Genomic DNA, 144,179 nt, shown 5'->3' on the forward strand with positions numbered 1-144,179 from the left:
CCATCACCCTTTTACGAGTTGAAGGGAAAACTAGAAAAGCCACTGGAAGCAATGAGAAGGACTCATAGGATCCAGTAACGCCGGATACGTTGCAAATTATTTGCAAAACAAATCTTTAACAAAACGTACGCGTCAAAATAATATAAAAAAGGCAAACTGTAAATCAACTAGAACGTATATAATTAACGATGAACAGTATGGGTTTGCGCAAGATACCTCTAAGCTGTAAAGTTTATTCAAGGATGTTTGCTGATCTGTTTATGAATAACAAGGGTTTCAAAGGGTTGTGAAAAAAAAACCTCGTTTTTTTAGATATAATCAAATTTTGGTGTGAAAAGTACTGTCTAGATTATCCATTGGTTTTGTCTTAGTAGGTTTTACACATTAAAAATCCCGAAGAAATAACAAGAATCTCATCTATAAAAATAACTTTTCCAATGATATTTATGGTTTGTCAATGAAATTATGAAAAGAAAAGTTGGGGTCACTGGGCAAAACTATTTATGTTATGAAATGGATAAAACAGGAGAAGTCAGAAAATCAGACTAAAATGACTTAACATGAGCAGCGAACATTCTTAACGTACTATGTGCTCACCATGACGACCTTATAACATTGAAAGGTTAACACTAAATGTGTATATTAAAACAAATCACTTACCTGCATTAACTGTATGCAATGATAGTGCCAAGAGAAAAATAAGTAAAACTGAAAATAATAATATCACAAGAATTACTTCAATCCGAAGAATATTTACTTGATAAGATAGAAAAGGCGCATTTTGATTAAGATTTTATATCTTTAATGTTTATATATCAGACAACGGTTGCATTCTTACAAACAATTAGGTGTTATTGCCTGTTAGAAACAGGCAGTGGGTCGTTTACAATATTACCTGAAAAGCAAAAATTGCATTCGTTTCCTTTTTAAGTGTCATTAAAACAAGGTATAAATAGTATAAAATTCATTGATATTCCATCATCGAAGGAAGATAAAAATTAATTTACCCTATCATTTTGAACACACTTTTCTGCATCAGCTGACACTTCGGACTATCAATTCGCCTTCCAAAGGTATTTTCAAATTCGTGTGGTTTTTTTTTATAACGCAAATTTTGATGCCCAATTCATTAGCATGAACAATCGATTTTAATATTAGATGTAAGTTTTCTTTTCTCGAAAGCGGAATATCAAAGTCTTCTTTTTTTCATTTCAAAATAGACGTTCTTGGCCGCCTTAAATGGTTCGTGACTAGGCATGTCTGTTTACATGCTAATTATTTCATAATAACATAGGGCATTTGTAGTCTTTCAAAAATTGTAAACGTTCTCAGCTGTGGCGCACATAAGCTCCTCGGTGTTTAAATATTGGTTGCAGAAAATAGACTAGAAGTCTACCCGAGTATTTCGGTGGAGAACCACATTGTTTAATAATCGGACGAACTGGTATTCGTATCTCTACTCTGTTTCTAAATTGGTTATAATGTTTATTGGTAGTTCGTGTAATTTGCTAGGAATACAGTTTTTCACATTTGTTATTTCTTAACCCCTGTTTATCTTCTTGTCTGAAAAATGCTTTTGTCATTCTATTCTTTTTCCTATCATTGTAAAATGGGTGCTTAATGTAAGCATAGTTCTAATAGTTTAAAATATACAACAAAATTTTATGGATCTCGATATCCATTTAGTTGCCCAATATAAGATCATGACTTTTCGGACTATAAACCGTACAATGTAAATATTGAAAAAAAAAACATAAATTACATACTTCATCATACATAATTTAACATGTTGAATGACAGCTTATGATACATTCACTTTATGTACACGAGATTCCTCTCGTCTCCTTTTCTTCTTCTTTCTTTTTTTGTTCTATTTAAACTTTTTATATTAAAAACAGGATACAAAATTATTGTTTTCTTGCCACATTAAAATGTCACAATGTATGCGGTACAGTATCTGTATAGGGAAAGCGTCCCATTCTATCTTAAATAGGGGATGGGGAATGGGAATGATATATGGGGGATTAAGCTAAAGAATATTCATACCTATGAAAAAATCAAATTTAATTTAAAATAACATCTGAAATTATGAAGAATTTAAAATTGTAAAATTTAATCTGATAATTTAAATATTTGATAAGAGACATGCGCAATGGGGATTCAATGGAGACTTGGTTTTTTATGGGGAAAGGGGAATTCTTAATGGGGTAATGGGGAATAGGGGTATATGGTGTTTGTGGGAAGTTTATACCATTAATGAGTTGTACATATAGCTTGTTAATAATTATTTTTTACTATTCAAGAAAAACTGTCTTAGATTTGTATCTAACATAGAGCTTTTTATTAAAACATGAGCTTTCAACTTTATATTATTTATCAAAGAAATATCAAATTTTATAGGTTTTACTTAACAGGAGCAGTTATTAAAGAATGAGTTTATAGCAGTGTTTTGTTATTTTTTCAACAAGCATCCGTTGCATATTCTTTATTCAGTTATTTGTATTTGCAATGATGTAGTCAATGATTACATGCAGTTTCTCTTTGTGGGAACCTAATATTTTAAAGTATTTAGCGCGACGCAGAAATCAGAATATCTACGTAGAAGTGATCTGGATTTTTGATTGGCTAATTACACGTCTTTACAAAATCTCATATACCCAGGTGTAACAAACCTATTCCCCGTGCAACGTTATGCGCTATTCACCACTTACACAACTTTCATTTCAAATATATGAGGCGTTTTTTATCCCGACTTTTAATGTCCTTAATTGCCGTTGTCCACGAACTCTATGTTCACCCTTTGCACTTATGACGGCGTTTACATATGATTAATATGAGCTTTAGAAAAGGTCAAATCGCGAGGGTTTTTCTGGAGGTTCTAACTCCTAGCAAGTATAAATGAATTTTATATATTCCGGCAGCGTACATGTAACATTTTGTATCCTGCAACTTCAAGAGGAAACTCTGAAATATATAAAGACAAAATAGTATAAATCGCGGACATATTAGGAAGCACCCTAAACTGGTTACTTTTTGGAGGTTCGGGTTTGCCGAAAATTAGAAAAAAAAGTAAACATAAGACGATAGTGTGCTACTACAGCCTGCTCTGTGATACAAGCTTTTCCTCGTCGCTATTTTAAGACCAATGAGTGGGCTAACATATGTATCCGGAATGTTGCACCCTTGATATATAAACTACACATATTCTCGGTATACTACACAAATACAGTAACAGTTTTTTTTCAATATACTGTATTTTATGATAAAATGCCAAATTCCATGTTATATATATCTAGCAGTATATTAAAATTATGAATAATAAGATGGTTACATAAGACATTTATAATTTTATATACAAATATCAAAAATATGTATATATAACAAAAGGATGGTTTCCTAGATTTGATAACAAAAAAAACCTACCCGTTTTATTATGCATGATGATTTTCTGAAACTGAAACAAATTATAAAGATACATACATAATCCGTGATAATTCATGACATCAAATATTGAAAAGTGTAGTTTGAATGTGAATATCCCACGACATTTTGTTATCTTTCAATTAACCTTCAAAGTAAGCTGACCTACTTTAAGTTTGATAAGTTTACAAATCATTTCTACAATCATAGTAAATTGTCGAAATCCAACTAACCTGGTTTTATTATTTGCAATATGACACGATCAAACACAATCTAAAATCAAAAACTGTACGATTAATTATTAATGATCGTTTATACAACTGTCAGGGCGTGTAATAGCGTAACTCTCTCTAATTGTCCATTTTTACACAGCACGTTCTGATAAAACGTTCTTAAGCCTTCACTTATTATGTCGATTTTCAAACATCATCCAGATCTTGTTATCCAATTAATTACCTCCTTGTTAGTTTTGGGATAACATGATGACCTCGAATGTGCATGATGTCGTGACTTCGATCCCCAGCCGAGTCAAACCTACGACTAACGAAATGCCACATGTACAAGACAGTCTAGCGACTGGTTGGTCCGGAGGTAGGGTAAGCATACTCTGTTTGTTTTCTAGAAACATCCGCATAAAGATATATTGAAATAAATCCTTAATATACGTTTTTTTGTTTTGTTTTTTTTTATTTTGTATATAATAATCACTGGGTTGATGCCACTGATAATGGACCTTAGGTCCCCTAGGCATTTAACAGCCCAATAGTCAGACTTGTCTGACGCTGAATAATATCAAATTTATCATATTCATCAAATTTTACAGTAGTTGTATGCCTTAATATTTGATTCTGGTGCTGCTGATGGGAGCACATATAAAGCGTATCGAAACTTTTAATATATAATTGGCATTTGTTTGTGTTTGGATTTTTTAACTTTCATAGTTTTTCATTAAACATTTAATACAAATTTGTCCAAACACAATTTATGCAGTCACTAACTACGTCTATAAACAACTTAGAATTCTTTCTAAGTGCTTTATTAGCTCACCTTGCCAAAGACATCGTCTGCGGTCTTTTGCAACTTTTCAAAACACTTAAGCTATACCACTATCTTACCAATTGGAACAAAACTTAGTATGAATGTTTCTCATGGTATATTCATTGTCTGATTAGTCGAAAAACATAATCGCAATAGAACATAGGGGTCAGACAGTAGCTGTTCGTGTGTATCTCCAAAACCGTTTGGTGTAGCCAAATTCTGACGGGGTAAAAGTGTTTAGCATGATGAGATCTATTTGTGATCAATTTAAATCTGTTGCGCCATGTTGGAGTTATTGCCCTTTTTCGACGTTTTTCTTGTTGCTATTTTTAATGTTATTTCTTTAAAAAATCTTCTCTTTAGATATAACTTGACCAATTGTAACCAAACTTGGTATGAATGAATGTTCCTTGGGTTATCCTGCATAGAAATGATGTGGGGATTTTGATCCGTCGAAAAACATGGCCGCCGTTACTTAAAATAGTGAATAAGTGACAGACAGTAGTTTATCGCATATATCTCCAAAACCGAAAAGTTTGGCCAAACTCTTTGAATTACTGAAATGATCCTTATAAGGCGACTCTTTGTAAAAAGTATTGCCTTTTCTTATATATTTTAGCCAATATCTTGAAAACTATAATATATAGAAAAATTCAGTTGCTGAAATGATCAATGTGATAAGTCCTATCTAAATATCCTGGAGTCAAAATTGTTGGACAACTCTTTATTAAATTTTTTGCCCTTCATAGTTTAACAGGTGAGCGATTCAGGTTCCTGGGAGCCTCCTGTTTTGCATGTGAATACAAACAATACGATTCATAAAATATGACCACAACACTCCATATCATCTATTTAATAAAGTATTTCTAATTTGACAGAATCGCAAATTTGTATATAATGCAAAATCGCAAAAATTACGAATAAAGAATGAAAACAAAAACAAACGAATAAATGTCTAAACACATATACAAGTAAGAAAGGGGGCAACCAGAAAAGTACAGCAGTAAATTCAGTGTTCATTTCCTCTGCTAAAAAGGACAATAAATGTTCTATATTGAGACTATTGAAATATTGTATGAATCATTTGCTTTGCAACTCACTTCCAGAGGCAATGCAGTAGGTATTCACTAGAATCCCTACTATCAGGTTCATTTGCCTTGCAACCCTCTTTAATACATGTAGTTAGCTATAGGTTCAGACTAAATGCTCTAGGTCCATTCTCTTTTAGAGTATTTTCACATTTGTCCTTAGTAATTTGCATCATTATGAGAAACTATGAATTATTTTGTTGGTTTTCAATTCCTCTTTTTAATCCCAGATATCATTTCAATCTAGGGTCTTTACTATATCTTTCGTGTGTTATAAGAAGTTTGCATTTTTTTAAACGCCAAAATATATTTCTTAAATATTTTTTTGTGTATATAGTAAGTGAACCGTAAAGCATCGTCAAAAATGTTTTTTCGACCGTTTACTCCAAGGTCGCAACTTTTACTATCGCTAGTTTTAAAAAAAAAGCAATGACAATTCTATTTGGAATGGAGACATTTAATTGAGAATTATCATTTTTTAAGTACCAGAATGTTTATGTAATGTCCATACACGCGAGAGAAAAAAAATATATCCAACGCAACAAAGCCAACAAATAGATAAAAACAACGTTTTAACTCGGGGAAAAAATTACAGTATCGAAGACCATACATGACATGGGACGAAGCATAACTCAGATCACAGGCAATGCAATAGGTTTTCACTAGAATCCCTACTATATATGTATGGGGGAACAATGTGGAGTATACAACATTGCTTCGATTTATGTAAATCTGTTATCAGCCCTAATGCGGTTTTAAAACACCAATAATCACCACATAGTTATGTTATGTATGCAATTTATAGAAGTAAAAACAAAAACTACCGACTTAACCAAATTTTCAGCGTTTAGATTTAGGATAAATACATTGAAATCATTTTATAATTACAGTGAAAAAAAAACTATAAAAGCAGCACAGACACCTATGAAGGATTACGTTTCGTAAGAGTAAAAAAAACTGCTGGCTTGTATTGATTGAAGTGTTAAGCACAGATATGTATAAATTATTTATTTTTTTAAACTAAGGTTTAGACCTGTGATATATTTGTCTATTATTTTAATTACTTCATAAACATAAAAATTGTGTGTTACTTATACAAAATAACTAGAATCATATCTAATAATCAACATTAGTCATAAACCCTTAGGTGCTACGTCGATGAGCATCCGTAACTTATACTTCATCGATATTGAATTTTGGTAGAACAAAAGAAAATTGTCTTGTTCGACGTGTATATTGACCATGCTCCATGCATGCTCGTCGACTATTCCATATTTAACACGAAATTGTCTTTTGTGGTTTATTCCTTTCTAGGAACAATTGGCTAAATATAGACCAACAAGAAAGATCTTTTTGATTTGATAAGTAGTCTCCTGAGGATATGTTAACTTTATCCTCTTAAACAAAAATCGTTTCCCAAATGCACAAATAGTTTTATTTTCAATATAATATAATTCGTCTTGCCTATGTCAAATGTGTTTGAACTGAAGATCACACTAATAAATAAGAGTAAGAACAAAATTACTTAACACTTATCCGATCCATAATCGGTTCAAGTCCAAAATAAATCTGACAACTAAAATACTACTACATCGCAGTAGCTGGTACCGCAATAGTCTTGACTTGGTACAGACATTTTAATCTAAATGGTGGGTTAAATCTAGGTTTTACATCGCGTCAAATCTCCATCTTCCATTGGATTGTGAATATATTGGTGGTTGTTAAATAGTATTTGCTTGGTATAATCCATTTGGTAAAGCACTTTTTGAGACGTATTTCCGCATGTCCCTGATTCAGGAGTCTGCTTTGCATCTATTTATGACGTTCAAGGAAATAATTGTAATTAGAACTTGCTCTAACGTAGTGAATCGTTTGTGAAATACTCACAATATATTATCATAAAATATGAGAAAAAAAAACACACACATACTAAACAACTGGAGCGTTTCTCGCACTATTTAGAACAATGATTTGCTTGATTTGGCCCTTGTGTCATTCGTTTTTTGCTTTTGTTTTGTTTTGTTTTGTTTAGATTTCTTTTCTGTTTTACGAACTTTTTTTTATATAAAATTGATGTTGACATTTGAAATTTGATTGTTCTCTGTATTTGGTTTTAATAAACGCAGCTACATGAATCACTGTAACAGAATATCGATTTATATCTTACACTTTTGTATTTTTTCATCCAATTTTATAATGCTACCCACCATTAATCAGCCAAAACCGAGAATGCAGTATGCACTGCAATAATAGAAGCAAGGATAAAAAACATAATACATACATTTATTATTCGAAAAGAAAACTTGACGAATACTCCCAACTAGCTGGATTTTTTTATAAACCGCCTTCACAAAGTTGATAATGCAGTTCCTGGCATTTACGTATCCCCCATTGGTGACCATCCAGAACAAGACATCCGTGGTTCTGGTATGGATTATCCTTCCAGTTCGAACTATGTAAGTCAATCTTTTCAGTATGTGACCATCCCCAAAATTCATGTCCATAATAATGTGCAAAATATCCACGTAACCAAACTACGTCCGTATCTACAGAAGATAAATGTTTTCGTTTTAAACACTACGCGATAACCAACACCAAGTAACATTAAAAACATAAGCCATAATCCAGAGAAAGTAAAATTATCTGTGATGCGATGTACACTGGATCTAAACACGGTAAATTTTCTGCGATGCAAACTACAGCAGACATTAGCCAAAACTAAATATTCTGTATTGCTTTATAAAAAAATAAAGAATGTAGTAAACTATAACCACTTTTCAGCCAAAGTTTAAAAAGTGAACATGGAAACCCCACTTATAAATTAAAAAAAATGGTAAGTTGTATATTTGCGTATTTTTATTTTCATTATTACATGTTCCTTTTTATCAATACAAAATAATAATTCTGATATCATGAAACATCTGTGGTATATGTTTATGGTGTATCCAACTGCAACATGAAAACTGATCTATTCAACGGGTCATAGTTTTCCTTTCCTCGTTTGTCTATCCCGGACTTCATTTTTATGAGCATATCGGCGGGTGTTTCTAGAAAAGCAGAGGACGCTTACCCTACTGGTGCACCTGGTCCATGCACCCAGTTTTTAGTGGAGTCCGAGTTGCTCATTTGCTTTTGTTACTTTGTAAGTATGATTTTAGTTACTTTATGGTCTTTGTTGTGTATGTCTGTTTTCCATGTCTGGATTACATTCTTTTGATTGCCGCTGTAGCCTTGGTTCCCTTGATTACACTTTCTTTACCAATGATCTGATATAAATAACTTACAGTTCATTATGTCTCTGATAAAATGTGAAACAGCCATCTGTTCAGCGTCATTGTTAATAATTGTAAGACTGAAATCATCTCCAATAGCTTTGCATGGTTCCTGTTAACAAATTTAGGTATTTAAACCTATGATGTTTTGTAAATATAATTGGCCAATGCAAACTTGTACATGTCAAGAATCATACTAATAATATATTGGATAGTTAAACACGGATTCTTATATTTTTCAAATTAAATAAGAAAAAAATCAAAATGAAAGTCAGATGCCTCCATATACAATGTATCGTATGTTTATCCTACCGTTGCAATTGGTACATTGTCCTAGATTTAACTTGACTTCACTTATTTATATTTGTTTGTTAGTACGTGTTATTTGGTATTCTTTTTTATATGTGTTTGTTGTTTTCTTTTTTAGGTATTATCCTTGATTAATTTTCTTTGAAATACGTTTTTGGTTGCCTTAATTATCCTTTCATATTTTTGTCATTTTATATTTATTATTTTGCCTACGGATTTCATATGGTATAATTATTGTAAAGTATAGAAACATGTTATCAATTTATTCCTCGTCATAATATGAAATACGAAATAAAATTTCAATAAGAACCTTTGAACTGCTATGTACACTTCTTGAGACGTTTAGGTTTCTCGCACGCACGATACCTAAAGGCACGCTAAACGCTCACTACACGCACGATAAACGAACTTTTCTATCTTTTGTTTAAACGCACGATAGACAAGCGCTCACAGCGTGTATTTAAACGCACGATAGAGGAAAGATAAAACATTATACTATCAACATGTTATAATAGAAATATACAAATCAATTATAGCAAATAATATAAAAATAACAGTTGAATCGAGGAAATGATTAAAGTACAAAAATAAACGAACGTGTCTATCGTGGGTTTAAACAAACGCTCCCAGCGGGCGTTTAAACAAACGATTGTATCGTTTAAACTAACGCTTCTATCATGCGTTCATTGTGCGTTTAAACGAACGCAAAACGATGTATCAACGCACGATAAACGATGTACGATCGCTAAAATGGGAAGCGTGAACGTTTCAAGTGTATGTCGTATAGATTCCTGGGAATTCACGCCGTATAACTTATTAAATATATACACCAGTCCAACACTTAGTTGGTGTGTATTTCAAAAAAAAGAAGGGAATTTTACCCTCATACGTAACATTCAACGATCATTTCAAGAAAAATCAATGTTTCACTGCCGAACAAACATTTCGTGTTCCCTTTATGTTACCGAGACTGTCACCGAGTTTTACTAAAGAAAAAAACTTATTTTACCAATAACAATGAATGGCAATCTGTCTTTATCAGTTCTTAAATGGATGCAAAAATAAGTTGAGGACTTGTCCATTTCAAGTGTTCCTTTTACAAAACTGCTGTAATTTTTATTACTCTACATACGATTGATACTTACGTGATCATGTCTTCGTTTTATATCATTTAAAAAGTAATAGCAATGGCCGTCATACTGAAAAAAGTTACTACCGGTACAGTTTCCTGTAAGCGACATGAAAAAAAATCAGAGAAATGTTATACTTGTATGTAAATAACTAAAAAAGAATAATTTAAAAGAGTGTTTCATGTACAATTGATGACTATGTACAATAAAGATTTTTGCGAGGTAGGGCTTGTGTAGAACAACATAATTTTTTATCATCAACTACCCTACAATGCGCACGAAAAAGGCTACTAGTATTTAGAACTGTCATAAAAATAAGGTCATTAGCATTTGGCTTGCGTTACTCGTAAGATTATGGGACATGCACATAATATGATATGCTGCGTACGACAGTTTAATTCAACAATCAGATTTCTTTCAATGGCTGCCGTTGTAAAATAATGACTTTTTTTTCTTATTCATAAATGACATCACACTTTTAATTTTTCTACGCTTGTATGGAGTATTGAAAACAGCATACGTCGATTTTTTAACGGAACCTTTTTCTAATTATTGCGTATTGACTTCACACTTTTAACTTATCTACATACGTATGAAATATTGACATATTTCCATACGTTTCCATACGTTTATTATGCAACCATACCTGACATTACTGATGGATTGGGGTTATTTTGGAATTCATGAGATTCGCATGGATGTATATGGGGCTATCACAGTTCCTGTCATCCCATTTATTTCTATCCATGACCACACAATAAAGATGTAAATGTTTACCACCAGACGAGTGCAGTTGGATACCATAAAATAACTTTACAATTTAAACATATCTACAGATTGAGGAAAAAAAAACAAAAAATGTAAATACTATAACCATACCTGATGTGATTAATGGCCTAAGATTAACTTGGAATTCCCCTGATTCGCATAGATGTATATGGGGATCATTGCAGTTTCTATTGTCCCACATCCTTCCATTCATTACCATACAATAAGGATGTGTATGTCTACCACCAGATGTGCCCTCCCAGTGCGAACTATGTGGATTAATGACATCACCGTTTATCCAATTCCAGGTATGATTACTTACAGTGTATCTTCCACCAAGCCAAAATGTTCTCTTTTCTATCAAGATATATAAATTGTTAGGAATATTTATTGTGGAAAACCTATAAGGAGGTAGACCTGGTGTAAGGGACATAACTGCTCCAAACAGTGATATGTTTGCATCATATACAATTTCACGAAAGCATTTCAAGCTTCCCTTTGAAAAAGAATAAAATCAGACTAAGTCACTTTGATGCTTACATGAGATGGGTATACAATGGTGAATACAAACGTTCCAATTATTTTATATCAGTGAAAATACATTCATTTACACCAACTATAACCTCAGTTCATTGGTGTTATTTGTTTTTCTTTTACTTTTATAATGTTTGTTATTGCATATCAGTAAAAAAGATAAATCATTCTATTGATAAAACGTTAATCATCAGATGTTAAAAAATACAAAGTATTGAAAATAACTTGATGATTTAATGGTTGTACCGTGTAGTACTTCTCTGATTTGATGCAACATCGCATAGTGTTCACTGTTAGTGTCTATCACAGCTATTTTCATATTTCTTACTTTGCATGGATCCTGTATTGAATTAATTACAGTTTAACAAACTATATATATACTATGGTAATTAAAAACAGAAAAAAAACAATCATTATGATGAATATTAAACTACAAGAAAAATTCAAAACACGTGCTACACTGTGTTTTATGAACGATGCGTCATCAACGTCCTTTAGATGTAGAAAATAAAACCAGAACTATAAATGTCTAAAAAGGTATTCTTAGAATGAACGATATCGCAAGTGTGAAGGCGCTGTTTTGTCTTATGATACGTCGATGGATTCGATTTTATATTTATACATTCAATTAATCATTTTAATAACTTTGAAGTTGGTGTAGAAATCTATTAAGCCTTTCCAGAGGAAAATCTCAAATATTCACACATACCAACATGGCGGTGCACCATGAAACAATTATACACAGTCAGTCCACAACAGGTAGATGAAGTTTGTGTTAATGAAACAGTTTGAGGAAAAACATTGAGCTCCTTCCATCATATGCATAACTTAAAATCGTTTTATACTAAAAAGGTTCGCATCATGTTTAAAGAGTAACATGGGAACCAAGGTTATAGTGGTAATCAAAAGAATGTAATCCGGGGACAAAGACCAGACATGGAAAACAGACTAACACAACAAAGAACATAAAATAACTAAAATCATACATACAAAGTAACAAAACCAAATGAGCTACTTGGACTCCATTAAAAACTGGGATCATGGACCAGGTGTACTTTAAACAATTTAGAACAGCTAAAAATCTATGTATACAGAGGACGCTTACCCTACCAGTGCACCTGGTCCATGCTCCCAGTTTTAAGTGGAGTCCGAGTTGTTCATTAGCTTTTGTTGCACTGTATGGTTGGTATTCGTTGGTTTATGTTCTTTGTTGTGTGTCGGTTTTCCATGTCTCGTCTTTGTTCCTGGATTTCATTCTTTTGATCACCGCTATAACATTGATTCCCTTGATTATTCTTTGTAATGTTCTGTTATACGTGATATAAATAAAAAACTCATGTTTGTGTTCATTACAAAGTAAAGAAACCCTAAAAGTCTTTAAATGTAGAAATGGTATGGTTTACAAGAAGTAGTAATGCGGAAAAACTAAAAGAAACGACACTTAATCATTATGCAAAAGCAATTGAAACATTCGGAGTGATTTCATCAGTGTAGCTGAAGAATATATGACAGAAAAGTATACCAGATGAAATGACGGACAGACAAGTTCATTCCAGTACAGCAACATTATAATGAGTCTTGTGCTTGTGTATATTCTGAATACTTACAGTATTCACTGATTTATGCATTTTCCATTCTTGTATCTCACTAGATATATAGTAGCAGTGGTTATTCCAGGTGAAGTACTGTTGACCAATACATGTGGGCTTTTCAGCTGAAAACATTCAAAACAAGCCTATTCATTCTGCTTTACATGTATAAGAGCTTTAGTATAATATTCAAAAGGTACTTAAGAAAACCTCGAATCACACACAGTTGAAAAGGTTCGATACAATATCTTTTAAATACAGTGATTTATGTATCTTTGATGGGTAGAGTCTACACAAATGAACAAACATACATGATATTCTAAAAAAAAGACAGTTTATGTAAAAAAAGTAGCGTCCTTTTTGAATATATAAAACTGTATATTGGTTAATTCATTCATACCTCCATACATCATCGATACATGTTTTGTTCTCAATAAGTGAAACTACTATATAACATACTGACATTTAATGGTATGTTGCCAATGCTAATATTGAGTGAAAAACTTGATGTAAATTGTGTTGGCTTTCTCGATCAAGTATTAGTTCATACATGTATAAAGGTGATGACATGAGATGGTTAATGAAGGGTACTTACATGAGATGGTTATTGAAGGTGATTACATGAGATGGTTAATGAAGAGTTCTTACATGAGAAAGTTAATGAAGAATACTTACGTGAGATGGTAAATGAAGTTTAATAACATGAGATGGTTAATGAAGAATGATTACATGAGATGGTTAATGATGGTGATTATATGAGATGGTAATGAAGGTTAATAACATGAGCTGGTTAATGAAGAATGATTACATGAGATGGTTAATGAAGGGTGATACATGAAATTGTTAATGAATGTTGATTACATGACTATTTGTTTTGATACTTCGTTAAGAAGATTTAATAAAAGATATATTAAAATGAGAAAACTTAGCACTAATCAACAGTGTCATCAAAATACAGTGAAACTTATCTAAAACAATCTGAAAGGGTTCGGCTGAGACAGATTTTACTGTTACAGTTATCACATCCAACTTACGCGAACATTAGTTTCCTACTGAGTGTGAGTAATTACAACTTAATATGAGTTTAATTTTACTTTGTTGCCAAGAAAAATAAAAATTGCTATTAGTGACAGTTCTTCTTTCCCATTCCTGTTTCACCAACTATACATACCATCTTGGGAAAGGGCATAAACTGAACAAACATTAAACAAATACTGTAAATGTATAATTTTCGCCGTGTTCTAATTTTCGCTATTTTCACGGTGGACAGAAAACTGCGAAAAATAATCCCCGCAAAATTTATTTTAACACTAATCAACGATAAACAATTGTTTTAAACCGCAAAAAAATGATACCCACGAAAACGTTCAGTTGACAGAATCTGCAAAAAAAAAATACGTTTACAGTAATAAACGTGCAACTTACCTAACTCACAGTTAGTTCCTTTATAACCATTTGGACAAACACACAAATAGCTACCGCCTTGTTGTTGACAGGTACCTCCGTGAAGACATGGCGAGTTTGAACAAATATCGACGCCTACTGTATTGGAAGTAAAACATTTTATTAAAGCTATATATAAACGGAAGAAATGAACATCTTTAGTTAGTATCACAATGTCAATCAATCTTTACAGTTTACGTATAAACAAAGTAGCGTCCTTTTTGAATATACAAAATTGTATATTGGTTAATTCATTCATACCTCCATACATCATCGATACATGTTTTGTTCTCAATAAGTGAAACTACTATATAACACACTGACATTTAATGTTATGTTGCCAATGTTAATATTGAGTAAAAAACTTGATGTAAATTGTGTTGGCTTTCTCGATCAAGTATTAGTTCATACATGTATAAAGGTGATGACATGAGATGGTTAATGAAGGGTATTTACATGAGATGGTTATTGAAGGTGATTAAATGAGATGGTTAATGAAGAGTTCTTACATGGGATGGTTAATGAAGAGTTCTTACATGGGATGGTTAATGAAGAATACTTACGTGAGATGGTAAATGGAGGTGATTATATGAGATGGTTAATGAAGTTTAATAACATGAGATGGTTAATGAAGAATGATTACATGAGATGGTTAATGAAGGGTGATACATGAAATTGTTAATGAAGGTTGACTACATGGCTATTTGTTTTGATACTTCGTTATGAAGATTTAATAAAAAATATATTAAAATGAGAAAACTTAGCACTAATCAACAGTGTCATCAAAATACTGTGAAACTTATCTAAAAAAAATCTGAAAGGGTTCGGCTGAGACAGGTTTTACTGTTACAGTTTTCACATCCAACTTACGCGAACATTAGTTTCCTACTGAGTGTGAGTAATTACAACTTAATATGAGTTTAATTTTACTTTGTTGCCAAGAAAAATAAAAATTGCTATTAGTGACAGTTCTTCTTTCCCATTAACACCGTTAATCATCCTATAAATACGTAAATATCCAAAATATATCCCAAACCTGGTAATGTCAAATCCCTTTTGTTGAAAGGAATACATAGGAAAAATTGCAGCATATGTTTTCATTTGTTTTAAAACATATTGAAACATATGTTTAGGACCAGTATGGTAAAAATATGTTTTAATGCTGTTAAAAATACCTGAACTCATACTCTTTTAATACGTGTAATCCTTTTTAAAAACAAAACACCAGATGAATGTATTCAATTGTTTCCATTAACAAATTCATTAGTCTGAAACAAATATGTTTCATAGTGGTCCTAACCATATGAAAAACATAGGATAAACATATGTTTTCTAGATGTTTTCAAAACGCATGAACAACATATGTTGCAATTGTTCCTGAATATGACGACCACTTTCCTCTTTCACCAACTATACATACCATCTTGGGAAAGGGCATAAACTGTACAAACATTAAACAAATACTGTAAATGTATAATTTTCGCCGTGTTCTAATTTTCGCTATTTTCACGGTGGACAGAAAACTGCGAAAAATAATCCCCGCAAAATTTATTTTAACACTAATCAACGATAAACAATTGTTTTAAACCGCAAAAAAATGATATCCACGAAAACGTTTAGTTGACAGAATCTGCAAAAAAAAATACGTTTACAGTAATAAACGTGCAACTTACCTAACTCACAGTTAGTTCCTTTATAACCATTTGGACAAACACACAAATAGCTACCGCCTTGTTGTTGACAGGTACCTCCGTGAAGACATGGCGAGTTTGAACAAATATCGACGCCTACTGTATTGGAAGTAAAACATTTTATTAAAGCTATATATAAACGGAAGAAATGAACATCTTTAGTTAGTATCACAATGTCAATCAATGTCCTCCACAGACATTTTACAGCTTCCTGATTTACTCCAATAGCTAAAAGGCGTTGAATTATAGTGAATATACATCCTGGGTAATTAGTCCTCTGAAAAGAGGATAAATAAAATACATATGGAAGAGTATACTTTTCTTTACAATTATGGCCATTGAATCGTTATTTTAGAAATAAAGTTCAAAGTCTCCTTCTATTGTATTACTGTTATGTCTTGACATTTATGACGCATTGTTTCGTCCCAAGCGATAACGGATGATTTATATTTACATAAATATCCCCCTGGTACAATCATAATAAAATGAGTTTCCATGATATATTTCGATTCTCAAAGGGCTAGGTTCCTGGCGTCGATTTCACAAAAAGTCATAACTGTAAAGATTTTCGTAAGTAATGACGTCACATCCAAACAAACTTTCTGACGTCATAACTTACCATCAATTTTACACTTACGACTTTTTTTCTGAAATCCACGCCTGAAGCATACATATTGAACAAAATGTCGACCGTCTTGGAAAGACGTTTTGTTGTGATGACGGTAAAGTTGCATTAATCTTTTCTATGACATCGAAAAAAGTTAGCCATAGGTATTTTGGATGCGGTTTTGGAAAAAGGATAAAAAAATAAAAATTGTCAAGTACTTTAACCTATCGAGTGTTACATCCCGTGCAGGTCCGGGAGTTCAAAGAATAGGCCTGCAGCATTGCAGCAGCGCTAAGCTTGTCGTAAAAGGCGACTAAATAGTGCTCAGATCCCTAGCCGGGGGCAAGGGCGCTCTGCCAGCAGAGCAACTGGAATGTGTGCCCCAGGTGGTTGAATGGGGTACCCCTGGCGTGTTACATGCTATAATACAGAAAACCTGACCGCAAACCATAGTGGCGCACCGTGTTGGGAAAGATGCCACGTTCCTTGCACGTTAAAGAACCCTACAGTGGTATTCTCCCGGAGTAGAATTGCCCGACCCTACCCACCTCTCCCTATTTCCAGTGGCAATCAAAATTTGTCGACCCCCATTGTCCTTATGTCCCATCCTTTTTCATTTCATCATCATTTCAATTTCATTTTATCATCAATTTCATGTTCATCGTCTGAAAATAGTTGAAATATTGCTGCTCGGACGTTAAACCCCAACAAAAAAACCAACAAATATCGAGTGTTAGACTAAAAATATGAGTTTTAAATTAGGAAAAAAGGTATGAATTGTCTACAACTTACTTGAATTATCACAAAGAGCCATGTTACAGTTGGCAACTTCACAACATTGTGAACACTTTGTTATTGAACTGCGTTTTCCAAAAATCAATCCACTTCGCAATGAATCACCACAGATCTTGATTAAAAAAACAATAACTTAATGTGTGTATACAAATGCTCATATTAATATTAATATTAGAGGGCTCATGAAAGCTGTGTACTGCGTTTTTCACTAGTTTTCATTACAAATAATACTTATAGAAATAAAGAAGCAGTTTTAAGTCATAGTTTTGATCTATAGTTTCTAAAGAATTGTTTCTTACTGCTTACGAAAAATCTCAGTGGTTGACAAGTTTTCGACTTCTCCTTATAGGCATGGTAGACAAATGATCGCCCATAAAGTATTACCCATATAATTTTCTTAAAAATTAGACAATTTGTTCATTTGACATTAGTTATAAAGAATGATTCAGTTGATTTCTTTACTTGTTTAGAAATGCATCCGGATTTGTACATAGTGGTACCATCTTCAGTCACCAATCTTTCTCTGTAACACACCTGGATCGTAAAATCACACATTCCAGTGACAAACACGGCAGATTTTGTAAAGGTTTTAGGCTATTCTTATTATGAAGCATAAACAAATAAGCTTCTTTGAAAGATTTTTGAGAACGTCATGTTATTTTTATATGATGTTATGTGATCATTAAATACGCAGAATCAGGTATAAAGTGACATGTAATGAAAAAAAGTAGATCCTATGATATGTTAAGCATATATATTTTTGTTTCCCTTTTATATTTGCGTTTCTAAACAATATTAAACACATTTTTGTCAGAGAGAACCTGATCTTTTTTTATTCGAACATAAGTGACTCAGAATATAATTGCAAAGGTCCCTACAAATCAACCAAGTTGATAAAATATCCAGAACTGGTTTCCTTTTACTTACAGTTTTCGTTGCTTTTTATACATTTAATCTCATTCTCACCACGTTTGTTATTGCAAACTAGCACTTATTTTTTGATACAACATGTTTTGCGATCTTTAATAGCCAAAACATATTTCAGATTTTTTTTTTTGCATATGCAAACAACTGCCTCTGCCTTCCCAGGAGGCCTTCTGGAACGCATACTCAAGGTTCGAAGCAATATCTAACAAGGATACTTAAAGTTTATCATGGTGACATATCGACAAGAAGGGTGTGTATTGACATTTTAGTTCCGGAGTTTCCATAGGTTCATTTTGTGACTGCTAAACATTATTTAGAAAACACATAATATTTCCCTTCTATTTCAACTACATTGAAACCTGTCTTAAACCTTAGCCTGTTAGATTTTGACGGTTTGATTATTTACAAGTATTTGGATTAACACATTCAACTGATAAAAGGAACTAAAGAGTGTGTCTGGTTCACAAATGTTTTTGGACTTTATATGGTTTGATGTAGACATGTTTTACTTAAGCAGCATAATCGTACCTCGGTGTCATTGCATTCATCAATTTGATAGCAACCATCGTCATGTGGGTCAGTACAATTGTAGCATGTTATGCCTATCAAAGAAAGACAACTGACGGATTTTCAATTATAATGTAAAGTTTGTTAATTTACATTGAGAACCAAATGCTTCATTTGATGTTATAATTGAAAACATATTTTCAAATAGTTCAGCATTTGATGCCTGATATATTGTTCTTGAAGCAGGAATCCAATGACCGGAAAACAATTAGTATTGGATTAACAATTTTTGTACTTAGATTGACATTTTAAAAAATAGTTTATTTGTGTGTTTGTTTGTTTGCTTTTTGTTGTTTGGGTTTGTGTTTTTGTGTTATTATTTATTTTATTTTATTTTTGCGGTCACAATTTTCAATGTATTGTAATTGACATATTGACGACTGGTTCTGATCAAATTGATAACACGGAAAGTTATGTCGAAAAGTCACCTGACACCGTATTTCAAAGGGAATGTCGTTAATATTTATTTTTGATGATTTATTTTCTTTAAGAACGTAGACCTATGGTAAGGGAAATAACTCTTTAAATCAATGACATGTTTGTATCATATTCAATTTTACCAAAGCCTATCAAGCGTTTATTTGATACAGGATGAAATCAATCCAAGTAACGTTGATGCTTATACTAAATTGATGCTAAATACTTGACACAGACGTTCCAATGATTTATAAGAGTTATGTCCCTTACGCTAGATCTACCTCCTTAAGAAATGAAAAACGTAATGTGTTTGAATTACTGAAATGGTAGACGACAAATATTACATATTTACCAGCATCAATGTGTGGTAGAGATGCCAGAACACTAATCAGAAATGCTGAAATGTCCAAAAAAAAATTTGAACCAATAAACTTAGCAGTTGTACAAACTTGTACAAACGAATTGTTAAATACACTGTGACATTTTTTTTGTAAAAAGGGTAACGAGTGTTTAACAAATTTCTCATATATATTTCATTTTAGTTTTACATAACCTGAAGTTAATCTATGATGGATGGAAATTCTATTTTGTCTAATTAAAACTTTATAACCCTTAAGAAAGAATGTAAAACACACCAAAAAAAAAAAACAAAACAAAACAAAACAAAACAAAACAAAAAAAAACAAACAAACAAAAAAACAAATACAAAAACAAAAACAGAAATTTCATCACATTAAATAACATCTCTCGTTTAGCACAGAAATTTCAAGAGTTTTATTGGCCTTCAAATTGAATAACCACACATAATTTTTGGTTATGCTTACAAAATCAAACCGCTTAAAGGAGACGTGACACAAAAAAATATATTTTTGTTTAAATTTTGGTTCATTTGAATCACTACTACTAATAATTGTAATCAAAGCGCCATTTTTAGTCATTTACTTCACTTTATCCCTACGAATCATAATTAGCCATATGGTCAATTGACCGTGCTACGTCATTGGTTCTCAAATTATAGATCGAATGATTGAAATACGCGAGGCTTCTGCTTTTGTTGCATTCTTTCTATAACTGAAAGTGAAAATATTTGAAGTGTTGGTTTGCCAACGAATATATACTTACAGTTGTATCAATTTAAGGCACTTGAAGAAAATGGTAACACTATCATAAATATGGGACTATTACAAGTATAATGACTAGACTATCCATATTGGGAAGATTACATCTGCTCCAAGATTACAAAGAAATATTTCATTATGTTTTGTCGTGGAAAAAATGTACTTTTTACATAAAGTACAAGATAAATTAAATTAACATTTTACGATTTAAACTGTTCCGATCATGATCTTCAATGAAAATATTAATTTCTCATTTTTTTACGGAAAGTAATTCCTGGTAAGTGTACTAGTACAGAGGATAACACGAACCTGTTAATTATTTTATTGGTTTTTGATAAGTTTATTTAATAACCAATAAGGGTTTCGTCCTAAGGCTTCCTCGTGTTGTAAATTGTTTTTGATAAAAGCAAATTTAATTGATCTATAAACATGTTGTCCGATAAACAAGAAAAAAACAACAACAAAACAAAACAACAAATTCAAGTATATTTCCATTATTATCGAAGACTTACACTTGCATGTCAACCGCAAGCCGATACACGTGTCACTGGTAGCAGAACAATGTTAAGATAGAAGAAGCGGCCCACGCTATCTCTTTGTCATCTTTAGGTCTACTGGGCTAGTTTATTAATATAACCAGCGGCAAAGAATGAGCAATACATAGAGTGTCATTTTTTTTAGTTGTTCCTTCCTGTTTATGTCCTAAAAATTGTGTTCAAAGTAGTTGTGTATTCTTCACGGGAATGAATGCATAACGAACAAGGAGAGCTAATAGAAAACGAGAAGACCCTACGCGATTAATACACGGACCAGTGGACCTCTCTTATTTTCGAAGATGTATTATTTTGTTGGGTCACGTGTATACATTTTCAATGTACATAAATGGAGATTGAGAACCAATTACATAGCATTTCCATGTATGGTAAGTGTACGTTACTTCCGGTCTCCATTTATGCATATTAATTAGGTCATCTTGAAAACACAAATAAGTCATTATTACTTTTCTAAGTCAATGCTTATAAGAACAAATTTGGTGAACTCGTAACTAAACATACAATGGTTTTATTAATATAAACGTTCATAAAAATGATTCCTTTGTATGACGTCTCCTTTAATTAAGTTATTGAATCTTATTATTCTTATATCACTTAAAGATTCGTTTTATTGCACACAGAGAAAAAAAGTTATTTAAATACCTAACTTGTATATTTTCCATATCGTTGGTGTTCCTGCCATGTTACACATGCGTAATGTACGTAGACTGTTGTAGTTAACAAGAGTCTACATTCTACCTAACCTTATCGAAGGTGTACGCAGTGAACAATGATGATCGACCTTAACTTAGTGTTATGTCCAGGTTTTGTCGCAATTTGTTCGTGACGATAAACTAATCCATAGGCAGGATCTATTCCAATGTCCCCTTTGGGTTAGCAATCAGTTATAGAACCGCCAGAGTTTTGTGTTTTTGTATCTGTTGTTGGTGATTTGAATTATGTTTGTTTTTGTTTGTTTTGTGTTTATTTTATTTTTTCAAAACACGATGACTACATGGTCAAAGAATATTTGTAACTTAAAATGGCAAAAAAGGGAATTTTTACCCTTGACCTAAATATGATACTAATAATGATAATTAAAACAGTAATTATCATCATCAATTATCAACTCATTCAAACAGAATACCATATTTATTCAGTGGACTAGTTTACAATCTGGCCATGTATACAAACGTCTCAGAATGTGACTTTGTACACGATGTATGGTAGTATGGGACAGCTCATCTAGGTGTCACAACAAACGTCTAAGAATATGACGACTCTATTCACTACACTGCTCCATCGGATCAAATTAAAACAGGGAAGATAATGTACCCTTATAAAAGTGTCTGAAAAATTCCAAACGATTTTATTTAGAACTGTCAAATGTGCAATGCATATCTTTGGTCCTTCCATCCACGGGACTATCTATAAACATGGTGTGGCTGTATTTGTATAATGTTACAAATCATCTATTGTCTTACTTGATACCATCAGAGGTTGTCCTATTCAGTTACATCATGTGCACATATACGCGCTCTAGATTTACGTACGAGGAAGTATCACTCGGTTAACGAAATCTATATTATTATATAGCCAAGTTCGCCGAGTGGTCTGGAGCGTTCAAGTTGTCCGAGTGGTCTAGAGTGTTAGAGTTAGTGCAGGCGGTGTTGCCATTGATGTCAGAGAAGAGAACGGGTTCCAATCCCGCTGACGGAGCGACCAAAATTGCAACATCGCATTATTTCTAGAGTTAGGGTGTATTTTAGACGATTATATATATCAGGCATCGCCTCAAAAATTGCAAAGAAACTATTTCTAATAAAAAAAAGTCACTGTAATTGTATTGAAATAAGTATATCAGTATATCTTTTGTTGTTTCTGAGGCCATTCGTTGCTGTTTTGCAAAGTCAGATATTATGATTTTCATATAACTGATACCTTGAATTTAAAATGATATATTGCGATTTTTGCGTAATTTTAATTTTGGTCAGATAGATATTTTTTTCGGCTGATTTGATGATATCATGTTGAATAAAACAATAAGATTACCACTATCTAAAATTTATGTCTGTATATGTTGCGTTATTTTATGTCCTTGATGATCGGTTTGGTTGATTTTTTTTTTGGTTTTGTTTTTGGTTTTGTTTTTTTGTTTTTTTGTTTTTGTTGGTTTTGTTTTTTTTCCCTGAATAAAGTTAATTTGTTACCTTCTTAATATCACATTTTATTGTGAATCCATGGAATGGTGCTTGCTAACTGTAGATGCATGGAATAAATAAACAGGTACACATCATTCTTCTTAGACTTTCACCTTCAAATGTTTTTCAAGAAAAGTAGTGGACGGATGCTTACATGTACCCTACCGGTGCAGCTGATCCATGTTCCCAGTTTTTAGTGGAGCCAGAGTTACTCGTTTTCTTTTGTTGCTTTATGCGTGATATTTTGGTTATTCTATGTTTTTTTTTTTTTTTGTTGTGTGTGAATGTTTTTCCTGTCTGAACGTTGACCCTGGATACCATTTCTTTCGATTTCTGCTAGCATCATTGTATGCGAATAAAAATATAAAATGTAATTCTAAAAGAAAATGTGAATAAATCAAACTTTACGCTTAAAGTCGCGGCTTAAGGAGGTAGACCTAAGATAAGGGACACAACTCTTATAAATCATTTGACCGTTTGTATTTACCAATGTACATCAATCTAATGTAAACATCTAAGTAACTTGGACTGATTTTATACTGTTTCAAAGGAACGCTTGAAAGGCTTTGGTTAAATTGAATATGATACAAACATATCACTGATTTAAAGAGATATGTCCCTTACCCAGGTACTAAATACTGACTTTAGAAAATGTTGTACTTAATTTGTTTAAGGAAAAAACTAAACTGAAAAGTCTCATCAATTGTTATGTTGCTACAATTTTACAAATTGGTTGCAATCAAATTTTGCAAACCTGTTTACAGAAATACTTAAAAAAATAAATTATCAGTTCAAACTTTTTAGAATTAATAAACCTAGCATTATGTGTACCAAGATAATTTATCATTGAAACAAATTTTCACTTTAAATTTATTAAGGAATTATTACTAAGCGAATAAGTTCAACATACAGATATTTCAGATAGAATTACTGTTTATCGACAAAGAATGGTCGTACATGGAGTTATTATTTTGAAATATTTAAAGTTGTGTTTTGAAAATCTAATGTCCTTCGCAAAGTTGATAATGCTTTTCATCACATCGACGTATGCCCCATAACTTTCCATCAAGAACGACACATCCTTGACGCAGATCTGGATCATCCTTCCATAAATGGCTGTTTGTGTCCATTTTGTCTCGATGGGTCCATCCCCAGTAGTGGTGTTCATGATCATTCACATAATATCCACGTAACCAAACTACGTCAGTATCTATTCAAAAAAATTTTAGTCAATTACCATGTGTTAAGTATAGCTGTATATATCGAAGAAATATTTCGAAGATAAGTCGTGTAAAAGTTTTGTAAACTGTTCTATAATAATAATAAAACCCCTCATCCTTTTATAACTGCATAATTGTGACAGTCCCTCTGCCTTATGGTATGTTTCCAACATATTACGCCTGCAGGTTTTAAGTGCTTGGTTGAAAAAGCTCCAACAAATTAAGAGAATGATCAACTATTTTGTATAATGCCAGAATTAAGACTAGATCAATTGATTTAGATAAATGAGCATTTCTTTTACTTAATTTTTGTAAGAATACTTACTCAGGTCAATGAAAATATTTTAAGTGTTAAATTACCATGTTAGTTATCTTCAGCACAGATGTACTTCATATAAAAGTGTAATCAAGGGAACCAAGGTTATAGCGGCAATCAAATGAATGTAATCCAGGGACAAAGACCAGACATGCAAAACAGACATACACAACAAAGAACATAAAGTAACTAAAATCATACATACAAAGTAACAAAAGTAAATGAGCAACTTGGACTCCACTAAAAACTGGGAGCATGGTCAAAAGAATGTAATCCAGGGACAAAGACCAGGCATAACCTGTATTATTAGATAGTAATACATATTTTCCTATTCAAATCAAAAGAAAACAAAGTATGCAATATATCCCTGTATTTGTACGTAAACTTTCATTCGTATCCGCAAAAATTGGGAGACGTTCCGAATACGTTTTTAAATCTATTGCACTGTTTGCTAAAAAAAATGGCTGAACGGGATATTGACAGGTTGTTATAATAAAAATGGCAATGACTTCTTTATATGGGTCAATATATTTCCGCGTTTGGTGACAGTTATTGTGATTCCATTTTTCTTTCATATAATACAAACCAAAAATGCATTTCTTTCAATTGTATTACAATTTATCAAACATTCATAAATTCATATTGCACTAGTTCATATTTATTAAGCGTCATGTTTGAACTAGTGCAATGAAACACATACAACGTTGTCAAATGCATTATATCCAACAAATTAGTACAATGTTAACTGAAATATTTATTATCATAAAAGGGTTATTGCATGAATACAGATGAATATTGTCCCTCGCAGAATATTATATTGCACGAGTGGAATATAACATTCTGCTCGGGACAAAATTCACCAGTATTCATGCAATAACCCTATATTACCATGTTGTTAGTAGTTTGATTTATATTTTTCGTAGATGAAAAACTTACAACGAAATATGACTTTTTGCTAAGTTCATTCAAGTTGTGTACTTCTAAGGAATTACTCAATATTTATGCATTAGCATTATCATCTTAAATTTACACATTTCGATTTTCTTTACAGTAACACGACTTCCGTTTGACAATTCATATGACGCTATTATAGCGAAAATTTCAATTCATAGCTATTCTTTCAAAATGCATCTACAGTCAAAACATATTGTAAAATATCTACAATATCAAAAAAAAAATTCCATCAAATTGCAAAAGCTGGACAGGTAGTCGGCTCAAAATCTCAATAGACCACAGACACATTTCAGTCCAGATTATTGAGGGAGAATCAACCAATTGAGTCAACTGACCAATTCATATATATGGCTACATCATATGACCCCAGCATCATAAATTATCAGCATCCGGCTATATAACCATGAAAAAAATTATATTTAGATTTTGAAAATTAATTTTAACCTAGATATAATGAAAACTGCAATGTCTTACAATTCAAAGTATTTCTGACGAAGTTTGAGACAGCTTGCTGTTCAGCATCGTCATTGATGACAACGAGACGATACTGATCTCCAAATGTTTTACACGGCTCCTAAATAAGAAAAACGGTATATTTTGAAATATTTTGAATTATCGTATTAAAGTCTTTATAATATAATATGCATAATTTTTTTAAAAGTCGTAAGTGAAATATTGATCGTAAGTTATGACGTCACAATACAAATCTCTGTATATAATTATTCAGAAATGATCAAAATATGTCAACTCGAAGCTATATTAGTGTGTAGCTCAAATTGCGAAATGGGACAGACTTTGAGAAATTGTCATAAATATAATAAACTTTCCGTTGACCATATTACGACAAACAGCATTTCGTATGCAGGAAAAAGACCCCATCAGAAGAGGTCGTCCAAAATATAAACCTATGGCCGCTACAGGTATTGCTGCCTTAAACATTTCTCCCGTTCTTCCGGTAGTATGCATTTTTTTTTTACATTTGTTGTTTTAATTTTAAAACTCTAATTCTTTTAACGTGTTGTCGCCCTGATACGTTAAAAGCGTCTGGCAGTCAAACGTTAAATTCAATTATTTACTGAGGAAAAAAGATGAACGATCAACCCTATTATTTGGAAACCCATTGAATGTGACAGTTCTTTAATGAATTCACATAAAATAAGTATGACCCCTCTGTCTGGTCCAGAGCATTTGCACATGAGCAGTCACATGAGTCATTGGCAGTTTCAAATTTTCAAAGGATGTAAAATTGTACAAGACAAACCTCGTGTCACGAGACTTGTTTTCTATCATGACTGTTGCATTTGGTGACTAAAATACGGGGGCTCATCTTTAAGAGCTATTAATGTGTTTACCAAACATTGCTTAACTGGATAGACATTTCGTGGTTGGCTAATAGTTAAAAGAGTACTATAGATAATATGAAATATCGCCTTACCATTTTTTTCACGATACGTCAATCCAATACGACAGCGAAAAAAAAGTTGCATATACTTTAAAAATAATGCTAATTTTAACAATTGCCTCATACGCTTGTTTTGTGGTTGTAAACCACTTTTTAAGAGATATCCCTATTTGAAAATTAAATTAAAAAAATCAATATAAATAGATAGAAAACGAAAAACTTGAATTCGATCGTTTAAAAAAACAGATCATAACCTAAGGATTACGTCTAAATAGGGAAAAGAGACCATACAACAAAGAACATTAAATAATTGTAAATGGGCAACTCTGATTGCTCTAAAACGTGGAGCATTGATATATGATGAGTTAGCTTCATTTGCATTTCTTGGAGCACTACCCTGAAGAGGGAAGATAATGTATGCTACAGTTATTGAACGGGTTCTATTGGTGTAGATGAAAACAAAATTACAACCTCTTTGTTTCATGAGGATGACCTAAAAACTGTTGTAATAATAACGCCAATATTTTGTACCAGACGTCTAATGGTATAAAGTCTGGTATGTGTATGGTACATTACGTCCGAATAGTATTGACAAGCTTTTGTAATATTGACAGTAGTTTGTATCAATCACTAAGTTTTTTTTGCAGCAAAACTCAATCAAAAAGTTGTTTTCATGAACTTTAAATATTATTTCTTTTATAATAATATTGTTGTTGTTAAGTAAAACAACTTCAAAATAAATGTACTCACGTGACCATGTCTCCGTTTTGTATCATTCAAGAAGTAGTAACAGTGACCGTTATATTGAAAAGATTCAAAGCGACCGATACAATGGCTTTTAACTGCAAGATATATATAAAGAGAATAGATATGATGAATATGTAACAACAGATCAATCCCAATCTTTTCTGTTCAAAGATATCTCCATTTATGCATAAGTACTTTTTTGGTTTAAGAACGATAGCTTTCTTTTTTGCAATTAACAATATCAGTTTGCAAGATTTGGACAAGATAAGGACAACGTAGAAAGTTGTAATTCAGTTAAACTTTGGATTTAAAAAATATGTATATGTACACATGTATTTATATATAAATATACATCAATCGTCTTTGAAAAAGGTGTATTACATTGATAGAGTTGTTAAAGAATATGAACTTCTTATTTTCAACATATGTCTACCCCTCGTTTCCACGACTTTCGTTCATGGCAATTTTCACATTTTTTATTATTACATTACAGACAGTTTGCATACCAATACAGCTCTTTTATGTTTTACATTCAACCATCCCAAGTCCCCATTCTCCTTAGAAAAATCTGAATCCCCCATTGAATCCCCATTGCATATTTCTTAACCAATATTTACTTTATCAAATTAGATTTTATGATTTTAAATTCTTTAAAAAATGTTGCTTTTTATTTAATTCATTTTTCATGTCAATAAATAATATTAAAAAACAATTTCCTTATCCTCCCCATGCAAAACGTCCACTCCCCATCCCCATTAACCCTTTCTCCATTTCCTTTCCCCCAATATACAATATAATGTGAAGTTTTCCCCATAAAAGTACTGTAATCATTTTAACAGATTTTCCATTCTGCGATTTAAAATCTAAACCCATATTCAAAATCTTTCCTACTTTCAATTTTCCTGTAGATAAAGGAATGGGAAGTTTTGTACCATACATGTACTGTACACACTCTTTTTTATTTCTTCACATTGAAATTCATAACTTCAGTAAATGTTGTAGCCAGTTATTTCCTACCGATAAAATGTATAATGTGTATGCATATAGATGTACAAGGTATTTTGACGTTATCTGGTGCTGAAAGTTCTGCTAAAGTCAAAATCTAGGACATTAATTGTCGAGTTGTTAAAAGTCGAGATGTTAAGAATGCGATTATTATGATCCTGAAAAGTTTGCTTAATGCTTCTTTTTACAAAGTTCTACATATATGCATGTTCTCTTCCCTTACAAAACACCTTACTACAGCCATATGTTGATAACCACAGAAATGTAATCTTTTAAAATTTCAAAATAAATGTACAGATTTACCATAACATATTTCGGTTCGGAAATGCAAATATGCTGTACCTAAATATATCGTGCAGTGCAAGCTAGCAAAGATTTGTGACAAATTGGTAGATTAAAATTTTAATATCTAATGTTTATTGGTGGTGGTATCAAACTGGATCGTGCATAAAATATTTCAATTTATCTAAATTTAAGGAAATTGCATTAAAAAAAAAAACTAATGCTATATCAATTTCAGACTTCAAATCTTGTTTTTCAGAGCTGTGGATTATTTTAAAATATGTTGTTTACACTTATATTGTTAATGATATAAAACATTTTTTTCTTAAGTTTGACTTGTGCTTGCATGTTTTACACATATAAAGATGCATTTATCAATAATTCAGCGCTAAATTTAATGTATTATTAAAAATGTCAATGAAAACATTTCTTTAAGGAATGTCATAGATTTTGACTTTAGCTTAACTTTAAATATAATGGAAAAGAAAACCCTTTAAGTGTAGACCAAGAGAAGAAAGGGTATACTACCTAAATGCGTGGAATGTCTGTTAGTGGCTGTAGGAGCAGTAGGTATTATCGTAGGTAAAATAGTGAAATATTCGATGACAGATTCACAAAGGTGTATATAGTGGGCGTCGCATTCTCTATGTTGCCATCTCGTCCCATCCATTACCATACAGTAATCATGATGATGGGAATGCCCCGAAACGCCGCCCCAATGATGGCTGCTTGAACTAATTTGATCTCCATTGATCCAATGCCAATGCTTGTGATGGTGATGGTAATAACCACCTAACCAAAACGTTCTAGATTCTTAAATAAAACATGTTTGTGCACCGATTATTTTGGTACATAAATATAACATATAGTAAACCCTGTCTATTCCTCAAAACTAAACTTTGGACACGTTGATGTTTACAAAATTCAAAAATTTTTTTTTTAAAAAGTAACACGCTTACAGATTGGATAATTAATAATTTCCATCATTTCATAGACCTTTTTTTTTAAACGACATGCCGTCAACAACTTTATTGAATTATTTTCTCGTTAAATTTTGATACTAAAATCAAATTATAAGGAGTAACAGTTATAGTTTTTTAGTCTTTATGAAATAACCTCAATGCTGGAAGCACGCTGACAAAAACATGCTACTCAGGTTATTTAGTGTGCACCACGTGAAATAGTTTATTTGTTCATATACCAACACAAATATAACAGTTATTATTTGTTATTTAATACAACAGTTGTTACTTAAATAAAATTTAAAACCTTTTCAATATATTTTTGTGTTATGAAAACCTCTACAACAACAATTTGTTCAAAATGAATAAAGGTGTTTGATATACTTATTCATATGTTATACACAGGTAGATATATCTCGAAACTTGTTTTAAACCAAGTCAAGGTTATGTCAAAATGCATTCAAAACATGGACTTTCGAAGTTGGTATCTGTTCAATATTAGTTAAAGGAAGTTTCAACCTCGGCAATCCGAACATCCGTCTTCATCGACCCAAAAATTGACCTCAAAAGCGATTCGGTTAGCTATTTAATAAGCTACACCGTTATATTCTGACTAAAATGGCTTTTTAAGGAGGTAAGGGACATAACAAATGACCTGGAACGTTTGTGTAAAACAATTAAAATCAATCTTATCTAAGCATGAATATAACTCTGATTTATTTCATGCTTTTTCAAATGAAAGCTTGATAGGCTTTGATGATATTTAATAAGGTGCAAACGTCACTCTGATTTCAAGAACTATGTCTCTTATCCTAGGTCTACATCCTTAAACGAAACTGCGTCATTAGCATCGGGCTATACAGACTTCAGGAAATGAAGGTATCATAATACTCTGACTTGGAAGATTTAAAACTAATTCATTAATAATAGCCTACAACAATACAAACTTCTGTGCAAGATACTACTACAGTATAGTCTCAGACTACTTAGTAGTCAGGATATTATGCGATCATTTGTGTCAAGTGGTTCAAATATATTCACTGGCAGATGTTTACTAAGTTCCATTGAAAGAGTAATCAAGGGGACCAAGGTTAAAGCGGTACTCAAAAGAATGTAATCCAGGGACAAAGACCAGACATGGAAAACAAACATACACAACAAAGAACATAAAGTAACTAAAATCATATACACAAAGTAACAGAAGTAAATGAAAAACTCGGACTAAAAACTGGGAGCATGGACCAGATGCACCGGTAGGGTAAGCGTCCTCTGCTTTTCTAGAAACACCCGCCGAGTTGCTCATAATATGTCAAGTCCGGGGTGGACAAACGTGGAAAGGTAAACTATGACCCGTTGAATAAATCAGTTTTCATAATGCTGATGGATACATCATAACGATCCATGAGTTCATGATGACGACAATCAAACTTCTCTAGTGATGACTTCAATCTTGTAGCAACATAACCCTGTTCCAGAAGCCTATTTGTTAGAGTTCTAGCGCGATACAGAAAGTCTGCGTCGTTTCGGCAAGCTCTGGCATAACGTATGAGTTGTGATATGAACACTCCATACGCAGGAGCCGAAGGGATGTTGCCACAGATGAAAGGACGATTCTGAATGAAAAGTCATCACGTTTGTCGTAAAGTTTGGTCAATAATTTTCCTTTACCATCGATTTCTAAGTGCAAGTCAAGATATCAGGCTGTCTTCACAGTGTCTGTAGTATCCTTTATCTCAAGCTCTTTTGGGTAGATGCGATGTATCAAATCCCCGAAATTAGGATTGTTTAAAGATAATACGTCATATATATAGCGGAAACTGAGATTGAATGATTTTTTTATGAAATCCATACAACTATTGGTCATTGAAAGAGATATATTGTATAAATATAAGAATAAACTTTTTACTAATATTTTATTGATTTTTTTCCTTCTTTACTAGGGTTCGAAAATATGGTAGCCAATTTCTTTCTCATCAATTGTTTGATTGTCTTTTTGTTGCTATTGTTGTTGATTTTTTTTTTTTTTTTTTGGTTTTGTTTTGTTTTATTTTTAATCACTTTTTTCATAATGTTTAGCTTCAGGTAATATGGAGATGTTTCAAAAATACGTATTTTGGTGGTTCAAACCAACATGCTATTTTTTTTTTCCTCTAAATGTTCAAAAATTGCAAACCTTTAAGGACATCTCTAACATATTTGACTATTGCATTATGCTCCTCATCACTTTCTATAATAGCTTGTTCCATATGCCTTTCCTGGCATCTACTCTGTTCCAAATGAAATAAAATAACAATAACCGTTCATTAGAAAGAGCAATTAAGGGAAGAAAAGTTATAGCGGTAATCCAGGGACAAATACCAGACATTGAAAGCAGACATACACAACAAAGAACATAAAATAACTAAAGTCATACAAACAAAGTTACAAAAGCAAATGAGCAACACTAAAACCTGGGAGCATGGACCAGGTGCAAACAAGGTAGGGTAGAAACACCCGACAAGTTGCATATAAAGTCAAGTCCGGGGTAAACAAAAGAGGAAAGGAAAATAAGGACGCATTGAACAAATCAGTTTTATGGCGCAGATGGATACACCGTAGCGATTCACGAGTTAATGATAACGACCATAAAACTTCTGTAGTGATGACTTCAATCTTGTAGCAACATAACCCTGTTCCAGAAGCCTATTTACTTAGAACTTGCACAGTTTTATTTATTTGGGCTTACTTGAACATTAAAACTCGCGAATGTAATTCCATTTCATAACATAGTTATATATATAAATATAAGGAAAAATAAAATTTTGTGGCTTTAGTTCTTTGTATTGACGTAACCAATGGTGCCAGCGTTTTTCATCATTTAGCAAAAACTACTGAAAATTGCATTTTTTGTGCATACCCAAGAAACAAATTTATATTCTCAAATATGATAAACTATGCAATAAAAATTCATTCACTTATCATGAAGTTGTTGGTACCATTTTCTTGCCAAAAATATATCCAGAAAAGTGACAAAAAAGCTCAAAATTTGACAGAATATCTGAATATTGTATACTTCCAGCAATGTTTTCCAAGTTCACTAAATCGTTTTACACCACATGATTATTTTTTGCTGAGTTTTATGCCAATGCGCCTCTTTATCAACATTCTTCCTTAAAATGACAATTGTCTTGACCTAAACTTTTGCAAGAGTTACTTTTCCTGAAGTAGTTAACGTATTTTTTTTTCTCACAGATGCATTATTTTGTTATACAAATAGGACTGCAGCTACATATAAAGAATTCCAAATACGTTTTTTTCCTCACTTTGAATTGCCTCTACCAATTGTAATATTCCGAGTATTGTATGGATTTGTTTTTTTGTACCGAGCATCACATGCGAAACTAACGATTTGCGTCAAGCCAACCGGAATATGTATCAGATGAATAAATCAATAAACAACTTACAGATCCATGTGATTGCCAATCTCTCTCACTGATAGTCAAGTAATAACAATGATCATGCCAAGTGAAATACCTATCGCCAGAACACTGAGTAACTACAAAGGCAAACAACGACAATCATAACATACATATAATTTAACAGACCTTATTCATTTTCCCATTTTTCATATACCTATTTTTCTCATGTAGTGTAGGAATAAATGGCATTTTGTTTTTGAAAGTCACTTTTTAACGGTTCATATATGAGCACGCTGGACAAGTGTTACCATTAACCGTGATGAAGTTACTATCTGAAACAAAATGTACTTTATTCCTTTTATCGGTAATTTGTTAGTTATAAAAAAATAATAATCGTTTACTGAAATATGTTAAACACATTACACAAAAGCATTACTTAAATGGGGACAATTTTATCGGCTGACCACCATGATGTGTGATATAATCCGTCAGGAAACAAGGAAACCTAAAGCACAACAAACGAAAACTAGAGCACTAATTGATACATTTGTAAATCAACAAGTAAGAAGAACCAAAGAACTCGTTACCAAAATGTATAATCTGTCACCATACAACGAGATCCAAATCACAACAAAAAAAACAAGGTGAACTTGAACGCTCATTGATACATTTTATTTATCATCAAATAAAAAAGAACAAGATAACTGTCATGAAAGAAGGAGAACCAACACACGTAGAAAAGGAGAACTAGAGCACTGATTGATATATTTGTATCTATCATCAAATAATACAAAAACTAGATAACTCGTTTGTAGCTGTCAAGAAACCAAGAAAAGTACAGCACAACAAGCGAAAATCAGGAAAACTAGGACACTCATTGATTCAATTGTATCTATCATCAAATAAGAAGAACTAAAACTATGAGAACTAAAGCACAACAAACGAAAACCACCATTTCAAATATAAAATATAATCTAGTTTTAGTATCAACATTCAATGAATGACAAATTTAAATAGGTTACGACGACACTTTACAAAATTTGTTCTTTGAGCTGATGGCAAAACATTTTAACCAATCAGGAAGGTGTGACATCAGAACTTAAATTAAAATTATAATGATAAATTGCACTAACCCTTTTCACATCTATGGCCTGTAAAACCAGGCTTACAGGTACATATATATGAATTCAACCCATCATGACATGATCCTCCGTGATGGCAAGGAGAACTGGAACACCCGTCGATATCTGATGGTATAAAAGGAACAGGCTTTATAAAACTCAGAAATAAAATAAACTCACCTTTATGTCTTGTTCAGAAACAGTTACTGATCACATTTTCATTTGATTGTTGCGCTTTTAAGAATAAAACGATATTGGTTGTACACGAATTCGAAACTTTGCGAGAGTTATCTTTCTTACGTTGGATTTGGTTGATTATAGTTTGAGATTGTTGTATTATTTTCTCGTAAATACAGATCTGCATAAAAAGGACTGTCAAATATCGTGATTGCATCGATTGTTTGGTGAAATTTTCTACACCATGTAAATGAATAAGTATTTATTGTAAAGGTTTGCATTAAACAAAGACAATTATTTAACGAATACAACACATATGGAAACTGAAAAAATATAACCTTTTGCCCTTAAACTAATTGATGTCTTGTTTGTTATTCAAGATGCATGAACTGTATACATATGTTTTGATCTTATAGTTAAAACTGAAAAAAAAAACAAAAATAAAAATAAATGCAAAAATAACATGTCTAACAAACTATTGCATGAGAAAAAAAAAGAAAAACGAGAATCCCCTCGTCTCATCCAGCCTATTTCAGAACAATATGAACCAGCGGTTTAAACATTACATCTCACCAGATTCACAATTGTGACCAGTAAAACCAGCATCACAAGAGCACACGTAGGAATTTATTTTATCACGACAGGTCCCATTATTCATGCAAGGGGAGCTAGAGCACTCATCGATTTCTGTTAAATAAAATAAATCTTTATATAGATAGGTTATCATCACGAAGAGGTTGAACCTATATGGAGTTTCATATTAAAAAAAAATAAATTAAATATTCAGCTAAATTCGTCTTACCAGAATGACACCCAACTGATTTGATGCTTATGGCGTTTGCGCACATGCGATGTGACTCGTGTTTTTATCTGTTTATTTTAGATTTCCTGTAGACGCGTGTTTTCATGAAGATGTGTTTAATGGTGCTTTTTATAAAGGGTTGATGTTCCCTATTTGGTATTTGATATTCCGACTCAACAAAAAGAACGTGCTTGTCTTGATCGGATGATTTTCATCTCGGTTGGGTTGTTGTCTTTTTGCCATACTCACTATATTCATTTTGTTTACATTACATTTGTCAGTGCAAAAAGAGTTCATGAAAATAATTCACTAAACTGAGTTGTACAAACTTACTATCTAATGATAAAAATAAAGGACTTAAATATCAAAACGTAGGACGGAATTGATTTGAAGGCTTATTATACAACAAATGTTCGTTTCCTCTCTAATTAACCACTGCAGACAAGCCTTTCGAAGTTATTGCGCATAATTAAATTCAAATCACACGTTGTTTGAAAATCAAATAAAGTCGCGTAAAATTATTCACATTTTTCCCGTCTTTGAAAGACTCTTTCATTTTGTGAGAGGACTGGGTGCAGCGTCTAGATTGAATTTATAACACAAAACAATGTTCGGAGCTTGATAATACAAAACCTGAATAAAAGTTTTGAGGTATTGCAAATTCGTTTTTGAAAACATTCAAATCATGTACTTCACCTAATTCACAAGTTGCACCAGAAAACCTATCGGAACAAGTACAGGTAAAAAAGTTCCTTCCATTATGACAAGTACCATTGTTTTTACAAGGTGAGTAGTGGCAATGGTCAACATCTAAAAAAGCACATTAGAATATTATCGAGTTGTTGCAAGAAATATAGATTTTGTTTTCATTGCTTACATGTAACAGTAAATTGTAAAATGTATTTTCTTTAATGGCAATATTCAGACAAAAACCCTTAAATGAATATCAATGAAACCTTAAATCTGTGGCCATATCTATCACTGCTTAATTTATCCATTTCCGGTTCAGAGTTCATAAACACCACCATCTTGGGAGCATTAAATATCTTCATTTTACTTTCATATTTGCCACTATACATTATGCCATGCTTTAAAAACGACGATGTATTAAAACTCTATGCACTTATATCTTTTCCGGTACACTATTATAAAATTGTCATAGAATCCAACTAAATGTTATTGTGCTATATAAACTAATAAATAATAATCGCATAATTAAGTATATGATTTACTGGACCTAACGTATTTCCAATGAGGTTTGTTTAAATCATTTTAACCACCACTATTGCACACTATTATATGAATAAACTGAAGAGAAAAAAAACAGTCTGAATACAATCCATTCAATATTTCCTCGAAATATGCTCCTGCCAGTATCTTACATAACTGAGTTATAATGTTGAAAGTAAATATTTCATACCGCCGTTTTAAATATGTCCTCCGATCTCAATGGCTTAGTTTTGTTAAGCAATTTGGCAATAAGACATCCGCTTTAGAAATGAAATATTATCTTTAGTTGAAAGATGGTTTGAGTTTTGTTATAAAATGTCTTACATTAGAAAGTTGCCAGTTTCATCCCTGATTATATGTGAAAATTAGAATTTGAACAATTGTTTTTAATCATTTCACAGTATTTTAAATATAGTAGATACAAGTACTATTGAACTTGTTTGCCTTTCAAATGTTCAATTTACATTTAAACTCATGCAACGGAACTTTAAAAGTTCTTGCTTCAGACAAGTTTTTGAGTCTTCTGTGTCAGGTTAAGGAGGAGGACATAGGGTAAGGGCATAACTCCTCAAATTAGAGATATTTTTGTATCATATTCAATGTCACCTAAGCCTTCCGAGCTTTCACTTGATACAGAATGAAATCAATCCAAGTTATGTTAATGCTTACATGAGATTAATATAAATAGCCTGAATAAAAACGTTCCAATGGTTTTAAATTTATGTGTCCCTTACCTTAGGTCTACCTCAAAGCTTTCAAAGTAATTTTATCCTATAAGTTATACAGGTACAAACCTATGATATGACCGGAACCTGTAACAAAGACAATGTTTCAATATTCTAGGGTATTGTTTCTTTACAATATAAAGCAGATATATCATAAAATAGCCTGGGAAGTACAGATTGCGGCGTTCAAAATAAACTATACACTTTATACTTTCATTCTTGGCCTAACATCTACAAACAAACTAAATAAAATATTTGCAAAATTACTTTATGGTATAAAAGCATTTTCATATCATTTAAAGTATACAAAGGAATGAATTTCTAAATACTAATGTTGGACAATTGTAAAAGATTGTAAATACAACACTAACAAATAATTGTATCATGTCACTCTGTCACTCTGTCATTAGTTGGAGTATCATATATAAATAACGTCCCTCATTTTTTTCTAGAAGCAATCAAAATTTGTCGACCTATTATTCTTGTGTCCCATCCCGACCTCTTTTCATTTCATCATCATTTCATGTTCATTTTATCATCCATTTCATGTTCATCGCCTGAATAAAGCTGAAATATTTCTGCTCGGGCGTTAAACCCCGACGATAAATCAATGGAGATAATTATGCATTGACTTCTAAAGTAAAGAAAAGAATAAGGAATCAAGAAAAAGTCAACTTCATCGGGATCGTTACGCTTAATCCATCTGCACCATGAGAACCGATTTGTTCAACGTGTCATAGTTTTCCTTTTTTCTTTCGTCTACCCTGGACTTGACATTTTATGCGAAATTGGTTGGTGGTTCTCGAAAAAGCAGATGGTGATTACCCTACCGTTGCACCTGATCTATGCTACCAGAATAAAGTGGAGTCCGAATTGCTCATTAACTTTTTTACTTTGTATGTATTTTCTTTTATGATGATTTTGTTTTTGTTTTGTGTATCTGTTTTCCATGTATGGGATTTATCACATCTTTTTTCATTAATTTCTTAACAAAATGTGAAAACAGTGGCAAATCATGGTCATCGAAGGAATGTTTAGAAAGTAATACTTCACCAATTAGTAAAAATCTCTAGACAAGTGCAATCCATTGTCTTTGACGAATGTTTAAATAATCAAAATTCAAAATGTAACCAGATTAGCAAACATTTTGTCCTCCCGAGTCTTTGCAGACGCGCGAAATGCTGTGGAGTGAATTCCATGTATTTAATGGAACGCAACCCTCTCCCTACTTCAAACAAACGGACTCAGTTACACACGATGAACATTTTTCAAAAGCGGTCTAGTCATACGTTTAATTGGAATCATGTCAAGTCCAGAGAGACAATTAACAAGACAACAAAGCTTCTACCAATTACAGCCAAGCCACTTATACTACACCACGTAATTAAAAAAAAGTGTTAGCCCGGGAATTTTTCAATATAATGTTAGAAAAAAGAGGTTTTTGACAGAGTCATCCGCCCTTGAAATGTTCATTTTCAGTGCATTTAACTGAAATTATAACTCAATGATCCAGCATGATCTGGATTTTTTTCCCTTTATCCTTACGGTGAAAATAGTCAAATTACACTATCATGTTTCATCAACTGCCTGAATCTTACAGATGTTGACACTTAGAAACAATTGTATGTTTCCTACGAATTCTTCACAGAACTTTAATAGCTTTCTTGTGACTTAAGTATCACTTGTGTAGCTTTTGAATATTTGAGGTTGTTCACCGTGCATGAACACAACAAAGGTGCAGACGCTTTAACCCAGTGACTATACATTGTGTATAGAAGACTAGTATTATTAAACTTACAATGTCCGCATGTGTATGGGCAACTATAATATTTGAAATAGTCATCTGAGCAGTGGTGTCTGTTGTTGAAACAATCCAAGCTAGAGTTATCTCTACAGATAAACAGCGGTGGAGGGTTTTGCAGAGAAACGGCCGAGACTGACCCACCTAAATAAATCAAAATATTTGCTAAGTATTTAGAGTGTATTATCGGAGTAATGAGGACATGACAATTCTTCTATAAATGTTATAAACAGAACGCGTTCAAAATACATCTATCAAGATTTGTGAATGTTGCGCAAGGAAGGCTTCCCTAAACAGAAAAAAAACTTTGCCCATATATAATTACTGTAAACCGTGAAATTTTCGCGGCAGTTTCATTGCGCCAAGACCAGTATCGCTAAAATTTAACTGTCAGGAATATTTTTCTTCGAAAAACATTACCGTCCACTTCGAAGATGGCGGGAAAATTTCACGGTTTAAAGTATGCAGATCTCAAACAGTGCATGTTGATTTCTGGAAAAGTCAATAAATATTTCATTAAAAGTTGAGATAAAATAAATTTAAAATCGGATGCTCAGTTACCAGTTTAGTCTCAATAACGTAATATTCGTCTGTTAATCTTATTGATTTGTACTAAGGCAAATTGTACATCAAACGTTTATTTATTTATTTATTGTTTGTTTTTTTCTTTTTTGGCGCAAACAAGCCCTGCAATTTGACCATTTTATTATATAACACACTGTGTTCTAATATAAAACTAGTAGGTGACCGCAAATACATATACTCAAAGATGCAAAAAAAACCCGAGTATCAAGAAAATCGTACATACCTGAACTAGAACAAAGTTCCCTGTTACAGTTTTCACTATCACAGCATTGACCACAGTACTCATCATGTGACGATCGTCGCTTTCCTAAAATTGTGTCTCCGCATCGCTACAGATAGACGAAAACTCGCTTGAAACAAAAATCTAAAAGAAAATTGAATGCTCTCTCAAACAAATGAGCGATCATAAGACGGTATCTCGCTGGCTTCTTCAATTTTGTTTGGATTTCCAGAAAAAATTTGAAGAAACGCAGCAAGTTTATCCACGCATTAGAAATTGCAAAATAAGGAAAATGTAGTGCAGTAGTACGGCGTTACTGACCATAAGTACACCTAAGTATATACTTGCAGTATCACGTACCTAATATGAATACAATCATTGCTATACCACCCACCGACTTCACATACCTGACTTTGAATACAATCTGGTCTATAAAACGGTATCATGTACCTGAGTATGAATATAGTCAAGGCTTTACCGCCGAGTCTACACTACTTTACTATCTCATTCAGAGTATTGGCAAGTCCATACCACCAGAATCACATGCCTGACTATGAAAGCAACTAAGTGCATTCCACCAGAACTACGTACCTGACTATGAATACAACCAAGTCTATACCGCTTTTCATGGTTGTGAAGGATAGTCTGTGAATAACACATCTACAATAGGTACTAATGAGTTTCAACATGAGTATCTTAAATTCAAAACCATTATTACATGTTTATTAAATTTTCGTATAAATGTTGACCCTGTTCCATTTTTTGATTTGCTATATTAATCATCACCAATGTATATTCAAGATAGAGGAGTATTTGAAAACAATTAAATGATCAGATTAATTTATATTAAGAATACATTTTCTGTCACTTTTTTATACCCCATTCAAAAAAATCAATTCCTGACTCTTGCCAGGAAGTTACATTCAAGTTATGTTGGTAAAAAATGTTTAACACAAACCTCTCCAGGAGAGCACTGCACTGTTATAAAGCACTGTTCTGGTGATAATGCGTATTTGCATGATAGACATCGTACTCCATAACCTGGAAAATTACATATCTCCTGATGCATCTGAAATTTTGTTCTTTCTATATACTATTACACAGAATACAGAAGTTAGTAAGATGTAAAATATCCCAGAACTAAACCTTCCATCAAATTAAAGTCTTACAAACTTGGGTTACAACAACACACTCTCCTTAGCTTATATTTTGCAATATCCAAGCGAGTCTTAGAATAAAAAATAATCGCTTTTGCGTCATACTGATGTATTTCTGCTGAAATATGTATAATATTACTGTTATATCATATACTTAAATCAAAAATTGGTTCAAACGAGGGTAAGAAAGTGGAGTTGAAATACTTTTTCAGTCCTATTTGGGGTAAACATCCAATTTTTTCCCCATTTTTTATACCAAATTCCCAGCTCCTCATTAGATATGATATAGCCCGTGTAACATCCCCTATTTGCATTCATCTTCGTCCTATACGCAGTAAACACAGATTATTCAAGTTACGAATTAATTGAAATAAATATTTGAATACAATATTTCTCATCGATAATGAAAGTAAAATGTGTTTGTCATTATTGCCAATTTAATACCGATTCCCCATCTCTCCTGCTCAATGTCCAACTGTACCATATCCCATAAAAAGAGATTTTGCCTAAGTCAGGTTCTACAGTATAAAACACTAAATCAATCCAGCACCAAAATGAAAAATACTTACTCTGTACGTGTTCATCGCAGATTTCCAAATTGCAATATGAGGTATTGCAGCATTTAGAACATGGAGTGACAGTATCTCGTTTACCCATAATCAATCCACCTAAAGCTGTGGCTGCATCACAAACCTATAAAACAAGGCCAAATGTGTTTACCATGGTGTTTACCCGTTACACTATCGTGCTTGCAGTATTTCCTACCAGTGCACCTTGTCCATGCTCTCATTTTAAATGAAGTTGCTCATTTGATTACATCTTTGATTCAACAAAAACATAGATTCACTGAGAAGTATTGGTACAATAATTGCAAATTACAAAATGAATAATTGTGTTTTAACTTGATACACAAACTTATATACTCCACACGAAAAGAGGAAAGATGTGACTTTATACATTCAGTTGTGTTTATTAATACCATGGATTGCATTTCTGACTATTAATTTCACCCTGTGTGGATAAATCTAGTATATTTTATCTGCTATACATGCATATATAAACTACGCACTTTTCTTTCTGTATGTTGTGTAGTTTGAAATGTTTGTTATACGTTTATTAATTGATTTGTTTTGTCATCACATGTAAACTGACAACATTGTAAACCATAGTGTTTGCCCGTTACTCTACCATGCTCCCAGTATTCCACACTATTATCGCTACAGAAGTTTTATGGTCGTCATTATTTACTCGTGGATCGTTATGGTGTATCTATCTGCACCATGAAAACTGATTTATTTTAAATGCTTTATAGTTTTCCTTTCCTCGGGTGTCTACCCCGGACTTTATTTTTTATGAGCAACTCGGCAGGTGTTTCTAGAAAAGCAGAGAACGCTTATCTTACCTGGGCCATGCTCCCAGTTTTTAGTGGAGTCCGAGTTGCTCATTTGGTTTTGTTAATTTGTATGTATGATTTTAGTTACTTTATGTTCTTTGTTGTGTATGTGTGTTTTCCATGTCTGGTCTTTGTCCCTGGATTACATTCTTTTGATTACCGCTATAACATTGGTGCCCTTGATTACTCTTCAATACCGGTGTGATGGTCCATGCTCCCATTTTGGTGAAGTCCGAGTAGCTCATTTACTGTAACTTTATACGTACTATTCATCTATTTTTTGTGTCTGTTTTCCATGTCTTCTTTATTCCTGAATTACATTCTTTTGATTTCCATTAGAATCTTGGTTCTCTCGATTACTCTTTTTAATCGAACCACTAATCATCTTTTACATTGATTCTTTGTCATCAACATTACTGACAAAAACTCAATACCAAATGCAGGAACCTTATGAATGGAGACTAGTTGCCAAACAATCGAACTGATTAAAACCATGCAATGTCAAAGTAAAGTATAAAAGGAAAATTTGTATAACCAATGGCAACTGTAAGGCAAAAAGAAACCGGAAGTTATTTACTATGGAAATGAGTTGTAAAACAAGGTTGTATAGTTATATACCGATAATTATTTCCGGCGTTTTGTGATAATGATAAAATGAAATTAACATTGCAGATGAACACATTTCCTGTATATATGTGGTTATAATCACCGTTTTTGGTTTGCATCCAGATTTATAGAAGATGATTCCATCAGAAGTTACAATTCTCTCTCCAAAACATTCCTATAAGATAAAAGGATGATTCCATCAGAAGTTACAACTTTCTCTCCAAAACAATTCTACAAGATAAAATTATGATTCCATCAGAAGTTACAACTTTCTCTCCAAAACATTCCTATAAGGTCAAATGAAGACATTTCTAATTGAAATATGTTTTTTCTTCTTTTTTTGTTTTTTTGTTTTTTTTTTTTTTTTGTTTTGCTTTTTTTTTTCTTTTTTTTTTGTTTGTTTGTTTGTTTTTTTTTTTTTTTGTTTTGTTTTCACTACTTTTGGTTATGTCTGAAAAAATTAATTTGAGGTAAATACTGTAATCTGATTGGTTAAAATAATTTTGTCATATCTCTATGGATAAAAATATTGACACGCCCTTATTCACTTTAATTCGGAGCTACTTTTCTCATGTTGAAAGATAGGAACATGTTTTCGAATTAATTAATAAGAATTGGCTATGATAAAAATTTTGTCTTTAAAAAAAAACAATAAATTTTCCATATGCATATTTTGTTTTTTTGCACTTCGCGAAATAAACAATATGCACATGGAATTTTTTTTATTTTTCAATAGACAAAATTTTTTATCATAGCCAATTCTTAAATGTTTTACATTCGTCGGTGTCAGGTTTTATTTAGTAAACAATTAGCATCAACCATAGTTTCCAATTTATGTCTGGTAACATTTTTATAACTTAAAAATGAAGACATTTCTAATTGAAAGATGTTAGTTGTTATTTGTAACATTAACTTTAAGTCATTTATACTTTTCACCTTATTGTATGAACGTATTTAAAGTCCGTTATTTTGTTCATGTAAATGCAAAAGGGATGGAAAATAATCTTAATGAAGTAGAATTAAAAATACACATTCATAAGAAATAAAATATTATATACATTGTTCTTTAACACCTAGTTTCATTCAGATTATGTACAAATAACAACTACATAATCAATAAAATGTTTTTAAAACCATGAAAATTATAAAGATATTTATAAGAATTATGAAAACAATAAAATATTTCAACTTTAATAGTTACCTCGTAGTCACCACACTCTACGATGTTGTTACAATCTCTCTGATGTGGCAAAAAGTCACAACTGTAGCAAACAACTCCTATGTAAATTGCAGAGTGTTATGAAAGTCACAACAGGAATTGAAGTGCTACATATAACTTGACTTGTTGGGGTATATTTACCAATAACGGCCATTGATCATTTGTCTATCTGTCTATAAGACAGATATTTTGTCTACCACAACGGTAAACAATGTTGCATCAGTCATTTGTTGTCAATCTAAACAAAATAAAATTTGATGTAGACATGTTTTGGCTATGTCAACACCTTTCAGGTTGATTTAGTCAAAAAATGTTGCTGTAGGTTGAGTTAGACAACACATGTCTACGTCAACACTTTTTGCGTTGTGGTAGACAAAATGTGACCACCTCATCGCACAAAAACGTTGTGTTGGAAATTTTATGTCCTTCGCAACACTAAATTTGCTTTCATGTTTAAGACAGTGTATTTTTGTATTGAATTAGACAAATTGTGTTTTAAATGAACATTTTAAGTGTTGATATGGTCAACATATGACTAAGTAAAACGAAATGAACGTTTAGGAAGCCATTATTGGTTTTCCGCGTTTTATATTTTGACTGTGCATGATCACTATGAGTGATCAAGGGAACCTTTCTTATAGCGGTAGAGTACTACAGTCATAATTTCAGCCAGCAGTGTATCAAGGGCACAAATAGGAGGAAATAATTGGACATAACAACAACGACAGATACATTTATGCACATATCGCGAGAAACAAATAACGTATAATTTAAAAAGGACAAGCAAAAAATCAAGTACACAACTAAGGGTGATTGTTGCAAGATAGCCTGCAGGCTGCTCATTGAAGGTAAATATTGTATAATATCGCTAGTGTGAATTATAGAATGCACCAAGGAGCTGCATTACTGTCCCTAGACTAATTCCGGATTATCTCAATATGACGGGTATTGTTGTCAACCAGGACCATTCAGGACCACATGATGTCACTTGATGACTTTTCCTTAACAATTGTTCTTTCTTCTGTGGCAACATCCCTTCAGCACTTTCGTATGAAGTTTTCACATCACAACTCATACGTTATGCCAGAGCTTTCGGAAACTGTGCAGACGTTTTGTATCGCCCTTGGACCCTTACAGTTAGGCCTCTGGAACAGGGGTTGAAGATTGAAGTCATCACTACAGAAGTTTTATGGTCGCCATCTGATGAAAACTGATAAGTTCATTATGTCGTAGTTTTTCTTTCCTTTTTCGTCTACCCCGGACTTGACTTTTTATGAACAACTCGGCGTGTGTTTCTAGAAAAGTAGAGGACGCTTAATCTACCGGTGCACTTGGTCCATGCCCCAGTTTTTAGTGAAGTCCGAATTGCTCATTTGCTTTTGTTACTTGGTTTGTATTTTTAGTTACTTAATGTTCTGTGTTGCGTATGTCTGTTTTCCATGTTTTGTCTTTGTCGCTGGATTACATTCTTTTGATTTCCGCTAGAACTTTGGTTCCCTTGATTACTTTTTCACATTCAAGCGATGTGTTTTTCTATATTTTCATCATATTCAAAATTTCTAAATGCTGACGCTTTTGGGTATTTTTGTTGCCGAAATTAAACGAGGACAATCCAATGTCAGATTGAAATTTCTTTTTTTGTATATATTCAAAACTAACACAATATATTAGGGGTGTTGATGACGACCGAAGAACATCAACGGGTTAAGTCCAGATTCATGTAAAAAGATTTGTAACTAACCTGCAGTAACTGTAGGCAATGATATTGCGAAAAGAAAAAGAAGTAACACTGAAAAAAAATATTAGCAAATTAACTAATATGCAGTGTTACAAATTTAAAAAAAAAAATCCTTAAACACTGATTCTCAATTCCTCATACAGTCCTGGAAGCGAATAGCGCAACAATTTGACGGACCGATGACCGGTAATCGATTTGATCGCAGTTTTGTTATGTTAGATGACGGATGATCTGTTTAAACTAAAAGAAATGTGAAATAAGAGTTTAAAATCAATGTTTAAATATATTGCATTATGTTAATATGTGTAAAATTGACAAAGAAAACAACGAAAACCGTAAAATATAGTGACTGCTTTGTGGTCGCGTGATCTGATGTAATCACCAGTTCAATGGATTGGTTTGACGGATCGACGACTGGTCGGTGATCGATGATGCATCGCATTTTTTGTTGCGCGGATCGATTCAAGTACTGTAATTCACATGCCGGAATCTCTTGGTGATGGACATAGGTATATATTATATATACATATTTAGGTTTTCAGTACTTCATATATTCCATTAATTTTTAGAACTTAGATCTGCTAAAGTTTTGATTCAAATGAAATGCTGCTGATATCAGGTTACCCCTTGAATCACGTATACAGCATATTCGAAACTTGCAATATTTATATGATTGGTATTTTCGGACTTCTTACTTCACATATTGGGAAACGCTACACCTTTATAAGGATCAAAAGTTTTTTTTTCAAAATCTGTAAACATACTGATCTGAACACTTTTATCAAGAAAATATTTGATGGTACAATAAGTATGTATCAGTAAATAAAAAAAAATAACAAGTCTTTGTAAGAATCATGCAAATTCTGAAATATGTGATACATGTACATTTCGAAAAGGCTACATATTTGTTTTCATTTTTGTTTTAAAGTTGTTTTGTGGATGTATATGATGGAATTTATTGTCATTCATTCCAATCAATCTGCTCTTAAGTGATAATCCGAATTAAAAATCAAACAGTTTCTTTTGATTATTAGTGTCTTTTACAGAGTTATCTCCCTTAAATTTAAAATTCATATTTCATTATAAATATATTTTATCTCCGAAGAGCACAGCTTATATGAAAAGCAACATGTTAAGTAATGTTTATTACAACATTTTAAACAAAATTGCGAACAAAATGTAGCCTTTCCGACTATGAATCACATTTTTTATGAATTTTAGATGAAATGCTACTTAAATGATGTTGATGCTTAATAATTTTGGGTTTAGGGAACATACTCAATAATTTAAAAATTTCAAAATGTATCCGCTGTATTATAATTATAACAAATAAATGCAATAATGTAGTCAATAATTAGCTTTGTGGTCTTTGGGACCCTGAGATATCAAAACAATTGGTCCGAAGTCAGATAAGTCAGATTGTCAGATTGTCATAATTTATAGACGATCGATATAAAAACTGAGATTGAATTGGGTGGTTTAACTTGGTATGAAAACATAAACACATAAATAACAATTTTAGTAATACGGAATCTTTACTAGTACGTGTAACTATATAGTATAAACATTGGCAATAAATTATAAAAAAGAACATATGTGTTTGTGCTTAAGAAACAGCAAAATGGTGCGGTCTTACCCAGCAACGAGTCAAAATAAATTCCACATTTTTCGTACATTAATTATGTTTCTTTGTCCTGCTACTGCTTTATATAGAGAACATCTTTATTATATGCAGGAGAAGGCAAACAATCAAATCATTTTATCTCATTCATCGAACTTGGACGTTTAAGGAATCACCACAAAATTGATTACATGTCGCCTTGTGTTTGCGCCCTAAATGGGAAAAGCAAACAGAAAATGATGTAATGCTACGACCTGATTACAGCAAGTGTTTTTTCGACCCCTGAATATTTACATAGTAGAAAACCTCTATGTGTGTTTTCTAGATGCTCTTCAAGGTTTCGAATGATATGTTAAATACCAAATGTGTATATATGATTATAATATAAAAATGTGCATATCAATATCACAACAGACTAAGGCATATACAATTTCATAAAATCCTACCCGGTTTGTCGTGTTGTGAGGTTTCTTTTGCGATTTTACTAAAACTTAAACAAATAATGAAGATACATACATATTTCGTGATAATTCATGGCATTACGTAGTAAAAAGTGTAGTATACAGTTTGATGTGAATATCCCATGACATTCTTTTATCTTTCAATTTACCTTCACTTAACGCTGACCTAGTTCATACTCAATATGATAATTCTACAATGTCAACTAACACATTTAGTGCATACATGGCCAAGTACTGGTTCAATTGTCTGAATCATGATACAATAAAACTTATAGATCGAAAATCCAGAACTGTATTAGTATAAGTATTTCAAATCAATTGTTTCACATGACAAATATTTAAAAAAATTATTGATTGAGACACTTGGAAATTCCTCAATGATTTGATCTGGTATAAAAGTCAAATTATCAATACAGGAATCATATATTTTGTTGTCAAATATATAGTTCTGTCCAAATTCTACAAAATGATATATTTCTGGAAATTCATCTAAAAAAAGTCTGATATCATTGTTTAAAAAGTTAAATGTGTCCACTATAATGTCAAGTGGCTGGATGTGACAAATGTATTTCAGTCAAAAGTCCTTAAAGCATGAAATATGATAGAGATTGAAGACTTAAAATTCCCCAATGGTCTAATATTATTGTGTAAAATATTAGACAAGTCAATATGCGCATCATATGTGTGGTTTTGACGTAAATATTTCAGTCCAAATTATACAAAATATTCCCTCATCCAAGCATCAATTGATGTGCAGGATGAGTCATTCGTAGAAAAGAGCCGACGGATCTGGGGAAATAACTCAGGTATTGCTCATTATGGGCGACTAGGACCTTTATTGAAAGAAAACAATATATAATCTAAACATTTTAATACATGTATCCGTGACCTCTTGGACCCTTATTTAAACCACAGCCCGCGGAAAATACTGTCAAAGAAAGTTTGTGTTCAACTGTAAGCATCGGGCAAATGCCATTAGCACCAAAGTAAAAATTTCCACCGTTAGTATTAATTTTATTATTAATATTTTTAAAAATAATTTAAACAATCAAACTGAAAAGTAGAAAAAAATTATAAAGACTAAAATTTAAACAAGAAATAAATAAACTTTACTCGAGGATCAAATGACCATGACACAAAACTTAGTACTAGTTATTGATTGTTGAAACGAGATACAAAGAAATTAATATCAGGCTTAAATTAATGATTCCACATTTTTTTTCAAAAATGCCTATCTTTAGTAACCACTCCGTTCAATCAGTAAAATTTCTAAAACTGAAATATGAGAAAGAAATTGTCTTATCCCGTTATAGAACACACCAAAGAAACTTTTCTGTACTCTTTGAAAACGCCTTTGACATGTACTTTGATGCTAAATGTGCAAAGTTGGTGTCCGAGGGGGAGAAAACATGTCACTCTTTCATTTTGCTATACCGAAATGATTTTGAGGTCTATGAGACATAGACGTATCTGGGCTGAATACGATTACAAATAGCATCGTAGAAATACTTACGACTTGGGAAGTAACATATGCAAAATTCAACACCTTTCAATATCTATTTAATATGTTTAATTAATATGCAAGCCTATTTTTTATTAAAATGAAATCTTGTTTTCTCCTGCTGCATGAATGAGGCGGGCGCCCCCCCCCCCCCAAAAAAAAAAAAAAAAAAAAAAAAAAAAAAAAAAAAAAAAAAGACGAAATATAAATCTTGCATATTAATAAAAAGAAATGAAAGGGATAAATATTCCGATGTATATATATATCTTGCCATATTTTCCAAACTTGTTATCATTCTGAACGCAGATGACACTGCCTGTTTTAGCCGAATCGGCTGGGGAGCTCCAAAGAGTGCTAAATGAGTTCAACAATTATTATTTATTGTTTACAAAATGCTGGAATTTTTAATCGACAATAGATTTGTCCAGTGTGGTGGACGTGTTTTGCAACATATGGTCAGCATTCCAATCGGAACAAATTGTGCTCCTTTACTTGCTTATTCCTTCACTCTTATGAGGCTGACTTTATAGCTCAACTGATCCGAAAGAAAGAATATCGTTTGGCTAGATCATTTGATCTCAGTTTCCGATATATAGATGACGTTTTATCTTAAACAATCCTAATTTTGGGGATACATCGTACCTACCCCAAATAACATGTGATAAAGGATATTACAGACACTGTGAAGTCAGCCTCATATCTTGACCTACACTTAGAAATCGATGGTAAAGGAAAACTTTACAACAAACCTGATGACTTTTCATTCAGAATTGTCACTTTTCCTTCAATCTGTGGCAAAATCCCTTCAGTACATGCTTATGGACTGTTCATATAACAACTCATACGTTATGCCACAGCTCGCAAAAACTACGCAGACTTTTTGTATAGCGTTAGAACTCTAACAAATAGGCTTCTGGATCAGGGCTATGTTCATACAAGATTGAAGTTATCACTACAGAAGTTTTATAGTCGTCATCATGAATTCATGGATCGTTATAGTGTATCCATCTGCACCATGAAAACTGATTTATTCATAATTTTCCTTTCCTCATTTGTCTACCCCGGACTTGACTTTCTATGAGCAACTCGGTGGGTGTTTCTAGAAAAAACAGAGGACGCTTACCCTATCGGTGCACCTGGTCCATGCTCCAAGTTTTCAGTGGAGTCCGAGTTGCTCATTTGCTTTTGTTACTTTTTATGTATCATTTTAGTTACTTTATGTTCTTTGTTGTGTATGTCTGTTTTCCATGTCTGGACTTTTTCCCTGGATTGCATCCTTTTAATTACCGCTATAACCTTGGTTCCCTTGATTACTCTTATAAAAGCTGGTATAAATGTCATTTTCTTTTGAACAGTTGGCTGCTACTATTTTCTTAAATAACGTAATAACTTCGTTACCAAGACTGCATTTGTTTTTGTTTTGTTTTGTTTATTTATTAAGTATTTACCTTCGTTTTCCACAATTTCTTTGGAGAGTGTGGTAGCCGTATAAGTCTTATTACTGCTATTATTTTCTACATCTACTTCAACTTCTAGGAACATTTGATGTAAAACGTTCTGCTAACAAAACAATGTTGTTTCGGGCTTTATCTGCTGGTACGACAACATATTTGTCTTATATAGTAGACAATGTTTTTTGCTACATTGGGGTCTTTGAAAACTGATGAAGCATTGGCACATATTGACATACTATAAACTTTCATTCGTTTCAAAATTGGAGACCTTACGGCTTTTAACCATTCTGACAGATAATCAATGTGTTCATTTTCTCGTTTTATCCATTTTCTTGCATAGTCTTCCATTGCATACATATGAACATTAGAGTTAAAATTCCAATTTATGTAGCGGGGTTCAAGGGTAACTGGGTAATTTAGAAAGGATATTTCTCAGAGATTCGTTTTCGATGATGGCTAAATCTCCCGTAACGACGTGACCAGAAGAACCATATTTAAATAGAGAATTTTTGCAAGAACAGTCTGGTTGTTTAGCTTTGAAATCCTAAATCTCGAGGTTCTGCAATAGCTTTTATAATTAAAAAATTTGGATGCAATGGGTGAAGTATAGGAATATGAAATAATTTGTATGGATTTGTTTTTGATATATGGGGCAATTTTGTTGGTAACATTTTGGTGAAGGATGTTAGCCAAATTAATGCATATATACCTTTGTTTACAAAAAGGTAGTGAAAGAAATGATCGTTTTCCTTCATCTTGACTTTTTTTTTCAAAAACTGGTTTTAAAGAGTCTGTTGGAACCAATATCCAAAATGATGGCAACAAGTCTGTATAATGATGAGGTGGGTTGAGAAACAGACGACACACATCTTCTCCAAGGGTATATGTTTCTGGTAGGAGACCAGTGAATAATACGAAATTGTGGTTATTTCTACCGTCAACTTTGTGAAAGGGCTATTATACCAGTTAAGTAAAGGGATAATGTAGCATGCAAGTTCAGTTTTCTCATAATTATTTTTGCATCAATGGTATCAAACTCCGGAGCATTGGTCTCTTCCAAGCCTGCACTACTTTTGCCATTGCAGAATACGTCAACGGTACGGAACTGGAGCTGCCTTGGAGTTTGCAATGGTATATTGGAATAAAAGAGGCGTACAAAATGCCCTTTATCTCCTGGATTTTTTTTTAATAAGTGCTTTAATATCATTATTATTGTTGACAAGGTAGATGGTTTTGAAGGATTAAACATTGTTACAGTATTGTTAAGTCTATTGTCCTTCCTTGCATTTTTATAATCGAATTAAAGAGTCCTAACACTATTCCCTGAAATTCTGCATGCCTTGTGGTAAAGTAGTGAGTTTTAATTTTTAACGTTTTAGAATATATTCGGCCGTGGATTGAACAAACAGTCGGTGGGTACATGCTACCATTAGATCACCGTTGTACAATTTGCATTAAAAAAAAACGAAACTTGCCAGTCCTACCTATACTATCAATCAATCGTCATAATTGTAACATAAAGATATTTACACGAGTCTCTACTGCAGGTTTTAAATTTCTTCCAGGAGTTCGAGAAATTTGACGGACGGTTGGTGTGCAGCGGAGGGAGTAAAAAACGAAGAATTCCTCACACGTTTGAAGATATCCAAGATCTTCAACAGATGACGAGTGAAAGGACAAACATCTTACATTTTACATCCAAAAGCTGTGGCATTACAATAAAGGTCAATGAGTAATTTGCATAAAATATGTGTTGTATTATCTTGGTGCCGATTAACCATTTGCAATTAACAGTTATCATCCCAAAAATTCCATTATATAGAAGTTAATTTTTAAGTCTTTGCATTATTTGAATGGATTAACATAAATTGTGGAACTGCGTACTAAACTGATTATTTATTCATTAACCCTCTGAACTTTATTGGACTACTTTTACTCTGCGTATTGAAACTGTCTATTTCACCCATGACTGATTTTTTAACAGCAGGTAAGTAGCAAAGTTGCTAAGAATAGGCCAATAACTTGGTATGCCCTTCCAGCTTATAGTGCACTTGTTTGTCAAAGAAAAACAACGGAAATTAAAGTCAGTACAAGAAATATACTAATTGCTTTTTTTTTTAAATTAAACGTACTTACTTTCATAAATCTGAAATATCCGCCATCATAATTCAGTTTTCAGTTATTGATTTCGTTCCATGACAAGTTCGATTTTAAATTAAACGTCATAAATAATATTTCTAGGAATGAAATATAATAAATGATGTAGAGATAAGCCAATGTACTTTTAATTTAATTCAGATCGTATTTATTTCATAGATATTTCTGCAACTTACTGGATATTTAGGATATAATAACAGGGTGTAAATTGTAAATAAAATTTATTTTTCAATTGCTATATGTCGTATTACAACTGAGCTTTGAGTATAAACCTGGAACATTTGGCTATTGAGTATGGATTGTAATTGGCTTCTTGTTACACTGTATTCATTAGGTTGTATGACAAAATTCGAGACGAAATCTCCATAGCAACTAAAACAACGGTTTGCTGCTACTATTATACCAGTTGCATTATGGAATACTTGTTGGTAAATTAAGTGTCACATCTCCGTGGAAAGTACCTAAATTGCCGAAGATAATGAGGAAAAAAACTTGTGCGTTGCATCATTTCTTTATTTTACTGATATTGTAGATCTTTCGCAAAGTTGACGGAAATGACTGCCACAATTTCGTATCCCCCACTGGTCACCAACCAGGACCATGCAACCACGAAGATGATATGGATCGTCTTTCCAGTTGTGATCGTCATATTTTAAAGGATTCCCAGACCTCCATCTCCAATAGCCTCTATCTTTAGATTCATTTTGGTAATATCCCCGTAACCAAACCTCATTAGGCTCTAGACAATCATGATGAAAGCAATTATATCTCACAAAGGAAGGAATTCAAATTCAATATTTTTGAAATAATAATTTAAAAACGAATTATGTTTTTATATCTTTTAACGATTATTTTATGGATAACTTAGAAAATAAGCTACAATTATCTGGAAAATCATTTTTCTTCTTTTATTTGTTTATTTTGAGACATATGTTTACAAGACAATATTGGAAGCAACAGTTAAAAAAACATGTACAAATATTAAGGTCTACAGCTTAAGTATCACTCCACATAAGAATCATGGAAATTGTGATTCATGGTTGGAAAGCCTACATATTTTTTATTTTTGATATTTTGCTCAAAATATACAGTACACAGAGAGTAACATATGCTTTTTCATAAACCCCTTGTTCATAGAATATAAAAATGATATACATTGTACTATAGAATTCAAAATTAAGGGAGATAACTTTGTAAATTAAATGGCGCCAACATACAACAGAAGCTATTGGGTTTTCCATGTGGATTATCTCCGAAAAGCAGACAGATTGGAATTAATAATTATATATTTTATCAGATAGGCCTATAAAGCAAGTTAATAACAAAAATTAAAAAAAATGTAGCCTGTTTTTAAGGTGTATCAGATTTTACAGAATTTTCATGTTTCTTAGAAAGACTGCTACTTAAAAAAGTAATAATGTATACTGTTACCTAATTAGTATATATGGTGCGCAATATTTTGTCAAAGTTTTAACTAGGATGTACTAGCTTCAGTCGATCAAATACAAATCTTGATTGAATCTTAACACATGTGTACGTTTTTGTTATAATATGGGGTAGGCATTGCCTAAATCAGCGAGCACCGTGATCTTTACCATGCATGTACCGTCTGTACGAGACTCGTAACAATAATAAAGGATATTACAAAGAGGGGGGGTCAACCCGGATGAATATTTTGGCTTCGCAGGTGCAGTATTTTTATTTACATTTAAGCAGCAAGCTATATCAATATTTCTATTTGAAAATCTGTCCTGTTGATTAATTGGGGAGTTTCTTCAATATATGAATATCTTGAACAATGTTTTTTTCAAAGAAATTCCAACCCAATACTCCCCTTTCCCCCGCTTTCAAAATGGTCACTAACTTTTTAGCACAATACTTTATATTTTTATCCCTTGCAACTCTAGCAACATTCATTTCCTAAGTTTTGGCCGGTCAGATCAATCTGTGCAGATACAGGAAATAGTACAGTTCTCCATGGATGGTGGGAATATTTTACACATATCATGTGACGTAAACGAAATTCAGACGACAGCTGCAAATTCCAAACAAGAAAATGATTGCTTTTCCCATCTTAGAAAAGCTATGCTTCGATTCTGATAATATAATCGGAGTTATATTTTTCCGAGGCGGGTTAGGTTCTTGACAACAGCAGAAGTGGAACAGCGGAGATACACGTACATACATCCACGTGTTTCTCGAACATAACATTCACGTCTTTAAATAAGTAAAACAAATTAGAAAAAAAGACTTGAAAATTATCAGAAAATATGAATTTAATTTTACTGAAACGTAATCTTAACCTATATTATTTTATTTGTTTGATTGAAGGAAATGATGAATTTTCTCCGAAAGGACAATCATTGTTTGTTACTTCCGGGACGTGACTTTTTTTCGTTTCTATATTGGGAAATTTAGAAATTTAGAATGTACACGTAATAACGGCAGAGCTCACACCGCTTTGCGGCGCTCGGTATTACTTTCTACGACCATCCTAAAAAACATTCCAATCCTCTCCGGACAAATTCATTTTGATTTATTTTACATTAATTTATGGTGACTTTCTTTTCAATTCATGTTTTTGTTAAATCTTTAGCATAATACTGCTGTCTTGGGATACTGCTGTTATACAAAAAATAGTTCCGCCTTTTCCCGCTAGCAACTTTTCTATTAAAATTCTATGACAGCAATTAAACTAATTTTAATTTTAAATTTAAACAAGCTTGTTTTAGAGTATTTTTTAATCATTACAAGTGTCGCAAGTTCATTATTCATTGACATTTTTTTAACTATTAACCGGAAATACATTTGTACAATATTTAAATTCTGGTCGTTATAGATTGAAAATGTTCATGCTCACACGATTTCTTAAAATAAATCATTTTGAAAATTTATACTCAAGTAATTTTGTGTCGGAGACACTCCTATGATTTTAATATTGATAAATAAAACACATTGACCAATAATAACAAGACCATTTAAAAATAATAATATGCTGATTCCCTTTCAATTTGCAGAAATATGTCATTCGTTGTAACCTCGAAAAGGATAATAATATTGCCAGTTTTAATATTTTATACAAGAATTGAAATTAGAACTGTTCGCACCCTTACAATCTGCAGAAATATGTCATTTTTGAGTAATTTAACAGAAATCAATATGTCAAAGCCAAACAAATGATGCTTATTTTGATAATTGTAACATTTTAAACATTAATATAAGATCATTAAGGATATTTTAATTTGCTTAAAAAAATATCTCATTTTCAAGAATTTGTTCTGAAATATATGTATCACAGTCATCAACATAATAATGATATAGACAATTCTACATTTTTTACAGTAATTGTAGACTAATAGGTATATTGAAAGTGTTCGCACACATACACTTAGCAAAACTATGTCATTTTGAAGATTTTTGTCTGAAATATTGAATGTCGCAACCACCAACTGGATACAAATATTGCCATTTTTAATATTTTTAACAATAATTTGGGACCATTATTGAAATTAAAATTGTTCGCACCCATACAATCTGCAGAAATATGTCATTTTTGAGAAATTTGAAATTAATGTGCCAAAGCCACACACATGATACTTTTTTGAACAATTTTAACATTTTAAACAATAATATAAGACCATTTAGGATATTTTTAGTGTTCACACTCATTTAATTTACACAAATATCTCATTTTCAAGACTTTGGTTTAAAATATAACAAACTCCAAAAAAATCTTATCTGGACAATTTTAACATTTTAAGAATGATTTTAGAAATCAAATTCATTACAATTTACACATTTTATATAATAATTAAATTTATCTCATGCAGCTAGAAATGGCGATAATACATGTAAACAATGCAAATATCGCGTGATTTCGGTAATTCTCGAACTCGCCGGTGAGATTCTAAAATCAATATTGACTGCACAAAGCTTTCAATATCCTAATGCATTATATGTGTTTGACAAAACATTTACTTTACTTTTTTCTTTTCGGAATGGGAAAAGGCATTGGACAACGGGAAATATGTCGATGCAATGTGTGTGGAAGAATGGGGAATAGGGTATGGGGTAATGGGGTATGGGCTATGGGGCAATGGGGTATGGGCAAGTGGGAAGTTTATCCCATACAGGGACTGTAAACACAAAATATCACTAACAAATTAAATATCGCTTTGTAAACACATTGTGTATTGTTTTGGAGTTTACCATTGTGAATATTTCTGATGAAATGCGACACCGCAAGCTGCTCAGCATCGCTGTCTATAACAGCCAGTTCCATCTGTCGTTCATGATTAGTACATGCATCCTATAATGCAACGACTTAAAACTCTGATATCCCGTATTTCTAGGAAGTATCAAAATTCTTCAAAATGTTTGATATAGTGCATAAACGTTTTATCTGTATATTTACTAAAGTCTATACATTTTGAATAAACTCTCTATCATATGAAAAAAAATAAAAAACTTTATCATATTCATTAAACATACGTGGACAGATTACGTGACGTTGTTTTTGGTGGTTTTTTTTTACTATCAATCTTCTCTTCTAAAACATTCTTTGAATTTTTGTTTTGTTTTGTTTTTTTTATATTATTATTATTATTATTATTATTATTATTATTATTTCTATTATTATTATTGTTGTTTGACTAAATTATCTTATAATTGTAAAATTATATTCATTTTCCACAAAAAAATATCAATAAAATCAAACCAAAGCAAGAAAGATAACTCTTGCAAAGTGTCAATTATATAAACTATCTACATATTTTAACTCAAAATTCTAACAAACAATTGCAACCTGGGACCTATTTTGTTGTACATGTATGTTACCGTTAAAGAGTTAGACATTAAAGTAATTTCATTTGGTTTTAAAATGTATGATATTAAATGAAGGATTTTTTTAAATGTTTAGCAAAAACCTACACATTAAAATAACTTGATAGTGCTTACAATGTCATGGTGACTATGTTTGGCTTGCGAAAGGTAATAACAGTGACCGTCGTATTGAAAGTAATTATTCCCTTCACAATGATGTATAGCTGTTAGGAAAAGAAAAACGAACAAGACATGGTCATATATGTTACTACTGATTACCAACTATTGTAACTATGGTAACAGTTAAACTGTCCACCTTACATAAGTTGCCGAACTAAGCTATACAAAATAAATTATCCTATATTATCTTTATATGTTCCTAATTAGTCCAACATAGAATGATCTGAAGATATCTTGATTGTTACCTAAATTTTGAATGAGATTAGTAACAGATAATCATAGTTGAAGCAATGAGAACAGATTATGTAGACGACACTTTCAGATGAACTAGTTTAGATTAAAGAAGAAACTTTGCACTCAGCGTTATTGACTTTTTTGTTAATTACAAATATATTTAATTGATCAATTTTGGTTTAAAATCCCGAGGTAAATATTCGATTAATTTTAGAACAAGAACGATTAATAAATCCAGCATATCCTGACACGCTTAGTGCGCTAGCTCACAGAAGCAATATAATGTAGACACATTTGTTACTTCTTGCCAGCCAAACAATCGTCAATGTAACCACCGAAATGCCGCGTGCTCTGTAGATAGTCTGTGACTACAAATTTCAAAGTTCTTGTTGTGATGAAACTCACAACCACCCACACTCGAGGCAAGCATTAAACCCTGTGAGCTCGATCCTATACCACGATCATGACAATAAGTTTTTTTTTTTTTAAGTTTAAATCGGCAAACAAAAACATAACTTCACATTGAAGAAGTCTTATTATTAAGCTTTCTTTGAGGTTATTTTTCATTATTATTTCATTTGATTTTTTTTTCAATTTTTTCACTGATGATAAAAAATAGCCTGATCTTGGCCGATATTTCTTTCAGAAAATTTTCATACGTACAATTGAGAGTTGGTTGTTTTGGTGATAAAGCCGCATTAGGACTAACAACAACAGACTTGCACAAGTGGATATGTGGAACGGAGCAGCGGCGATGGTCCCACATTGTTCTGTCCATAGCCATGCAATAGGGATGGTCGTGATTATCTTCGTCTTTGCTTTCCCAGTGATGGTTGTTCTGTGGAATCTGATTATGATTTGTCCAGTACCATCTATTTTCATCAATATTGTACTTTCCGCCCAACCAGAACGTTCTTATATCTGTTGAAAGGATATGAAATAGTTTCGTTTCCTAAGATTTCATTACGTTTGAGCCCTAACAGCATGGGCCAAACTCCGTAATGTTTTATAATTATAACAAAATAATACAGTAATATAAGTTGTAATTAATTGGATAATGTTTTTCTTCACAATATTTTGTGTTATAATTTTATGATTTTTCATCAATTTGTTGGTAAAATAATACTTAAAATTTGAGAAACTACATTAAATATAATTCAAATTGGACTATTATGGATTTTTTTTTCTTGATATGTTAAACGTATAAAAGGGGAGGGTTCTGACTACGCCAAAGTATTTCAACCCTGCCGCATTATTTGCGCCTGGCCTAAATTGGGAATTTTTATCCTCTATATGCCTTGTTTTGTTTTCACGTTTAGTTAATTTTTATGTTGTTGAACCTGTGTATAATGATGTTTTAGGGCCAACTGCAGCCTGCCCTGAGATGTGAAAGTTTTCTTCGTCTTTCATTGAAGCCCAAAGATTAGCCTTGGGCTGACATATTTTCATCCCGCTGGTGTTGTTGATTTTTTTTTTTACATTTTCACAATACCTATTTTCGTTATATTGAGATATGGAAGTGATAAAAATACATTTTCACTAAGTGTATGCATGCTTACATGTAGATTCAAATATTCACAACACCTGGGCTGGAAAAGAATGAAAACCGGAATCAATGATAATCAGACATATTTTACCTTTCATAACAACTCTTATATTGTACCAGATGGCATCATGCTCCTGATCAGAATCTATCACAGCAAGTCTCATGTTTCTCTCAATGCATGGGTCCTGTTTTTTGAAAAAAAAATAAGCTGAATAAAGAAAAGATGGTGACAATAATGTTGTCAACTTGGCCTAAGGAACTTTGTTTAGAGGCCATTTTTTCTCCTGCTATAACGCAGAAGGGAAAATAGACATGTCTGTCCCCATCTCTCCGTCCGCCTAGTCACATTTGTTCATGCATCTCTTCAAACACCGTTTGAAGGATTTTGTTCAAAATATCTAGGATTATGTCACCACACGTAGTTGATCATATTGCGCCACCATTTGGATTCGACACAATTTTACTTTTGCACTTCAACTTTTTTTATTGCTGGAAATTTGCTTGTCCACTTAGAAAAATCTGTTTCAATATAGAAAATGATAAGTATGGATCTAATTGGATTTCAAATAAACCATGTATCTTAAAAGTCGAGTAAATCCTTCGGTAAAATACAGCGTCTTGCTAAACAATTAGATATACCCACCGAATGACTACTTTTGTGTGTTTTCCATTCTCTCAGCTCCGTTGATAGGTAATAACAGTAGTTTTTCCATGTAAAATATCTTGAACCACTACAGACATGGCCTATAGCTATAAAATGTAAGAAAATAACATGTTAATTTTTAAATGTACATAAAGCAATAGGCGTTACTGATTGCTTTATTACTAGAATGCATACAATGCCTTTGAAGTATTTGAGAGTTTGTACAATGATTGTTTTATCTAATTTCAAATGACCAAGTCTTTCTGCACTGAAAAAAATTCCAGCAATATGAACATATGTTATTTTGTGTAGAAGCTCAGTAGTATGATTGTGGTGGTTTAAAAAAAAAGAACCGTAATTTAAAAAAGGAGTTACGACGTTATTATAGAAAACATGGCGTGACGTCATAATGTATAACACATTATTTTGCTCTTTTCAAGCGTAAAACTCTCGATATTTCTTTAAAAAAATGTATACATATGCGCGTATGAATGGTCTAAGTGATTCAATAAATGAATGCATGAAAGAATCAATTTTATGCATCACATCAAAGTTAACATAACTACATTTCAATAGAAATCCTTGTTTCGTATACGACGCTTTCCGTCATGAACTCACTCATGGCTGTTCTCAAAAGTGCACATACAACACACTCAGTTTTTAAATAATACATCTTCTCACCAGTTTCGCAATAAGTACCAGTAAATTTGTCAGGACATGTGCAAGTATAGGAAGCAATTCCGTCATGGCATGTACCATTGTTCTTACATGGAGAGCTTTTACACTCATCTATGTCTAGAAGAAAACAGTGTAGTGGATTAAAATTACAATTGATCCATACATCGTCTGATCGGAACAGTTATATATTTCATTATTTTGTATTAGACATAGAACATAGTGGTAACTTGGAACATATCTAACAAATTGTTACATTCTGGTTTCAATTTTCTATGATAGTTTTGTTCTTTATTTATTTTGCATTGATTGAATTAATTTCTCGTCAGAGTCAGATGTGTATATTCGTAAAAACCAAAATAATTATTTGAATGTTTCCCAAGTATAAAATGGGGTTCTAATTTAGACAGTGACATTGTAAACCTACAAACTAAATTCTGGACAAAAAAAGAAATCAATGGAACCAAGACTCTAGCGGAAATCAAATGAATGTAATCCAGGGACAAAGACCAGACAAAGAAAACAGGCATACACAACAAAGAACATAGAACAACCAAAACATTACATACAAAGTAACAAAAGTAAATGACGCCACTAAAAAACTGGAAGCATAGACTAGGTGCACCTGTAGGGTAAGCGTCGTCTGCTTTTCATATACACCCGCCGAGTTGCTCATAAAAAGGTAAGTCAAGGATAGACGATGAGGAAAGGCAAACTATAACACATGGAACAAATCAGTTTTCGTGATTCAGATTGATACACCACTAAAAAACTGGGAGCATAGACTAGGTGCACCTGTAGGGTAAGCGTCGTCTGCTTTTCATATACACCCGCCGAGTTGCTCATAAAAAGGTAAGTCAAGGATAGACGATGAGGAAAGGCAAACTATAACACATGGAACAAATCAGTTTTCGTGATTCAGATTGATACACCACTAAAAAACTGGGAGCATAGACTAGGTGCACCTGTAGGGTAAGCGTCGTCTGCTTTTCATATACACCCGCCGAGTTGCTCATAAAAAGGTAAGTCAAGGATAGACGATGAGGAAAGGCAAACTATAACACATGGAACAAATCAGTTTTCGTGATTCAGATTGATACACCACTAAAAAACTGGGAGCATAGACTAGGTGCACCTGTAGGGTAAGCGTCGTCTGCTTTTCATATACACCCGCCGAGTTGCTCATAAAAAGGTAAGTCAAGGATAGACGATGAGGAAAGGCAAACTATAACACATGGAACAAATCAGTTTTCGTGATTCAGATTGATACACCATTACTATCCACGAGTTCATGGTGATGACCATAAAACTTCTTGTGCCAAAATAATCCTGTTCCAGAAACCTAATGGTAAGGAATCTAGCTCGATACAAAAATTCTGCGCAGTTACAGCAAGTTCTGGCATAAGGTACTCCATTCATAGGTGCTGATGATATGTTGCCACAGATGAAAGAGAAATTGACAATACGGAATAAAAGTCATCGCGTGTATCGTATAGTTTGGTTAATAGTTTTCCTTTACCATCGATCTCGAAGTGTAAGTCAGGATATAAGGCTGACTTCACCTATCTGTAGTATCCTTTATCCTAAGTTCTTTTGGGTAGAGGCGATGAATAAACTATTCGATGAGCGAATAAAAAACCCACCCTCAGTACCAGTGTATCCGTCATGACAAATGCATTGAAATGAATTAACTCCATCAAGGTATTTTGCATCGTTCTTAAAATTGAAGCTACTGCATTCATAAATGTTCAAACGCACATTTCATTAATAATTAAAAAAAGCATCGTTTTTCATTTAACCGACAAAGCACACATAATTCTAGTTGCATATAGTAGATACAATTCTAAATATTTTATGGCCATAAAAATGTTAAATGACTACAATATCTTTATTCGGCATTCTTATATAAACCTCTAACATCGAAAAACTTAACTACTCGAAAACTCAAACCTTATCACAACTTGATTTTGCTTTTATTTCTTTGAGATGCACAATCTTTTAAAAAAATATCATTATCACAGCTTGATTTTGCCTTTATTTCGGTTGAGATGCACAATCTTTGAAAAAGATATCATTACATTATTAATTAGGATGTTAATTCTATGTGCGTAGCAACACTGATGTTTCATACCTTAAATTGTTAACAAATTAAAACAACAATTATCAATTACCTGTTTCACAGTCAGAACCGTTATATCCATTTGGGCATATGCAAGTATATGAATTAACTCCATCTAGGCATGTTGCACTGTTCTTGCAAGGGGAGCTACTGCACTCATCAATGTCTTCAAAAGATATTTTAATGAAAACAACAAGACTCTTTGGTTTGATCAAACCAAAAACACACATGGTTTAATTGCATGTAATAGCTGGCACCATTTAAATCATAATAGAATTATGGCAAGGTAAGATGAAAATAATCTTTAATTTATTTCGAGTTTTTATACATTTTCATAAACATATTAAAGTACTAATGTATGTAAACCCTTCACAAATATACAGATGGAAGCAATTTCGTCATAGCTACTTAGTATTTCCTCTCTCTCTCTCTCTCTCTCTCTCTCTCTCTCTCTCTCTCTCTCTCTCTCTCTGACTCTCAAGTTAAACAATGTAGATATAACATTTCCTGGTATCAACAATGTGTGTTCATATGTTATAAACTGATTCAAAACACTTCGAAGTTTCATTACTAACGTACCCGTTTCACAGACAGGACCGTTATATCCACTTGTGCATATACACGTATAAGAATTAACTCCATTGAGGCATGTGGCACCGTTCTTACATGGAGTGCTACTGCACTCATCTGTATCTGCACATATAAAATGCAAATTCTATATTTTAATTACTTAACTCGAAAGCGTAAATACATTGTTGTATACCTAATACCTGTACGAAAATGTATGATCTCTTACAAAAATCAGACTAAATAGTTTATTGGAATCAAATATTTTTTGAGTGTTAAAAATTCGCTTGAAGTGCTTGATTAATTAAATATCCACGTGGCATCTCTCAAATCTAATCATTTTTTTTATACACCACACAAACATAATAAACAAAAATCCACATATATTATCAAATGTTTATTGAATAAATACAGATATGAATATATTTGTTCGAATTCTTTTAGAGAATTTTTAGTAACAAAATACATTAAAACAAAACTATCTTAATTGCACTTTATTTATATGATTACAGCACTCGAACAAACAAAACAAACAAAATTTTCATATGCTTTGGTGAAACCGTTTATCGACAAGCAAAATGAATTCATTGTGAACCACTTTAGTGCAGTCTTCTTTATGTTCTGTTGCCAATAATAACATATGGATAAGATAAATAACGAGCCTTTGAAGCATCATTTGGTAGAAAAACCTTAATATATAACGACGAAGACTTCTATATCTATGCTACAAATATTTATCCTGTAGAAATGTCTTTGAATAAAGCAAAAATTAAAGATCAAAAATGTAGTTTTCTTATCTTAGTATAATTTATATCAATAATGGTACTCATAAAAGGGATGATTTTTCATTCCCTGTTGTCAACTACCCGTTTTTAGATTGTGACGTCACCGTGTCGCCATCATATGGTGTATGCATACAAATTGTTCCATTCGATCGTAGTTGTACAATGTTTCGGATTTTAACGTTATATAACATATAAATTATTACATCAAGGTTTTCGATATCATAAGCTTGTTAAACATTCACAAAAACACATTCTAAAATACAAATGTACTTGTAAAGAATTAATACGTTCGGGTATCTCTCGCTCCTTATTCAACGGCGATATTCTACACAAAGCACGCTAAGCTTTTTACTAACCCAACACCATGAACCTGTTTTTAATAATCCTGTGAAGGACTGTTATGGATCATTATAGGCGTTAACAGTATTTCCTCGACTATAATGAAGTGTACCGAATAGTCGCTGTTCACGATAGTCGGTGACAATATTTCCTACGCGTATTATGTACTGTCCCTCACTGTAAGAGGTCGTGATAAATAATTGCAATATTAGAGTAGTCTATTATGAACTGTCGTGGTTTTTAACAGATCATTATGGATAATGGCAATTCGTGTTGATCTATCATGATCTGTATTGCCGCGTTACAGGCCATGAAAGGCGATGAAAGTATTCTTTTGATATTTTGTGCACTGCTGTAGCCTGTTATAAATTGGGACAGATTTTAGCAATTTTATTAGACCTGCAATAGTCTGTGACGATTCTTCGAAATCCTTGACTACTAGTTTATAAATACAAATTTGTCCATTAGTTCTTCTTATCTGTTTGTCTTTTTTTTCTAAGAAAAAACATGTAATAGTGTTTTGGGGACAGATTCAGCCTGTCGTGTGGAGTGAAGGTTACCTCGTCATTCATTGAGGGCCAATCGGTGACCGTGGGCTGACATTTTTATCCCGCTAGGGACTCACATTATCAGATTTTGACAAATATATTCAGGGCGCTGTTAATTTTGTGCTTACAATATATATATACGTATGTATTTATACTAGTTTAATCACAAGCTGTGGCTAAGTTATGTTAGACAAACAATGTTAAATGAAGAACCCATTTGTCACAATGTTAGTTTAATTAAGTAATTCATAAATTTTATGTTTTACATTTCAGCGATTAAGTAAAATCCTTATATCCAAAAATTCAGAAACGAACAAAATCAACTGTGAAATAGAAGTGTTATCCAACATGCATGATCTTTACAAAAAAAATAATGAAATAAACATTTTACTTACCAATAGTTTGACCGGAGCCTGAAAACTCAAATTCTCTTAATTCAAATATAACTACTATATAAAGGTTTAAGGGACTTCCTAACTATATAAGAATTGCTATGTGTTGCAATTTGGCATTTGTTGTCTACAAATTTTGAACAATTTATTCATCAGTGCTCTTGGAAGGTATTAAAGGGAACCAAAGTTATAGCGGTAATCAAAAGAATGTAATCCAGGGAAAACGACCAGACAAGGAAAACAGGTATACAGAACAAAGAACATAAAGTTACTAAAATCATTCATACGAAGTAACAAAAACAAATGAGCAACGCGGACTCTAAAAAAAACTGAGAACTTGGACCAGTTGCACCGGTAGGGTAAGCGTCCTCTATTTTTATAGAAACACCCGCCGAGTTGTTCATAAAAATTCAAGTCCGGGTAGACGAAAGAGGAAAGGAAACGATGATTATTAAAGAAAAATTAAATTGTTTTTAAAGTAATGATACAAAAATACCAACACTTTAAATCTTGTATCATATATATAACTTGGCACTTGTATTTATGTAAATATAAATATCCACAGTTTCACATATAAACATTTAAAACATACACTGCAGCAGGAACATCAAAACCAAAAGTTCTATATTTACATGAATGTTATCATCAAAAACTTACAAAATCCACATGTGTGTGGGCATTGATAGTACTTGAAGTAGACCTCAGAGCAGTGATGAATATTATGAGCGCAATCTACCGTATAATTATCCCTACATAATGAGAGTGGTGGTGGTTGTAGTAGTTGAAGGTTCGACGATGGACTGCCTACAAATAAATAGCGATGGAGATTGCAAAATAAAAGAACTTTATACTTGAAGATTTGTTTTGGGTTTAATACTAATGAAAAATGTTTGACAAATCGAGCAGTCCTTGTGTTTTGGGTTTAATACTAATGACAAATCGAGCAGTCCTTGGTCTGTACTTACTGTGGCTTGATGTTTTTTAAGTAAACATAATCATCGGCCAAAATAATGTGTATCATAGAATTGGAATGCATTATTTTAATTCTAAAATGATCAGTTCATAAACTTCATGTCGTGTGATAAATACACACGCAATAACCAATAATTCATTATTCGATTGTTTAACCTTAATCAAAATAAAAATGCTACAATTTTTATGCCCTGCCATAAAACATTTCGTATTGGCTATCAATGTATAAGTCTGCAAACTTTCTGTAGACGAGCGACATCCTACTCAGCTACATGGTACTAGCTCACCAAAACAATAGACCTCAAGTGCCCAGACACCCCAATCTATACCCATTCAAAGTGCAGAAAACTAAATGTGAAGTTCAGTTTTTCATCCGTTTAGTCACATTCTCCTGTGTTAGGGTAAAGAAACTGTACATTTGTTTTTCAAATGGTAAAATATATAACATTAAAAAAAGCATTTGATCGTACAACATACTTATTGAAGTATCTATTTGATGTTGCAGACTACAAAACTTAAATTGATTATCATTTTAATATATCTCTCACCTAGGGGACATATACAAAGCAAAATGGTCAGGTATCAATTTTGTTGGTATTCAGCAATAAGTTGTGTTAAATATCATTTGTATTGCAGATTCTACCTTTCAAAAACGGCGGCTATGTTTTTTCAACGGATCAAAAATAAAATATATACACTTTGTACATGATGTTTCAAATATTTGTTAACAAGACGACAACAAAGTATAACAGACTACCACAGACGCCAAATGATGAAAATTTATGAAATTGTTGAACTATAAGTACAACACCTACCAGAACAAAGCTCTCTGTTACAATTTTCATTAGCACAACACTGTCCGCAGTACTCATTTTGAAATGAATGTTGTTGTTCATTTGTGGTATGATTACCGCAGTGCTGCAAAAATGTCGTGCTTCGGTAAAAATATATCTGTATATACAAATTATTTAAAAAAAATGATTGTTAATATCCTATGTTGTTTACCTCATTTTGAGTACGACCCTCCACCCATATCGCACATCCAATCGGAACAAACATGTAAAGTTACAATAAACGAAATAGTGAAATTGATGTAATATCAACCCTAAACTTTTTTTTTCGTATTTTCCCATAGGCCGGTGGTCCTTGAGAGGATACAAGTCTTAGAATGATACAGCATATTTTAAAGATTTTGGCATGTAATTTTCACTACACAACAGCATGTTGTCCTATATACATAAACAATATGATGAACTTTGTTGAAGCCAGATTTCATTTTTTACAACTTTAATCTTAACAAAGACTAATAGAATTTTCCTCACAATACATGTTCTATTTGCATAGCATGTTCATCACTTATTTGGGAAAAAATTGTACTTAGATCTGTATCGTATCATATCGGAACACGAGTCTGGTATCGTGGTAAATGGTGTCGTATCGTAACCATAGTATCTTAATATACCGATAACGCAATGTATGGTTTCATCCTTAGACTCTTTTAAATAAAACGGCGAGTCCGATAATGATTTATTAAGTGAAATAGGGAGAAGGAATATATATTTAGTACGAAAAATGTATGGATTGAATTACGTATTAATTATACCTCGAAAGACAACAATTTTCAGATGTACAACAAAATCACTTACCTGTTTAGATGTACAGCCAAGTCTGTAACGTCTTTCATGGTTGTGTATAACTGTTTGTGAGTAACATACCTGCAATACAAACTTTCAAGGTTGATATACATAAAGAGATCGAAGTTATATACAAATACCTAAAAAATAATTGGAAACACTATAGATTTGTATTTGGTTTAACTCTTTTTGGAAATAAATTGAGATATATAATATTAAAGGTTTCATACAATAAATCTTAGCGATAAAAAGATTGCATTCGTATAATTTACAATTAGAAACAAATTACACGTAATTATACTTTTGTAAATGAATCCTTAAAATTGCCACTTCTTCCGTAAAATAGACCAATACCTTCGTGTATTCTTTTCTGAGCATGATTCATTTTTGTTCGTGAGCAGAATCCAGTATTTAATAAGTCGCGATGGAATAGAAATTACGAAATAAAGCAGGCACCTGTGGTATATTTTGTACTTTTTCTACATGTAATTAAGTTTTAGGTTTTCTGATTAAGGAATCGATACGGAATCGATAGTTTGATGCTCCGGAAAATGTATAAAAATAATGACTGTAGAATGTACGGTTACTAGCAAGGAGTATGCTAAATTGAATCGCTGCATACTTCAAGCTTCATGTAGAAATATTTTATTACTTAAGTTTAAAGAGATGAGATACGGAATAATACATAAAAATAAATTGTATAGTATGAAGATCAAGCTAAATAAGTTCTATAAGAAGTTTTCATATAGAATTCAAAACGACTCGAAAAGATGGGTTTGAATATTTGATTATTTACATGTAATGCATAATAATCAATACTACCTTAAACAGACGAAACTGAAGCACCACTGAAATAAACAAAATAAATGAAAGTTCGATTTGCATATAATAGTTAATACACAAAAAAGATTGAAATCAAAGTAAAGTAATGGATTACAAACCTCGTCTGGACCGCACTGTACTGAGGTGAAACAAAAATCGGTGGACATGGCGTATTTACATGATAAACATCGCACAAGTTTGCCTTCAAATAAAAGAAATATAACTATTGAAAGTGGTGGTCATGGTTTTTTTTCAAATACTGACTTTCCTTAGAGAACATGACTAGTTGACTACACGTGTCTGTTTCAAAACTCAGTTTTGGAATAATAGTATGTCGAGGAAGCATGCGCATTTACACTTTTTAATAAAGTAAAGATGTGTACGGTTGAATTGTCAATTCTATATTATAAGGGGTATGTGAGATTGGGAGAATGGGGTGATCGAAGTAACTTTTTTTTTATTTGAAAACAAAATATTAAATTTAAAACTGCTTTAAATATAAAAAAAGTAAAGATAATGACATTGCAGACCTAGATATATGCAAGAATGTCAGGACGTGGGCGATAGCAACTCCGTGATAAACGTAATGGCGATTCAGATGCGACCTTTTTTCTCTCTTAGTGGCTACAAACCAATAACTCCAGCATACAGAGTTGTATGTAATAGTTGATCCGAATATGATATGTTGTGAATGAGTATTGTACTCTGATTTTTAGTAGGAAGAAGTCATCCTTGAAAAAAAAACAACGGAATATTAGAGGCGCGGATCCAAGGACTGGCGTATCGGGCGTACGCCCCCCCCCCTCCCCACATACTCAAAGCCCGGATACGCCCCTGCATTATAGTTAACTGTTCGTTTCCGGTCATAATTCCTAGAGTAGTGTTTAAAATTGTATCATAAGTGGAATAAAAATAGCACATGTAAACTGGATGCTTACTGGACTTTATTCGTATGGCAATATTTCGGGATTAGCTTGACTTTCTTAAAATACCAGAAAACAATATGTCATTCCATAGTTCAAAAATAGGAAAAAGTGGCCCAGTGTAATAGATTCCGCCTTGTAGTTGCTATCATTTGTCTCTATATATTGTAGTGAAGTAAATTGTGTATTTGATTCTTTTTTTACCCCTGTTTTCACGTTTTGGACATGTCATCATATTAAAAGGTTCTTACATGAGTGAAGATCAAAGATAGGCATTCGTTCATGAGTGTGAGAAACTCGAGTCTTTTTCACGAATATCCGGTACAAAACTACCGGAAAGTCAAAGAAATTCTCCAACAAGTGAAAGATAACTCGATTTTTGATAAGGTAAGAGTACCTGTTTATTTCCCTGAAAACATTTTCTCGGTTCTCCTAGAAAGCGCCACAATGTCTGGAAACAAAGTACATCGTGTGTATTGACGGACGTCAAAATTGCATGAATGAGAAAATCTGAACCATTTATGGAGGTAGACCTAAAGTTATGGACATAACTCTTACAAACATTGGAGCGTTTGAATGTATTATTTGTCATCAATCTCATCTAAGCATCAAGTAACTTAGGCCGATTTTGATCTGTTTCAAATAGAATCTTGGTAGGCATTGATAAAATATTATATGATATAAACATATGACCGATTTCAAGAATTGTGTCCCCTACCCCAGGTCTACCTCCTGAAATGTAATTTATTAAAACAATGTTTTATTGTACATACTTTGTACATGGGTATCACATATTTCTCTGTTACAGTAATCAGAATTGCAGCACTTAGAACATGGAGTAATAATTCGTTTTCCGAGTATTAACCCACTACTAGATATTTCCGCCACGCATGCCTAAATGTAAAAAAAAGGAGATGTGGTACAAAGGATGTATGATTGCCAATGAGATTGTCATCTACCAAAATCCAAGCAGCGAATAATTTAACTTCTACAGGTCACCACAAGATCTTCAATAATGGGCAAAACCCAAACCATAAAGTAACCTGTAACCGGCTCCAAAATGTAGCGTTATGTTATTAGCCAAACGTAATTGTTTAAGTGATACATGACTTAAGGTTTGTGGTTTATTACACTTATTTCATAAAACCTTACATAAAACATCTTAATGTGTGTTAACTTAAAGTATGAAAAGAAAAGTGGGGTCACCGGGCAAAAAAATATTGATGCTAGAGGATTCGGAAAATCTAACAAAAATGACTGAACATGAGCAGCAGCAAACCCTTAATATTTAAGTATTTATGTTTTATCTGGTAATGGATCTTGCTTTTTTATGCTCTAGGCCATCCTACGGTACAAAATAAAACTGAACCTTTATTGTATTGTAGATATATATATATATATATATATATATATATATATATATATATATATATATATATATATATATATATATATCTGTGTGTGTGTGTGTGTGTGTGTGTGTGTGTGTGTGTGTGTGTGTAAATCTACTTACAGATTTCGATCTGCACCCTGATTTGTAGTAACTGATGCCATCGACTGTTACTAATCGTTCTCCGTAACATTCCTGAAATTTAAATTGAATCATCAGCTTTATTGTGTTTCATTTGTTTGGATTTTTTTCTCATATTTCTGTGTGGATACCTATAATTACGGCAATTTTCCAATTTTAGTATGATTTTTTTAAGCTGAGATGATCGTAAACAATTTTCTACTTGACAAATTAATAATTTTGCGTGCATAAAAATACTTAAATAAGGTAAATGTGTGGGAAAAAATTCATGCCATTTTTTCATAGTGATTTTCAACTGCTGTTGACCTATTAGTGTCTTGAATTGACAAATTTTACAAATAGTTTGATAGATACTTCTGGAGGTTTCTATGAATTTTTGGATAAGACAAAATAAAATATATGTGTTTTGTTCTTCGTGTGCCACACCTTAACCCATTTTACCAGATTTGAGCAGGGAAATACTTAAAACTTAAACATTAAACAACCACGTTAAAGGTGTTATTTTTGAAAATATTGATTTAAGAATAGTGAAAAAAAATCCAATGTTTCATGACATTCTTTTTAATCGTCTTCCATAAAAAAAAATAAAAATCCTAAACTAAAAACAATGTTCTGATTTGAGCTATTTTCTGTGAGTGAATGCTGGTGGCATCAATTGTTTTACTTTAGGTTAGGTTATGTCTTTTTTATAAATATTAAATGACTTTCTAAATATTAAGCCCATATGTTGCTCAAACGTTCAATTCCACACCAACACTCGATTCTTCAGATTACAGAAATAATTTCGAAAATAATTTCTTGAACCAAGGTAGGATCCACACAAGATTGTAACTTGCCTCGTGATCGCCACATTCAATTATGGTGTCGCAATCTCTTTGATGAGGAAGTCGGTCACAACTATAACATTTTGTACCTGAATATAACAAAAACACAAAAAAAATGCAAAGTTCGACAGTGTCTTATAGTAATATTTAGATCAAAATGGCGTAAAAAATGCAATCTCACGGAAAATATATAGTCGTTATGGGATGTGTACAATTTCTGATATAATGGATATCACCCTGCTTACTGTTCGGCCTGTACTTTTATTATTCCCTTCCCGATATACGCTGTTTATAGGCAGCCCTATATCAAACCGTGTTCCATAACCTACCCGTAGTTTACCTATGTATTCCTTTAAGTATTAAAAAATCATATAAAATAGAATGGAATAAAACAAAGATATAAACACAAATCTACCTTCGAATGATAATCGGATTTCCTTTTTGTTTTCCATTTTTAATTGTTTTGTCGTTTTGGTTTGTTTGTGTGGTTAGTTTTTATGTTTTGCTTTGTTTTTTTTTTTTTTTACTATTTTATTTTTTAAGAATCGTATTACAAAAACATAATTTTTTGTAATTCATGAGCAGTAACATAAAATGAATTACTAAATAGTTGTGTTTTATTGTGTCCAAAGCAGTTGTTGTGTACATATGTAATAATTGTAAGTTCACAGTTGCCCAAATGTTCGGAGTTTGACGGGACCATGACAACAATTTAATGAACATATGGAAAACCTTGTAACTACGATATACACAAAACTTTGTATAACATACCAAAAATGCAATAATATCGTTTTTAAAAACGTCGGATAGGGCAATCATTAAACCACAGTTCGATTCTTATGTTATATTGAGTGCAATTGTTATTTTTTATACTGTCTTTTCAATATGATTTACGTGTTAAGTGTTCATTGACGAAAAGGCAATAATACGAAAATAATTTTGAAAACCCTGAATAACACCGAAAAACATTCATTGCATGCAAATCCTTTTCACCATTAAATAGAAGAGAAATTGATTTTGACTCAAGTTTAATGAAACACTACTACTAACACCTAAACCTGAAGCCAGAAACTTAGCACTTTCTGGATTCTTGGATAAATCAGCTGTCAAAGCATGCAAAGCAGTGATATATTCTGTATAGCTTAAGCCATGTTCATTCAAAAATGACATTTTAAGATATTCCGAATGAATCATAAGGTTAAAAGGTTAAACCTTTACTTGAAAGAGTAGTTCGCTTGTCGATTAAACATTGACATTTTCAACATTTCAAATTGCATGCATATGAATAATAACTTTTCAAAGATCAATGCAAAATGTTACCACTTCATCTTTACAATCGTACCAGCTACTACTGTGATCGTTTAATTCCCTTCTGTGATAAATTAACCCCTCTGTAGAGGTTTACATTATCAGAAGGGGGACATGTTAAAATAACCCCGATGGGTAATATTTTATACGATATATTGACCCCTGGGTTGAAATATCATATAATATTTTAACCCCTGGGTCAATATTTCGCTGGGGTCAACATATCATATGACAGTCAAAATGGCAGCTTGAGGTTTGGCTAGCCATAAAACCTTCTTAACCCATAATTTAACTTTAAAATCTAAAATAACAATGCAAAATGTTACCAATACTTCTTTACAATCTTACCAGCTACTACACCATTGAACAGTGCTGCCGATGACAATATTAGCGTAACTGAAAAAAAAAAATGAATATGTACCCCACGTTTGCTGATGACTGTAAGAGTAATCAAGGGAACCAAGGTTATAGCGGCAATCAAAATATTGCAATCATGGAACAAGACCAGACATGGAAAACAGACATACACAACAAAGAACATAAAGTAACTAACATCATACATACAAAGTAACAAAAGCAAATGAGCAACTCGGACTCCACTAAAAACTGGGAGCATGGACCAGGTGAGGTAAGCGTCCTCTGCTTTTCTAGAAACACCCGTCGAGTTGCTCATAAAAAGTCAAGTCTGGGGTAGGCGAAAGAGGAAAGGAAAACTATGACACGTTTAACAAATCAGTAAGGTATGCATACCATTGTCGACAACGATAAATGTCCATACTGTTAATACATTGAAACCATTGAACATATTTTTTTTTTCGAATACAAATATATATATATATAAAGTTTGTAGGGAAAATGTTGAATTGCAAATCTGTACTGAAAATTTGGAGATACATTTGTTGATTTCCGGTTTTTATTTTGTATATAAAAACAGTCGATTACATTTCACAACAAATTGTGGTCCGGCAATGAAAATTTAAATTCATACATCCTTCTATGTAAACTTTTTATCCATTTCACAAAAGACGTCAATCAGTAATGTGTAACAAAATTTCTTATATATTTAAGAACTTGAAGTGCTACAGAAAGTCTCTTTAAGAAAAGACAAAATAGACATTTACTGAAGTATGTTTACATGTATATTAGAAAATCTAAATGCAGCAAACATATATTGTCTGTTTTATCGAAACACCATTTGATTAGACTTTTTTATGTTATTTTATTTTTGTTTTATTTTGTTTTTGTTTTTGTTTTTGTTTTTTTTTGTTTTTGTTTTTTTTGTTTTTTTTGTTTTTGTTTTTTTTTTCTTCAAGTATTTAAAACATTACTTGCTGTCATCCCTAGAACTTGTTTCATCAATATATATTTACTGTATTATACTATGTCATATATCTAAAAAGGCCCTTTTTATTGTGATATTTCCGACAAATAATGTATGTGGTACTATTTATGCAAATATTTATTTTGACACCTGCTGCATCGCAGATTAATACATAGAAATACCAGTGTCCTTGTTTCTGTCTGCGTGTTAATTCTCCTTTACACATTATTGGCGCAATGCATCGGAAACCGTAGGTATAGAATTTATGCACTTTATTTTCCTTGAGGCGGAGACATAGAGCATTGCAGAGGCATCTTTGTAAACTATAAGATTTATCAATCACACATCTATATCAGAAACATCTTTTTTTTAATCCCTTAATATAAATGTAAGTGTCTTAGTCAACCGAATACCTTTCTAAAACCAACATGTTTTAAAGTATAAATTACGTTCGTTTTAAACAGGTCTCACTGGAGTCTAAACCGCCAAATAAATGTTATCATGCTCATAAAATAAATAACAATTGTTTGTTTTTCTGTTGTTCAATATTGTGACGACATTTTCAAGGAATTAGATTGATTGCGGTTCCTTTCCCCTGTCTCTGTTACCTCTTTTAACGGTATCAAGGTAGACGTAGTTACAATGCATAGATTACTTCTTTAATTTATAGATTAATCATGATATATCACAACCATACAATAGTTATGTATTCAAGTACATGATGCTACTTTCGGTTTTGATTAGTGATAAGCTTTACTTTGGCATAGTAAACTATGTGGAATGAAACGTAATTATGATAATGACTTTTGGTATCGCCAAAAAAAATAAGATAGACTCTTCTAAACGTGGTATAAAAGTAATTGTTACACGTTAGTAAAGGAAGTTGGTTATAGTGATTGTAGTTAGCTTATTCTCATATCTATTACAGGCAACTTGTATCTGATTAGGCATACAACGTTTCAAAGGATAGAACGCACTGTTATATCTGGGTATCACCATACAGCCTGAGTAAGGCAAAGGGGTATAATCAAATATTGAAGGCGTCATATCCTTACACATCACGTACGTAGGGACGCATTGTAAGGGCGCATTGTCAGAGAGCAATGCACCCAGAGGCATATTGTAACGGCGCATGACTAAAGGTGCATTAAAATGGCGCAAGTCGTTAGATTACAGTAAAGTGGCTTAGCTAATCATACATTTATAATCAAGATAGTAATACCCTACCTAGGAATTGACCTAGTACGGTCCCGGAAAAACATGCTACATTATGTATATAATCATTGAATCAGTATCACATTCTCAAAATATTTTTTTATAATTTTACTGAATCCGTGCGTGTTCAAGCTGTCAAAACAAAAGGCCCAGGGCACCGCTAAGCTTGTCGTAAAAGGTGACTAAATAGTGCTCAGAACCCTAGCCGGGGGCTATGATACTTTGCCCACAGAGCAACTGGGTTATGTGCCCTAGGTGGTGGAATTGGGTACCCCTGACATGTTACATGCTGGAGTCGTCAGGTCATAATACGAAAAATCTGACCGCAAACCATTGTGGTGCATCGTGTTGGAAAAGAAGCCACGTTCCTCACACGTTAAAGACTGTTGTTTCCTTCCGGAGTAGGAACCATTGGGCTCCACAACAGGAGGCTGAATTACCCGACCCTTCCCACCTCTTTCTCTATTTTCAGTAGCAATTAAAATTTGTCGATCCCATTGTCCGTGTGTCCCATCCCATTTTTCATTTCATGTTCATTTTATAATCCATTTCCATCGTCTGATTATAGCTGAAATATTGCTGATCAGGCATTAAACCCCAACAATAAATCAATCATTACAATTTTACTGACATCATTGACGCTTGAGTGAGTAGCCATTGTATGATATTAAATATTCAGGCTATTTCGATTGCTGATTTTCTTGGATTGTATCAAATGAACATATAAGCGGATATTCATTTTTTCGCAGATTCAAAGAATGATGTCGTGTTATAAATCTTTTTGGCGGGAACTAAAATTGGTACGTTTACAGTACTTCGCAACTGTATTTGCGTACCTACATGTACTTGAATATTTCGTAACCAGGACAATTTAACGAGAATGGATATGGTAACAAAACCCTACTGGTATGAATGATTTTAGCTGAAAGCCACCCATTGGTCTCCAATGAGCCACGAAGAAACCCTCAAATCGCATAGCGCTGAGGTTATCCCAAAGACAAAATTATACACAGGTAGGGAGATATACTACTTCAAAGTCCACTAACATTACACGCAAGTGAGAGGTCATTAGCCTGCAGATAATAGATAAGCCGATCGTCATTCGATCTGTAGTACACATGTAATAACCGCCAAGGTTATTTTTGTTTTTTAGTTTACATGCATTTGTTGCGTTCCAATATGCATGTATTAGTTATTTTTTCAAGGATAAATAAGACCATCTGAAAAAAGTTGTTCTTTGAAACATGGATTAGGAAGCAGCGAGCAGATATCATATTGTTTCTGAATACAATTTCAAAACAATGAATACTCCTCGTTTATTATATATACTCCATATTTACAACCATTTCAATTCCCCATTTACCTATCCCCAGTCTCTAAAGAACATTCCGACTTCCTCGTGGAGAAAAATCTCAATAAGTTCTACATTACGAACTTTTATTATGTAGTTTTGTATACTTTTAAGTTTAAATTAATATTTTTTTTTATAATATATCTTTTGATATGATAGTATGCACTTTAACCGGATTTTCAATTTAAAACCCTTTCACCTCATATTCCGACTACTAGGAAGTTACATGGACTGTTCGGAAACTAGATAAATGTATAACCTAATATTTACTATTCCAAATTATTGTTTATTACAGAATACAGTGAAACCTGTCCAAACCATAACCGTAATTATTTTGAAACCTGCCTATATCAGACACATTTTAAGAATCACCTTACCACCGAATTAAGTGTAGTTTGAACTTTGGTAAGCCGAACACCTGTCAAAACCAAAACTACAAATAACGTTCTTTTCAAAGACGTTTTACTCTATTCTTATGTTAAAGTTTAAGTGCGCCAAATAACGACATCTATAGTACAAAGCTGAATGTTAGTCAAAATTGCAATTAAATACGTACACATATTTAATTGATTTCATTTTGAATGCTGATGAGTATTTGCTGGAAAAGTAATCAAGGGAACCAAGGTTACAGGGTAATCAAAAGAATGTAATCCAGGGACAAAGACCAGACATGGAAAACAGACATACACAACAAAGAACATAAAGTAACTAAAATCATACATACAAAGTAACAAAAGCAAATGAGTAACTTGGACTCCACTGAAAACTGGGAGCAATGACCTGTATAAAAACGACCAGGTTACACTAGAAACTTTATATCTATAATATTAAGGTACGAAAACATGTATTGGATCGAGGGAAATATGCCTGAATGTTCGATTTTATCCTACTATAACTTTTCTTATAAACATCTTTCCATATCAGACACAAACATTCCATAATCTGTAAAAAAACAGATACATGTAAAAATTAAATCAAGCAATAAATAAAGAATAACATTATAACATACAAGCTAGGCGATCATTCATGGCATTCATCCACATACTATGGCAGATACAAGCATTTTCTGATATGCAGATTTGATAATACCACGCACTTTGATTGAAGATCTTACACGTGGTATCAAGGACATGTAGTTATTGCCATTAATTCTCTATGGAAGCTCGGTTCTGGAATGACTTCTTTCACATTTCCCGATTGATGACGGATATTTCTTACTTCCAATTTGATATTCTCACATCCAAGTTTCTATTTTGCAGTTCCAACTGCAAGTATTAAAATTATGAATTCCTGATGCCTACATAAATTGTTAGTCATTTTACGATAGCTACAGTCTAATCATTCATCTGAATATAGGGAACCACTATTTACCTATAATATAAAGGTACAAAGCGTGTTCCCTTTTCATGATAATCTTTAAACCCCGACAAATCTTAAACCCACAGCAGACGGGTAAGTTAATGGTTTGTTGAACATTGGGTCCTGATGAAAACACTAAATAGATAGAGCTCAAAGGTTGTGCAATAACTACTTTAAAAGGTAAAGATATAGAACACAAAAATCCAACTTCTGTTTTAACAACTTAAAATGTTTAATGTTATCCATGCCTATAAATCAGGTGAACAGCCGTGGTTTATTAGAAATAAACACTACACATGTAATAAACTTAATATTTTAGAAATAATGCCATTAATTAGATCTGTCAAAAACAGCGTTGAATTACTTTATTTTTATCTTGCTTGTATGTATGGATGTAGGATAGCAATGAAAAATATGTAATTTTATATTTTTCATTTCAATTTTATTTGATTTGTAATAAGCTTCCAGATTGGTGAGTTCTTCTTGAACAAACCACATTATATAGTGAAATTAAGAGATCACGCTCGTCATAAAAGAATCGTTTCAAACTTGCTGAGTTCATAGTTTGTCCGTTCTAATGAAGTTTAACAGGTTTTAACTATTGCATTATATTATTATTATTATATAAATATACATTTTTGCATATATCTGGTTACTTTTAACTTGTAATTTATGTATATGGAGTGAATGTATGACATGCCGAAGTATAGAATATTAGTGATATATTATCCACATGTATTGACAATACGTATACTTAACTTTGCGACAAAAATACATCTTTCATCAATTTCGAAAGTGTAGTTACATAACAAACCAAATCTGGATAGATAAGAAATATCCGGACATGCCTAAAAATGCAATTTTAGGTAGTTGCATTTCGAAATACCTAACAGTAGTACATAGTCATGTAATTAGTACGACTCTTTCTTAAACTTTCATTATATAATATTTCATTCAGTGGGTATTGAACACTATGATATTTAGTACAGACATACCACATATATTTTTTGCGAATTTTGGTATACTGACTACTTTCAAGAAGTAACATCTCGTCAATTGTTTTGGGACTAAATACTTAGGGAGATCAAAATAAAAAAAAATCGTAGATGAGAGAAATAAGAAATAATTCACAATGGACAAAAATACACCAAAACAAATCAATTGTATCATATAATCCTTCAATGTGTTAAATTGCAAAAAAAAACTTGTATCGTTGCTAATTAAGTACAAGTCCATAATAAATTCAGACACTGTCCATACTAAAGTGATTCATGATAAAGACAAATCAACCGATATAACAATGCTTTTTCAATCTGCGTGTGCTATATTTTATGAAACAGTTGTCCTTTCCATATCCAGATCTGCACTTTTGAGAAAATCATACAGTTATTTCACACTAAAATCAGCCAAATCGAACAAAATCAAGAACGAAAACTCTTGCAAAGTACTAATTTCATGTACAATCTATATAAATCCTATCTCAAAAGTGCAACACCCAAATGAAAAATTAAGATTGGTTATGTGATCTGTACGGGTTTCTGAACAAGAAATAAAGTGTATTTGGTGGATGTTTGACATGCATGAATCACTTCCTATCTGATTTTAACAAAGACTGATACTCATCATAGTCAAGTATCGATTAGCTCAAAATAAACATATTACTTATAGCAATAAACTGAAAACAAACATTTATCGTTTAATCAAACGAAATAATTCAGCCTACGAACAGCCTAAAAACCTGATTTTGTGTTCCATGCCTTATGGAGTACGTCAGAAGTAGTTTTCTGTACGTTGTTTTATATTACTTCATATAAATAGTACGACATTCTTCCGAAATTTAATTAATAGACATTTACCAACATCAAAGATGCTAACATTAGTAACCAATGTGTAATGTTACGCTCACAGACTGTGAATTTGCATATAAAACAATCATAAAATTAAGGCATTGTTCTGATAACTCAGCTGAACATGTTCCCACGCGAATAGTTCAAAACCGGCCCAAGTTCTTCCTATAACATTATGTGCAAACCCAGGGTCAGTAACTTAAAGATAAATGTTACAACATAGGCTTGATATCATGAGGATCAGCAGTTTTATGCTTCTACGATTGTTTTGAAAAGAGGTTCTCATTATTGAGACAGTTTAGGGTGACAATGATAACTTAAAAATAAGATAGCGATAGCAGTCATTAAATCATCCTAACTACGAATTTAAAACCATGCGTAGTCATAACTCATAACTGACAAACATATATATTTGCATATGTCTTCAGTGAGAAAGTGTGGTTTAGCCTACACATGGTATTTTAACATTCGTTTTAATTTTTTTTACTAAATAATGCAGTGATATCTCCATACATAAAGGCATAAACAGTTTTACATTATAAAAAAGTAAAAAAAATATCATATTATTTTTTTCAAACTGAATCATAAAACTTTTTTGTAGGAGACAGCTGCTGAAGTATGAATAATGTAGTACAGCTCTTGAAGGTATAAATTTCACATTTACATCAAATATTATATCTCCGTTTCCCAATGTCCTATCATATTCATCCCCATCCCACTTAAAAACCCATACCCCCATGCGATCACTATTGCCTCCCCCATACGATCCCCATAGCACTCCCTATACCATCCTCAATGCATTTAACATTATCGGATAGAATTTTAGGTGTTTAATTGTTTTCAACATTTAGACTGTTATTTCTCATTAATTTCTATATTTCCCATATCTCAATCTTTAATTCTCATCCCCCATATACCATATCAAAGGATTGATTGATTGATTGATTGATTGATTGATTGATTGATTGATTGATTGATTGATTGATTGCCCGGGCAGCAATATTTCAGCTATATTCAGGCGATGAACATTGAATGGATGATAAATGAACATAAGATGAAAAATGGGATGCGACACAAGAATAATAGGGTCGACAAATTTTGATTTCCACTAGAAATACGGAGGGGTAGGTAAGGTTGCGCAATTCAGCCTCCTGTAATGGCGGGCAAAGGTTCCTACTCCTGTCGAATACTACAGCAGGGCTCTTTAACGAGCGAGGAACGTGGCTTCTTTCAAAACATGGTGCACCACTATGGTTTCCGTATTATAGCCTGACCAACCCAGCAGGTAACACGCCAGGGTTACCCCATTTCACCACCTGCTCGTGAGCAGAGCACCCTAGCTCCCAGATAAGGTTCTTGATACAAAGCGTGTCGCCTTTTACGACACGCTTAGCGCCGCAATGGGCCTATTCTTTTGATATCCGGACCCGCATGGGGCTCAAGCAAAGGAAGTTTACCCCAATAGATGTGGTATAGACAAAGAAAACCAGAATAATCTCTCTACATTTAAAACACAAAAAAAAATAAATGAATGTCAGATATAAACATGAGAAATATTTGAATATAACTTATTGCACACAAACTATGCGATTATCCACTGGCCTCAGACTGTAAAAGACAGGCATAAATATTATCTAATACACAACTGACATTCTTTAAATTTGATGATAATATCATGAACTGTAAAGGTGGATCCTACATGCATTTACTAGGACGTGTACCAAATGACATCGTTCTGTTGAATATTGGTCTCTCAAATATATTAGGTAAAATCACGCGACGTAAATAACGTATATCTTAGATATTAACTCATTATAAAGGTGATGTATATTGCAATTATCCACCAATTTAAGTACTAGTGATGACGCACATCGTATATTTCAATTCACTTTAAATATGACGTATATCATAATTATCAGCAATTCAGAACATAATTTTTCGTAGATATCAGTTCACTCTCAAGATGACATATATTATGATTGTCAACCACTTTCAAAGATGCCGTGCATATTATATATCAATTCGCCTAAATGTTGACGTCCATAACAATTATATTACACTTCAATGGAGATACTTAGAACGGTATCTGTCTTTTTTAATGATAACATATATCAGGGACGGGCCCAGAAGTTTCAGAAAAGGGATTCAGGCTAGTATGTACATTTCTTCACAAGATTTTGCAATAAATTAACATTTTTTTTTTCAAGAAAGGGGCTTCTTGATCGGCCACTATATATCAATACAGATAACTGAAACACAAAACACTAATATTAAGATTCTGAGAGGAGGCACAGAAACAGATATTGTGTTATGTTTGATGAATATCGAGTCAAAATAAAAAGATTAAAATATACACAAGATTTCTCGACACTTATCAATCAAAAACTTTAAGAGTTAAAATATAAAACAAAAAAGTTACTTTCGATATCTTCAATCGTTTAAGTGAATTATAGTTTTTTTGCAGTGAAAATTAAGTGTCTGTAAGAATCAGGCAGTAGTTGAAACATGGTATGAAAAAACCCAACATTTTGCTTGTTTGTTTGTTTGTTTGTTTGTTGGGGTTTAACGTGCTAGCAGCAATATTTCAGCTATATTCAGACGATGAAAATGAAATTGATGATAAAATGAACATGAAATGATGATGAAATGAAAAAGAGATGGGACACAAGGATAATGGGGTGGACATATTTTGATTGCCACTGGATATAGGGAGAAATGGGTAGGGTCGGGCAATTTAGCCTCCTGTGGCGGACCCCTATGGTTCCTACTATTCCGGGAGAATACCACAGTAGGGTTCTATAACGTGCGAGGAACTTGGCATCTTTCCCAACACGGTGCACCACTATGGTTTGCGGACAGGTTTTCCGTATTATTGCATGACAACCCCAGCATGTAACCCGCCGGGGGTACCCCATTCCACCACCTGGGGCACACATCCCACTTGCACTGTGGGCAGAGCGCCCTAGCCCCCAGCTAGGGTTCTGAGCACTATTTAGTCGCATTTTACGACAGACTAAGCGCTGCTGTAGGCCTATTCTTTTAACCCCCGGAGCTGCACGGGGCCCCATCATTTTGAAAATTCAATTTGAATGTTTGCATCATAAGAAATAAGGAAAAAAGACAAGATTTTTCATACCATGCTGCTGCATTGAGTTACAATTTATGCACTGGAAATGAATATTTCAAGGGTAGATAACTCGGTCAAAAACCTCATTCTTTTAACATACTATTGGAAAAATTCTGAGCAAATCAATGACGCAGAGATCAAATAATGGTCTTTTCAAATGTAGAAAGCATCCTCTCGGTAATGGATTTGTCTTTCTCTTTCGATAGATTTGGTTATGAGTACTTCTTGTATATAACTAATATTTTGATTATGATCTTCCTACATATTTGATTTTAATGCAGCTGGTGATGGTTACTCCTTGAAACACCTGTACAGCATATCTAAATTTACAATATTTGAAACTGGTATTTTTGTATTTAGTGACGTTATATTGTCAGATCGGTGGGTTTTTAACATGCATGTTTGTGATTTTTTCCCATTTTGACTGATTCTTACAAATACTTACATTTAGGGTGTAAGAATCAGGCCGTGGGTGAAACATGGTATGAACAAACCCATCATTGTAGTAGTGTAATTTGACTATTTGCACGGTCAGGATCAAGGGAATAAGACAAGATTTTCCATATCATGCTGGACCACGGAGTTACAACTTTCTTGAAATGCACTAAAAATGAAAATTTCAAGGGTAGATAACTCTGTCAAAAACATATTTTTTCTAAGATTCTATTGAAAAATTTCTTCGCGAAGCCAGTGATGTAAAAATCAAATACAACCTCTATATTTAATCGTTGAGTGTCAGTCCCTGTAAGAATCAGGCAGTAGGTGAAACATGGTATGAAAAAAACCATCATTTTGATAGTGTAATTTGACTATATGTTCCATCAGAATCAAGGAAAACAGACAAAATTTCCCATATCATACTGGACCATTGAGTTACTATTTCATTGAAATGCACGAAAATTGAACATTTCAAGGGTAGAACACTCTGTCAAAACCTCGGTTTCCTTGATAACTGTTATATTAGTGAAAGGATTATGGGATATTTAATGTACTATATTACATATTGTGTAGTAGGTGTGCTGCATCTTGATTTTATCAATTTAAACAGTTTTGAAAGTAATAATCTGAATATCAGAATATTTTATGCATTATACTTAAAAGGCCAAACCGACTTACTTTAAAAATAGTTTAATCAGTAATTTGTTCTTTAATGTGTTCTTGCTTATAAAGCGTTATCTTAAAACTGACTTGATACATGCAGAATATTAGGCGATTGGTGTTTCATACTGTCTATATCTCAAGCCGATCCCGTAAGAACGAACCTGAGATACACGGCAAGAAAGCCAGTATTAAAAACCAATTGCCTTATATTTTGTTTATCGGCAATTTATAGGTTACATTTTATGTTATGTTATTTTATTTTATTTTTTGTATGTTAACAATACAAAAAAAACAAAAACAAAATTTCGACCTTGAATAAGAATACTTTTAAATGACCTATTTTGTCGGGATGAGTCAACTCATTCAAGTCCACTGTGACGTTACGATTTTTCTATTCACGCAAATCTTGTTTTAAACTGTACTGTTATTATTTTGTATCAGGACCAGCACGCTGTGACAAGCATTGTAAATCTGTGTACATCGAAGGAAAAATGTAACAATTTACCGATTACATAAATTTTCCGGTCAGTTTGAAACAAGCATGGGCAAATTATCTGTGTAGGGAAACCCACTTTTTGATCGCCAATAACGTTAAACTATGACGTAGCAACAACCAGCGTATTTGTACTTAAAAGCATTACTATAAGCAATATTTTTTTACGAATTCGGTACATGTACAACAATATTGCAACTCCAATACATGTTAAAGACTAATCAAGGAAACGAAAGTTATAGCAGTAATCAAAAGAATGTAATCCAGGGACAAAGACCAGACATGGGAAACCGACCTACACAACAAAGAACATAAAGTAACTAAATCATACATAAGTAACAAAAGCAAATGAGTAAATCGGACACTACCAAAAACTGGGAGCATGGACCAGATGTAAGTCGTGGTAGAAGAAAGAGAAAAGGAAAATTATGACACGTTGAACAAATCAGTTTTCATGGCGCAGACGGATACACCATAACGATCCACGAGTTCATGATGAGGACAATAAAATTTCTGTAGTGATGACTTCAATCTCATAGCAAAATAACCCTGAAGCCTATTTGTTAGAATTCTAGCGCGATACAAAAAGAATGCGTAGTTTCTGCAAGTTCTGGCATAACGTATGAGTTGTGATATGAACACTCCATACGCAGGTGATGAAGGGATGTTGCCATAGATGAAAGGAAAGTTGACAAATCTGAATGAAAAGTTACCACGTTTGACGTAAGGTTTGGTTAATATTTTTTCCAGTACCATCGATGTAGGATGACTTCACAGTGTCTGTAGTATCCTTTATATCAAGTTCTTTTGGGTAGATACAATTTATCAAATCCCCATTGAGATTGTTTATAGATAATACATTATCCATATAGCGGAAACTGAGATTAAAGGATCTAGCTAAACGATATTCTTTCTTTCGGATCAGATCAACTATAAAATCAGCCTCATAAGAGTGAAGGAATAGGTCAGTAAGTAGAAGAGCACCATGTAAACAATTGTTGAAAAACGCGTCCACCACACTGGACAAATATGTTGTCGATTAAAAATTCCAGCATTTTGTAACCATCTTCTGTATATTTAGAAGATGTTTGGAATTATTTCTTACAAAGTCTGAGGAATCTCTACCAAGAACTATATATTGGTATCTAGGTGTACCATCTTATTTTTGAAAAACAACGATGTATGATGTTTTTAAGTCGGGATTTGAACTGAGTATGTGGAATAGAAGTATACAGTGTTAAAACATCATCGGTTTTAATGCTATTATATTCTGAAAATAGTCCTGAACTGATTGTATTTTCGAATTTTTCAGGAACCACATTGAATTAATACCACTACGGGAGTAACAAGTGCTGTGGTAGGACTACAAACCCTCTTTGACAGCTGTGAGTATAGAAGTTAAAAGTTTTGAAAGAGGTTTGGTGGTACATTTTGCAGATCCAGCCAAGTAACGTTATTTGTATCAATTCTTGTGGAGTTTAGGAATCCAGTACATAAACGGTAAATCACAGTCATCGTCCTTGGTAGAGAGACCAAAAGAGAATATGTTAACAGACATAGTTTTAGTAGTCCCATATATATATATATATATATATATATATATATATATATATATATATATAACATTAACTTTAACGACTTGGTTGAGGCATAGCATAGCTATTAGTAAAGGAATATCTTCCTAATATCTTTCCAGGATATCTTTTGCTTATATATCCAAATAGTGTGACAATTGTCATTGTTCTTAAGTCTGCCATGAGTAGAGAATAAGTCAGCTATTGATTATGATTGACTTTTCAGTAAACCTTTCTCAATATAGCTTAACCATAATGGTATCATACGTGATCGATATATGATTATAATAAATGTGAATAGTGTTATGAAAGAAAATTTACGGAATGTTTTAAGGTCTCATTTCAAGTAGATTTGTTTTTCGTTTACGTCTTCTTTTCTTTGCAATTCATCGCAAATTTAAGCTATGTAATTGATAAAATCTAGTAATTGATATTCGGGACCCCAAATAAACAGATTTATTTATCTAGCGATCATTTCTTCTTTAATATATTTGAATATGCAATCTTTTAATTGAAGTGTATTGAAGTTTACTTTTTTGTTTGAACGCCATCAGCCGTATGAGTATTTAACTATTCTAAAACAAAGTCCAGTTTTATTTTATATTAAAATACATGTGAAAGAAGAATGTGTCATCTTTACGCCAATAAGGAAAAGGAATCTGTAGCAAAATTGTTACAATCTCTGTTTCTGTCGTTTCATTAACATAACCAATAGTAATAAGCCATTGTTGATTTTACCAAATCCGAAAGCGTTACAAAAATCAAATTGAATAAGTTCATATTAAGAAATAAGTTTATAGAGTAACGTGTCTTTACAACCTTTCAATTTAATTTACCATAGCTTTGAATATGAAAATGACAAAAAGAAACTTGAAAGTTGCAAAATCTCTTTATTAAACTGATATTGTAGTTCTTTCACAAAGTTGATGATAATGAGTATTACAACTTCGCACTCCCCACTGATCACCAACCAGAACCATGCAACCCTGCGAATGATATGGACTGTCCTTCCATTTACGATCGTTCATGTTTATAAGCTGCCCATCCCGCCATCTCCAAAAAATCTTATTGTGATGTCCATGTTGCAATAATCCACCCAACCAAACCTCGTTAGGTTCTAGATGAATATGTAGATGTGAGACGTTTAATGGTATATTTATGTTAACAAAATTGAAGTCATTTACAATTGGTACAACCAAATAACTCTATATGATTTGTTATTGATTTTTATTATATCTACAATTCGCTTATACCCTACTGTCGACTTCACAAAACATCCATTTTTCAGAATAAACAAACCAAAAACTATACGAACAATTAAGTATAAGTGTTTGTAAGAATCGGGCACAATGGGAAAATCAGAAACATGCATGCCGAAACACCAACGATATGACACTACAATATTACTCAAGAATACTTTCTCCTTTTGAAAAGGCAATTATTTGATCTCTTCATTACTAAATTTGCTCGGAAATGTTTCCATAGAATCTTAGAAAAAAATATACTTGACAGAGTTATCTTCCCTTGAAATGCCAATTTTCGGTACAGTTCAATGAAATTGTAACTCATTTGTCCAGCATGATGTAAAAATATTATCTGTTTCCCTTGATTCTGATGGTGCAAATAGTCAAATTACACTATCAAATTAATGGATCTTTTCATACCATGTTTCACCTACTGCCTGATTGTTACAGGGACTGATTAGATATAGAGGTTGTATTTTTTTCTAAAATTGACTTTAAGAAAAATAATGATGTAAAGCCAAATGTATTATTTCATAAAATTAACTACGTTGATAAAAGGTGTTTTGTGAGGATTTGGTGGTGTCAAATCTAGTAAACTGGAACAAATTTTATATAACATTTTTGGTGCAAATGATAAATATATCTCAGAAAAATATTCTCTCAATAACGGCTGACAAACAGTCGTAATATTATTGATGTGACTTATTGGGTATGCAAGTATCGTCACGTGACTCCGAGGTTTCATGAGAATGTAAGGAGATTCGTCATTAACATATCATTAGGTTCAATATTAAAAGCGAAATATCATTTTGTGTAAAATTATTTATAAGAAATGACAAATATCTAGTTCTACGAGACAAAAATGATGAGAAAAGCATAAAATAGGAGATTTTGCATTGTGATGCAGCGTTTCAATTTCCCAGAAGTAAACAATAAAATACAAATCGGTCTTTGGATTTCAATATGTTCTACAGCTAAAATTTCGGAAGGGAAACTGAAACTAGAACGCGACTTACAAACCCTATTGTGAGACGATACCCTAACACTTATAATCTGAGGAAACGATATTCAAATGTGTCGCATTAAAATTTAAATTTCTTTTCCAAACCTATTTGATAGGTAAATAAAATAAAAAAGAATTTTATGTTGTAGTATGTAACAAGCAATCAAGGGAACCAAGACTCAATCGGGAATCAAAAGAATATGCCCAAGGACAAAGATTAGACAAGGAGAATAGACACACACAACGAAAAAGTTGAAAACAAAAAAAACACGTTCATAGTAAATGAGCAACACTGACTCTGCTAGAAAAAATGGAAGTAAGACCAGGTAATCAGGTAGGATAGGCGTCCTGTTTTTCTAGAAGCATCAGTCAAACTGTTCATAAAATAATACATCCGGGGTAGACGAAAAAGGAATGAAAAATCAGTGCAGGTGGATACACCGTAGCAACATAAACCTGTTCCAGAAGCCTAATAGGAATAAGTCTTGAAGTACAAAAAGTCAGCATAATGTCGACAAGATCTAGTTTAATGTTTGAGTTGTGATATGAAAACCCTTTACGCGGTTGCTGAGGGGTGAAAGTAAATTTTACAATAGGTCATGAGAAGTCCATGCGTTTGGATAGATGTGATATACGAAATCCCCTAAACTTGGATTGTTTAAAGAGAATATGTTATCAATTTTGTGACTAGTGAGAAAAAAAACAGACCAGGATATACGATGTAATTTGAAAACCCTCTACGCGGTTGCTGAGGGGTGAAAGTAAATTTGACAATAGGTCATGAGAAGTCCATGCGTTTGTCGTAGGGTATAATCACAAGTCTCTAGGTGTAAATCAAAATATGAGGCTGGCTTCGTTTTGTCTGTAGTGTCCTTTATCTCAACTTTCTTGTGGATAGATATGATATACAAAATTCCCTAAACTTGGATTGTTTAAAGAGAATATGTTATTTATTTTGTGGCTACTGAGATAAAAACAGACCAGGATATACGATGTTCCTACTTCTGAATCAGAACAGCTATAACGTCAGCCTCATAGAAGAGAGGTAAAAGTGAAATAAAAGATAAGCAAAACGCGGAGGGCAATGCTGTTGTTGTTGTTGGTATTTAGTGGGGATTTGGTAATTTTTTGTCGTTTTGTTTATCTATTTCTTTTATTTTCGGTACCAACATTTATGTATTATACTTTTGAGTCGGAATGTCAGCTGAGAATGTGGAATCGTAAAAAATGTTTGTGAAATCGTTTACAATATATATTTAAGAATATTTAGAAAGTGAAAATTCTATCATATGCCAACTGATGCGTCTGTAATATAGCACAAAAGTCAACTAACCTGGCATATGTTTAGGGTGAAATCTCTTAAAATTCCAAAATATATGAAAGACGAAATTATTATAAAATATTAGAAATTTGCGGTGATATTCAAATTAGAGAATGCCACATATTCAGCATGGAAATATCCGCTTATATATTCGTAAATTAGAATTTAAAACAAAGGCAATTCCTGACTATCAACCAAAATACATTTTTCTTTGATCATTTTCAACGCAAATAAATGTAGGTAGGTGGAATTAAAAAGTTTTATGTACTACGCCGATGGAAACCGTTGAATCTTTAACCCAACTATTATCATATAAAATGATTCGAACGTAGTTATAAATACAAAAGTATCTTTTTGGGGGCATTTTGTCACTAGAATTATACGGTCTTTTCGTTTACCATTCAATATATTTCTGACGAAATGCGACACAGCTATCTGCTCAGCATCGCTGCCTATTGCAGCTAGTACCATATGTCGGCCGTTGCTTCCACATGTACCCTTTCAGAAAAGAAAACAAATATATTATTAGGTCAATAATCAAAGCACGTATTAATTTGGAGAATGTTTCGCAGTCAGCATGATCATACATACAAAAACATTCTTATGGAAATCGACCAACCATCTCAAGTTAAATATGTTTTTAATCTAATCCCTGCCACCTAAATACCAAAGGACAGTAAAGGTTGAAAATACTTAAAATTAATCGTCTCATTAAGTGAATCATTTCTAACGATATAGTTGAACTCAAACCTGAAACAGATACAATTTGAAAATCTACAAATCTTAGGTTACTGGCATTCCCAATTATACTAGCATATTCAAATTGTTCCAATGAATGCAAGTCATTGAGAATCGACTATACCTTAAAATTCTTCGACATAATTGGACTTGAAAGGAGGTAATTCTTGCCAATAACGGTTTTTGGAGAACAAAAATGATTATGCTTACAATGTGTCCATATGTCATCAACGTGAGAAAATAGCAGTGACCGTTGTATTTAAAGTAACGGCTTCCTTCACAATGTTGTCCATCTGTTTTATAAAAAAATCAAAATAAAACTTAAACACTGATATATTACCAACATAAAGAAAGATTACACAAAAATATAGTTATACTTTTTGTCAGTTTAATAAGAAACATATATTTTTGTTACAAATGGTCTCAATAGACCTATTCTTGTTAACTGCCGGAGAGTCGATGAGCAAGCGCACGCTATAAACAAAAGAACTTCCCCCGGAAATATTTATTGAGCATGCAGTTAATCGAAAATATCTATCTGATATAGATGACTACTGGTCTCAAGGGCAAAGTAACAATATTAATTGAACAAACTGGAACTACGAGGACAAAACAATTCTAGAAAGGAAAACGCAAGAACAATAATAAAAACTTGTTTAAAGTGCAAAATATGTTTCCAAAATAATGATTATAATTTTTTCCGTATTTATTACATACATATGAAACAGAAATGTTTATTATTTAGGTAAACACTTTATACATGTACATGTAAGTAGGATCATATATGGGGAAATATATCCTCATCATTGTCTTAAAAATGAATTTCGAAAGTTTAGTATGGTTGTCGATACAACCATACATCATAATACACATTTTTGCATATATGTGGTTAGTGCATTTCCATGCAAAAAAAAATAATAGACACATGTGTTTGAAAGGAATGATGGCACATTATATTCTCTAATTTATAATTAAATCTGATTGCTTAAATTGGTTGAATGTAGGATAAAATAGCTGCTATCCCTTGATCATAAAAAAAGAAAAAGGAGAAGATTTTTTGAAAACCAGAACAGTATAAGTCTGAAGAAGACAGCATCTAGAAACAGCAGTCAATCTAAAACATTAAAAAAAATCCTTAATAGATAATGTTTGTCTATCTAAGGCTTTCACTCTACCCTACTCAAATCTACAATATCAATCTCCCCTACATAAAGTGCATTCTTAGTGAACAATGTTTCATACCGGAAACTGTCAAAATAAAAAATCTTCAAGTTCTAAAAAGAAGTGTTAAAATGTAAACAAAAGACGCATAATAATAGGAACAGAACTACCATCCTTTTCCACTAAATTTTATTATTTTATATGAATAATTACTTAAAACTATACGTTGCATTTTTATACTTAACGTACTGTGAATATTAGACTGTTCAGTTGGCTTTAGAGCATTTGGGCTTAACACTGATTTGCATAAGTGTATATGAGGAACATTACAAGCGCGGTATTGCCACCTCGTTCCTGACATAACCATACAGTAAGTATGGTCGTGTTGACCTCCCGAAGTTCCATCCCAGTGATGATTGTTTCCTGATATAACGGACCCGTCTTTCCAATACCAAAACTTTGATTCCATATTATACTTCCCTCCTAACCAAAACGATCTTTGTTCTGCAAATTACCAGTGGTATGTTTAGCTGTTTAAAAAAAACTTTTTAGTTCTTTTTAACAATAAAAATATTAAACAAGAGCTGTCCTCCTTTTTCACCGATTTAAACGTCATTCGCCTCATCAATGGTCTTGTTTATGAGTAATGTCGATTTTGGCTTTGTTATTTTGCTTGCATTAAGATTCAAAAGAAGTTATTAAAAAAAACGACGAACGTTTTATATAAACTAACGTTGAATGATCGTACCGTTATTGACAACTCTAACATTGTACCAGACTGCATCATGTTCGTCGTCACTATCTATATCAGCAAGCTTCATGTTCTTTTCAATGCAAGGATCCTGATAAATAAATTTTTGATTCGCAGTGAAGACACAATTATTTGATTTAAAGTCTAAAAATATACTGAAATAGTTCGAAATAATGTTCGTTGACATTTTTTAGAGATATGTATACAGCCAGCTTATTTGATATAGTTAGAAAATAAATTGCGCTTGAAATATAAGGTAATGATGTATCTTTTTTTATCGAATAAAACTATGTTAAAAGAATGTGTCTTGAACAAATGTTCCGACAGCATGAGCAGCTTGATAAGAATTACTAGCATAAACTTCTTACTCTACCGGTGCACCTGGTTTCTTTTTAAAGAATTAAGTCTGGTCATTAACTTAAAGTTTTCAGTCGCGTTTGGCTTTCCACTCTTTTACCTTAATTTCTTATTCCGTTCTTACAGAATTTGCACTAAATCTTCCGTTTAAAACATTTTCCTAATTTATTTATTACTCAGAAATACGAATTATTACATTATTTATCAACAACAGCAATGTAGTCCACACATCTTCAATGACTTTCACGCATTGCTGTGTGTGTGTGTTTCACGCATTGCTGAGTGTGTATGTTTCGCGCATTACTGGGTGTGTGATTGTTCCATGTATTTTGTTAATTATTTGAGGAAATGAGATGCTTGATATGATAAATTTATGTCAAACGTAATGATTTGGTTTACTTTCCAATCGTGAGCTTCTCCCTGTTTTTGTTTACATTCACAGAGGATCTTGTAGACAGATGTATGTTTAGCCTTTACTGATATCGACATTGACCGCTATAGTCGTCGTCTCACATATTACGAAATATGTTTACAGTTAGATTTCACGTCTTAACAATTGATAACCTACCGATTTTAACGCATACCGAATTTACTCACTTGCAATATGCCGGATGCTGCGGAACAGCTGATATCACTCCCGATATTTCCAAGAGTTCATATTGCAAGTGTGTATTTTGTTTGCCTGTTTGTTGGGGTTTAAGGCCCAAGCAGCAATATTTCAACTATATTCAGGCAATGAACATGAAATGATGATGAAATGAAAAATGGAATGGGACACAAGGATAATGGGGTCGGCAAATTTTGATTGCCACTAGAAAAAGGGAGGGATGGGTATGGTCGGGAAATTTAGCCTCCTGTTGCAGAGCTAAAAGGTTCCTACTCCTATCGAATACCAAAGCAGAGTTCTTTAACGTGACATCTTTCCCAACACGGTGCACCACTATGGTTTGCGGTCAGGTTTTCCGTTTTACCCTATTCCACCACCTGGGGCACACATCCCAGCTGCTCTGTGGGTAGAGCACCTAGCCCCCGGCTACGTTTCTAAGCACTATTTAGTCGCCTTACCCGACAAGCTTAGCGCTGCTGCAGGTCTATTCTTTTAACACCCGGACCTGCACGGGGCTGCTTGTGTGTATTTGTGTGCGTGTTTTAGTGTTATGTTCACTTTTAATTTATAATCGCGAGTTGTATTTTGTTGTCTATAAATGTATAATTTACGGTGACCGTCTCAGTATTACGTTTCTACGTTTTTTTTTTTTAATTTTGAAATGTATAAATACATTTGTTAAGTGATCGAACTATCGGTTCTAATGAGCATGAATTGCTCACTTAATTCGATAAGCAGCATTCTATTTTTGTAAAAACATCCATATTTTTTTTCTTTGATAAAAATTGCTACCGCTCAAACCTACGAAACAATCATATCTAAAAGTGTCAAAGAGGAGATTTTTTAAGGAAATAACAATTAAAAATGCAAAAAAGCAGAAAAAGGGCAAAAACTCCAATATGGCTGCACATATTTACAAGAGAATTTGACAACCGAAAGATCACAGGCAGATTGTATTGTTCTGAACACTTTTACCTAGGTCAAAACTTCGCTAAATCCTATCGGTTTGAAGATATATGCCAAAAACTTCTGTCTGACTCCTATGTTCTACTTTATGTGATAGCTGTCATTTTATCGACGGATAAAAAATCCCCCACATCAGTTCGATGAAGTTTGTCTGTTTGTTTGTTTGTTTGTTGAGGTTTAACGTCCGATCAGCAATATTTCAGCTATATTCAGACAATGAACATGAAATTGATGATAAATAAAAATGAAATGATGATGAAATGGAAAAGGGATGGGACACAAGGACAATGGGGTCGACAAATTTTGATTGCCACTGGAAATAGGGAGAGGTGGGCTGGATCGGGCAATTTAACCTCCTGTGGCGGAGCCCTATGGTTCCTACTCCGGAAGAATACCACAGTAGGATTCTTTAACGTGTGAGAAACGTGACATCTTTCCCAACACGATGCACCACTATGGTTTGCGGTCAGGTTTTCCGAATTATAGCCTGACAACCCCAGCATGTAACACGCCAGGGGTACCCCATTCCACCACCTGGGGTACACATATCCCAGTTGCTCTGTGGGCACAGCGCCCTAGCCCCCGGCAAGGGTTCTGAGCACTATTTAGTCGTCTTTTACGACAAGCTTAGCGCTGCTGCAGGCCTATTTTTTTAACACCCGGACCTGCCGGGGCAAAGTTCGATGCAGAATACCCTACATAATGTTCATACTAAGATTATTTTTATTAGGTCTCGTAGTGTTGGAGGAGAAGATTTTTGAAAACAAAATAACATACTCAACAATTTTACGTCGTCATAATTTGGCAAAACCTTACAGTATTTGTTAATAATGCAAAAAACTTGTCTGACCCTATGTTCTATTTTCAGTCACAGCGACCATATTTTTCGAAGGACCAAATTTGGTTCTAATTGATTAGTAGTGTCAGATGAAAAGAATTTTGAAAGATATAATTTAGAAAAAGCAAAAAAAAAGAGCAAAAACTCCAACATGGCTTTACACATTAACATGAAAATTTACTAATGTGAGAATTTAGCGAAACTTAACGTGTTGGAGAAATATGCGAACAACATCTTTCTCACCCCTGCGTTCCATTTTCATTAACAGCGGCCACGTGTTTCAAGTGATCAAAAATCCCCAAATCAGAAATATGCAGATAACCCCAAGGAGCATTCAAAACAAGTTTGGTTCTAATTGGTAAAGTTTTGGCTTTTGGCCAGGTGAACTAAAAAAGGGAACCCAGGTAAAACGGTCAAGCTATGATAGGTATTCATTGTATCATGAGCAACACATTTTAATTTAAAGTAAAAGGCTACTTTCACTTTAAATTCACTTCCTTGACCCGTTTTTGTGGACCTATCTGACACATATTTCGGTTGGCTGGACGTATATCGTTAGTCTTGTATGCGGTGCCTGCTATAGAAAATTGATGAAAAAAGTCCTATTTTATAACACTATTCTATTCATATGTTTTTGTTTGTTTACTTACATAATGAGTTGTTTTATGAGATGTCCAAACATGTGGTGTATTTGATATGTAATAACAGTTGTTTCTCCAGATAAAATGTCGCGGGTCTGTGCAAGAATCTCCGATGACTGAAACATACACGTTCAATGCATGTGTTGAACAAAAAAAAAAAAAACTTACAAGGATGCGAAAAAAAACAAAAAACAAAAAAACAAATGACTGATGTTAGTTTATATCATACATTTAGATTAAAAATATACCTCTTTTGTAAATTCATGTATAAATTATTGTTCAAACCTTATATCGATCGTTTAACCTATAAAGCATACTCTATATCAAACATCCAAACTTGTATCGCATACCGTATATATCACCGCGAAATAGACTTGAAGGGTAGTGTTGTGAATTTTGATTCCAAACGACGTTATAAGGTTTCCCGCATTTTAACAGACAATGAAATTTTTGAGAATTGACGTTAGGAACAGATTTTGAAAGTTAGGCCTTAAAGTATGGAGTGTCATAATGACCTGTACTAGGTTATAGGATATGGAGCTACAGTGATTCATATCATCGGTCTGTGCTTGTAATGATTCCGAGTTTGTACGTACCAAAGACACGAGCCTTGAAATATTTATCATTCACGGAATTAGGCATTAAATAACATTATGCAATCGTGATAAATTATTATCTGTTAATTAAATCAGTTTTCTAAAGGATTATTTTTATATACAAGTAGAGAGCATACCACTCGGACATTACACGTATATTTTTCATCGTACCATAAAAGTACATTATGACAAATTAAAGCATTTCAGGGTCTGGAAATGTTCATCTATGGGTTGAAAAGTAAAGAAACTTGCAGGTAGTTCCCATTGTCAAAAAACGTCATTTCATATTTTATGACAATTAAATAACATTCATCTTTACCAATTAAATTTTGTATAATGTTTTATCTCTATTCTCTTTAATATATTGTCTTTACAGAAATAATCCACTGCCATTTCTAAATATTTGTGTATAAAGTGTGGAGAGGCCAAACAAAGTTGAAAGATGCAATTTGGCATAAACAGTTCCACCATACAAATTACATGCTCATTTTAAACGCAACTATTGCAGCCACATTTGGAAGCAGTTGCCAAAAAGTACATATTGCTGATGAAAGTTTTTTTTTATTCAAAGAACAAATATGAACCTTATAATATAACATGGGAAAATAAAGGAACAGAAGATACTAAAATTTAATATGAATGTGTGCTAGCATGATTTTGTATAATATAATCTTCTACTTGCAACACAGCATCTCCAGTACCAAAGGGACACTTTGAAAAAAGAAAACAACAGCTGAGAAAACAGAGAAAAAAGTGCTGAAACTCCGTGAGGAAGTTAGTTCTCAGGAAAAAAGGAGATCAGAAAATTACAGTAACTCAATCAACAACATGATGATCAGCTGCTATTTAGAAAAGAAAAATAGCTAAAAATCGCATGTCAAGACTAAAAGTTGTGGTACTATACATATCTTCACTATAAAGACTCAACTATGTTGAACTGTTCATTTTTAAAATAAGTGATATAAAAACATGTCATGTCAAAATCTGAATCATTTGATTGCCTTTGCCCTTGCGGTGATATAGGATTATAGGGTTGTCACTATACTTCAAATGAATTTCAAGTAGTAGTGTGATATTGGATAATGGAAATGTTGGCAGAGTATTTTTTTGCGTCTTCAGATTAAGTTGATTGATATTTACATATAAATGAACTGCGTGAAATATCTAGACTTATATGTGGTGACATTTTGTTCGCGATTTCCCGAATCTCGAAAATATAACAAAAATTAGAACATCAACAGCATTTCACGCTATACGATACAGGGTATTTGATATAGATTTAGGTATGTATTATCGAGTATGCGAGATAGGATAAACAATAATGGGTCTTAACATTCACAAACACTGCCTATAGAAAAATTATCATTTAATCAATAATCAAAATTATATGATACATTTGAATATCGTATTTGTCCAACGGTTATCCCCACCAAAACCGTTTCTACATTTACATGTATACAAAAACGTCCTGCATGACAAGGTCCCACGTTCATACAAGGAGAGCCACCGCAGAAATCTAAATGAATATTTGATGTGTTTCATACAAATCTCAGAAAGATATACCACTATGTTTGCAACAGTTGTCTATTTCGTCAATAACATTCGGAATAAATCGTTGGAAGTTTTTCATAATCTGGGTCTTCATTAGGCGAGCTTGTCTAGTTGATATAGAAATAAGGATAAAAAATATACCATTTGATTCCACTGCTGTTTGGTTAGGTTTTTTTTTTATTTTGTTACTATTGTGTGATTCCTTTCTCTTTGTTTCGGTGAATTATTTGTTTTTAAGCCTCTGTAGATTTTTTCCCATGTTCAGTACATGTGTATATAGTCCCCTTCTCTATAAAATCGCTTGAACAGTGGGTTTCTTTGATTAAAGTTTTTTTTAAGGTGAACATGCTGTATGCCCACTATTTTATTATTTTTAATTACGCCTGCTGTATTATATTGACCACAAGCGGATTTAATACTATGAGAAAGTAATTTATAGCTATGAAATGTTTCCTAAATGAAACAAAGTTTGTTTTCTTAAAGATAAAATACCTGTATACGTAATTATCATAGAAAACAAGGCGTAACTTAATAACTTTGGTTCCCTGGATTACTCCTTAATGATATTTAGAGTTGGGAATGGGTGGAAAATGTTTAAAATATCATTACCTGTTCAACTAATGTCTGTCTTTTTCAACCTTCCATTCAGCTTTTATTTGCCTTTTTTATTATACATGTATGACTAAAAATGTCCTTATGAAGTTAATATAACAAATTGTCAAAAAGAGAAGTATCTTTATTTTACAATAATTGCTTTCAAAGTGACTGTGTGAAGTATTATAGCAACACTTACCAGTTCCACAGTCTTGACCTACAAATCCATTAGGACATGTGCAGGTATAGGAATTATTTCCATCATGACAAGTTGCACCATTCTGACAAGGAGAGCTATTACACTCGTCTACGTCTAAGTAAAATTAAATTATCTGTTATATATTTGAAAACAATAAGCTAATGTTGCAGGTAATTTCTCTTTTTTGATTTTGCCACAGGATTCGATTAATGTGAGAAAAAACAATTGTTACAAAATGGCATGAAATTTTAACAATTATGTATACGTACAAAATCTGCAGTTTTATAGCGCCAGTTTCGTGTTTCAACCCCTTTTAATCTTACATTTACGATATATGTTTTCAGAATGATGTGTAATGAAATTTTACTACATACCGATTGCACAGTCTGTTCCTACAAACCCATCAGGGCATGTACAGGTATAGGAATTAATACCATCGTGACATGTAGCGCCATTTTGACAAGGAGAGCTTTTACATTCATCTACATCTAAATAGCATAACATCATTAATTGTAATCTTAATACGAAAGCAATATTCAAGCACAAAAACATAGTTTCAATGGGGAACACTGGTCTAAGATTATAAGAAAAAATAAAGTATGAAAATGTGTTTGGGGATAACTTGAAAGAATTTTACATTGATTGTGCTTCAATTTCGAATTTTTGAAAATTTGAGACATGAGTAGACATGTAAAAAATCAAAAATAGCATAGAATTGGGCTCAACAGCGAGACGTTATACATAAGCTTTAGGTCAAACTGAAAGCTATTTCTCTTACCTATTTCGCAATGTGAACCAGAATATCCTTTTACACATGTGCAAGAATATGTATATGTACCACTTTGACAGTTTTTGTTTTAAATCTTTCAGTATAAAGTTAGTAGTTTTGTTTCAACTTTTAACATAAAATACATTAAATACAAAGATAAAAAAGAATAAATGCATAAAGAATCATTGGAAAGTTATTTACTATATTTAGAAAAGTGACATTACGGAGTTTTACAATAAGATGATATAGTGCGAATAAAATAATAATGCTTATTTTAGTGTATATGATTTAGTATATTCCATATGAAATACTTTTACTTGTTACTTTTCTGATATGCTTCTGGAATTGATTAATTAAATGTCAAACAAAACTCATACAGTCCTTTAATCAGGAACAGTAACATTTGTAGCTGTCTGCAGGGACATTAGAAAATTGACTGAAACGTAATCCGACCTATTGATAAATCAACCAAATTCTGCACACAAAAAAAGAAACGTATTTTGGAAGTTTTAAAGTGGAAAAAGTTAAAGAAATGAAGAAATAAAGTTACTGCAAAAGTTCTAAAATACAATTTGCTATAAGCTTCTTATAGCAACACTTACCAGTTCCACAGTCTTGACCTATAAAACCATTAGGACATGTGCATGTATAGGAATTATTTCCATCATGACAAGTTGCACCATTCTGACAAGGAGAGCTATTACACTCGTCTACGTCTAAGTAAAATTAAATTATCTGTTATATATTTGAAAACAATGAGGTAGTGTTGCAGGTAGTTTTAAATTTCCCTGTTTTGATTTTGTCACAGGACTAGATTAATGTGAGAAAAACAATTGTTACAGAATGGCATGAAATTTTAACAATTATGTATACGTACAAAATCTGCAGTTTTATAGCGCCAGTTTCGTGTTTCAACCCCTTTTAATCTTACATTTACGATATATGTTTTCAGAATGATGTGTAATGAAATTTTACTACATACCGATTGCACAGTCTGTTCCTACAAACCCATCAGGGCATGTACAGGTATAGGAATTAATACCATCGTGACATGTAGCGCCATTTTGACAAGGAGAGCTTTTACATTCATCTACATCTAAATAGCATAACATCATTAATTGTAATCTTAATACGAAAGCAATATTCAAGCACAAAAACATAGTTTCAATGGGGAACACTGGTCTAAGATTATAAGAAAAAAATAAAGTATGAAAATGTGTTTGGGGATAACTTGAAAGAATTTTACATTGATTGTGCTTCAATTTCGAATTTTTGAAAATTTGAGACATGAGTAGACATGTAAAAAATCAAAAATAGCATAGAATTGGGCTCAACAGCGAGACGTTATACATAAGCTTTAGGTCAAACTGAAAGCTATTTCTCTTACCTATTTCGCAATGTGAACCAGAATATCCTTTTACACATGTGCAAGAATATGTATGTGTACCACTTTGACAGGTACCGTTGTTTTTACAAGGAGCGTTATGGCAATGGTCAATATCTAGAGAATCGATCAAAAAATCAATTGTAATAACAGTCATACGATAACATATTAATTTATAATTAAAATATTTTCTTATTATAGATGTAGCATATCATCATTAACTGAATGCAATGGCATGTCTAACGCAAATTCATATCATTTCTTCACTAAAATATATCTGATTCATTCAGTGTCGCTGCATAATCAGAAGTTATTTTCGTTTTCAAAATAAAGACATATATTTGAACAACCAACTAGTTTGTTCGTGCAGTAAATGCATAACTATCGTAATGTATTAATTTTTGTAAAAGTCCTGTCTCAATCTGATCCTGAATAATGCGGAAAGCTTTCTAAAACACATCATTTCTTTTTAATTTTTTTTTTCAATACACTTGAAACCCGAACAAAAAAAGCTCCTGTAGTTTCAACAGTTTTCGATTGAAATAAATTTTACAAGAGAACCACCTCATTTTGACATTGCTATACGTTTCTCTACCTATCAATATATGACTATTTTTCGCCGTATAACGCATTCAAGCATGACACAAATGGACTGTTATTTTAGTACTTTCATAATTACCAAGGATGCACGTTATGGAGTTCTATATCTAAACTAAACTAGTATTTTCAAACGCATGATCGTGTAATGATTACACAACACAATCACAACATTCTTTGTGCTGATGGAAACAAATTATAATTGCACCCCTATGCACCAAACATTGATTAGTATGGACCGATTTTAGGACGGTAATTTATTCACGTTATACTAGATGGGCGTAAAGACTTCCTAATATTTGTGTATATTATTACTGAGTGACATAGAGGATCAAATACACGAATGCACATCGTTTAAACAATATTTGATATATGCTCATGACGTATTGGAAATAATCATTTTTTGCTTAATAAGCAAACAAAGAAGGTTCAATAATACGAACAGTAAACATCGACCTAGAGTTTTCATAATTTCAATTCGTTCTTTCGCATTCCATTCAGCCTTTTGACTAGTATTCATATAAAGGAATCACATTTTTTTCTTTTCTTAAATTTCGCCTAATCGCAGCTTTAAGATGGACAACAATCACAAATGCCACTAAATACTATCAACTGAAAAGAAGATATAAAACATACATATCTGTATTTTGTTTTGTTTCAACCGAAGCATTTGAAGTAAGTATTTCATTATAGTTCATGGCGGGAGGCTTTCTTTTTTTTTCATACAACATTGGACCCCATCGTTGTTACTGGCACAGTTAATCCCGCTAGGTATGCTATGGACTGTTTTTGTTTTGAATCTTTCAATATAAAATTATTAGTTTTGTTTCAACTTTTAACGTAAAATACATTAAATACAAAAATAAAAAAGAATCATTGGAAAGTTATGTACTTTATTTAGAAAAGTGACATTACGGAGTTTTACAATAAGATGATTCAGTGCGAATAAAATAATAAAGCTCATTTTAGTGTATATGATTTAGTATATTCCATATGAAATACTTTTACTTGTTACTTTTCTGATATGCTTTTGGAATTGATTAATTAAATCTCAAACAAAACTCATACAGTCATTTAATCAGGAACCGTAACAGTTGTAGCTGTCTGCAGGCACATAAGAAAATTGACTGAAACGTAATCCGACCTATTGATAAATCAACCAAATTCTGCACACAAAAAAGAAACGTATTTTGGAAGATTTAAAGTGGAAAAAGTTAAACAAATGAAGAACTAAAGTTACTGCAAAAGTTCTAAAATACAATTTGCTATAAGCTTGTTTTTTCACGATGTTATGACAGAATAATAATCGGTCCTCTTATATGTATACGTTCCGCTACGTCGATTAATATCAAAATGCGGTCGTTATCCACAGCAACATTTTTCAAAGTTTTGTACATTTACCTTATTATAATTTAACTGATTTTGACTAGTGGTACTTGTATGTTGCCGATTTGTGATCGGCGGTTAATGGCGCTATATAACCTGGTTAAACCCACCTTTCATTTTGAGATGCCTGTACCAATTCAGGACTACAGCAGTGGTTTCCAACATTCCGGGCTTTACTCTGATATTGACATTTAATATACGGAATTTCATTCTCGCTATTCTTTTTGACTACCGCCTAGATTTTATCAGGTTGTTTATTTAGTTAATACCTTTCATATGTTACCACCATGTTATCCAATATAATTTGTCGTAATTGTTGTGTTACCTTGCGAATGCATGATCCAATAACTTACTTTAAAAGACAATCGTTTGATATCGTATGCAATATTTACTTCCAAATCAGTGTAAATAATTCCGACCTGTCCCTTAAATAAATTTTGTGAAACACGTTTTATATATTGTACAGTATTATGTATCCTTACCAACGAGATGACCGTTACCTACAATTTATGAAAGTAAAATTAACTATACGAGATGTAGAAAAAAACTGTGAACGGACTATACCTTTCATTATAAAACTTGATTGATATGTTTTTATACGTTCAAGGGAAACGAATAAATAATAGTTAAGCAAATGTATCATGTTGTTTATCTTACGATTTGTTGGGGGAGGTAGACATAGAGTAGACCTAAAGGACACAACTCCTTGAAATCAGTGATATGTTTGTATCATAATCAATTTCACCAAAGCATTTCAGGCGTTTCTTTGAAACCAGTCTTTAATGCTTACATGAGTTTGATGTAAAATGGTTAATACAAACGTTCCAATGATTTGTAAGATTTGTGTCCCTTACCCTAGTTCGACCTACCAAAGACAGCCAATGCATAACACATGATAACAGGATATCATTTTGTGCCTTACATTATTAGCAATAAAGAGGAAAACCGCATTTTAAGATGCATTAAGTACACTTTGAAATGAAATAATCTCCGAATTATTTTGATTTCGATGTCTAAAGAGATTGCCATATCGATCATTTAAGTTTAAACCACATTAAAATTAAGGTAATAAAAAGATGTCTTACAAAATCCACATGTGTATGGACACAGATAGTACTTGTAAAAGTCCTCAGAGCAACGATGACTGTTATGAGCACATTCCGTCGAAGAATTATCTCTACACAATGACAATGGCAACGGCTGAAGAAGCGGCTGATAAGCTATTGTGCCACCTAATAAGAAATCACACTAAGTTTAAGTATTTAATATGAATTGTCACATAATAATTTTAAAAAAATAAGTACATGTAACGAACATCCGTTTACGAAACTAAAACATGTCTATTTCAACGTGTGATCAAGGAAACATTGATACGAGTAAAAATCAAAACAATCATAATCCAATGAAAAAAAAAAACTAGACAAGGAAAAAAGACACAACAAAGTACATGAAATAATCAAAATAGCACGTACAGAGAAACAAAAGTTAACAACCAGGACTTAAGACTGGGGAGAAGGACCAGGTGCAAGGTGGGGTAAGTCAAATGTTAGATTTATCAGACAATGTGTTGTCGGAACATAAAAGCGGACTGATATTGATTTATCAGCAAACCTTAATGTATCACGAATAATTTCCATGCTTCTATATTTCATATAAATACTTGAAATTGAACAATCGTACAAAAATTATATATTTCTACTGAAATATTGCCATTAAAACCAGATCAGTAATATCCTGCCGTACGCTATCAGCCCATGAAATAAGACAAATACCTACTAGAACAAAGGGCTTTGTTACAGTTTTCACCATCACAACATTCCCCACAGTAAACGTTTTGTAATGACTGTCGCTTTTTTATTTGTGGTGTCACAAGTGTACTGGTTTGTACGCCACAGCGCTATAACATCAAAATATAAATTTGTACATTATCATAAAGAAATGTGTTGACGATTTATTTCAGAGGTGATTCTTGAGCCTTAAAGTGTGTTTTGTATTTTATTCAACAAGAGTTGTCCTTCTTAAAACTATAAACCAATAATACTTTCAAAGGAGTTGCATGGTGAATAAAAGGTTTCATTAGGTCAGGGTTAACTGCTTATTTGCAATATTCAAAAGCCAATATCTATATATATATAACGTCTCAGAATGTGACCACTCTATTCGCTACACTGCTCCATCGGATCAAATTGATACAGGGAAGATAACGTAAACTTATAGAAGGGTCTGAAAAATTCATTTGACGAATAAAGTAATGCAAATGCATCATGAAAATAGGTCAAATGACAAGGTATACAAAGTCACAAAACTAGTTTGTCTGTCATAAACCTTTATACCCAAGTATAGAAATATATTAATGCGTTCGATACGCACACAAAATTTACTTTATTCTTAAACAGTTAGTATACATTGTATACGATTTTTTTTTTTATTTTATTTTTTTTTTTTTTGTTTTGTTTTTTGTTTTTTGTTTGGTTTTTTTTTTTTGGTAATTTTGTAATAACAGTTTAACAGTTTAACAGATAGATGCTGATCCAGTCATAATTATATAGACCGAGTAAAACATTCTTTCTTCAATGATTTTGTCCACTACACGTATCTCCTCTACAATAGGCATGTCTTGATTTTATATGGATTTGTACTTAAATTAAATTACTTGTTTAGATATACATCCTAATCTGTAACGCCTTTCCTGGTTATGTACAATAGTCTGAGAGTAACACACCTGCAATTAAATAGTGTTATTTGTTTGATTTATACTTCTTGTTTCCTTTTGATTATTATTTTATTATAATTATAAAAATGAGTTATGCACAACAACCAACGGACATTTTATTCATATATTTGTTTAAATCATTGAATGAAAGGGACGTAGTAAGATAGGTCTTTTTGAAAAAAAAGAATACTTAAGCGTATCGTATCAATATAATGTTAATAATTTTCTTTGTTTTTTGAACTGCATATTTAAATTTTACTCCAATTCAAAGGTTACTATCAGTTTGAATTTACTTGTGTTACTTATTTCTGAGAATTTATCTAATACTTATTCCGGTTTATTGAACATATTTCACTAGTCTCACATGCAATGCTCGGTATTATTGTTTTGGTTAAATCTATAAAAAAAAAAAAAAAAAAAAAAAAAAAAAAAAACCCTAAGCAGGTTCAGACTACAGTCATTGATTTGTTAGGACAATTTTATTCAGCTTAAAGTGTAAGACATATATAATGTTCATTTTATTATCATTATATTTATTATCGTTATTATTATCATTATCATTTTGTCGACTTGCTTTACTTTTTCTCATATGAATTGAGACAGAAATATGTATTATAGACGCGAGAAAAAAAATACAAAGGCCCCTTTTTCAATGGATAGTTTAACATATTGTTTACAAAAAATCAAAACCTAACGCTTAATTTATTCATTGTAATGCTGTTGTCGAAAAGTAAGTTTGTCATTGTAGAGTACAATACATGTAGTTTATACTAAAAACAAACTAAATTATAATGGAATTTGTCTTTGTCTCGTTTCTTAAAGACCTTTAAATACCATAAAGCGGATAATCATTGCGGAGTTCAAATGTTTGCGTATTTCGGCAGTCTGCATTAAAGTGACACAATTTATTACACAAAATGTTATCCCAGGCTTAAGTATTAGGTGTTTACTACTCAGAATTGTCATATGCATAATTTCAATTGTTGAAACCACTTGTTCAAATCTGTTACTCCAAGCCATAACAAACTGTTTTGAAGGTTGTATTTTAAATCATCATTTTATATGTCACTGAAAGGATCTGATACATTATGTTCCTCACAAAAATAGCGCTAATGAGCACGCGCAAGGGAAGCGGAATACTGCAATCACAGTTGTTACTACAAATATTATTTTTGTCTCGGACAAAAGATCGTTTCAAGACAATCCAAACTGTTTCTGGATGTACATGTATTTTGACTTTGAAATCTTTTCCGTGTCACCAGCCTAATGGTGTTGCAAAGTATAGGTAGGGGGCTTAATATTGGGCTATAAACCTCGTTATGTCAAAATAGTGTACGGGGCTACATAATTTGAGTATACAAGAACATACCTGACCTGTTCCACATTGTACAGAGGTGAAACAAAAGTCTGGGGACAATGCATATTTACAGGACATACACCGAGCACCAATGCCTATTAATTTAAAAACTCAAAGTTATTAAATTGCAAACAATAACTTATTTGAAAGAATGATTCGATAGTTTCATTTCTATGTGAGTTTTCTATAACATTTTTAATAAAATTTATTTTTCCATTTCTTTTGGTCCCCGTGCAGGTCCGGGTTTTAAGAGAATAGGCCTGCAGCAGCGCTAAGCTTGTCGTAAAAGGCGACTAAATAGTGCTCAGAACCCTAGCCGGGGGCTAGGGCGCTCTGCCCACAGAGCTATTGGGATGTGTGCCCCAGGTGGTGGAATGGGGTACCCCTGGCGTGTTACATGCTGGGATTGTCAGGCTATAATACGGAAAACCTGACCGCAAACCATAGTGGTGCACCGTGTTGGGAAATATGCCACGTTCCTCGCACGTTAAAGAACCCTACTGTGGTATTCTCCCGGAGTAAGAACCATAGGGCTCCGCCACAGGAGGCTAAATTGCCCGACCCTACCCATCTTTCCCTATTTCCAGTGACAATCAAAATGTGTCGACCCCATTGTCCTTGTGTCCCATCCCTCTTTCATTTCATCATCATTTCATGTTCATTTTATCATCAAGTTCATGTTCATCGTCTGAATATAGCTGAAATATTGCTCCTCGGACGTTAAACCCCAACAAACAAACAAACAAACATCCCTTTCTTTTGGAAAAAAAACCATTCATTTGAATTGTTCATAGAATTATGTTTTAAAAACAAATATTATTACAAATAATATCCCACTTACGTTGTACGTGAGTATCACATATCTCTCGGTTACAGTAGTCGGAGTTGCAGCACTTAGAACATGATGTAACGCTTCGTTTACCTAATATTAATCCACCCTCAGAGAGCCGATCAACACAAATCTAAAAACATCAAATAATGATTGCCTAAGAAATGATGAATGTGAATTTGTTGGAGACACAAATGATATCCTGTAGATCTATAGTGTTGTATATATTTATACACGTACTGGCCTATGCAAGCATCGAACATAATCAGATATCAAAAAACTATATTTTGTTTTTAAATTTAAATTTAGAATTAATATTTTTATCTAAGAAATAAATGGTGTAAAGATGAAAATGTCCGGCATTGAAACAACAGCATAATAGGGAAAGTACTTTACAAACATATGAAACAACTCCAAAAAAATGTTCAACCTTTCCATTGATTTACAACTATTATTAGAAAACAACAATGATAATATGCACAACATATCATAACCCATATCCACGAGATCAAAAGGATTTTAGGGGAGTTATCCAAAAAAGGTATGTGCCACAAAGCTCCACACAGCAGTAGTCATTCGTTTCCTCTCTTACAAACGCTGCAAACAGGCCTTTTTGAAATTCTCGTATATTATTCAAAACAAATGTCACTTGCAAACGGATAACATCGCGTAAAATCATGAACTTTTTCCTGTTCTTGACAAATTCTGGGAGGGCTGGCTGCAGCGTCTTGAAATCATAAACTTTTTCCTGACTTTTCAAGATTCTTGACAAATTCTGGGAGGGCTGGCTGCAGCGTCTTGAAATCATAAACTTTTTCCTGACTTTTCAAGATTCTTGACAAATTCTGGGAGGGCTGGCTGCAGCGTCTTGAATGAATATCCAGCAGGCTGCACCTCATTAAAAAAGGTTGGAATCCGTCGTTTCCTTCGTTTCCGTCGTTTCTGTCATTTGCTTTATGGGTGTTATTTTGATTGTTGTATGTTCTTTGTTTATTTTCCAAATCTGGCTCTTGTCCAGGGATAACATTATTTTGATATCCGCTAGAATCTGGGTTCCCTTGATTACTCTTATATATACTGGAAAATAAATTTGGGATTCTTCTTCGGCCATGAAAAAATATTATCTTTATGTCTGTATTGTATTTTGCTTCTTAGTAGCTCGATTTGTTAGTTTGTTTTGTTTTTTTTTCGTAAAACAATTCATTAAGATTAATACAAGAAAATGTCGAGCACATTTCAAGCTGCAATTTATAGGGTACAGAACTAAGAAATTAATGTTAAGATTTTACAGCATTACGCAGAAGGAAAATGGAAAGTTTCGGATTGAAACGAAGCCTTTTACACCTGAAAAAAGGTCCAAGGACGAAAAACACCGACCAAATAACTAATTTTAAACGATGTAAAAGCTACACGCCAAAATGGGCAGTATGTATACTTGTGTCAGATCATTCAATTTGTTAAATTGCTCACCGATTTGGGTCTACAACCGGATTTGTAGTAAGTGATTGCGTCATCCGTTACTATTCTTTCTCCATAGCATTCCTGCAAATATTCTCTTATCTTTACAGGTGTCAACATTTTTCAGGCATACCGTGTATATTTAACATTGTTCACTGAAAAAAAAACTAGATATGATTGTGTACATTTATGATAGCAATCATGTCAAGAAAGTCGTAAATGCGACTTTTATGTTTGCGAATCTATCTTTCTCGTGTTTCCGTCAAAACAGCAACTATATTAAGAGCATCAAAACTATCAAATCAAGAAGATAAAATAGTATTCGGATTAAATGTATTTCAATTGTCCTTATATTCTGATGCTTTTATTAATTGTTTTACGATATATCAAAGGGTTTTGTTGCTTTAAGGTTGAAATCATCAATACAGAAGTTTTATTGTCGTCACTTTGAACTCGTGAATCGGTATGGTGAATTCATCTGCACCACGAGAACTGATTGGTACAACGTGTCATAGTTTTCACTTCCTCTTTTGTCTACCCTGGATTTGACTTTATTATAGGCAACTTACAGGGTGTTTCTAGAAAAGCAGAGGACGCATGCCCTACCGGTGCACCTGGTCCATGCTCCAAGTTTTTAGCGGAGTCCGAGTTGCTCATTTACTTTTGTTACTTTATATGTATTATTTTACTTACTTTATGTTCTTTGTTGTGTTTGTCTGTTTTCCATGTCTGGTCTTTCCCCCTTGATTACACTATTTTGATTTCCACTAGGATCTTGGTTCATTTGATTACTCATTCAAAGTAGCTTTCTGTTCAAGGTTTAGCACTTGTTATACAAACCTCGTGATCTCCACATGTAACAACTGTATCACAATCTCTTTGATGCGGGAGTCGGTCACAGCTGTAGCATATGACTCCTGCATAAAAAGGGAAGGGTAAACGGGAAAAAATATTAAAATGTTAAACGAAGTGAATATATATTGACTAAGAAAGTCAGAAACACAACCAATAGCTACTTGAAATAAGGGGCTCCCATGAGCCTGAATCGATCATATGGTTAAATGTTTGCCTTTCAAGAGCAATAACTCTAACAAAGAGTTTTCCGACAATTTGACTCATGGGAAAATCTTTTGTCTGATTTTAATGTTTTTTGGGGGTAACAGCAGCCATGTTTTTCAACATATTAACAAAACCCCTCATCTATGAATTCGACTAGTTTTCAATATTATATTCTGAAAGTAATGAATGATATAAGATTTAATCATTTTTTTTTGTTAAATGAGAAAATATTCTTTTAATATTCGAAAAATGAAACATTTTCCAAGACATATAACTTCAATAGAGATCATGAAATTACAATTATGACATTATTTTGTCATATATATATATGTGTGTGTGTGTGTGTGTGTGTGTCATTTTCGGACTCTAATATAAGATATAAGATTAAACACTGGCTTTTCAGAATTTATCTTTGTGTAAATTCAGACCATTTATTCACAAAACAAGAAGAACTTTATGTCGAGCTTTTGATTTTACATCCATATATCCTGAAAAAAACAGCGTTTAATTTACATAATTCAAATCTCAAAATATTTTAGAACAATAAACCTTTTTTTGCATTTAGTCTTTATCGAAGCTACATATTACATGTTAGCTTATAATTTGCAAATGCAATAGGGTATGTAAGTCTAGTCACGTAACTCCATGATTTTATGAGAATGGGTCCTCGTCTACGATTCAAATGCATGAAGATTCGTCATTAACATATCAATGGGTTCAATATTAAAAGCCATATTAATTTTTTTTGTGTGTATACATGCTGATAAAAAATGACAAATATCTATTTCTACATAATAAAAAATGTTAAGAAAAGCATAAAATAGACGATTTTGCATTGTGATTGCAGCGTTTCGATTTCCCGGCAGTAAACAATAAAATGTAGATCGGTCTCCGGATTTCAATACTTTCAACATCAGAAATTCTGGAAGGAAAATAGAAACCAGAACGAGACTTACAAACTCTATTTACATAGTTCTAAAAATTGTCGTCGCTGAGGCTGTAAAAATTGAACAATCATAAAGCACAAAAATAATATATGCTTAACTGGAATTATTAATCGTGTAATCTTTGTAAATTATATTTTTGTGCTTTTTCTCAAGCTTTAATTGTGTAAAATTGAAAACCTTACCGGCTGAAACACTGGGCAATAAAGTCGTCAAAACCAATCCTACTGAAACTGTAAAACAGTATAACTAAGTAAATAAGTAAATGAAAACAAAAAAAAATATGGTAAATCTATTATGAGTTTGAGAGTCTAAGTGAAGTCTAAGGTATCATTTGGTGTAGCAGGCCCCAGCTCCACAAAACCTGAAAAATTATTTGTTTGAGAAAATTTTTAATTGCGTGTGACATCACCAATTTCAAAGACTTTCATTGAAGATACCATGGAATTTATTAATTATTTCAGGCTTCTAAAATATAAGAACATAGTATACCATTACATGTATAAGTAATCGCGATAATCCTGAATGGCCCAATAATAAAGTCAATGGAATATCTTTTCCTGTCGTTATAGCATATTTACTATACATTATTCACGCATTTTTGAATAGATTTACAGGTACATACTTGTGAAGAAAGTATTAACATTAACTGTGTTTGATTAAATTTTACACGTAGCCAACTGTTAGTGCAATTTGGTATAGTGATCTACAGATGTTAATGTCATTGGTCAATCGATAACACGTGAACAAAGTATATTGTTTTGCTCCTAATTTGTTAACTAAGGCGTGCCATTATTTTTTACGTCAGTATTCTAGTAGTCTTGACATGGTTAAGTGTGTGATGTATGTGGTAACCATTTCTAATGAAATTAAATCAGGTTGGTCACCCTAGGTTGCGCCTGACGAATCTATGGGCTGATAACATGATCTCTGGCTGATAAAGCATACAATATGAAAAATACTACGTAATATTCGATATGTAACAACAGAATCAAAGATGTGCAAAGAAGTTGCAACATATCAAATTATCACAAATATAACTCGTATACTAATACTCATTAATGATGTAAATGATAATGCATTGTGGAAATCTATTTAAAAAAAACGGTAAAAACGAAAAAGTCTTTATTGATCACAGTAGGTATTACCATCATCACTGGACCTGAACTTTTACAATCAAAATATACTCACAAATTCTACTAATTGACATATTTCTAGTGCAAAAATAAATTTGTAAAATAACATACACACTATGCGATAGTCCATGGCATCGTATAATACAATATGTAGCACGGATAGGGAAAAGCAGACATTTGCCATATCTTGAACATAACCTTTGACGTCCTACTTATGATAACAATTCAAGGTTCTTATATTCCATATGTAGGCAGTTCCTAAAAGGTCACGTACTAAATGATTTATCTCTTAATGTCGCTTGATAATTAATTGATTTAAGTTCCGCATTTAACAAATTGAAATTTTACTTGTTTTACTTTTCGTTTTTTTCTTTTAGTTTTTTTTTCTTTTTGTTTTTGGTATTTTCTGGGGGTTTTTTTTTTGCCGTTCCGCGACTGCGATTTTAGACCCTTACCACGTATAGACTTTTTGTGATACTAAAAGACAAGGGAAAAATTAAGGTTCAATACATGATTCTTAATAACAACAATTTTTTTTTTAATTCGGAAAAGAGAATGAAGAACTTTGATTACATTGTTAGATAAACCTTAAAAGATAATATGATCAAATTTGATATTGAATAAAGAAAACTAAGGTTCTTAAAGCATGTGTATAAGTTGGACTAATTAAAATCCCATAACATAAAACAGAAAAATCCAAGCGTTGTCCTGGAAGTCCCTCTTGTACAAATAAATGAGCGCTTACAACCAGCATTGCATACAATAAATACATGGCAACATAACAAATTTAAAAATCAATCCATCGATATTGAGTTGGTATTATGGAAAAAATTCGGACAGCCAGAAAATAGGACAATGTACATGTTTTTCCAATGAACCAACCACGCGTTTAGTGGGGCTTAATTTACATATACCCCGACACAATATTTTTGGAATTGACTTCAATTGACACTTTTTTTTCAATCAAGGCTTTCATAATATTGCATATAATATAATAGCAGCAGGACAACAATATAGCACTAAGGACATTATTTCAAAAACGCATGTGTTCATGTTGTTTTCAGAAATTGATAAAGTAATTTTCACGAAAAGGCATATCTATAATTAGAGTGGTCATCACACATGTTTAAAACAAATTCATACGAAAAGGGTCAGAACATCAACTTTATGCAAAATATGTATGAACGCTGTTTGAGCTAAAACGTTCCAAGAAACTAATAAAAAATAATTTCCTTAAAACTTCACATTAATTGTCAATACGATGATTAAGCAGAGCTTTATCAAAACCACTTTATCATATTTTTCCTCTTTTGTCTACCCCAAAAGTGACATTAAATGAATAAATCGGTGGGTGTTTTCTGAAAAGCAGAGGACGCCTACCCAACCAGCCCCCATTGTCTTTGCTCTCCGTTTTTAGTGGAGTCTGGATTGCTCTTTTACTTTTTTCTATGTGCATGTTAGATTGGGTGTAGCATGTACTGTCTACTATGTCTTTATTCCATTTATATTAGTTATGTTATTTCTTATGCCCTTTCGAATCTTAATTCCCTTAATTTCCCTTACAAAAATGCGTAAATGGATGTATGAAAAAAAAAAAATGCTGATTTCATTGTAGTAAGTTATCATCTTATAACGCACAATATATCTTTTAAAAGAAAGAGTTATCCGTACAAGGTCATTAGGTTAATACATATCGTATAAAATAGGTGTCCACGCGTCGTTGTTTTGATCATAACGTCGATCCTTTTTAACTTATTTTAGACCTTCTGTCTTAAGAATTTCATAGAAACAGTTTGTCTTCATTAATGCGATGCACATATGATACACACAAATTAATAGCAAATACAAAACATCATTTATTTTTCATTTATTTACCCTACCGGTGCATCTGGTCCATGCTCCCCGTTTTTAGTGGAGTCCGAGTTGCTCATTTACTTTTTTTACTTTGTATGTATGATTTTAGTTACTTTATGTCCTTTGTTGTGTATGTCTGGTCTTTGTCCCTGGATTACATCCTTTTGATTACCGCTGTAACCTTGATTCCCTTGATTACTCTTTTAATCATTGCATAATATAGCTTGAACATGAACAGTTACAAATTTATCCATATTCGATATTTTAATACAAATTACGTGTATTGAAGTCTTTCATTCATCCTTTTAAATTTCTCTGTGTTTTATATACATTGTAGACAAAGTAGAATAATCTTCAATCTCCAACTGCATTACGTTTATATGTCTAATCCTTTCAAACAAGAAGCTTTGCCGATTCCGTAGAGTGCCTTGATGAAGTGTTTGACCGAAGCTTACTCCATTGTTTTAGAATCTCGCGGACCTGGTCATGAAGTTTATCTTTATATTGGTGTCTTATTCTTTGTAAATCTGCTACATCAATTCCAAGCTCTATACCAAGTTGTAGTGAGCTGTCTCCTATGTGGTTAGATACGTATGTCATCAATTTATATGTTAGTGCCTTTGATAGATTACCCAAGTCAAATTCTACGGGAAAAGAAAGAAACTACGCAGTAAGCATTTTAGTTATTGTTTCACAAATAATACAATCAATGCAGTTGATACTCTCTAAAAACAGAAACAAATGCATCGATTTAGAATCGCTTCGCGTGGTACGAATAATGGAGACGTAGGAGGTTATGCATGTAGCTGTTGTCTTCTAATATTTTTTAATCAAATATTGTATGAAAAGAATGGTTTACCTCATTTCAAAAGAATTATATTTATTTCAAAATAATTAACTAATAAAGTAAGGAAGCACATAGATAAAATCTTACCATCGGGTAAATATATATCTCTAAACACCTACAATGTCATAATGCATTTCATTTCACAGTTATATATAGATATCAATACATAAATTTAGTAAAGACTATATTACTTTAATATTATAATTTGGTTCTTTGAAGAAACAGTCAATAAAAGCGGGGTTAGTTAACTTATAGATCAAAAGATATAACTACAAAACTACATGAATGGACCTTTTTTAATGGACATAATTCTTAATCGCTATGCATTTTGAAGAATTGATCATCAATCATATGTTCCATATCTATATGCCTATATACAACGCCACATCTCCCCATCAATTTTGTTTTAATCCTTGATTGTTTTAAAAAGGATTGACCTATGTATCAAAGTAATACCATGCAGTTTGATTATCTTTTTTTAAGAAATCAGTCAATATTGTATGCCCGAATATAATTTTATCGATTTCATTTCAGTACTTTAAGAGGAGTTGTATCTACAAGATATGCGTACCAAAAAGAAAAGAGAAGAAGAGAGACAGACATATACATGAACCTCCTAAACATTGTTTTTGGTCTATAAAAACAACCGAAATTACGAACATGAAAACAATATCTGCAAACTATATGATCTGTTTAATATTCCCTATCCCTATCTTGATTCCTATCTCCATTCCACGATACCCCGTTATTCATATCATAACATATATTGCCTTACACTCACCTGAAACAATTCATGGTCAAAGATAAATGCTTAGTTAAAAAAAGACTTACCTGACACAACACATGGACATTAATGTTACTGTTTATCAGAGCTTTTAACAGGTCAGAAAATGATGCAGATTTGTTTGCCTCCTTCCAAACATAAAGGGCCATAAATTTCAGATCAGCTGGATTTCGATAGCTAAATTGATATTCTAACTTCTTCCAAGTGTTGACTGAGACACCGAGGTTTATTATGACCTCATGACATTGGTAAGGGAATATTTCCGTTACTAGACGTCGTATATGTCTGTTAGGAGAACATTGTTCCATTTCGAGTCGACCTAGACCTAAGTTATAAAGTTTCAATTATAATAAATCAGTTTACATTGTGTTCGTTCTCCTATTTCAAAAATTATTACTGTAAAATAAAATATATAATATTATTACGTTTACACCCTCTGTTGTGTTATGACAACCATTAATCTTATGCGTAGATATTTATTTTTTAACACATATTTTACAGTAGCTTAAACATAATTGCCATTTTAATAATGTGGCAGTATTGATACATATAATAGAAAAAATAATCAAGGGAACCAAGGTGTAATCACAAGACAAAAACCATATATGAAAAACAGAACAAACATACAGAACAAAGAACATGAAACTAAAATCATACATACAAAGTAACAAAAGCAAATGAGTAACTGCACTAAAAACTGGAAGCATGGACCAGGTGCACCAGTAGGGTAAGCGTCCTCTGCTTTTCTGGAAACATCTGCCGAGGAGAAATAAAATAAACATTAAATCCTATAATTGTAAAGATAAATACCTCTACAGTTCTCATGGCAATGATTTAATGAAACCTAAAAGGAGAAGTTACGATAGAATATTGTTGTAATAGAATATTTGTCATATATGTGCGAATTTTTTTTCAAAGCCTTTGAACTTGCATTTCGGTTTACTTAGATTCCCATCCTACCTCCCAAAAACTGAAACGAAATAAGATTTTCTTTTTCTTAATGACTTCGAATTTCTGTTATCATTTTTAATGTCTTGTCTAGTCTTTGCTGGCGTCCACAGGTAACTGAATGTTGTCCCACGTCAAAAATTTAAGATGTGCACCGTTTAAAGAAAGTATATCGAAGTGTAAGAAGAGAGAACAAATATTGTACAAATTCGATACCAGGGAAATTCACTGTTACCTTTAAACCGGTAACATAAACGCTTTTGCAAAAAAACTTATGATCAACACAATAACTCCGAAGTATGAAAAACCGATTTAAAGTGCTCTTGTGATAATTGGATGTTACCGAGACATCGAAAATCCATATTGCGTTGAGCACAACATTATTGAATAAACTAAAGATTTTTTTTTTTTTGTCTCTTCTGGAGAAAAACAAACAAAATCAAAGTTGACAGTGTCACTGTGTCATACATTTAATTTTATTTACTGGCATGTGTCGATGAAAATCATCTTTATTCATACACATTGATTGTTCATGTGTGAATTTCGGGAATTTAGCAGTAAATTGTTAATTTTGAATTATGTTGGATTTTCAAATTTGATACTTTAGCATATAGATGATTCAGCGACTACCTTTTTTTTACTTCCTCTATCTTTTATGAATACGAATAATCACCTTCGCAGCACACCATAACGAGAAACATCTAAGATCGTTGGCAGTTCCATGTTTGCAGCTCCATGTCAGGTCTGCTGTTGATGGAATATCACAATGCGGGGAAAGGCAGATGGTCTTCCGAAAGAAACTTTTACAGACAACCCTAAAATCTATCTTAAATGGAATGAAAACCTCTTGACAGTCACGTCAGCGTCAGAAAGCTGTATAGCTGCAGTCAAACATTTCTGTACAGAACAGGCAAGTGCAGGGACTATATTTTTGACGTTGTTTGCATGGATGATATTTATAATAATACGCTTCCCTTTAATCTGAACTGCAACGTCATGTTCGTCATCTAGCTGTACAACAACAAGACCTCTGAAGATCATTTGTTAATCTTTATATTCCACATGTTGATTAACGAAGCCAGAAACATGTAAGCGAGAGCAGGTGGAATTATCTCCGCAACAAACCGAAATGACATTATTACACTTGTGTCAGGTAATTGGTAGTTGGTATCGTCTTTCTTTTTTCTAGGACCATACAAGAAATAAGGTAAAAAAGAGCTTTGGGCTAACCGTTGCACTCGAATCCCCTATGGTCGTAAACTGAGATTTATATTCACGGTCATAAGCTACTTCGTTCTATGGGACAACTACCACATTAATATGGACAAGAATATCAAGCAGATATTGTTTGTACGATAGCAGTGTTATGAAGTTATCACGGTTACATAATATAAGGATATCGTCCGTTTTAATGATCCCTGTTTCGCGAAGTGAGTTATAAATATCTCATACACCCTTCCTTAAGGCCAAAACTGTTTTTCAGTCACTAAAGATCTGAGTACGTCAACAAGGAAAACAGGGTAAATAATGACATTCTTCCGTAGATTGATTTCATCAAAGTACAGCACCTTACCGAGAGAATGTTGAACTTAACAAAAACGTATCCAGCTGTTTTTCTGTCAAAACCATTTTTCTTATTCGTTGTTGACAGTTCATCCCCTGATATTATATTTAATTTTTGATCAACCGTTTAGGAAAACTTTAGTTTTAATGGTATCCATGCTGTCGGCATCTCTTCGCCCCATATAGGATGCTCAAATGCTTTATCTATCAGCTTCTTTCTAAGTAAGTCTACTTCTGGATCTTCGGGATCCATTGCATTTATAAAGTTAAGATCTTTGAATTCAAAATGTGCAATGCCTGAATGTTGCTTGAAGACTTTTTCAAGTGAGGAAATCAACATTTGTCTTTGTACTTCACGTTTACTCTACAAAGCAGCCCTGTGCTTAATATGGAAAAAGCATTTTCATCGAAATCGTACTTGGCTCAATAATTCATTGTTTCTTTGAAAGGTATCACCTTTTGTATAACAATTTAGTGCCTTAAATGATATTTTCATAAAACCCCCTTCACGCCCATGATTCTTTCTTACAAACCTTCAATTCGTAGTCATTTGCAATTCAAACATTCGAATTGATTCGCGAAATGAGATAAAAAAATGTGACATTTCAAAAATAATTTTAACATGAATATCCACGATTTTTTAATGATTACTTCATTGGTGAAATTCTCTCTCTGAATATGCAATTAAAAACTGTATCAGGCTGTATGACTTAAATTTATAAGAATAAATGCAACCCCAATCAAACATCTTTACCATTCGTAAAACACTCTCAACTAAACAACAATTATTCATAAAAACTTGTTAAATTTTCGTAAACCTACGTTAAATATAAGTAAAAGCGTGAACTAAATTGTACTCGCAACTATTGGCATTGTAATCGCATATTCTTTTACAATATCATTTGTATTTGTAAATTGCTTGTAAAAACTGTTTATCCTTGAGGAAAATTTCCAGTAGACAGCTCCTGAAATGCGTACCGATTCGCTCGATAAAGGTTAACATCATTTTTCTCTCACAAATTATATGAATAATTTATTCATAAATTCATAATAATAAATTATATATGGAAAGTGAAACAAACCATTGAATACTTTGGACACAATGCACTTTTTTTGGGGGGAGGGGGGGTTGCACGAAATCTACATATTATGTCAAAAATATCGCATGCAGTTCTTACAAGAGAAATAGTAATCTTTACACATGTAACATAAAACTTAGGATATAATATATTGCAAAAAAAATCTTTTGTCGTAAATTTATGAGCATACTCATGAGTATACCCTTCAAGGTAAGGCTTGAGTGGATCAAAATAATGTTCCTTGCGGAAGTGTATATTGAGCATGCATGGATACTGCATGCATGCTCATCTGCTATGCTATTAAAATAAAGCTTGTAGGTTAACACCATTAGCTACTGAGTGTGGTAAGCGCATATGTTTAAGGCATTTTTTTAAATGCAAGTGTTATGTATATGTCACCTTTCAAAGCTTTTGTCGGTACGCTTCCTGGTAGGACCTCCATCCGCCAAATTATATTTTCTTTTTTCTTTAAATATTTTCTTAAAAGAGCAGTACATTGCTAGCAATCCTTTGTTTGTGAATTTGTGTAACGTATAATCAGTTTCTGTATTTCGGTTTAAGGCTGTTTGTTGCTCAATTTTAGAACAACAAGGATTTCAAAAGGTTGTGAAATATTCTAATACGACGTCTTCAAATAGTCAAACAGTACGTTGGTACAACCCCAACTTTAGCACGTGCGCACTGTCTCTTTTCTTTCGCTATCTCTTTGGGCCAAAACCCTCATTTAAATCATTTAAATGGGGAGTTAACTAATAGCATACTTATACTGATACTAATGACAAAATGAACATGAAATGATGATGAAATGAAAAAGGGATGGGACACAAGGACAATGGGGTCGACAAATTTTGATTGCCACTGGAAATAGGGAGAGGTGTGTAGAGTCGGGCAATTTAGCCTTCTTTGGCGGAGCACTATGGTTCCTACTCCGGGAGAATACCACAGTAGGGTTCTTTAACGTGCGTGCAACGTGGCATCTTTCCCAACACGGTGCACCACTATGGTTTGCGGTCAGGTTTTCCGTATAATAGCCTGACAACCCCAGCATGTAACACGCCAGGGTTACCCCATTCCACCACCTGGGGCACACATCCCAGTTGCTCTGTGGGCAGAGCTCCCTAACCCCCAGCTAGGGTTCTGAGCACTATTTAGTCGCTTTTTACGACCAGCTTAGCGCTGCTGGGATGTGTGCCCCAGGTGGTGGAATGGGGTACCCCTGGCGTGTTGGGAAAGATGCCACGTTCTTCGCACGTTAAAGAACACTGCTGTGGTATTCGATAGAAGTAGGAACCTTTGCGCTCCGCCACAGGAGGCTAAATTACCCGACCCTACCCATCCCCCTTTTTCTAGTGGCAATAAATGTTTGTCGACCCAATTATCCTTGTGTCCCATCCTTTTTTGTTCATTTCATCATCTTTTCATATTCATTTTATTATCCATTTCATGTTCATCGTCTGAATATAGCTGATACATTGCTGCTCGGACGTTCAACCCCAACAATTAATCAATCAATCAATCCATTTTTTATTACTAATATCCCCCCCCAAGTGAAGATGGGGAACAAGGTTTTTTTATGCTGTTTTTTTTCTGACTTTCGTTTTTTGTCTTTTTTTTTATCACAAATAATCACTGAAATATTATAGGTTACATTACTAGTATGAAGTAAACTTCTGATTTTATACATGGAATATGTAGGGATGGAGGCTGGTGAATCTTATGATTGGAAATACAAATGACAATATCATCCCATTTCATGTTCTTCGCCTGAATATAGCTGACATATTGCTGCTCGGGCGTTAAAGGCTAAATACCACTAATTCCACTTCCCATAGGCTTCTATGCTAATTTCACAATATTCAATGGCTTCTCTGGACTTTACCTTAACTTTGAGGACTATATATCAGCATGATTCTACATATGTCAGCTCACAATCCTCAGAATGGCATGTGGGGTTAGCAGGCTTGCAATGCAGTACTGGTCACCGGAAGTGACGGGTCTATAAATAGCATGGGAAATCCCAGTGTTTTCACAAGATAGGGGTATATTTAAAAATCATTATGGAGATTAGGCTTCACATCACAAGAAGCAAAATGCACCTATAAAATGTACAGAAATGTTTTTCCTTTCAGAAACTGTTTAAATTGTTTTAAATAAGATGAGAACTTTTTTCACAGCACTATGAGGAATAGGGGTGATTTCTGCGTAGAACTATTTTTGCGTACGTTCCAAATGCTCATTGGTTGAATTGGTGGTCTGTAACCTAAACCTCAATAATCAATCAATCTGTATCAGTCAGTTCATTCCATAAAATGGCCTGTCCCAAACGACCATGGGCACAGTCAAATAATATCTACAATATTATTGATGAATATAAAATTGGAAAGAGCTATAGCAATCCTATCACTCTTTTGGTAATACATCATGCATTTTTAATGCTTTGTAAATATCGTTTAATAGACACTCCACGGTTGATTTTTTTTAAAGATTCAAAACATATATTTGAATAAACGTATGACGGCTATTTGCAGTTGTCGTACTTGAATTGTTATTGATGTTTATAACCAGTAATAATGACGTCATCAAGTTTCATTCATAAGTTTTAATCCGGAAATTTGTATCTTTTTCCTACGATCCCGACGCAATAAAAATGTCTTTTTGTAGACCCAAAGCAAATCCAACCTTGCGCGTCTTGTAAGGTTAATCATACAATAATAAAAGTTTATGAACTATTTCAAAAACTTACCTAGAATCGTAATAGTTTAAAAATGATTATAATTTTAAAATGATATTTTAAACACAAATAACATGACTAAAAAAGTCAGGGTGGTCCAGGAAGTTCAGGCACAGGATACAGAAATTTTATAGAACTTGACCTTTAGATGTAGATTTTAAGCCAAGAAATATTACATGGATAAGGTAGAAACTCAAAAGAAACTAATCAAGGCTTAAGATACTTTTGTATTTAAATGCATATATAAATTTTCTTTAGTAAAAATCAGTCAGTTAACTTCCTAAATTAGAGGTAATAACAAAATACTGAAGTATTAAAATCTAGACAGTATTCAAAAGCATAATGATTTTTTTAACATAGCTTGTGCGAGAAAGTTCTCTAAATACTAAATAAATCGTTTTTATGGGGCTAAAAGGACAAAATTTCACCAATTCATTACTGAACATTACACATTTATAGGACAGAAAATATGTTTTGTTTAACAATGACTTAGGGTAAGGGACGTAACTCTTAAAAATCATTGGAACATTTGTATTCAGCTTATGTAAGCATTTAATTAACTTGGATTCATTTTATTCAGTTTCATTTTGCTTTGGATTACTTATTGGTTTTGTTTTGTTTGGTTTGGTTTTACTTAGCATCGCTTATTGGTTTCGTCTTGTATCGTTTAGGTATAACTTTTTGTTGTGTTATAGATGTCGTTTTAATGCCCAAACATTCATTATCACATTCTTTGGTTGAGTGATTGAGCTGAAATGTAACAATATAAATGTTAATGAAACGGAAGTTTGCTTAGGTTAAAGGATAGAACCCTTTTAAATCATTGGTAAGTATATACCATTTTCAACAAAATCCGCATTGGAAGCGTACTTCATATAACGAATTCGATTGGAAACATAGCTCATCCAACGAATGACGCGTTAGACAATAATTCATCCAATGAATTACCCATTAGAATCATACTTCATCCACCAAATGACGCATAAGAACAGTACTTATCCATCAATGACGCATTGGAAATATACTATTCATCGAATGCCACATTAAGGAGGTAGATCTAGGGTAAGGAACATAACTCATGATATCAGCGATATTTTTTGTATTATATTGAGTTTCACCAAGGCCTCTCAAGCTTTCGTTTGCAGCAGAATAAAATGAATCCAAGTTAATTAAATGCTTACATAAGCTGAATACAAATGTTCCAATGATTTTTAAGAGTTACGTCCCTTACCCTAGGTCTACCTTCTTAAAACTGTACTTCACTCAACGAATGCCGCCCTAGATTCGTACTTTGTCCAATAAATGACAATATGAATCATATTTTATTCCACAAAATGACGCATTACTATAATATGCAAACGTATTAATTGTTTATTATTGAATACAATTCACCAATTTATACATTGTATATTAAGCATTTAAGGCATTCATTGGTTTCTTATCTCCGTTATTTCCAAGCAAAGAAGATCACGACCAAGAGTTTCAAATACATCAACCAGATGAAATCCAGTTTTTGCACTTGCCTCTTAGTGTTTAATTCACTGTTTTCGAGCGAACTGTTGTGTACACAAGATATAAAATATGCTAATAAACCATACATATGAGAACATAATTCGTTTAAATAGAAAAAAAAACTCATAAAGACAAACTAATCTTGGATTAATCTTTAGTCTGAGAACAGACGTAATTTTGAATTTTCGGTTTTTGTCCAATTACCATGAATGGCTTGAATAACGAAGTACTATTAATCAATTTTCAAGTATTATTTTGTGTTTCTAGAAAAGCTTTTGTTTCTTTGTAGTGTCAAGTTGGTTATTACATTGTCTTTTTGTGTGTGTGTCTGTTTTCCTATCTAGTCTTTAATCTTATAAATTCGATCGATTTCCACACGAATCTTGGTTCCATCGATTACTCTTGTTAGAAATAGTCTAAGCAGGATTGGTGCATGAAAGGTTTAACATGTTCATATGACCTATCAAGCAATGGAATATATTAATTTATCTATTTGCTTACAATAACACGCATCATATCACATTTTAACCCTACTAATATTGTGCATGGGTCTGTGTAATACTGAAAAAATGAAGACCAATATTTTTCATTTTATTTTTCATTAAGTTCCAATAAAAAAAATCAAAGTCATCTTTTTTTTCCACTAACTGTTCTTCGATGAACAATAATTTGTTAAATGTTAAAAGGTCTACATAACATAATGATTCTTTCAAATTGTTTTCAGTTTTTGTTTTGGCCAATTTTTATACACTGTGAAAGTACTATTGTTTGTGGGGACCAATTTTTGTGGTTTTAGTGGGTTGGCAAAACCACGAAATTTGGTTCTCAACGAAAAGGAAGTTTCTATTTATGTGTATACTGAAAACCTCAAAATCACGAATTCAAGAATCCACGAACTTGTGTTTCTTCCCTAATCCACGAACATTGGTATCCACGATTTCAAATACTTTCACAGTATAAGTTTAACTCGAAATACAATGACAAGTATACAACGTCTACAAAATTCAGCCTTTGGGAAAAGTATTAAAAGGAAGGTCCCATTTCTTAAGTTTGTACTATTAGAAGAAATATCGTGAAAAAGGATTTGAAAAGTTTGAATAGCTATACACTAGCCGTTCGAATAATCGTTAAAAGAACTACAATTCTTTTGAAATGCTTTCCTCCTCGCCAATGCAAGTTTTTAATGATGTTGAAATATAATAAAAGAGAGTAAACATTCAAACTTTTTTTGTCTACGATACTTTTGACATTTAGATATACGAATTCGGCATCTGCAATGAGGGAAATTCAAGCGATCGCCCGTCAATTTAGACATCATTGCCGTCCGGAGAACAAAGTTAAAAGATCACAATGTCGCTTTTGATCAAATATTTTCTATACAAAATGATACACAACCAATCGCAACGACAAAGTTTTCATGATGTTAGTTTATATCACATAATCCACAGTTTGATAACGCAAATATTAAGCCGTCCCAGGGGTAGATAAATCCAATAAATCTTAGAGAACTCAAATACTTATTCATAGTCAATCCATCCAATGATGGAGGTGGTACAAGATGCGAAAAGTCAACCATACAACCGATGCCTTTTATGAGTACATATATCATTCTGGTACATTTATTGCACTTTTTGTACACAGAGCGGTATTTTACAGACAACAAAATACATTCATCTCCCTCTAAAATCAACCATATCAATAAGAATAACTCCAAAACAGACATACACAACAAAGAACATAAAGTAATTAAAATCATACATGCAAAGTAACAAAAGCAAATGAGCAACTCGGACTCCACTAAAATCTGGAAGCATGGACCAGGTGCACCAGTAGGGTAAGCGTCCTCTGCTCAAATAAAAGTAACACATCGTTATGGTGTATTCATCTGCACTATTAAAACTTGATTTATTCAACGGGTCATAGTTTTCTTTTTCTCGTTTGTCTCGATAACCAGATAATTTCTTCAGGGAACTGACAAATTATATGGATGAATAATCAAGGGAACCATGGTTCAGCGGAAATCAAAAGAATGTCATTAAGGGCCAAAGACCAGACATGGAAAACAGACACACACAACAAAGAACATAAAGTAACTAAAATAATCAACAAAAAAAAACAAAAGCAAATTAGCAACTCGGACTCCACCACAAACTCGGAGCATGGACCAGGTGCACCGGTAAGGTAAATGTCCTGTAGTCAAATAAATTTGGGCTTTTCGAAAATCTATACTGGACAATGGTTTGAATACATGAGATATTGATGTAAACATCGTAGTTCTATATCCTAAAACATACTTTATAAGTATAAAAATTAAAATATAAAATCTTACTTTTAGCCCCATCATAAATGTATCTTTTAGTGATAAATCGTAGGACAAAGGCAGTTTTCCAGCGACAGTAATGATTTTGTAGTCTGCTTTTCTGATATAAACATATAACAGACATATACATGTAACCACCATTTGAGGAATCAAAACACATTTTTAAATTCAAGTTATCCTCGTTTATGCAAGTTAATGTACAATGTATATATACCATAACATCGCCATCACCAGCATGGGTAGAAACCAAACACATAAACATGTACATGTTGGGTACAATCGGTATATTTTTTACCAACATAAGAGGAATTTAAGCATGGTTTTAATCAATATTAGCTTCATTTTGGTAAAATGCATGTACATGTATTGTTAAATTGTCAATGATGAAATTATTTGTATGTAAAAATTCATATTTCCAACTTATGTAGGGTATTCTATTGTGACTACAAATATGGATTAGTAATAATGAGATTGGAAGCCTTGAAACAGTTGGCACTACCATAAAAGAAAATAATGTTCTCTGTGGGATCCAATCAGGACTTGGTGAACAAAAAAGATCGTTCGGTTACTTTTTTTATAATCATCCATTATTACCCTTTATTAAACAGAACCCATGGAAAAAGTAACTGTTTAATTCAACAAAACTTTCGTCTCTTTATGAATATGAGCCCCTAGGCCACTTTTCCAGATTTGTTTCTGTCATGAAGGGGGTAGCATCAGGTTCTTATTGTCCTGGATCATTTCAATCAATCTTTATTCCTGTGCTAGCTGTATATGACCTTCTCAAAGATTAAAAATCCAATCCAAATCAGCACGATTCGGAATTATGAGTGATTCTGAAATTAGACAGTTAGTACCGTCTTTGTAAAATCTAGTATTATTTTTGGGTATCTAATTTTACAAAATTTTAATCATACCAGACCTTTGTTGTCACAATTATAAATATCTTACTTTGACCTCATTCCTCTTTGGTTTATACTTTATGCCCATTCAATTGAAAGAGTTATCAAGGGAAACAAGGTTATAGAGGTATAAAAAGTATGTAATCCAGGGACAACGACCAGACATGAAAAACAGACATTCACAACAAATAACATAGAGTAACTAAAATCATACGTACAAAGTAACAAAAGCAAATGAGCAACTCGGACTCCACTAAAAACTGGGAGCATGAACAAGGTGCACCGGTAGGATAAGCGTCCTCTGCTTTTCTAGAAACATTTGCAGAGTTGCTCATAAAAAGTCAAGTCCGGGATAGACGAAAGAGGAAAGGAAAACTTTGACTCGTTGAACAAATCTAGTTCACCTAAGAGTTCAAATAAACATGGAAGGTAATTTCTCGTACCTATTTTAGCATTTTACTAGATTGATTAAACTAAATTTAGATAATTTGCAACTTAATTTTTTTGATAAAATTTATTTCATTTCTTATTTTAGAACATCAAAAATTTTATTACATATATAGTGACGATATAACCAGCGATATTGTTGCATTAGATTTTTAAAAGACCTAAAATTGATTTTTGTTCAATAAGTTAGCACAACAATTCAAAAAATATAACTTTACTGTAAAATAAATTCATTATTGGTCACTGAACAGGGAATTCGAAGGAGCTGAAAAAGGTCTTTTGAGGGGATAGAATTGTTATCATTTTGTTTTGTTTTTGTTTTTTTTATTTGTTTGTATTGTTTTGTTTTGTTTTTCTTATTTGTTTTGTATTGTTTTGTTTTGTTTTGTTTTTGTTTGTTTGGTTTTGTTTGTTTGTTTTTTGTTTGTTTGTTTGTTTGTTTGGTTTTTTTTTGGTTTAGTTTTATTTTTTGTAATGTTTTATTTGTAAGAAAGTAAAATTTACATATTACTCAAATATATCTCATAATAGTTTTTTATCTTTAATTTTTTGTATGGTTTTCTCATGGACGGCCATTTAACTACAGAACCAATCGGTTGTGGACTTCAAATGAATTGACAAATTTATAAAGTATATGATAACGCATTCTTACGACAACACTTTCAGTGATCATAATGTGATTGTTTTAGAGATGTTGACCTCGCTTTAAGTATTTGCAAGGAGTGTGATATCCATAAGCTTCCTAGTTAATGTAAAGATTATGATTTATTAAGAGGTACACATATAGGAAAACTTTCTTTGTTATATTTTAAGATTATAAATAGTCATATGAAAAGAAAAAAAAATATGTATTAAATAATCTACTCTAATGACAAATGAATGAATTTGTTCCATTATTCTGTAAGAATAAAAATAATCGAAAAGACAATTTTTTTTTCAAAAATATACCCATCTACAGGCCTTTTTTCCTAGTTAGACAAAACAGGGAAGCAAATATGCAGTAAACACAAACGTTTGTAACAAATAGTTCTTTACAAACATCCTTTTCTTTGTTACATCAACACTTGGTACCAGCTGTTTTTGTGAGTTGTATGTTTGTCGTCTCTGTATGTTGTTAAGTAGATAAACATTTATTTATCTTAATATATCTCCATAATATGAGGGAAAATACATTTGTATATGAAACCGGTGCACCTGGTCCATGCATTGTTTTGTTATTGTATGTTCTTTGTTGTGTGTGTCTGTTTTACATGTTTGGTCTTTTTCCAGGGATTACATTTTTTTTGTTTTCCGTTACAATGTTGAAAAGGAAATCATGTTTTTCACTCTAGATACTATAGCTACATATATTATTTTAGACTATTCCAGGAAACGTTTCATTTCATTTGTAACCCAAAATATATTCTACATTAAATATAGGTAACAAAAGGACTGTGTATGGAAATCTGGACGCTATGTTATTAAAGGAGATACAGCTGTATGTCGTGGTGCTACATATGATACTTAACCAGCCTTTATATCTACGAGCAGGTTTGTATATTAAGGAGGTAGACCTTGGGTAAAGGACACAACTCTTACAAATCATTGGAACGTTTGTATTCAGCGTTTTTTTATAAATCTCATGTAAGCATCAATGCAACTTGGACTGATTTCATTCTGTTTCAATGGAAAGCTTGAAATGCTTTTGTGAAATTGAATTTGATGCAAACGTACCACTGATTTCAAGAGTCATGTCCTTTACCCTAGATCTACCTCCGTAAATCATATTTTGTTTTGAATAATCGTTATATCTACAGTAAAATTAAACCTACTATTAAGAGTTCTTGCTAAACTCATTTTATTTTAAAAATACATATGTTCATATATCAATACTTACTCCCACTTGCTTTACACATATTTGTGTAATACTGATCAAGAGTCGTATTGAATAAATATGATCTTGCTACAAATGAAATTAAATTTAATTCATATAAAATTAAAAAACTCAACGGAAATATAAAAGAATAGTTTCAAGATGATCTAGTTTGATCATTTTGTAAAATAAAATGACAATATGGGCATCTACAATATATTAACGAGCATTGAGTTTGTCGGATGATTGAGTAAAAATTCAAGATGTTCTACTTCTTCACACAAAAAAACAACCAAAATCACGTTGTGGACACTTTCGGACTTTTTTGCGAGAAAAAGCCGGCGTTTTAAAAGCAATAAGGTGGGGGACATCTTTTCGTAACAATACATGTAGGAGCATTACATGCCTTTGGCTATGTATTAAGTACCAATTTGTGTAAACAACAGTCAATGAGTGGCACATTAAATTTCTCAATTTGACGCTGTTTTGCCTCAAATATTCTCAACACATCTAGAAAACAAATGAAAAGCTATTTAAATTTATCCTGAAGCATATGTGATGTAGATATTTTTTGTCTGCTTATATAAGGAAGAAGTGCAGTAAATATACTCCGCCATTTTGTCACAGTGCATTTCAACTAAATATGTTAAAAGGCAAATTTTCAAAACACTTGTTGGTTATTTTTTGGAGGTTATCGAATATAAATATTAATTTAATGCAATAAAATCTCTGTTTTTTTTCCATTCATGTGCCACCCTTTCTACACGTGTTGCCTGATTCTTAGGCAGTGTAGTACTTAAGTAACTATTTTGTTTTTCTGTTACTACCTATTGGATTCGTTAATAACCATAATTCTCACTAACATTTGTTTCTGATGTAATGATGTAGATACGTATGTTCAATTTAAACTACAACAAAATCTTAATAATTCGTTCGTTATTTTCGATTTTTTTGTTTGTTGTTTTATTTGTTTGCGTTTTTGGCGCAAAAAAAAATTGCTAAAATACTCCATAACCCACAACATCATAACTTTTCCAGGCTTAATTTCCTATATTAAAGATCAAGTTTCGCAAAACTTACAGGATGCTATATTTTGAAGCTTAATAACATGATCACTTGATTATATTTGAATATCTAAAAATTATAGAACCGATGGGAAGCTGGGAATCTTGGACGTCGTGGTCTCCTTCTTGTAGCAAGACGTGTGGAGGGGGGTATAAGTACAGAACTAGACACTGCACTAAATTGTCATATGGAAATCAATACTGTTATGGATCTTCATTTCAATCAACTAATTGCAACACGAATATTTGTCCGAGTAAGTACTATATGGCAGCAGAATTTCTTGCAATATATAATTTGATATTCTGCAAAGCCGCTTAAAAAAATAATGAATAAGTGAACAATAGCCACGTTTTAAAGGTAAAAAAAACACAACATACAAAAAAAATATAAATAAAAAAATGAAAAATATGGGCCCCTTATGTATGTAGTTTCTTTTTAAGTTTGTTCACCTATTCATTATTCTTATTTACGTTTGATTTGAGCCATTTCATAACAAATATTATCGGCCTTTGAAAAATATTATCTTAAAAAAGAAAGATAACCGATGCATTTTCTCGCTTTCTCAGATTTCCGATTTAGATTTTATTCCGTGAACAATAATTACAGTGGTATGTTTCTTATTATCTAATTGGTTCAAGTAAACTATTACAAGTGAAACTTCTCCAAACCGGCCACTACTGGGACAAAAACAAATAGCCGGCTTATAGGGGTGGCCGGTTTTGTGAAAAATAGCAATGCATTCTAAGAGCTGTTCCATTAATGTGTTCTATAACCCTACACCTTGTCAGTTTGTTGGTCGAGACTTGTTTAATGCCCCGATTCAAAACTTTTGGCCTTTCATTACATTTCTAGGCTTGCATTATTTGTAAATGATTAGATATTACAAACGGTACTGCCAACAAAATAATGTTCACAGTTTTGAAAGAATGTGTATTAAAGATCAAAGGGCTATTGATGGTAATTAATTATTTACATTGTTTTCGTAAATTACCTATCAACAAAGTCTAATAATTTCAACTCTGTGTTGTTTTAACTTGGGTACAGGTCACATTAATTGACAGTTAAAAGATCGTACTATTAAATGACTACTGTCCCTTTCAATTATCATCTGTTCACTGATGAAATGAAAACCGGCCAGTGAATTATTAATTATTAATTACTTATTATTACGTAGTACTTTACAGTTTTGTTCACACATGTATTACATGTGAACAATAACTGGAATTGTGAGGTTGTTTTTATTTGAAATATGTAATTAAAACTGTGCAAAAACGGCCGATGTACGGTTTTAGTGGGTGGCTGGTCTATTGAAGACAAAACACACAGGTTTTAATGTATATCGGCCGGGACTGTTGAAAATAGCCGGTATGAAGGGAAGACCGATTTTCTGGGGAGTTTCACCGTATATGTAAGTCAAACTGTTTTTGAATGACAATATTCTGAACATAAAAGCCCCGCTGGCGCCTTCAATTAAGAGGTTGTCCTTATGTTTCTCCAATAAAATGTGAGGTTCTAAGCTCTATCGGCCAGGTTGCCATAGTTAATGTCAGAGCAAATTCAATATAGATTGCTTCGGAAAAAGAGAACAGAGTGACTGTTTATTTAATCGATTCTAGTCGCGCACTATGCTTGTCGTAAAAGGCGACTAAATAGTGGGTTGTAAGCCCCATGTGGTGAAAAGGAATACCCTTGGCGTGTTACATGCTAGGGTTGTCAGGTTATAATACAGAAAACCTGATCACAAACCATAATGGTGTACCGTGTTGGGAAAGATCCCACGTTCCTCGCACGTTAAAGAACCCAACTGTGGTATTCGATAGGAGTAGGAACCATTTCCTTACGGAACAGGAGGATAAATTGGCCAACCATAACCGCTCTACCTATTTCCACTTGCATTCAAATTGTATCGACTCTAAAATTCTTGTGGCCCATTTCATGTTTCATATCGCCCCGTGCAGGTCCGGGTGTTAAAAGAATAGGCCTGCAGCAGCGCTAAGCTTGTCGTATAAGGCGACTAAATAGTGCTCAGAAACCTAGCCGGGGGATAGGCGTTCTGCCCACAGAGCAACTGGGATGTGTGCCCCAGATGGTGGAATGGGGTACCCCTGGCGTGTTACATGCTGGGATTGTCAGGCTATTATACGGAAAACCTGACCGCAAACCATAGTGGTACACCGTGTTGGGAAAGATGCCACGTTCCTCGCACGTTAAAGAACCCTGCTGTGGTATTCGATAGGAGTAGGAACCTTTGCGCTCCGCCACAGGAGGCTAAATTGCCCGACCTTACCTATCCCGCCTTTTTCTAGTGGCAATCAAAATTTGTCGACCCTATTATCCTTGTGACCCATCCTTTCTTTCATTTCATGTTGATTTTATCATCCATTTCATGTTCATTGTCTAAATATAGCTGAAATATTGCTGCTCGGACGTTAAACCCAAACAAACAAACATGTTTCATATCATAATAGCCCCGTTCGGATTTGGGTGTACAAAGTAGGCCCGCAGCAGGGCTTAGCTGATTATAAAAGGCGACTAAATAGTGCAAAGAACCTTTGCAGGGGCTAGGGTGCTTTGCCTAAGTGCAACTTGGATGTGTGCCGCAGGTGGTTAAAAGTGGTAACCATGGCATGCTAAATGCTGGGGTCGATAGACCACAATACGGAAAACCGAATCGCAAACCATAGTAGTTAAACGTGTTGGACAGATGTCATGTTCCTCTCTCGTTATAAAAAAACACTTCTGTGATATTCGATGGGAGTAGGAACTTTTGCGCTCCACGGAAGGAGGCTAAATTGCTTGACCCTACCCCCTCTCCCTAATTCCAGTGGCAACCAAAACTGGTCGACCCTATTATCAATATGTTCCATGCATTTCATTTTTCAGTTCATTATTATTTCATATTAAGTTTATCATCTATTTCATTTTATTTTCATCGCCTGAATATAGCTGAAATATTGCTGCTCGGGCGTTAGACTTCAGCAATTAATCAACCAATCAAAATACCATTTGTTGCACAAATCAGATTAACTAAGTATTACTGACAGCAAACCACAAATTTAATATGGTTTACAGTATGATGAAGCAATATGAAGTAGATAAGCCATCAGTTAACAGCTTACTTGTGTTTCAATTCAAGTTATAAAGCACAATAGTTCACATGAGTGCAAAAAACTTCTACATGGATCCTTTAAGAAAGAAGGATTTGTTTATATCAAATTTAAATTTTAGTAAACGGTAATTGGGGATCATGGAATTCGTGGTCTTCCTGTAGTCAGACCTGTGGCGGAGGATATATGTACAGGAACCGAAAATGTGACAATCCACCTCCATCCACAAAATCGATGTACTGCACTGTGGAGGCAACTCTAACTAAACGTTGCAACATAACAATCTGTCCACGTTTGCCAAATATAATATAATTTCCAGTTTTTGCAGTACGTATTTTGAATACGTAAACACAAACTAACTGCAAATGACTAAAATGAATCAAATGTGTTGTCTTTAATATCTACTTTAATATATAGATTTTACTCTATGTCAATACTTCAGTAAATGGTAATTGGGGATCATGGAACTCATGGTCTACCTGTAGTCAGACTTGTGGTGGAGGGTATAGAAAAAGGGACCGACGATGTGACAATCCACCTCCATCTATACAATCACTGTACTGCACTGGATCTTCATACCAAACAGAAATTTGCAACATGTTGATCTGCCAAGGTTTGTCAATCATGATACGTCTAAAGTTTGAACACAAAAAAGTAGAAGAGTTTCATTTCGACTTAACATTGGCAATACGGTGATAAAAATAAGGTTGTACAGATATTTTTACAAATTAGGCCAAGCTCTTTAGTTTTTTGCAGTATGGATTTTGAATAGTTAAGTACAAACGTAACTGCAAGTTACTAAAATGAATCAAATGTGTTGTCTTTTATATCTACTTTAATATATAGATTTTACTATATGTAAAAACTTCAGTAAATGGTAATTGGGGATCATGGAACTCATGGTCTACCTGTAGTCAGACTTGTGGTGGAGGGTATAGAAAAAGGGACCGACGATGTGACAATCCACCTCCATCTATACAATCACTGTACTGCACTGGATCTTCATACCAAACAGAAATTTGCAACATGTTGATCTGCCAAGGTTTGTCAATCATGATACGTCTAAAGTTTGAACACAAAAAAGTAGAAGAGTTTCATTTCGACTTAACATTGGCAATACGGTGATAAAAATAAGGTTGTACAGATATTTTTACAAATTAGGCCAAGCTCTTTAGTTTTTTGCAGTATGGATTTTGAATAGTTAAGTACAAACTTAACTACAAGTTACTAAAATGAATCAAATGTGTTGTCTTTTATATCTACTTTAATATATAGATTTTACTATATGTCAAAACTTCAGTAAATGGTAACTGGGGATCATGGAACTTGTGGTCTACCTGCAGTCAGACTTGTGGTGGAGGGTATAGAAAAAGGGACCGACGATGTGACAATCCACCTCCATCTAAACAATCATTGTACTGCAGTGGAGTTGCATCACAAACTGAAACCTGCAATAATGCCATTTGTACAGGTATGTTGTTGAAGCTCAATCCCATTGTACTGCAACCATTTCAAATAGTAGAAGAGAAAATTAATGTATATTAGAATGAAGGTTTACTAATTCGGCATTATTCATTGATACTAAGTGCAAAAATAATGCAAAAAGTATTTTTTTTTTTTTATAAATTATTAAGTATAGATGATCTTTCAATATGAAATGTGTCATAATACATTATATTTCACTTAACAGTAAATGGTAATTGGGGTTCATGGAACTTGTGGTCTACCTGCAGTCAGACTTGTGGTGGTGGACATAGGAATAGAAACCGACAATGTGACAATCCACCTCCATCTACACAATCATTGTACTGCACTGGATCTTCATACCAAACAGAGATCTGCATCACGCCGATCTGCCAAGGTTTGTCAATCATGATACGTCTAAAGTGTGAACACAAAAAAGTAGAAGAGTTTCATTTCGACATAACATTGGCAATACGATGATGAAAAATAAGGTTGTACAGATATTGAATGGTAAAAATTTCCCATTTAAAGCATGTACCATCCCCTATTTCCCCATTCTCTATTGTCCCAATTCCATTTTTGTATTGCAAATTCCCCACCCCACCTCCATGGAATCTCCATTGCATATCACTAATTAAATATTATCATTTGCAAATTAAATTTCTTAATTTGTTTAATTCTTCAACATTCATACAGTCATTTTTAATGTAATTTGATATTTTTTCATAACAAATAATACATTTTAAACTAGTTTCCCCATCCTGCCCTTTCAAAGACATTATCATCATGCACTATCCCCATCCTCCCTTCCCAAACAAAATATAGCATAAAATGGGAAGTTTTTTCCATACAAGTGCTGTATACATGTAAGCGGTTTTCATCTTGCAGGCGAAACGGGATAAATAGTCAAACTGTGCTGGTGTAATTATATAGTAAGTGGTTTAACAATCTATTATTAACGTTTCTTTGATATGAAAAAGGATAAAAAAAAAACATAATCTTGAACTAATAATTGGATAGTATCCTCAATTTGAAAGGATCTACCAGAACTCAAGGAATATACAGAGAGAAACGAAACATATTAGCCGTCAGTAGACAGCTCTATATATTTTGTACGCAAAATTCATACATTTCATACATTTACTTCAGTTAAAAGCAATTTAAATTTATTAAAATAAAACGACTAAATATTTGTACTAAAGCATTCTTAAGCGAGATATTCTTTTTTTTTTATTTGTTGAAAAAAAACTAATCAGAATAAATCAAACAGTTAGTGACAACTGGGGATGTATTATGAACTGATATTTCAATATCATAAGAATTATTTAACTTTATATAAAATTCAAATTTTAGTAAACGGTAATTGGGGATCATGGAATTCGTGGTCTTCCTGTAGTCAGACCTGTGGCGGAGGATATATGTACAGGAACCGAAAATGTGACAAACCACCTCCATCCACACAATCGATGTACTGCTCTGGAGAGGCATCTCAAACTAAACGTTGCAACGTCACAATCTGTCCAGGTTTGTAAAATATACATTCACCAGGGAAATAAACAAAATCAACGACATTTGCTAATCTGTTCAGTTTTTCATTTCTTTAATACTTGATATTTCTAATACAAATAATATTTCAGGACTGATATCATTTCCTATCAATTTGGACAAAGAGCAGCAGTATTTTGATAAATATTCTTAAAATTAGGACAAGCTCTTTAGTTTTTTGCAGTACGGATTTTGTGTAGTTAGCACAAATTTAACTGCAAATGAAACTACTAAAATGAATCAAATGAGTTATCTTTAATATCTACTTTAGTATATAGATTTTACTCTATGTCAATACTTCAGTAAATGGTAATTGGGGATCATGGAACTCGTGGTCTTTCTGCAGTCAGACTTGTGGTGGAGGCCATAGGAACAGAAACCGAAGATGTGACAATCCACCTCCATCTTCGCAATTATTGTACTGCAGTGGAATTGCATCACAAACTGAAACCTGCAATAATGTTATTTGTACAGGTATGTTGATGATGCTCAATCTCATTGTACTGTAACTACCTAAAAATGGGATTGAAAAATAATATAGATTTTAAAGAGGAAGTCAAGTAATCCGGCATATTTTTTATACTAAATAATATAATGTCAGACAAATAATTGAAATTGACTCTTTATAAATTATAAAGTATATATGATTTTTAAATATGAAATGTGTCATTATACATTATATTTCATTTAACAGTAAATGGTAATTGGGGATCATGGAACTTATGGTCTACCTGCAGTCAGACTTGTGGTGGAGGGCATAGGAACAGAAACAGACGATGTGACAATCCACCTCCATCTACACAATCATTGTACTGCAGTGGATCGTCATACCAAACAGAGATTTGCAACATGCCGATCTGCCAAGGTTTGTCCATTATGAAACGTCTAATTTGTGAACATAAAAAATGCATAAGAGTTTCATATCCACTTACCATTGGCAATACCGTGATGAAAAATAAGGTTGTACAAATATTGAATGGTATAAGCTTCCCACTTAAACCATATACCATCCCTTTATTTCACATTGTCCCAATCCCAATTTTTTATTGCAAATTCCCCATCCCCACCCCATTGAATCCCTAATGCATATCTCTACCCCGGACTTAATTTTTTATGAGCAACTCGGCAGGTGTTTTTAGAAAAGCAGAGGACGCTTACCCTACCCGTGCACCTGGTCCATGCTCCCAGTTTTTAGTGGAGTCCGAGTTGCTCATTTGCTTTTGTTACTTTGTATGTATGATTTTAGTTACTTTATGTTCTTTGTTGTGTATGCCCGTTTTCCATGTCTGGTTTTTGTTCATGGATTGCATTCTTTTGATTACCGCTATAACCTTGGTTTCCTTGATTACTCTTTCAGTAAATGGTAATTGGGGATCATGGAACTGGTGGTCCGCTTGTAGTCGGACTTGTGGTGGAGGATATAGGAACAGGAACCGACGATGTGACAATCCACCTCCATCTACACAATCATTGTACTGCAGTGGTTCGTCATCTCAGATTGGAAACTGCAATTCAATCGCATGCCCAGGTATAGCTTTTTCAAAAAGCATTCAACACTATAATAATGATCATAATAATCATGATGATGATAATAATTATAAAAAATAAAAACATTATATGTACATTAACATTGTACCGATATCATTAACCGTGTTTACCAAAATAAAATGTATTATATTATAAACCGTACAGGTTTAATTCCGATACTGTGAAAGTACTTTAATTCGTGGATAACAATTTTCGTTGATTGTGGAAGAAACACAGGTTTGTTGATTCTTGAACTCGTGGTTATGAGGTTTTCAGTATACACATCCATAAGAATATACTATTCTTTGTGAACTAAATTTCGTCGTTTGGCCCTATACCACAAAAATTGATACCCACGACAAAAAATGAAACACTATTATTGATTTTCTCAAATAAGATCAAGTTCTTACCTACGACATTAGTTGGTATTTATTTTGATGAAAGATTCCAGGTAGATAGAACACAAGCCATAACAGAACAGGCTTTTCAGAAGTTTTTCTTTAGAACATATAATTACATATTTCAGTCGATGGCAGTTGGGAACCTTGGTCTCCATGGGAAGATTGCAATGTGTCATGCGGACACGGTAGTCAAAGACGGACGCGTCAATGCATTAATCCACCGCCATTCAACGGTGGTGTAAATTGTATTGGGATGTTTCAGGAAACCATAAATTGCACTCTTCAGCCTTGTCCAGGTACTATAATATGAAATAACACAACGGAATTACACAAATGATTTCAGCTAAGCATGATATGAAAACATCTGGATAAAAAGTAAAAAATATCCATTTGAATTTAAAAGTTGAATTGCATGATTCTCTATGGTGACAATTCTAGAAAGATATTTGTTTCTTTTAAAATATATAACTGTATGTAACTGTGTGTCAACCTATTGCAGTTGATGGCGCTTGGTCTGAATGGTCTTATTGGACAGAATGTAATGTTACTTGTGACGGAGGAGTTAAGAACAGGACACGAACATGTGACTCACCTCAACCAGCCTCTAATGGTACTGACTGTGTCGGGGATGCTGTAGAAAGCAATTCTTGTAACTACGTCACATGCCCAGGTATGTGTTTTATACATAGTAATGTCATAGTGAATTTCAAGACATAAAATATCATAGTAAGCCTGATAGGTGGACACGTAATGTTTTTCTGGGATTTAGACGTAGAGGTGGACCTAGGGTAAGGGACATACCTCTTACAAATCATTGGAACGTTACATTCAGCCCTTTACATCAATGTTATGTAAGCATCAAAGTAACTTGGTTTGATTTTCATTCTGTATCAAATGAAAGCTTATAATGCTTAGGAGTGATTAAGACTGATATTTATATCACCATTGTTATTTAAACGGACTGGTGAAATTATCAAGCATCAAATAGCTTCTTTTCATTTTTTTTTTTTTTTCGTTTATGTGTTTTTCCGTTCATTCCGTTCATTAATACGTCAACAACAACTCATTGTGTTTAGTCTCATTCAATCAAAATCACAAAAAATGTCAGTCAATGTGTTTGATACAAAATTATTTTAATAATTATTTTGATGGTAAATTATGTCCGTATTATCAATCCTTCACAATTGTTAAACCTCATGTAAATTACACTTCATTTTTTTTTGTATGTTTATTCATACAACTAATAATTACATTTCAATAAAACGAAATCATTGAAATGATTATACAAGCAAAATTGAGTAATGAAACGAAACACGCTTGATAAATGAATGCTACTGTCTACATCATTTCTTTAAAAACAAATTGTAAAATCGTTGTCAAGTTTAAAAAAAAAAGAAATAATGTGAATAATAATAAGATATTTATGATAAAAAGATGCAACTTGTCATTGAAACATCACCTTGATTTCTACTTTTAGCAGAAAATGAAATGACTTACGAAATGATAGCTGTAGTTGCAGGATCAGGTTTATTCATAACCATTTTGGTGGTACTTGTTGTGGAGTACTCTTGTGCGAAAATCCGAAAAAGAAAAGGTTGGCATTGATTTTTTTTTTTTTTTTTGGAACGGGGGTTGCTGATATTTATGTTTTACTTGACATTTGTTTTGTTTAAAAAATCTGTTCTCAGCAGAATAATTCCGATTTTTTTTTGCTGCTCGGGCGTTAAACCGCAACAAACAATCAATCAATATATCTTTAATAGTTAACTTAAGAAACAATAGGGTAACTAACAGCTGTATATAACCCTTAGATTACTTATACATATTTACTTGAACTCTTATAGGCAATCAGCAGAAATACGTTTGGTAAGTAAATATATGTTTTCGCACTGAAATATTTACTTGAAAGACAAAACGAATAAGGTAAAATATAACATCCTTAGCTCTTAAATATACGATGATTTTGTAACAGGTTTAAAAGAAAGCGACATGAAGCATGCATTCTATAGATTAATGAAAAAATACACTGACAATAAAATATAACCAACAATAACGATGCTTATCGATGAAACGGAAATTATCGAAAAAATTCAAGTCAAAAAAAAATATTTTAACATTAAAGGGCAATAACTATTTTCTTTTCAAGACCAATCATGAATACAGGGTTTGGCAAAAGCTGTCATTCTATGCAAACTATCGATCAATTATGCAACAGTTATTGTAAAAAATGCACATAACAAAAAAAGCTACACGAAGCCATGGCAAATTAAGTTGATTGATTGGTTGATTGGTGTTAAACGCCAAAACAGCACTATGTCACCTTTACCCGGGCATTAAACATGTAATGGATGATAAAATTAAAAATGGGATAGGATAAAAGGATAATAGGGTGGACGATTGCCACTTGAAATTGTAAAACAGGGTTGGGTGTATCAACATTTTTATATGTCCGTCAATCCACCCATCAGTCCGCTTTTTCTCATCGCAAGTATTTTTGCAGTGTTTAGTCAAACATATCAAATATTTATTGCATCAACCAACAGTACATAACCTTTCTGAACTGCAAACCATGTCGTCATACAAAAATAAACATGTTCTTAATTTGGCCCCATTGTGGATCGCTATTCTTGTTGTGGTAGGGGGCTTGTGTGCCTCAGTGATCCTAAGAGCTATGCCAGCTGGAGTTCTTTCTCCTGGTAGGGTTACCCATGCTGGAAAGATGGTAGAGCGATCCGAACATCGACCGTGGGCCCGGTGTTTAAAATAAATAGTGGGTTTACCTACTTGTTTGCCTTGAGTTGCCTTGTTATTGGTGGGCGAGGAGGTACTAGTGGATGAAGGTCGTATCTAGATTCCAGTCGTGACGTAAACTCCGTGTCATCGATGGCTGGATGATCGAGGATACGGCTGTAAATTCCACTCTGCACTTACGTTAACTAAACGGATGGACCCGGTTCGATCAATCGAATGGTCACGCTATGCCCTTCATTTGTCCACTTGGCATTTTGTTTAATCCAATGTTTCTAGGATTTCAAAAGCTTACAAATGGCAAATGAAGAAGGCGGTGGCTCATGGGTCAATCAAGTAGTACGCTGTCTATGCGCCATTGATTGATACACTCTGTGCATCGCCCGTGTTGGCACTCGGTGGTAGGTGGGGAACACAGACGATGATATTATAAAAAAAAACTTAACATGGCGACAAAAACAACAGGGAGTCCTATGTTTCTTATTAAAAAAAAACGAAAAAGTGATGTCTGCAATTCTACTGACGAAAGTGATAATAACTGGCCAAGGTTCACTGTAATTTCTGCAAAAGATAAAGACAAAAATGTTAATGACCTTTCTCCTTTTTTAATACAGAAAACTATCAAGGGTGTATCTGGTGAAGTTAAAGATACAAAGAAAATAAGATCAGGAATTTTAATTGAATGCCTCAGACCTGGCCAATCATCAAATTTGTTAAAATTAATCAGGATTGGGGATCTTGGTGTGATTTCATGTGCACACAAGTCTCTAAATCAGTCACAGAGTGTCATTAAATACCGATGTCGAGACCTCGACGCCTTGACTGATGAAAAGATCTGTGAGGAACTGAGATCACAAGGCGTGAAATCAGTGAGAAGGTTTACTTCTCGACGTGCAGATGCAATCACACCAATGAGAACAATCCTGCTAACATTTAGTTCCACTTCAGTGCCATCTTATGTCTACATTGTTCCATACAGGGCAGCTGTCAGTCTGTATATTCCTAATCGACTTCGGTTTTTTAAATGCCAGACGTTTGTGCGTGGAAAGGGCCAGTGTAGAGGAAAACTGTTTTGTTTCCGATGTTCCGAAGAAGGACACGAGGAAATCGATTGCAAAAAAGATCTGAAATGCAGAAACTGTGAGGAAGCTCACATGTAATCATCTAAAGATTGTCCTCTTTATAAAAAAAGAAAAAGATATTTTAAAGCTAATAACTGAAAACAAATATCATATAGTGAAGCTCGCCAGAAGTGGTTCCTTTCCAACAGTTTTCTTGCATCTGGCAAAACATCATATGCTAGTGTTGCAAAGCGTGCTTTTCTGTCCTCGA

The 144,179-nt window shown here is 32.9% G+C and overlaps 5 protein-coding genes across 7 annotated transcripts in view; 1 reads left to right on the forward strand and 4 right to left on the reverse strand.

Moving 5' to 3' along the window:
- Window positions 1-6,539: 6,539 nt before the first annotated feature.
- Window positions 6,540-22,021, reverse strand: LOC148596909 (uncharacterized). Of its 2 annotated transcripts, XR_015919144.1 has the most exons (14): window positions 21,910-22,021; window positions 19,948-19,992; window positions 19,140-19,213; window positions 18,147-18,218; window positions 17,682-17,796; window positions 16,265-16,381; window positions 14,574-14,690; window positions 13,167-13,273; window positions 11,806-11,899; window positions 11,137-11,382; window positions 10,273-10,355; window positions 8,831-8,930; window positions 7,828-8,092; window positions 6,540-7,358 (listed from the first exon to the last, which is right to left on the reverse strand). XR_015919144.1 is itself a non-coding variant. In XM_088563920.1 (13 exons), the coding sequence occupies exons 1-13, from the start codon at window positions 21,956-21,958 to the stop codon at window positions 7,881-7,883; spliced, it is 1,431 nt and encodes a 476-aa protein (XP_088420046.1). In that variant the 5' UTR covers window positions 21,959-22,021; the 3' UTR covers window positions 7,809-7,880. The 2 variants fall into 2 exon arrangements, 1 of the variants encoding a protein (XP_088420046.1); XM_088563920.1 differs by lacking the exon at window positions 6,540-7,358 and having other exon boundaries at window positions 7,809-8,092.
- A 2,290-nt stretch (window positions 22,022-24,311) lies between these two features.
- Window positions 24,312-48,745, reverse strand: LOC148596910 (uncharacterized). The gene is made up of 19 exons (XM_088563918.1): window positions 48,645-48,745; window positions 46,511-46,558; window positions 44,752-44,828; window positions 43,654-43,725; window positions 42,121-42,244; window positions 41,353-41,435; window positions 40,986-41,054; window positions 40,398-40,503; window positions 39,587-39,733; window positions 37,858-37,875; window positions 36,530-36,643; window positions 35,605-35,718; window positions 34,867-34,980; window positions 33,779-33,870; window positions 32,509-32,602; window positions 29,902-30,186; window positions 28,090-28,181; window positions 26,412-26,511; window positions 24,312-24,657 (listed from the first exon to the last, which is right to left on the reverse strand). Exons 1-19 carry the CDS (start codon window positions 48,661-48,663, stop codon window positions 24,449-24,451), a joined length of 1,977 nt encoding a protein of 658 aa, XP_088420044.1. The 5' UTR covers window positions 48,664-48,745; the 3' UTR covers window positions 24,312-24,448.
- A 5,448-nt stretch (window positions 48,746-54,193) lies between these two features.
- LOC148596911 (uncharacterized) lies at window positions 54,194-79,577 on the reverse strand. The gene is made up of 19 exons (XM_088563916.1): window positions 79,461-79,577; window positions 74,913-74,960; window positions 73,269-73,345; window positions 72,415-72,486; window positions 71,675-71,795; window positions 70,098-70,180; window positions 69,169-69,237; window positions 68,338-68,440; window positions 67,208-67,354; window positions 66,554-66,571; window positions 64,499-64,612; window positions 63,972-64,085; window positions 61,807-61,920; window positions 61,126-61,232; window positions 60,574-60,667; window positions 59,600-59,857; window positions 58,658-58,746; window positions 57,911-58,010; window positions 54,194-54,440 (listed from the first exon to the last, which is right to left on the reverse strand). The coding sequence occupies exons 1-19, from the start codon at window positions 79,492-79,494 to the stop codon at window positions 54,214-54,216; spliced, it is 1,989 nt and encodes a 662-aa protein (XP_088420042.1). The 5' UTR covers window positions 79,495-79,577; the 3' UTR covers window positions 54,194-54,213.
- A 9,245-nt stretch (window positions 79,578-88,822) lies between these two features.
- On the reverse strand, window positions 88,823-114,373 carry LOC148596912 (uncharacterized). Of its 2 annotated transcripts, none has more exons than XM_088563903.1 (21): window positions 114,263-114,373; window positions 113,201-113,248; window positions 111,853-111,929; window positions 111,025-111,096; window positions 109,567-109,687; window positions 108,738-108,820; window positions 107,309-107,377; window positions 106,432-106,552; window positions 105,741-105,887; window positions 105,138-105,155; window positions 102,676-102,789; window positions 102,271-102,384; window positions 101,891-102,004; window positions 100,894-101,007; window positions 100,520-100,633; window positions 97,589-97,695; window positions 94,168-94,261; window positions 93,669-93,923; window positions 92,469-92,551; window positions 91,919-92,018; window positions 88,823-89,069 (listed from the first exon to the last, which is right to left on the reverse strand). In XM_088563903.1, exons 1-21 carry the CDS (start codon window positions 114,333-114,335, stop codon window positions 88,846-88,848), a joined length of 2,262 nt encoding a protein of 753 aa, XP_088420029.1. In that variant the 5' UTR covers window positions 114,336-114,373; the 3' UTR covers window positions 88,823-88,845. The 2 variants fall into 2 exon arrangements, with proteins under 2 accessions (XP_088420029.1, XP_088420030.1); XM_088563904.1 differs by having other exon boundaries at window positions 111,025-111,167.
- A 15,790-nt stretch (window positions 114,374-130,163) lies between these two features.
- LOC148596913 (coadhesin-like) overlaps window positions 130,164-144,179 on the forward strand; it is an 18,729-nt gene continuing 4,713 nt past the window's right edge. Inside the window, exons 1-15 of the mRNA XM_088563782.1 lie at window positions 130,164-130,227; window positions 130,558-130,668; window positions 132,138-132,308; window positions 135,605-135,775; window positions 136,034-136,204; window positions 136,463-136,633; window positions 136,853-137,023; window positions 137,980-138,150; window positions 138,475-138,645; window positions 138,866-139,036; window positions 139,529-139,699; window positions 140,225-140,395; window positions 140,599-140,769; window positions 141,577-141,693; window positions 141,944-141,965. Coding sequence (XP_088419908.1) covers window positions 130,593-130,668; window positions 132,138-132,308; window positions 135,605-135,775; window positions 136,034-136,204; window positions 136,463-136,633; window positions 136,853-137,023; window positions 137,980-138,150; window positions 138,475-138,645; window positions 138,866-139,036; window positions 139,529-139,699; window positions 140,225-140,395; window positions 140,599-140,769; window positions 141,577-141,693; window positions 141,944-141,965 — 2,096 coding nt within the window. The 5' untranslated portion in view covers window positions 130,164-130,227; window positions 130,558-130,592. The remainder of the gene's footprint in view (window positions 130,228-130,557; window positions 130,669-132,137; window positions 132,309-135,604; window positions 135,776-136,033; window positions 136,205-136,462; window positions 136,634-136,852; window positions 137,024-137,979; window positions 138,151-138,474; window positions 138,646-138,865; window positions 139,037-139,528; window positions 139,700-140,224; window positions 140,396-140,598; window positions 140,770-141,576; window positions 141,694-141,943; window positions 141,966-144,179) is intronic.

This window comes from Perna viridis, chromosome 15 (assembly GCF_037379345.1).
Source record: "Perna viridis isolate PV_CMFRI_1.1 ecotype Kerala chromosome 15, ASM3737934v1, whole genome shotgun sequence".
NCBI lineage: Eukaryota > Metazoa > Mollusca > Bivalvia > Mytilida > Mytilidae > Perna > Perna viridis.

Excerpts from the sequence above, each read along its gene's own strand:
- LOC148596909 (XM_088563920.1), bottom strand. The coding sequence starts at position 21,958 with ATGTGTAACATGGCAGGAACACCAACGATATGGAAAATATACAAGTTA. Across the intron at positions 19,993-21,909 it reads ATGGAAAATATACAAGTTAG|CATTTCTGATTAGTGTTCTG; the intron begins GTATTTAAATAA and ends TGGACATTTCAG. Across the intron at positions 14,691-16,264 it reads AGGAACTAACTGTGAGTTAG|TAGGCGTCGATATTTGTTCA; the intron begins GTAAGTTGCACG and ends CTTCCAATACAG.
- LOC148596910 (XM_088563918.1), bottom strand. Across the intron at positions 40,504-40,985 it reads TTGGTTGTATTCATAGTCAG|CGATGCGGAGACACAATTTT; the intron begins GTACGTAGTTCT and ends GTCTATCTGTAG. Across the intron at positions 32,603-33,778 it reads ATTGGCAATCACATGGATCT|AGTAGATGCCAGGAAAGGCA; the intron begins GTAAGTTGTTTA and ends CATTTGGAACAG.
- LOC148596911 (XM_088563916.1), bottom strand. The coding sequence starts at position 79,494 with ATGTGGATGAATGCCATGAATGATCGCCTAGCTT. Across the intron at positions 69,238-70,097 it reads TACAGTGCGGTCCAGACGAG|GTATGTTACTCACAAACAGT; the intron begins GTTTGTAATCCA and ends TTTGTATTGCAG. Across the intron at positions 60,668-61,125 it reads CACACAAAAGTAGTCATTCG|GACCCATGCATTGAGAGAAA; the intron begins GTGGGTATATCT and ends TTCAAAAAACAG.
- LOC148596912 (XM_088563903.1), bottom strand. The coding sequence starts at position 114,335 with ATGGCAAATGTCTGCTTTTCCCTATCCGTGCTACATATTGTATTATAC. Across the intron at positions 105,888-106,431 it reads TAACAAAGCCCTTTGTTCTA|GTGGCACAATAGCTTATCAG; the intron begins GTAGGTATTTGT and ends ATTTCTTATTAG. Across the intron at positions 97,696-100,519 it reads AGGTCAAGACTGTGGAACTG|TCATCGGAGATTCTTGCACA; the intron begins GTAAGTGTTGCT and ends TGTATGTTTCAG.